Below are 130,286 nucleotides of genomic sequence, written 5' to 3'. Positions count from 1 at the left end.
TGAATGGATGTATGTATATATATAACTAGAAATTTTGATTTAGAATTATTACAAGGAATATTATATGTTTTTAGCAATTTGATTATATTATATTAATAATAATTACATAATAAAAAGTTTGAATTCAACTTATAAATGTACATGTATGTTATTTGAATTTTTTTTATTAAATTTAGTCCTTTTTTTAATGACATGAATAAAAAAATGATAATATAGTCAATTGAAACAGTGATAACGACTATACATAAAAACTACAACTAGGTTTTCTTCCTACGGCGTGTAGGGTTTTTTTGTCTGATTCATCGCCATCTCGGTGATCTAGACGTTAATCTCACTTGAAGAATCCATGGAACCAGGTGATATAGCCAGGTTGGTAAAGAAAATTCAATTATCAAACGAAGATGAACATTCAATCATATTGGAGGACGAAGATGTGAAAAGCAGTCAAACACATATTGCCAATTGCTTGGCCGCCAAGGTAATATCTTCTAAAGCGGTTAACAAGGAAACTTTTAGGGAGCAAATTGGTCGCATCTTACAAGCGGCGCAACCCATCAAAACTCAGTCTTTGGGGTATAATCTTTTCATGTTAGAGTTCTCATCCCCCATGGACAGACGTCGGGCCTTAGGGGCTGGTCCTTGGAATTTCTTCCGGGACCTGGTCATTTTTAAAGAAATCCACGGTATGCAGCAACCACAAACGATGAGGTTTAATGAAATTTCGATATGGGTTCAATGTCATAATCTGCCACCAGCGCTCATGCATCGCAATTTCATAGAGAAACTTGGAACTCAGATTGGATCTATCGAAGAACTGGACAGTGGGGAGAATGGGAATTATATAGGTAGGTTTACGAGGATTCGAGTGCGCATTGATATTACACAGCCTGTAAAACGATTTATCCGGATTGGTATGGGTGGTACAACAGATGACTTGATAATCATTCTTACGTATGAGAGGCTGCCGGATTTCTGCTATGCATGTGGTTGTATTGGACATCCTTTTCGAGAATGTGATAGGAATCCAGGGCCTACAGGGAAGCTTGAGTATGGATCGTGGTTACGAGCGGTGCAATTGCATGGAGGAAACAAGAGTAAATCTCCAGTATCTCAAAACACGAATAACTATTCAGACAAAGCCCCCCACACGAAAACATTGGATGGGGACAATAGAGAAGGACAGTTAAATAACAGCAGCAATGAGGGGATGGTTACTCTGAAGATGCCAGGGGACATGACACTAGTGGAAAATTATTCTTACACTGTTTTGGAAGGCAGTCCATTGAGACCCCAGGATCCCCTGCTGAATTCTCTTCAGACACTAGCTCCTAACACCACTCATCAGTCACCCCTGCAGACCTCTCTGACCGAGACAAATATCAATGCTCCAACAACTCTGACGAAGCTACCCAGTCCAGATTCCTTGTTAACTCTCGGTCCAGAGGACATACGTCTTCAAGGGAAGGAGGGACATGCTCTTCTACCAAAAGCCACCTCAAAAAACTGGAAGCGAAGAGCCAGAGGTAGCCCTGATAAGGGAAGAAGGATTATGCCTGGTGAGGCGACACTGGCAGGATCGAAGCGGATGGGAGATGGAGAGAACACTACTGAGTTTATATCTCCTAAGAAAATAAAGGTGGTCGACACAAGTTTAACGGCGGCGGTTGCTAAGCAACTCCGCCGCCAGATATGAGTTGTATTGCCTGGAATGCTCGGGGGCTTGGGAACCAACGGGCGTTCCGTGAACTTAAGCGGTTGGTAACCGAAAAGAAGCCCACCTTGCTCTTCCTTAATGAAACAAGGAGGAGAAACATAAATAGTGCATAATGGAAAATGTTATTTGGTTTCAAGGGATGTTTCACAGTGGATTGCGTAGGACGGAGTGGGGGGCTGTGCCTTCTATGGATGGATCCTTTATCTGTCTCAATCACATCTTTCTCTGCAGGCCACATTGATTGTACAGTGACTGAAGGAAATAAAAAGTGGAGATTTACAGGCTTCTATGGTAATCCAATTGCATCTAATCGGCTCCACTCATGGGAACTGCTGCGTCGCCTTGCGGGAATTCGTGAATTAACAAGCCTGCCTTGGCTTGTGGGAGGAGACTTTAACGACATTTGCTTTGAAAGTGAAAAATCGGGTGGAAACCATCGAAACTTATCACAGATGCAAGGATTTAGGGACACCTTGGACGACTGTAATCTACATGATCTGCATTGTAGAGGTGAGTTGTTTACTTGGGCAAACAGGAGAAAAGGACATCAACTAATCCTGGAGAGGCTCGACCGGTTTGTTGGAACTATAGAGTGGCGATTATTGTATCCAACAGCCTATGTCCAGGCTTTGGAATTCTTCCATTCGGATCATAGGCCAATCTATATGTGCTTGGGAGATCAACACTCTAAAGAAGCGGGATCTTCGCTAAAGCAAGCATTTACCCCTCGGTTTGAGGCTGGTTGGATCAGGGAGAGAGAGTGTAATGACATAGTTGCTCAGGGGTGGAGACCTTTGGATGATTCACTACCCATTCATGATCGAATATTCAACTGCTTACAAACGCTTCAAAATCGGGCTGGACAAAAGCTTCGATCTTTGCCACGTCGGATTAAGGAGAAGAGGGCCAAGATCAATGCACTTAAGAGCCAAGATACCTTGACTCAATCCGCGCTCCAGGTAAATCAATTTGAGACTGAACTTGAACAGCTAATTTCACAAGAGGAGAAATATTGGCGGCAAAGAAGCAGGACTGACTGGATTCAAGGGGGGGATAGAAATTCAAAGTTCTTCCATTCTTATGCATCCTCTAGGAGAAATGTTAACACAATCAGGGGACTGATCACTGCTCATGGGGACCTCTGCTCGGAACCCCGAGGTATGGCTGAAATTATTGTTGATTATTTCTCAAACCTTTTTAATTCTAATGGCCCCTCCCCAGAAGAAATGGCTCCTGTGCTGGATTGTGTGCAGACCAAGGTTACTCACCAGATGAATCTAATTTTATGCGCCCCGTTTACGGACCGAGAGGTGAAGAAAGCCCTATTTGACATGCACCCAGATAAATCACCGGGACCGGATGGTATGTCAGCAATGTTCTTTCAGAAATTCTGGCACATTGTGGGCCGGGATATCACTACAGCTGTTCTTGCCATCCTTAATGAAGAAGCTTCCCTGGATAGCTGGAACCAAACAGTGATCACTCTTATTCCCAAAGTTGCAAATCCCCTCCTCATGAAAGAATTTCGACCTATTAGTCTCTGTAATGTCTGCTGTAAGATTGTGTCCTGAGCTTTGACAAATCGACTAAGGCCTATCATGGATGATATAATTGATGAGCACCAGAGTGCTTTCATTTCGGGAAGACTGATTTCTGATAACATAATCTTGGGTTTTGAGGCTATCCACTGGATGCGTTATAGAAAAGTTGGGAAGCATGTGTATGCGGCATTGAAACTGGATATGAGCAAGACCTATGATAGAGTGGAATGGCGATTCTTGGAGGCGATGATGAACAAATTGGGATTTGCCCCAATTTGGACAAAAAAGATCTTGAGATGTATCACCTCAGTCTCATATTCGTTCCGCATCAATCAGGAAACTTTCGGCCAGTTAACTCCTAAAAGAGGTATTAGACAAGGCGATCCTCTCTCCCCGTTCTTATTTGTGATCTGCGCGCAGGGCCTCTCATCGTTGTTGTCAGCATTTACGGAGAGAAACCGATTTAGAGGAATCAAGATTGCAAACTCATGTCCCAACCTTTCACACTTGTTCTTTGCTGATGATAGCCTTGTTTTCTTTAGGGCAACAGAAGCAGATTGTGTACAAATTAATCTTTGTCTAGATCAGTACGCCAAGGCGTCAGGACAACTAATCAATTTTGAAAAATCAAGCCTCTCTTTCATCCCGAACACAAAGACGGATGTGATAGACCTCATTAAAACTAGGCTGACCATTCCAGTCGTACAAGGACATGAAATATACTTGGGCTTGCCAACTTTCTCAGCTCGGTCTAAAAGAGTCCAGTTTACTTATCTCCTTGAAAAAGTGGCCAAGAGGATCTCTAACTGGGGCAACAAACTGTTTTCGGAAGGAGGAAAGGAGGTTTTGATTAAGTCAGTTTTTCAGGCCGTGCCCACATATGCTATGTCATGTTTCCGAATCCCCAGATCCATATGCAATCATATTGAACTAGAATGCGCCAAATTTTGGTAGGGCTCTACTGCAGATAATAGAAAGCTTCATTGGAAAAAGTGGGATTACATGTGTAAACCGAAATGCCAGGGAGGAATGGGTTTTCGAAAAATGGAGATCTTTAATAAAGCTCTCCTTACCAAACAGATTTGGAGAATTTTACGGAAACCTGATTCGCTTGTTGGCCGAGTCCTTAAAGCTCGCTATTTTAAACATGGAGACATAATGCACGCGACACTTGGGAGTAACCCATCGTTTGTATGGAGATCACTCCTCTGGAGCCTAACACTACTGGAGGAAGGATTGTATTGGCGAGTAGGAAATGGAAGTTCAATCCGTATCTTTCGAGATAAATGGGTGCCAAAGTTTCGTAGCTATCTCACTAAACATGGCTCTCCGAATTTAAATGAACTCAAGGTAGATACTCTTATTCATAATGGCAACTGGGATGAAGAGGCTATAAGAGGTTCAGTTCTACCCTATATTGGAGAGGAAATCCAGCGGATCCCCCTTCCGCAAACACCGAGAGCTGACTCCAGATTCTGGAAATATGATAAAAAGGGAAGATATTCAGTGAAAGATGGGTATATGGTAGGAATTGGGCTCTATGATATGCCGGGAACATCAAATGATTTTACCAATGATGAAGTGGTGGAAATTCCTCTGGACACTCACGCTTCCATCAAAAATTAAAATCTTTTGGTGGAGGGTAACCCTGGATTTAATTCCAACAGGAAGCAATCTGATAAAGCATCATGTCCCAGTTTTGAATGTCTGTCCGGTTTGCGGCTTTGGAGGAGATACAACGGCTCACGCACTGTTCTACTGCCCGGAGGTCAAAGGTTACTGGAAGGGACAGATTCATAAACAGCCTTTAAACCAAGTCCGTGGTCGGGATACGATGGAGATATGCAATTGGATGATGAGCCAACTAAGCAAAGCTGATTTCGAGAGGTTTGCATGTCGAACTTGGAGCGTTTGGTGTGACAGACTTCGTGTTACACATAGCACTGAAAATATAAAACCAACGATGTCGAAACAATGGAATGACAGCTACATCGAAGAATTCTGGGCACTTGGGAAGGCATCTCAGACTAGCAATCCTGAACCAGCGGCCGAGTTGATAAAGGTTTGGACTCCTCCACCCTCTCAGCATCTGCGGCTTGATGTGGATGCGGCTGTTAATGATCATCTCAACATCTATGGGATTGCTGGGGTAATTCGTAATCAGGATGGGAATATGGTGTTGGCCTTCGGAAACAGAATCGAGCCACCAATATCGGTGGTCCATGCGGAAATGTTGGCTATTCAGGAAGGAATAAAACACGTATACCAGAGGGGTTTAGTCTGCACTCATGTTTACTCGGACTCACAGATGGCCGTGCAAGCAATTATGGATCCATCTTCAGACCTTGGATATATTGGCTCTTGTGCAGAAGAGATTAAGAACTTGATAAAGGAACCGTGGATACTGAGTCTACAACACATGCGACGATCTGCTAATGTCATAGCACATTCTCTAGCTCAATTTGTTATTTCCTCTCCCTCGCCTTTTTGTTGAGTGAATGGAGAATTTCCTTCTTGGTTGGTTAATTTGTATCTGTGAACATTGGTTTTTTCTTAATAAAATGGATACATTTTGCTGGTCAAAAAAAAAAGAAACAGTGATAACAACTATTAGACAAGAAAATGAAATATGTACTAGAGAACTCTCAAGAATTTGTAGAACACAATACTGCATATATAAGTTAGATAAATAGGAGATTTAAAGTAACTTTACATATTTTAATTCATGTTTTTTTTTTTTTTACAATCTACTGAATTGAACAAATTTATTGCTAAGAAATATGTATATTAGAAAAAAAAATATTAAAAAAATAAGGGTAGTTTAGATAAGGCAAAAAATGTTTCACCATTTACACCAAGTTCCAAGGGTCTCCCCTTTCATTAGTAGTATTCTATCATCTCAAATATGTACATTGCATTTGTTTTTTGATTATCCAAATATATATTGCACTTTTTTATATAGTAGCATTTATTTTTGTTTTTGCTAATATATCCGTGTTGACTAAATTTTGAAAAGATGTGCAAAATTTTATTGAAGGTAAAAACTTGTGTGAGATGGTCTTACGGGTCATAGTTTATGAGATGGATATCTTATTTGGGGCATCCATGAAAAGTATTACTTTTTATGCTCATAGTATTACTTTTTATTGTGAATATCGGTAGGGATTGATCCGTCTCACAGATCAAGATTCGTGAGACCGTCTCATAAAAGACCTACAATTTATTGAATATTGAACAAGGAATTAAGGATAAAATAACGAGGAATTAAGGATAAAATAAAAATCTTGTTTGGTGTGAAATAAAATCATTCTCTAAATCACTTGTAGGCTATATGACATCAAATTTCAAATTTATAACGAGATCGAGATTCAATTACAATGAACTTCTTTCTCGAATCTAAGAAAAAAAATTATGTTTGGGACAGAGAGTGAAAGATATTTGACAAAAAACTTGTGTGAGACGGTTTCACTCAATTTTAAATTGTAGAGAGTAAAAATATACGTACTTTTAGAATGAGAGAAATGGTCAAAAATAAATTAATGTCATTTGAATTATGTTTATATATAAAATTATAATGGACGTGGTGCATTATTATGAAGGGGCATGAATGATCAACGCATGCGGGTGACTAACTCCTCCACCAATCCTCCGATTTCAGTCATAGTTTGACAATTTGTTGATCTGAAATTATGACTAAAATCTTATATTAATTCCACCATGACTTTCTAATATTTTATTCATAAAATTATATCAATTAGTCGACTCAATTACTACAAAATCTCGTGCTTACTTTTTATTACATCGGTTTAGATATTACTTGGCGTGGATTATATATTCTTCAAGTAGATTTATAAATTTCAATTTTATTTAAGTTTTGCGTGGGTCGGGTTTCCATTTCAATTTTAACTTGACCTGCAGGATGAATGGGGATAGAAAAAGCTTATTTACTCAATTATATTATATATATGTATATACGAGTTTTGATATGTTGTACATTCATTTGAGCATCGATGATGTGACACTCACGTACGTATTAGATGAAAGTCTCAATATATATAGTCTTCCGGTGACATGCTTGGAAGAGATTTATATCTCGAATCTAAGCTACCTCATCATAGTCCATCAATCTATTTATCTCAGTCGAGGGTTATTCAGAGAGAATTCTTACGACATCAAGCTGAATCAAATTAACTACGGAGAAAGGAGAAGAGAAGAGAAGAGAAGAAAGGGAACTACGATTTCATATAATAATAAATATCGTGAAACAATATTCAAAGAAAATAATTAAGTTTAGTAGCTAGAATTACAGATTAAGAGAACTAATCTATTCTTACAAAGTAAATTAATCAAATTACTCTGTCACAATCAACTCTGATGTTAAGGTAAACTAATGCATACTGAGTAGAATAATTTAGAGACCAAAAATATTATATAAAAATATTTACGACAAAAAAATATTTCAATCCCGAAATGATAGTTTCCCTGAAATTTCTTTGAAACCACATTTTGAAAAAATTCTAGAATTTTAATTTTAATTGGAAATGCAAATATATTTGGTAAAATTAGAGGTCAAATTAACAGAAACATAATGTATTAATTTTTTCGAAAAAATTATATTTTTGGTTTTATATATTTGTTTATTTACAAGTTTAGTCATCTATGTTATCGAATTTACTTTAATCTTGTATTTTCAGATTTTTAGTAATTTTAATCATTTCTAACATAGAGTGCTGATATGTTACTATACACGTCAGAATCATGTCGAAGAAAATGATTAAAATTGTAAAAACAAAAATATAAACAACTAAGACTGAAAAAAATAATTAAATTGTACCCTCGATTTTTTAACATTTAATATCTATTTTAGCTTATATAATTTTACATGTTTCAAATTATTTTTTCTTCCTCGAGATTCTCATATCAATGCAAATAAATGATGCATTTTCTCGATAAAGATAATTCATTACCTGAGAAATGCATGATAATTATGTACTTGGAGAATTTGAAGATTCCAAGATGTTAGTTTTGGAGTGCTCAGTTTGACCCTAGCTTAAGGTTGTCGATTAGTCTTTGAGAAAATAAAATAAAAAAAAAATCGAATATATTCATTTATTTTGGGGAATTAAATAATATCTGGATGAATACAAAAAGGAGTACTCGATTACGGAAAGAAAATGGGGCACCCCAAACAGTCTTTAAATATCATTACCTTTTACAACTTGAGAGAAATAATGTAAACTGCAATTTTAAAAAAATAAAAAATTGAAATTCTAGTCTTATAAATTAATTGATTTTTTAGATTTTAGTCATGAAATTTGTTAAAATTTAGTTTTTATCCAATTTTTTGGTCATTTATTTAGCTCAAAGCCACTAAATTAATCGAATATTGCTTATTTGACATCAATGTTATCCTACATGACTCATGTGACGAGAACAAAATCTATATCACATATTACATATGACTATGGACTTCAGTAAAAAAATGAAAAAAAAACATACAAGCTACAAAACTAAAAATGCAATTTCATCATTAATATAACAAAAAATGGAAAAAAAATGCAAGTTACGTGGATAAAGTGCAAAATAATTATTAACATAATCAAGGTAAAAACTTGTGTGAGACGGTCTCACAGATAGTATTTTGTGAGACGAATCTCTTACTTGAGTCATCCATAAAAAGTATTACTTTTTATGCTAAGAGTATTACTTTTTATTGTGAATATCGGTAGGGTTGACCCGTCTCACAGATAAAGATTCGTGAAATCGTCTCACAAGAAACATACTCCATAACCAAAAGTAAAAATTATAGGACCAAAAAATGTAAATTTTCCTCACTTACAAACCTAAAATTGAAATTTTCCTCTATGTATATAATATATATATATAGATATACATACATTATATAATATGTATGTATATATATGGTGGCACAATTTTGATTGAGTTCGAGTCATTTCCAGAGTAAATTTCCACCTATTAATGATATCGATGACAAGCAAAATATGAGCTATATAATAATGGGATTTTGAAGAATACAAGAACCACTCAATCCTACACATACTTATGCCTTGTTTTACTACTAGCTAGCCACTTGTATTGTTATAATTATTATTCTTATTCCAATATAGAAAAAATGAGAATTGAGTTGGGTTTTTGTGGTCAACAAGAGAATTAATGAAATTTTATGTGCTCTTTAGATTTTATTCTACAAAATTTTTCTTTCCATGTCTATTTGGCAGGACTAGAAGTGTAAATCGAGTCGTACTTCGTTTAAAAAGTGAGTTAGTGGGTGAAATAATTCATCCATTTTTAAGCTATATATGTTTCTATAATGTGATTGTATTCAAAATCTCCCTATAATTCACACTAAATTCATGGAACATACATGTGTATTTTCAATGGCCTTTCGTCCAAGTACCACCAAATGTGTCAAATAGTACCACAAGATATCGTATTCTCGACCCGACCCGACCCGTCCCGTCCCTAATTGTAATTGTAATATATATGTAAAAGATGCATGTCTATCGGAATCGCCATTCACACCTCTCTTCTTGATCAAGATGTTTAGTATCTATGTTTCATCCATATATAGGTGAGTGATTCGTACGTAAATTTTTTCCCTAATTTGTTCGAAAACATTTGTTAAACATCTGCCAATATAAAACTTATAGTGATAATTAATGGTTGAGCATAAAAAAAACATCCCATTCAAATGAACGCAATTTTGTGTCGCCTCTTTGCGAAGCTGCTTAAAATATATAATAATTAGCATATAATTATAAATTCGAGTCGGACTCGATATTTGAACACGACGCGATTATTTCAAAATTCGAATTATATATGAACTATTAAGAATGGAACTATGATTTCCTAAGGTATAATATTATAGATATATTGTGATCATAAAACATCTGTCCATCATAAATCATAATAGTGCATATTGAGATTGCATGTTCATTTTTCTTGACATTTTTTCGAGTCGTTTAACTTGAATTGAATTGTCAGAAATAGTTTTTTAAATATCTAATTATTTTCTTCAAATTTAATATGTGAATATGTGATCTTTTGCCTTAGATGTAACACAAGATGATACAATTACAATACCTTTTTTGGGATTCTTTTTATTCAAGATTCAATCAATTTCTACACAAATATAGGAAAGAAACCCTGCATGAACAGTCTTTATCAAGCAATGGTATCTCTTCTGCTCAAAGAAGGTGAAGAGTTAAATACCTCCTGCCCGAGCTCGTTTATCTTGTCGATCAGAAGCATCTTCTCTGTCTCGAGTTGAACCATGTACTCTTCTTGAGTATCATGCAGAGTCTCAAGCTCGGTCAGTGATTTTGAAACACCTTCAAGATCGCTGTCATCGATCAAAGATTGAATCTTGATCATCATCTGCTTCATCTGATCAATCCAAAAAGCAGGTCAGTCTTCTTACAATAACAACTTTGCCAAGTTTTTTCATATGAAACATATTATGAAAATTGGATAGGGCCACTTCCAATCTTGTATCCTCTACCATACAGATTGTACATGTTCCTCACTATTTTACCTGCTTTGAGATTTCATGGTGCAGTTTAGTAGGGGACGACTCAGAATCTATGCTTGATTTCTTCTCTGATTCGGGAATTTTTTTGGTAATCTGGATGTGGATTTCACCTTTTTTTACTCCTTGCAGAGGTATCCATTTTTGAGCCATCTGATTCGGAGCTAACATCTGGTATTCGACGACACAATCTCCTATATTGGTTGGGGGAAATAACGCGTTGTGATCCTTGACATGCAACTCAAGGGGACTACCATCATCGGGGAATTCAAATGTTTGATGCCATTTTGGATCTAAAGTCTTGTATACAACCTGCAAAAACATGGCCAAATAATAGCAAGTATGCAGTGGCAAGCCTTGAGTGGCAGAACACATGTAAAAGACTCAGATCTCGTACCTTAGTCCTCCTTTTAAGGTTTCCATAGTGAACACTCACAAATGGATCGCTAGTTCCTCGGAGATCAGCTGCAACAAGATCTCTTGCTTCAATTAGAACAAGTTCAACCCAAGAATTGGTTGAACTCCCGTGTGACCCCTGAAAATTACAAAGAAATTGCAATAAACGTATCATACTCCAACTTCCCACTCTATAATGAATGTCCAGAAGTCTAAATCTTGAGAATTATTAATCGTTAACCGGACTTTAAGCAGCTTAAGCTTTTTGATACATGCACCTTGGAATTTTCAGTATCGGCAACTTTCACCGCTTCTATGTGAAGATGCAGCTCTCCCGAACTGACTTTTTCGAGGGGAATCCATACATCTCTTATGGAACCTTCTACAAGTCCTTCCAAGTTGACTCGAGCACTACCTATGTTATCATCGGTAAATGTCTCATCTGTACAACATCTTATCTTCAAATATTCTCCGCCTGCAACCTCATCAAATTCAAACTTTTGATTCCAAATTGGGCTGGAAGAATGTGAAACACTTCTTGTTCTCTGAATAGCCTGGATCCAAATTTATCCAAGAATTTCATGTTAACTATCCATGAAAACCAAGCTCAAAATCTCGATTATGAAGAGAGTAGACGTAGATTGAATCTATTAAATGATGATTAGTGGTGGCAAAAGGAGAATTAATTATACTTTCCCATACTGCAATTTAACATAAGGGTCAGATTTTCCCATTTTGTCCTTCACAACAAGATCCTTTCCCTCAACCACCGTCATGTGAATTTTCCTTCCAGTTTTCGGGGAATAATTTGATATCCCATTCACTGGATGATAAGAGCCTCGACCAAAATTAGTCAGGCTATGTGTACCATCGGAAAATTGCCATTCTTTAAGTACAAGCTTCACAGTCAACTGCAAGATAGTTAGGAAAGAATGTCTTAGAAAATTCCAGCTTTATTGCATGCTAGATAAGTGACAAAGAAGAAACTTTTGACGTTTGATATCCCTAGTTGTAATAATTGCTTTTAAATAACGGGAAATTAACTAAACAAAATCCATTGATTGCAACATTTTAAAAAAAACCACTGATTCCAAATATGTAGCTAAAGCTTAGAATTTACTACTTTCATTTTGTTAAGAAACATTTGTGTGATAAAACTAGAAGCAAATGATTTCAAATCTGAGGTAAAACCTTCAATCAATATGATGTGACATTACATAAGCAGCTTCATGTTCCTCAGAGGTCTTCAAGAATATTAAATTTCAGCGAAATTACAATCATTATCAACAAAAAGAAAAAAGGCAACAAAAACATACCTCTCCTGAATGAACCCCCTCAAAAGGAACAGTCATTTCAATTTCTTTTCCACAAAACTCAGCATGCTTGGCCATCACCAGGGAATCAGCACCGATGGCCCAAAATATGGTTGAATCATCTGGAGCATATCTCATCTGCATTGGATTAGGAGAAAAAGTTGTCAAATTGGAACAAATATAAATTAACCATAAATCAAACACATCTAGCATAAAACAATACCTTAATTTCGCAGCTTGACAGATAGTCATATTTTACACTTCCAGGAGTGCATTCGTAAAGATTGAATTTAACAGTTCCTGCATTGTCATGTAGGATAAGATTGAATGTGGAGCCCCATTTAGGATTTGATCCCATACTCATGTTCGTTTTCCTAGTTAATTCCTCAAGTTCAACCTCTAAAATTGTCCGAAATTCTGTATTGGAGCTGCCATCTTCACAAGTATCTGTTGAAGAGTCTTTTTGTTTCGTGAAAGGGGAGCTCCTAGAATTGATCCGACAAAGCTTACTGGCAGAGACCACTGTAACATATAATACGCCAGCCACAGCTTTCTTTTGTAAGTCTTCAGCTGGCAATGCAAGACACTGGCGTCGAGGTTCGACCATCTTCTTATTCAATGTATCCGTAGTAATTTTAACCTTAGAAAACAAAAATGAAACAGGTATTTCTATAATTGGAGATGCCTAAAATTATTGTTGGAATGTTTGTGATACGACTGTCCCTAAATTTTATTAAAATTCTATGTGACACTTTCTCAACTCGTCTAACACTTTTATGAGAAGAGTACAATGTCGTGTCTAAATATCTATCACTAATATGCATATAAAAGATAGCGAATGATGTTATAGCAACTCAAGAGTTTATCGTTTTTTCAATCTGTGTAAAAATTAAGTGTTTATCACTGTACCAAAAGATATACTAGTGATGTAGGAAAATTTAAATCGCACGACAGCTCAAGTGCTAAAAATTGATCGTTGTTCTGCATATGCAGGCAGTCATACAGCCATACAGGACAAGTGAGGCTGCTATTTCTCCTCAACCACCACATTGATTGGTATACCAATGGGATATGATGAATCCAAAGACTTCATACTTATAACAGACATTTCTCGTTCAAAAGACCTAGAACACAATTAGATGAGATGTAAAAGCCATACCAGCCATGAGGAAACGCCTGGTAGCTCGGTTGCAGGCAGAGACTGGCTTCCACCACTTCCAAAAGCAACACCAATTCGCACTTCAGGAGTTGATACAAATGAGTATACAATCGCTTTTCCATCTAATATAGGCACCAAAAGCAGCTGAAAACACAAATTACAAAACACTTCATCAGAGACAAACATCATACTAATTAGAAGCGAGACCATAAAAGATGGAAAAAGGCGGGTCATTTAAAAATTTGCATAGGATTATTCATGACTGGAAGAACAAGATTATTATATGGTACATACATCACCCCTGATGTGGATGCTATTCACAATTATTCTAGCTGTTCCCAACTGCATGGCCAGTTTAGCAGACAACAGGATATCAATGTCAGTTGTGTCCCAGTCGAAACCCAAACGCATGACTCGCTGTTTTATAAGAAAATGTCCGTCATAATTCAGTAGCATCAATGACACAGAAAATAGAGATGCAAAAATCTAAATCATCCAAAGTGTGACCCAATATTTGAAGCCTTAATCAATAACAGATAAAATAAGTAACGAGGATAAGGAAAAATCACAAGATGCTTTATTCTATCAACAAAATAAATAACATTTAACCTGAATTTTTCTGACTTACTAATTTTATAGATATAGACTCGGGTATCACCTAATCAGTCAAAGATATCAACTGAAACAGAAAAATTCATAGGAATGATATTACAAATACGTGAATGTGAAACACTTAGCTGTGCCATTTGAAACCATGGTTTTCAACCAAAAATAAAACAAAATTCGTGTTAGAAAGGAGGTTGTATGAAACATCTAAGAAACATTTCGAGTCTCACAAATTATTGCAACTGAATCAACAAAAGTTGATTTCAATCTAAATCTTTATGGCAGACAATATAAAATCTGGTGTGTTAGCAAGAATGTTAAATGCATGAATCATGATTTAAAAATAAAAAAATATGTCAAACCTGATCACCTGAAGTTGTCCAGCGGATACCATGCAGCCCGAGTAATGGAGGACGTGCACCAAGTGAAAATTCTTGCAACTCGATATTTTCCTGTTGAAGTGTAATCGCACTATCAGCTACCCTTTTACATCAGTTAGTTGCTAAAAATCCTTCATGTGATGTGACAAAAAACAGAACTTACAATTAATTTTGACTTTCGATGCTTCAAGCGCCTCTGCACATAAAAAGATGAAAAGCAATAGCATATAAGAAACAGGCAAACAGCCTAAGAATTTAGTGCCAAAACGCTTTTGATGTTTGCAAAAGAAAAGGATGCCAGGATAATTAGTTGAAATTTGTATATAAAGAAAAAGATAATTAGTTGAAATAAAAGTCCGTATTGAACAAAAATTTACCCTAAAAACTTAACCAATTAGAGAGTATTTTTTTTAAAGATTATCAGGAGTATATACTTGTGAATACGTTCGTGGATGAAAGAAATCAGTAATGCTGGTCCTAAAATGTCGTTGAGAACAGATAGTCACCTCAATAATAGATGAAAAACGCGAAGAGAGCTTTGGGTTTATATAGTTTGGCCAAATATCAATCAGCAGCTTGTTCAACCATTCACATTGTTCTAAAGGTGTAACTGGCTGCACATACATAAGAAGAACAGGTGCATTGTCAAATGCACAAAAATAAATAAGCACAAGCACACAGAAATAAAGGGTACGCACTTGTATGTGCGTGCATATGTGTGGAAATAAGCAGGAAAGATACCGAAGCACGTAAGGTCAAATGCATCCATTTCTTGTTTAAGTCTTCCTCTAATATTCGGCGTCGATAACTTCCATACTACAAAAAATAGAATGAGCCAATTTTTACAAGCTTGTCATCCACAGTGTCTGCTCAAACAGGAGCCTTGACGCAACAAGTTATTAAAATTGACAACACATGAATAGCATGTTATATTTGGCGAAACAAAAATCATAACTACTATGTATAATGTGAAATTATAGAGCTTATGCAAATCGACAAGTCATTACTATAATTCATCACATCTGCTGTCATTTGGTATTCAAATGTAACTTGAATAGCATGTACCTATATGCATCAAGAAACAAGACCAAAAGCAATTTTCGAATCCTGTTTACCGGCATGTGCAACGGACTAATTCTAAGCAACTAATTTATACAGTGATACTGAAGCGATATTAGTAATTTGCTCAAAAGCACAGTTTGAGAGCGTAATCCCAATTACCAAAGCATAAAAAGGGTGCTGCAAAACAGCAGTATTCACTGCATTTGAACTCCTTTCAAGTAGGGCAAGCAAGAAATGACCGAATCAGTGAGCAGTCATTTATACACTCCCTTCAGATTATAATCATGCACTCGATACTTCAAAAGGCAAAGTTTTTATGATATCCTCTCACATCGATAAACAACTAGTCCAGAATAGATGTATAAACAGAGAGTATAGTCACAATCCAAATGAAGGTATGAAGGTAAGAACATCTTTTCTTTGTTCGGAATCAGTTCAACGTTTCAAGTTTTGACAATGATAAATAGTCAAATCATAAAAACAGTTTGACACTATAGACTTTAAACGATTACAAGAAACTTTAGTGAAACTAGTCACAATAATTTGAGACATGTTAATTAATAGTGTGAGACATGTATTTGCAATGCAAAAACTGTTCAAAAAATATTCATGACAAGAAGGAACGCATAATCTACGATAAAAATCAGATAAAAAAAGCAAAGGTTGCTAAAATTACCTGAATTGTAACCCAAACAGCAAGAATAAGAGGAATCCAATTGGAGAGATGAAAGAACCATTTCTCAATGGTCCAAAGTACCAGCAACAGAGGAACTACAAGTGGAAGTAGAGGCTTCTCATTCAACAACTTGTTTAAGAGTTCTAAAGCACTATTCCAATCCAAAGCTCTCATTTTTACACCGCCCATCAAAATATTTTCGCTAAAAAAGGTGCGTGAAATTCGACAGATTGCTAAGACTGTCACTTTTCTTGAAGAGATCTATCATAGTGTTAAAGACATCCAAACGAAAGGTTGCCCTTAAAAGAGGGAAACACGAGCGATTCTTGTTCTCGTCTTAAAAAATCATTAATCAGATATTTAATACGACTAATAATGATTCAGCAGTTGAGGAAACCCAAAAGGGAACCACAATTTGAAGCGCGTGTTTGTGTGTGGCTGCGTCCTGATTTTGGATCCTAAAACAAAAGGTCCAAGACTCCAAGTCAACAAAAGGGTGTTCAAGAACTGACAACGAGATTGAAAAGTTAAAGACAACGGAAGTAAAAATATGTCAAATGATAACATCACAACGTTATTACAATTGTTTTGACCGACCCTTTTTGTTTTCCCTAGATTCTTGATCCTACAAATCAAGGAAACGAGAAACTTCGTACACCCCAGCAGTACGATATTTGTCATTTAGTTGATGATTATAATTTTTTAGCCAATACCCATATCTGCACTGAAAAAATTATTACTGTTACCGACTCAACTAATGTGAAATGCCAAAAATATAAAAAAGAACTTGGTTATCGTAAACTTGAATTCCCTGATTAGGAAAATGATAGAAAGATCCTAACTGCTATTTTCATCTGTTGGGAATCACCATATTCTTCTAGAAATGCAAGGCGTGTCTGTTGCGACCATTTCAAGGCGGCTTTGGGTTTTCTTTTATTTTGAATGAATACTTTCACATTATATATAAATATAAATATCGCTTGGATCCTATGTAATTTTTGGAAACGAAATTTTTTAAAAAAAAAAACGTTCCGTAATTGAGTTCAAGCCCGGCCGAAGACAAGAACAATGTTGGCAAAGAAGACCATGTTACGTGCGTCCATCTAGAACGAAAGACCAGATCTAGAACGAAAGACGATTTATATACTATATGATATTCGTGTGTGACCTTTTTTTTTCTTCGGCCATTGGTAGAGTTGGTTTATCGAATATGATTCTTATGAGACGATGAAATGTTTAGACTTGTTCATGTAACCTCATTTAACAAAAACATATGTTTCGACATTTAAAAAAATAATGTCGATCAAACGTTTTTTAAAATACATAATATTATGTCAAGAAAGATTATTTTTATGTATAAAAAAATATTTGATCAAGATCATTTGTCTAAATTTTACAATATTCTATCTATGAATGATGTCATGTCGTTTTTGACGGAGAAATAATAATAATTTTTAATATGAAAAACAAAAACGATGTCAAAATTATAAGTCCAAAATAATTGCAAAAATTTCTGTGAAGACGATCTCACGGATCGTATTTTGTTAGATGGATATCTTATTTGGGTCATATATGAAAAAGTATTACTTTTTATATGCTAAGAGTATTAATTTTTATTGTGAATATCGGTAGGGTTGACTTGTCTCACAGATAAAGATTCGTGAGACTGTCTCATAAGATACCTACTCCTAAAAGAATTGCAATAACTCACTTGTTTTTAAAGCATATAATTCACATTTTATAACCTGCAGTCCGTTAGTGGTTGATATTGTTTCGAATAAAAATTACATGATTTTATAAAATAAGTCAGGGATTATCTTCTATTTCTGAACATCTCATAAGAATTTAGTATCTCATTTTTTAAACATTATATATTTGTTAAAAATTAACAAACACTTATAAATATCAGATTAAAATAAAAAGGGTGAAATCAATTTATTCAATTCAATTCAAAAAGTGAGCAAATACAAAAGACCAGTTGAAATATGTGTATGTATCTTTTACAATATATAAAAATCCACATTAATATATTTTCAATATAAAATAAAACTAATATCACACACATCAAAATAAAGTTAAACAAAAATAAATAAAAAAAATAAAACAAAACGACACTCAATATTCCAAACTTTTTCTAAGACTCAGCGATGATACTTTCGTCCTGTTCTCAACCTTTTGAGGATGTTTGCTTTGTCGACCGATCTTGCATTGTCGACTACTCCGAAAGCGCTTAACTTCTCGTACAGCCTTCAGTGCGCTAAATTTTGAGGGAGACTTGTATAATTCGTGTGAGAAATGAGAATCTCGCATGACCCTATTCATAGGCCGAGCTCGTAATCTCCAAACCGACATCTGCCCAACGTGTGATGCTCACCTTGACAGCTCATCGGACGATGGAGATCAGAAGCTCCGATCCATGGTTCGAAAAGTCCGCACTGTTACATGTCGGTGCCCATTGGAAACGTTATTGCCTTGCTGGTCGTGTAGGTTCAATTCCGAAGGTCGGAACTATCCGACGGTTCCGAAATGACCTCGGTGATTCCGAACTAGCTATTGATTAATTGTTCTAATTTTACTTGAGTAATTATACTATAATCATATTAAAATGATAATGAATTTGAGTCATTATAACTAACCAAAAATGAAATTTTTCAATGAAAAATAATATTACACAGTATGGATCGAATACTTTCCACTCAAATTAACATATATTACACAATATAACTAAAAAATTATACTATTTTCAGTGATAATAATACCTTAGACATAAAAATAATAATTTTCATGGTCAGTTCGGAGATTCGTCTCACAAAGTAGAATCGTGATACGATCATATTATAAAAATTATAAATAATATGTATCAGTTAAGTTACTTATTAATTCATTTAAATACTACAATATGTGTGTGTATATATATACTATTAATTAATATTTAAATTTATAACAATTTCACCAACACGCCAAAATTAACCACTCCAGAGGTTTAACTTATTTAACCACTCAACTTCATATTCAACACTTAACTTTCAAGCATATTTTTCCTCGATAACTTTTAGGACATACTTGGTAGAAGAGAATGATATGAGAATTCATGAACATTCTCATCTCAGTCCTTATAATCATCATTGATACGACATTGAAATGAGAATGTCCATATCATCATTCTCATATTCATAGGAGAGTAGGTCTCTTGTGAGACGGTCTCACAAATCTTTATCTGTGAGACGGGTCAATCCTACATATATTTACAATAAAAAGTAATGATATTAGCAAAAAAAGTAATATTTTTTCATGGATGACCCAATTAAGAGATCTGTCTCACAAAATACGACCCGTGAGATCGTCTCACATAAATTTTTGCCTTCATAGGAATAGTTATTTCATCCATTTTGGACGATAATAGTCATTCTCGCTCCTCATTTACTCATATTTTCTATATTTGTAAGCTGTTTTTCTTATTAACTTAACTAGTATACATCTATATCTTATTATAATAATAATATTTTATAACAACTATAATTATAAAAATTAAAATACAAAAATAATAATCATTGAAAATACAAATCACTATTATTTATATATATATATATATAATAATAATTAAAATTATTCTGGCTATTAATCAAATTAAACCAGATGTTCATATTCAAACACAAGAAGAAGAAACTAATATTGTTTCTATTGCTACTTCTTCTATTCAATCCCCTCCAGATATAAAGGATTTTAAATTTAAATCTTCTGTTTCTGATATAGAAAAATTACTAGAAGAAAAATTTAGAAATCTTAATTTAAATACTCTTAATAAAGAGTTAGATAATAATGAGAATCATTCTGATGAAGAAATTAATAAAATTAAATGGGCAGATAGACCTAACCAAAATAAATATTATTATAATAGACCTACTCCTATGGACGTTCTTATTGAAGAACAGGAATATATATTTGCTAATAGTTATAATGGGAAAAAGTATTTATGAATGGAATATTGATGGTTTTAGTGATAAACAAATTTATAATACTGCTCACAGAATGCTTATGTATAGTACTGTGTGTAAAACTTCTGGTAATACTGATAAAAATATTGCTAAGATGATTATATCAGGTTTTACTGGCCAACTTAAAGGTTGGTGGGATAATTATTTAAATCAATTCCAAAAATAAGATATTATTAATTCTATAAAGATAGAGAATAATATTCAATCAGAAAATGTTGTATATTCATTAATAATGACTATGATTGAACATTTTACTAGTAAATTCACTGATGATAGTGAAAAGATTCGTACTTTATTAAGTAATCTAAAATGTAAAACACTTACTGATTTTAGATGGTATAAAGATACATTTTTATCTCGTATATATGAGATACCAGATTGTAATAATAGTTTCTGGAAAGCTAAATTTATAGATGGTTTACCTTTTCTATTTGCTGAAAGAATTAGAAAAGTATTAAGAAAAGATGAGATTAATATTCCATGTGATAATTATACTTATAGAAATTTAATTAATACTTGCATTAAAGAGGGTTTAGCTCTCTGTAATGAAATAAAATTAAATAATCAAATTAAACGACAGAATTTACTTGAGAAAAAACAATTAGGTAAATTTTGTGATCAATTTGGTATGGACTTACCTAATAAAGGTAAGAAGAAAATTAAAGAAAAAGATGAAAAACTTTATAGAAAGAAAAGACATTTGTCTGATAGACAAAGAGATAAAAAGAAGAAAAGAAAAGAAAGCCGTGATTTACCGAAAGAAGAAAATTACAAAAATAAATTAATAATTTGTAGAAAATGTAAAAAGCCAGGACATTATGCTAATCAATGTTGGGCTAAAAATAAAATTAATAATTTAGATGTATATGATAATCTAAAAGAAACATTATTTAAAATAATAATGGATTCAAATAATAATTCTGACAGTGAAACTGAGAATTCTTCAGAATCTTATATTTCAGAAGAAATAATAGATAGTGAATCAGATATTTCTGATGATTTAAATGAATGTAATAATTGTATACAAGGAAAATCTTGTTTAAATCATATAGAAGATAAAAATGATGAATTTTATAAACTAATGTCTCAATTCAATGATTTAAATATTAATGTGTTAACTAACAATAATATTTTAGAATTTCTTAAAATGATTAAGGATCCAGTATTAAAATCCACAATTATTGATCAAATGGAGAATACTGCTTCAACTAGCAATAATAATAATAATATTCTCTTTAAACAAGAACAAGCTTACCCTATGAAAGAAGTTAAAAATCTTCTACAACAGAAATATAGTAAACAGAATCCAGTTACTATACAGTATTTAGTTAAAGAAATAGAAAATCTTAAAGAACAAGTAAAAATTTTACAACACAATAATAATAGTTTAAATTATCGTGTTTCAATCATTGAAACTAATAATAATAATTCAGTTAATAATTCTGATAGTTTTGATAATCTTCAAGATATTTTTTTTCCTGATCCAGATAAAAAACATTTATCTGTTTTAAGCATGCTTATATCTCAAAAATGGTACACCAATATAACTTTATTAATTGAAAATTCTTATAAAAAGAATTTCATTGCTATGATTGATAGTGGTGCATATTTAAATGTTATACAGGAAGGATTAATTCATACGAAATATTTTCATAAAACTACTCATTCTCTCTCATGCAGGAGGAGAACCATTAGAAATAAATTATAAATTACCAAAAGTTTATATTTGCAAAGATAAAAACTGTATTCAAACCAGTTTTTTATTAGCAAAAGATATTTCTAGCCAACTTATACTTGGTCTTCCTTTTATTTATCATATTTATCCTTTAACTTATGTTGATGAAACAGGTATTATAGAAACTTTTCAAGGTAATCATATTTCCTTTAAGTTCATAACTAAACATGTTCATAGAATTCTTAATGAATTACAAGAAAAGATTGATAGTAAAACTTTTCAGATTAATTATTTAAAAGAAGAAGTTAATATATTAACTATAGATGATAAATTACAAAATCCTAAATTACAGGAAAAAATTAAACTTATTTATAATAAGTTTTCATTAGAAATATGTAATGATCTTCCTAATGCTTTTTGGAATAGAAAGAAGCATATTATATATCTTCCATATGAAGAGAATTTTGATGAAAAAATATTCCTACCAAGGCTTGTCCTTGTCAAATGAATTCTGAATATTTAGAATTATGTAAGAATGAAATTCATTCTTTATTAGAAAAAGGTTTGATAAAGCCTTCTCAATCTCCTTGGTCATGTACTGCTTTTTATGTTAATAAACATTCTGAACAGGAAAGAGGTGTTCCAAGATTAGTCATAAATTATAAACCTCTTAATAAGGTTTTAAAATGGATTAGACATCCTATTCCTAATAAAAAAGATTTATTAGATAGACTTGTAAATGCTATCATATTTTCAAAATTTGATTTAAAATCAGGATTTTGGCAGATTCAAGTAAAAGAATCTGATAGATATAAAACTGCTTTTAATGTTCCAATAGGACATTATGAATGGACAGTAATGTCATTTGGCCTTAAAAATGCCCCTTCTGAATTTCAACAAATTATGAATGATATTTTTTATAATTACAGCAATTTTATAATTGTTTATATTGATGATATCTTAGTATTTTCTAATGATATTGAAATACATTTTAAACATTTAAATATGTTTAAAAATATTGTTATTCAAAATGGACTTGTTATCTCAAAATCTAAAATGATTTTATTTCAAACCAATATTAGATTTCTTAACTCGAGAATATTTATCCTAATGTTTTTATTTACAGATATGTATTCCCGAGTAAGAGGAGAGTCCTCTTATAGAGGGCGAGGTGGTAGGGGAAAACCCCTTAATATCATTGCACAGCACTGGTAAACAGAGGCTTATAGCCCAGAACTTATCCAGTTCATCAGCCAGTGATACTGAACAAAATAATGAGTTATACAATGAATTTCAAGAATTCTTGAAACAAAAGCAGAGAAGTAATATAGATTCTCAATCTTCAGCATCATATGCTAATATTATCAAAGAGGATGATAATGATTCAGCTCTATATACAGAGCCAAAATATCGAGAATTGATTCTTCTTATAGAAGAAAGATATACCCAATGGGAAAAAACTCCATGCACTATAATGGAAAGATATTTAACTAATACATCATATGTATATGGTTCTTATAAGCAAAGAGGATTTTATGAAAATCTTCTGATATCTACAAAAAGTGTTGACATAACTCACTTTTTCAGTAATACTCAACAGAAAGGAAGTTATAACTTTTCAAAGTTTATCATCAAGAAGATCATATCTATTGAAGAATGAGGTATATCTCCATTAGTTGAAAAAGAATTTTATTCTGAAAATCATAAAATGAGTTTTAAATTCAATTTTTGGGATTATATTGAAAGTTTTAATAAAACCTTGTTTTATGAAAATGAAAAAAGAAAACATTCTTGGTTTTTAAAAATTTGTGAAAATGTTTTTCACTATCCAGTTCCAAATTGGTTTTTAATATGGTGGAAGATATTTGGTCCATCTGCAAAGATTTTGCCAGAGAATTTTATAAAACCCATGAATACTTGGTTAAATGTTTCTCCAAGTATTAAAAAATCATTTTCTGAACATTGGATTGATGGAAAGACTCTATGTCTATTTTTCATGGAATTTGGAATCCCATGGATCTGGAGATGGCAGCCAGAATTCGGTTACACTGATGAAGGCATCCCTTGCATATGGAGGGTTAGTTCCACAAACTTTTGGGACAAATTATTAAGAGATGATCCAGAAACTGGAAAACCATATGGTTATGAAACTATTCATCAAATGGAAGAAAAAATTTCTTTATATCAGAAAGAAATTAATAATCAACAAGAAAAGAAAAAAGCCTCTATGAGTTCTTTCAAGATTCTTACTCAGAAATATTCTGAAATATATTCAAAAGAAAAAATGATCGACATCTATATTGAAGAAATGAAAAAAGATCTTTTCCAGAATATTGGAGGTGCTGATTCAAAATCAGATAAATCTATGGCGTCCGAATCTAGTGAAATTGAGATGATTCAAAATCAGATAAATCTATGGCGTCCGAATCTAGTGAAATTGAGATGCAGGATGCTCAAGACCCTGAAGATGATATTCCTCAATTTTCTCATATAGATGACATTTTTGAGAATTTGAAAAATTCTTTAAAAGACAATATTAAAGATGATTAAAATCGTCAGAAAAAGAATCTGCAGTTGGTGCAGTTGGTGGAATATCACATCATGGCATATCGGGTGGAATATCACATCACTGTAGACTTTTTGACTACTATTTGCATTAATAATGCATTGTATTATTTACTTTAATAAAGTATTGTACTGTTTTTATTTTTTGGATGGAATCTGGGGTTTCATGTCCGGCTCTTCTATCTATTTATAGTTTCATTCTGTGTCTTTAGGAGGACACGGTTGAGTTTGCTCCCCTCTGATTTCTCTCTTGTAAAAACCCTTCTGAAGTATATCAATAAAAGTTTGAAGTTCTGGTAACAACTTTGTAAGTTCTTACTATTTTTATTTTCTGTTTTTATTTACTGTTTTAAATTTTTATATTTCATAAGTTGAGCCTGTATGACAGGCTAAAGCATTCGTGCTAAATTATTATCTTACTATGACATGATCTATATTTATTTGTTCTTGAGATCAGATTGAGACAATAAAAGATCTATTTAAATTTTTGGAATTTAATGTAATATAAGAGTCTTTGGTTAGAACATAAGGTAAAAAGATGAACCAGGAAATGGTAAACACAAGGTTCGAAATAATAATCACATAATAATAATAATATAAAAATATACAAATAATTGTAAAATAGTAATAATATTTCGTTGAAAGACAATTATTTATTAAATAAAAAACAACCTATAAAAGTAAAACTAAGGTCAATAGTTATATTAGTTTTATGATAACGATAATTTAATAATAACTAATAGAATATCAATATTTATATATTATTTTTAATAATAAAAATAATAAAAAATATTTTTGAGTGTTTTGAAATTTAATTAAGAAATTATTTGATCATTTAATTCATGTTTCATTTTTACCATTTTTTTTTTTACTGAAATAAACCTATTATTCCATTCATATTCTCATTTCATTCCAAATTTAATTTCATTTATATCTTATTTCATTCCAGTATACCAATCATGACTTTATATTAAAATTTCTAGAAAACTATTTTGACCACCTCCATTTTTTATATGGATCACAATATAATATAATGATGAAATAATTTGAGAATATATATAAATTTGGACCCCATATTAAAGACCATATAAGGAGGCAACTGGAAAAAACACGCTTTTAGTCTTCTTTTTTAGTCTTTCTCTCATTTCTCAGCATTTCATATAAATACTGTAATCTCCTTTGAGTTTATGAGAAGAAATAATACAGGTTCATTTTTCTTCCTTCTCCCAACTTGGTTTTCGTTTCTAATATGGTATTAGAGCAGTAAGGGTGCACACGCCTCTTCCTTATGGCGAAGGGAAATCAAGCAAATCAGGCTCCAAATCACGCACCGATTGGATCGGGGAATCGCACTGCTATTGATGATTCTGGTAGTCCTTTTTTTTTTTTGCAAAATGGTGATCATCCTGGCTTGATCCTTGTCTCGCATCCACTCTCTGGAATAAATTACAACACATGGAATCGAGCAATGTCCATGGCACTTACAGCCAAAAATAAGCTCAGTTTTGTCGATAATTCGATCCAACGTCCACCTCTAGATGATCTCTTGTATGGAGCTTGGCTACGCTGCAATTCGATGGTGATTTCGTGGATTCTTAATTTTGTTACTAAGGAAATAGCTGATAGCTTGATGTACATACCGACTGCTCATGGGATATGGAGTGACCTGCGCGACAGATTTCATCAGAGCAATGCACCAAGAATTTTTCAGATTAAGAAGTTGCTGAGTGGATTACAGCAAGGTTCGATGGATGTAACTACCTACTACACTCGGTTAAGGACGCTATGGGATGAGTTGAAGGACTTCCAACCAGTTTTTGTGTGCAATTGTGGCTCAATGAAGGATTGGATACATTTTCAGAATCAGGAATGTGTTATGCAATTTCTAATGGGTTTGAATGAGTCATATGCTCAAATTTGCGCACAAATCCTGATGATGAATCTTATTCCTATTATTTCGAAAACATTCTCATTAATTGTGCAAGAGGAAAGACAACGTTCTATACAACAAGACAACATTTCTTTCCAAGGTGATTCTACTCCAGTGACACGCCCACCAAATATTTCTGCTGTTAAATCCTTCTCGAATGTCAAAGGGAACAGGTATGACAGGCTGGTGTGTTCACATTGTGAGGGTGTTGTGGACACACCGTGGATAAATGCTACAAGTTACATGGTTATCCACCTGGCCATCCTAAGTACAAGAGTAAGCAATTTTCAAACAAAGCTTATGCAAATCAGGCTCGAGGACCTACTAATGAATTAGCTGCTAGCACGGGTTAGGCTTCATTGAACCAAGAGCAATGCAAGCAACTTATTACACTCTTGAGCTCTCAACTTCTGCCTAAACCTGGATCCACTCCGACTCCACAACATAATGAGCCTTCAGTTTCGTGCTTCAATGGTATATATTCTTTGTCCCTCAATTCTGATTTACTGTCACAACAGAGCTGGATATTGGATACTGGAGCCACACACCATATCTGCTGCTCGTTATCCTTTTTCCACTCTTATACAGCCTTTCGCTTCAATGTCACACTACCTAATGGCCTCACTATACCTGTTTCACATATTGGAACCGTGTGCCTGTCAATGCATTTGGTGTTGCACAATGTTCTCTTCGTTCCCCAATTCCGTTTTAATTTACTCTCAGTTAGTTCCCTCACTACCAATTTGAAGTGCTCTGTCTTATTTTCTTCCTCTCTGTGTCACATTCAGGATTTAAGCATGAAGAAGACGATTGGGATGGGTAGAAGTTCGGAGATCTCTATGTTCTAGAACCATACAACTCTTCAACTATCTGTAACGTTTCTTTCAATATGACTGAATTGTGGCATTGTAGACTAGGCCATCCATCACTTTCCCGATTATCTGTCATAGGACGTGAATTACATCTTACACCTGTAAAGGACAACTTACATCCATGTTCTGTGTGTCATTTTTCCAAGCAAAAGAGGTTACATTTTCCATCAAACAACTCTATGTGTGCATCTATATTTGATCTTGTTCACATTGATATTTGGGGTCCATTTCATCCAATTAGTATTGAAGGATATTAGTTTTTTCTTACGATAATGGATGATCATTCTCGATTTACTTGGGTATATATGCTTAAAGCAAAATCTGATGTCTTGCATATCTTTCCCACTTTTTACACATTAATTCTCACTCAATTTGGGAAACAAATCAAGTCTGTCAGTATAGACAATGTTCCTGAGTTGAATTTTACTGATTTTTTTCAGTCCAAAGGCATTGTTGCCTACCATTCGTGTGTTAACCGACCACAACAAAATTCTGTTGTTGAGCGGAAACACCAACATATCCTCAATGTGGCCCGGTCATTAGTGTTTCAATCCAACCTTCCTTTAGTGTATTGGAGCGACTGCATCTTCACTGCTGTCTATCTTATCTACAGGACACCTACTCCCCTTTTATCCTACAAGACCCCTTTTGAGCTACTTCATAACAAAGTCCATGTTTTTTCCCACCTAAAGGTCTTCGGCTGCCTTTGTTTTGGATCCACTCTACCTCATACCCGAACTAAATTTGCTGCCCGTGCTATTAGATTGGGTTTTCTAGGATATCCTTCTGGATATAAAGGCTATAAGTTGCTCAATATCCACACCAATGAAATTTACATTTCTCGGGATGTCATATTTCATGAACACTCATTTCCTTTCAAAGACATTTCCTCCCCTCCAGTCGATATTGAGTTCTTTTCTGACAACATTTTACCCACTCAAAGAACCCTTCCAATTGATGCTTCTCAAAGTGAGCCCCTTCGTTCACGCCGTCACATCACACCACCAACTCACCTTCGTGATTACCATTGTTATGCCACCACCTCCACTAGCCTCTCCTCATCCACTGCTCATCCCTTATCCTCTGTTCTCTCTTCACACAGACTGTCACACCATCATCGGGCATTTCTTCATAACATATCTTCTATCATTGAACCACGAACGTTCACTCAAGCTGTTGTTCAGCCGGAATGGAGACAGGCTATGGATGAAGAATTACGAGCACTCGAGCGTAATGGCACGTGGTCCATTGTCTCTCTTCCCCCACACAAAAGTGTAGTTGGCTGTAAATGGGTATACAAGACAAAGTTCCTAGCTGATGGCTCTCTTGAACGATATAAAGCTCGCCTTGTTGCCAAAGGGTTTACACAACAGGAGGGGGCATTGATTATTTCGATACGTTTTCCCTTGTTGCTAAACTCGTGATAGTCAAAACTCTAATAGCCGTGGCAGCTGCCCGTGGATGGTCTTTGATGCAACTAGATGTCAACAATGTTTTTTTGCATGGTGACCACCATGAAGAAGTATATATGTCGTTGCCTCCCGGATATCAACGCCAGGGGGAGCCTTTACCGCCACAGCCAGTGTGTAGATTGCACAAGTCGTTATATGGCCTTAAACAAGCCTCGCGTCAGTGGTTTGAAAAATTCTCATCCACCATTATTCAGCTTGGTTTCACTCAGTCACTTGCTGATAACTCATTGTTTGTTCGAGCTCGGGGCAATATTTTTCTGGCCTTACTTGTGTACGTTGATGACATTGTTATTGCCACCAACAGTGAAGAAGAAGCTATCCACTTAAAAGTTCTCCTAAACAACCAGTTCAAATTGCGCGGTCTACTCGGGGCATTTCCATCTGTCAGCGTCACTATGCCCTTCAACTCCTCACTGATTCAGGTATGCTTGGGTGCAAGCCTCGCTCCACACCTATGGATTTTGATTCTAAATTGAATCAAGAGGACAGCGCCTTGCTTGAAGATTCTTCTCAATATCGGAGAATGATTGGTAAGCTCATATATCTCACCATCACTCACCCAGATTTGTCCTATGCTGTTAACAAATTAAGCCAATATGTTGCCAAACCAAGAGTAGCACATTTGGATGCAGTATACATGGTACTTCGATATATCAAAGTGACCATTGGTCAAGGGTTATTCTATGCCTCCTCTAATGATCTTCGAATCAATTCATTCTCTGATTCTGATTGGCCAGCATGCCCTGACACTCGTCGATCTGTTACCGGCTTTTGTGTGTTCCTTGAAAATTCTTTGGTATCCTGGAAATCCAAGAAGCAACAAATAGTCTCTCGATCATCTTCAGAGGCAGAATATCGAGCCATGGCTAGTGTTACATGTGAAATAGTATGGATCATTTCACTCCTTAAGGATCTGCGAGTCGCACAAAGTGAACCAGCCATTCTCTTCTGTGACAGCCAATCTGCAATGCACATTGCTTCCAATCCGGTATTTCATGAACGGACCAAGCATATTGAAATTGACTGTCATTTGATTCGAGAAAAGCTCCATGCCAAAGTCATTAAGCTCCTACATGTGTCATCCGCGTTACAAATTGCTGACTTGCTCACTAAACCATTGCTGCCAACTCAGTTCAATCTGCTACTGTCCAAGATGGGAACTATCAACATACATGCTCCATCTTGAGGGGGCCTATTAAAGACCATATAAGGAGGCAACTGGGAAAAACACGCTTTTAGTCTTCTGTTTTAGTCTTTCTCTCATTTCTCAAAATTTCATATAAATACTGTAATCCCCTTTGAGTTTACGAGAAGAAATAATACATATTCATTTTTCTTCTTTCTCCCAACTTCGTTTTCGTTTCTAATACCCCACGCATCAAACGATATAATAGTAAATTCTACCTCAATTAAATGGCGATGCAAAATCCCTATCATCGACCCAACTCATCTTTCCTTCGAGGCTTTTCCACTGCTCAACTATATTCATTCATGAGTTGTAGTTGATCAAATTCACTGTAATTCAACGTTCAAAGTCATGTATTATCCCATGGGTGGAGCTTCATTGGCCCAATGTGGACACCTTGACGGAGCTATAAATTTGATACCATCTGGACTAAAAAATTTCTTAACAGAGAAAAATATAGTACATGTCAATTAACTTTATACCAATTAGAATTTTTGGGCTAAAATCTTAATTTTCTGGCTTTTTTTTTTCTGCTTGGGCTAAATACAAGTTTTTCTTAAAAAAAATATTAAGTTTTATCTTTCATTTTCTACTTGTGCTGTATGGACTAAGGCAAAAACTTGTGAGAGACAATCTCACGATTCGTATTTTGTGAGACAGATCTTTTATTTGGGTCATCTATGAAAAAATATTATTTTTTATGCTAAGAGTATTACTTTTTATTGTGAATATCGGTAGAGTTGACCCATCTCACAGATAAAGATTCGTGAGACCGTCTCACAAGAGACCTACTCATGGACTGCATATGAGTTGGATTAAAATCTCAATGTAAAAAATTAAAAATAGAAGAGTCAACCCGGGCTTAGCCCAGGTGGACATATATTTGGCTTCACCCTTGCACTGGTCCTAAAAAAATGGAATTTTTTTAAAACCAAATTGCATATCCTTTTATTATCTCTATTAAATTTAATCAAATTTATAAAAATAATAAATTACGTTATTAATGGTTAAATTATTGTGGACTTCTTAAAATTATAAACTCAAACATCTTACGTCGTACGTTATATAATTTCATTTCTTTGAAGAAAATATCTCATATATTACAATACAATTATAATAAATTACTTGATAAATAATCAAATTTTTAATAATAACATATTTTATATTAATTATACCGATTGCGAAGGTAGAACTGATGTTTTCAGTCAAATGAGTGATGATTGGATGATGATCGTCTTGTTGTCTATGTAGAGAAATAAATATTCCTAATTGTTGATTATGAAGTTATTGTACAAATGTTTCGAAATATGAAGACTTGAAAAAATCAATTGTTAGATAATTATTTTGTGTATGAATGCTTGATTAAAATATTTTTATTTGTCAATTATTATTTATAATATATTATTGCATACATTGAACCAAATTTCTATATAATTCGGCCTGTAACATAGTTTTAAAAAGTTAGTGTCATTTAGAGTCTTTAAGTTTTATTTGTAACATAATTTTAAAATTGATTATTCATAGCTCAATTTAACATAAAAAAATCTCTAGTTTAAAACGATATATTTTGTTCGAAACTTAATTGTACCAATATCATCTTCGACTTTAAAAAAACGTAACATAATTTTAAAAAATCTGCGTCATTTGTAGACATAACTTTTTTAAAAATTACATAAAGTGGCACGATTGCTTGCATATTCAGCATGTTTTCTTTTCATGAAAATTCATAAAGCAAACATCGGGCTGTGCTTCTTTATAAAGAAGTTAGGTAATATTTCACTATTATCTTTGGTACATCGCCACTTTATTTTCTTATTAGAAATGCACCTACCTTATAATAAAAATTTTCGGATTTGCAGTTCACTTTATAAACAAAATTCTCAATGGTCTCGATTGTTCAATATTGCCATGAAATAAAATGCAGCAGGATTCCGACCATAAATTCCAACACTGGAATCATCTTCGAAATTCCAAAAACCACTCAAGATATCACGAGATACGAATAATACAAGTGAATTTATTATACGTAACTTCTTAATAGATAATATTATTTTTGTTAGGACAAAATCGATAGCAGAGAAAAGATAAATTTGATGTCTAAAAGATATGGAATAACATCAGTACATAGACACATATCTTCATAGATTCATGGGCTTAACAGCATGACCCATTAGCATTAAGTAGATACATTCTACGTTGTAATGAGTATAAGAAAATAAAGTTACGTCTTGAATTAACAGCTATAAATTTTGACGTAATGGTAAGCGCTTAATCTTAACAATTACTATCAGAGCGATGTCATGAGTTCAAGTCTCCCAAGAAAAGCATATATGTCTTGGGAAAATGTTGAGTTAAACATTCACGAGCGAGACTGTGAGAGCAATAATGAGATGAGTGACCTCATCAGAAGTTTCCGTGCGTCAAACTGCTGCCATTGCGCTGTTTAATTTAGTTGGTTTGATGGGCCGTAAAAAAATAACGTGAGATCTTAACGGGTTATAATGTGTCTGCTGATGACATGTCCGACTGTAAGGAAATAGTAAGACTAATATCTAAGATATAGGAAACAATATCAGCAGATAGACACGCACCTCTTCGAACTTCACATGCCTAACAGCTCGATCTATTAACACCTACGTAGATACACACTGTGCTATCACCTAACGTCCAACTTTACTTTACAAAAATAACAACGTTAGTTTTTGCCTCCAATTAAAAAACACAGAGCAATATAATCTAAAGCTATTTATTTTTTATTTGATGAAAAATTACAATGATTTTTTTTAAAAAAAAAATAACAAAGGAGATATTTGCAGCTGAATTGTTTAGATTTATGTGAATGAATTCCATGACCCACCCCTGCTATGAAATTCTTACCTTAAAAACCGCAATCCATTAAATTTATGAAGAACATGAACGCAACAAATGCAGTCGGTGGACCATATTTAATTGCATTTTGCATCTTCGAATTTAAAATAAAGTTGGATGCATGGCCTTTTGGAGTTAATCGACCTCCATTATTATTTTCCCTTTAAACAAACATATTTTATTTATTAATATACGGGAATAGTGTATTAAAATTCACTAAAAAAAACGAAATGTAATCAACCACGTCGCAAAATGGCAATCATGTCAAGGAAATGGGGAAGTGGCCCTCAAATTAAGAATACCAGTTTCTGTAATATAACTCGTTAATTATTAATTTAAAACATAGCACAGGTCTTATAAAATTAACTAACGTCCCTGGCACACGTTACATATATACATATTAAAATGTTTTTATGTTAAATAATATTTGGTTGAACTTCTAGAAATATATTGTAATAATTTTTTTTTTTTGTTAGAGACGATATAATCATTTAAAGATTCAAAAATATTGATAAAAATAAGAAGTTGTTGATAAGATGAAGAGTGTTTTAGGCAAACCTAAAATTATTTATTTGTTTTTGTGAGACAGTCACATAAATCTTTATTCGTAAGATAGGTCAATCATATCTATAATATTTTTGGCATAAATTTTTTTTGTAACTGATCCAAATAGAAAAATTGTCTCGTAAAATTATTTTAATTTTTTTGTGTTATATAATAATATAAATGAAAACTGTCACATCTGAAATAAACAGCCCTTTTGGCGCCTTCGAAGTTCCAATGCTCCCCCACTTTATAAATTGTGCCCACATGTTTTCAAATTAAAGACGATCCAATAAAATCGTTGATTTAAAAAACCGACTGAAACGTGATGAATCAACACTACCGCGCGTTTATAGAAAAACCAACGATAAATTCGATGGAAATATATTTTAGGATTTTTAATATCAACTTCCTATTTAATATAATCGTGACTCAATTTATATAATACTATAAAATATCAAAAAATTATTACACGTTGTCTTACTATGTTTAGAAATAAATAAAACCAAGTTAAATGAGTAATAAAGTTGGTTATAAATATGAGAATAATAAATGAAAATATATTTAGTACTAGCTACTCTGCACACGCGATGCGTGTGTGTACAATTTTTTTTATCATTATCGATGGACCAAAGTGAAATTTGACAAATTATGGAGGGGCTAAATTGATATTTGAATTGTTAAAATAAAAAAATAAAAATAAAAGTGTGTGTTGAAATTGAAAAAAAAAAACAAAAAACAAAGTGTAATATTAGTATCATATAAGATTAAAATTGGAAGATTGTGTGTTGAAATTGGAAAAAAAACAAAAACAAAAGTGTAATATCAGTATCATATAAAGATAAAATTGAAAGAAAAATTTGATGTCCTATCTAGATAGTTATTATAATGTGCTCACACTTAATAATATAATAATATAGATAATATAGATTAGTAAACACATTTAGTAAGGCAATAAAGGACTATTTTTGTCTTTTTTCCACGAAAATTTGCAAATAATTTCATAATATAATTCAACTGTTATTTTAATTTAACCAAACAAAAAAATATATAATATATATACTTATGTACTATCTATACTTTTATACTATATTATTAAGTGTGAATGGTTAGAAAAACTGCTTGAGGAGAGCACCAAATTTTCTTTCTTTTTTACCCTCTTCTTCAGCACCACCTATAATAATTCCAACCATGTCAATCTCACGTGTGAAATCTTCTCAAAAAATGGAAGACCTAACCGTACCAACACATTTGAAAACTTCTCAATTTAAAAAAACCTTACTGTTAGTATTGTTAACGCAAAAAATCTTTCTTTTTTCTACCATAATATTATTATTATTTTTTTATTGAAATTAAATTTAATAAAAAATAGATTTTTTATCGTACACAAAAATTTGTACAAATATTATTAAATGTTGTGTGTACGCGTCTGCCTCAGCCCATAGGTTATTAAAGAAAAGAATAGAGAAGATGCAAAATAACAACAACACGAGTCCCGCTGTATTCCCTTTTTCCGATGACTAAAAAATAAATAAATTACAAGTTTCAGTTCATTTCTTCAGCTGTGTGCAACCAAGCAAAGCAAAGCAAAAGTCTCTTTCATTCAAAACTCTCTGATCACTTTACTGGAAAGTTATTAGGAGAAATTATGTGAACTGTAGAAAAGTTGGAAGAAAGAAACCCAGAGGAAATGTCGAGCTCTAGTTTCAGAAATGGCAGCGGCGGGATATCCAGAGGAGGAGTAATGAAGATTGACAATTACAATCCCAAATATTCCCCTTCTTCTTCCTCGTCATCTTCTTTTAAGTCAAAGGTGCAGCCTTCGACTGCTTCTTCCGGTTTTCGGCGCAGCAGCTCCGGTTCACTTGGTTCAAGCCGAGATGATTCTGCTGGTAAAGTTTAATTGATGTACTTGAGTGAGATATGAGGTGGGTGTTGGTTGTTTTTGTGTAAAATATGTGTTTAAGGCTGAGCGAATTCCGTTTTTGGAATATTTTTGTGCGTGTCAGTTCTGGTGCGATGTAAAGATTTGGTTTTTATTGGTTTCTTTAGAGTGTGTGTGTTTGTATGTTTATGGTAGGTCATAGTTGGAGAAAATCGAGCGAGAATTTAGTGTTTACTCCATTGTTATTTGCAAAATTACTTTGAGAGGACTGTGTTTTTCTCGAATGCATCTCAGCTTTCTGCAAGAAAGTTTTTGATGTTCCCTTGATAATTTCCTTTAGTAGACTTTGGTGCCTGTTGCATCGATTGTTAGCGTATTAATTTCTTTGAGAGGTTTCTATAGTTCAGCTGTGGCAGAGTTATCTGCTAAGAAGGGGAAGATATTTTTGGAACCGGTAAAGGATATATTTCTCTCATTCGGAAACTAAGAGTTTTAACTGTAGTATGTAAATCCCTCGTTCTTTTCATATTTGGGCTTTCTCTTCTTGTTCTGGTGTATTTTGTTTGCACAAATTGTATTTATCAGTTATCAATTACTAATTTATCGTCTGCTTTGCTGCATTTCATTCTGCTGTTCTTTCATTGATGTAAGCTGATTTGGCACTAGTAATCACACCCATATTTATGTGTTTTTCATGGTATTAAGACTACTGAAAATTGTTTTAAGGCATTTTTCCATTCAAAATAGTGAAATTATATCATTGTGAAAGGTGTATAGAAATGGGAATAACTATTACCCCTATGATTTTTTTTTATAGGAAACAATACTTTTATATAATAATAATCATCGTGTTACATAAATAGCGGATGAGCAATCCGCGAATTCAAAGAAACTAATACACTATCGTCAAGACAATACAAACTTCCAATCCCTAACAACATCTGAAATAGAAAGATGATTGAACTCTGTGATCTTCGTTGTCGACGTTGCAACCCTGAATTTGATCATCTCCCATACTTCATCAACGGAGGCCGACGAGTCGTTGAAAATTCTGTTATTTCTCACGAGCCAGATTGTCCAAAAAGTGAAGTGAATGATCAGATACCAGAATCTCTTTACTCTTGTCCCTGCTCGAATTCTGGGCTCAATAATGAACATGTCTCCTGCTCTTCTTGGAAAGATCCAATAAAATCTCAGCTCTTGCATCACCTTTGTCCATATTCCTCTTGGAAAAGAACAATGTACCAGTAAATGATTCTGATTCTCCTTGTGGTTTTGACATAACATGCACCATTGCGGACTAAAAGCACAGGTTGGCCATCTTCTTTGCACCGAGTCTGAGGTAGGGAGTTTCCCCAAAGCCACAATCCACGAGAATATTTGAACCTTTTGCGGGATAGGTACTTTCCAGATATGATCGTAACATGAGAAAAATGGGAAATTATTAAAGGGAAAGAAAGAATCGTAGAAAGATCGGACCGAGAACAAACCCGTAGAATCCCCCAACCAAACCTTGAAATCCTCTGAACCCAACTCTAACCTGACTGTATCTAAGACTCCCAGTAAAGTAGCAAACTCTCCCAGCTCATTATCATTGAGAGGTCTTCTAAAACGCATATCCCATCGATAAGTTTGACTGACTCCTACATCGACAATCTCTAAAAAGCTACGAATAGGTTTATTAATCTCGGTACAAATCCTAAACAAAGAAGGAAAGCGTTCTTTGAACGAAGGACCCCCTCCCCCCAAAACATCCTCCCAAAACCGAATGAAATTACCCCTATGATACACCACTTCAAATAAAAATATGAGTGATTTCACCGTGAATAGTAGGAATATTGTGATTTCTATTGTCTAGCCCTTCTTCTATTTACCAATCCTTATGACATGATATTACCTGTAATTTGTAAATTGTTGTTTACTTATAGCATCTCAAATATTGAAATCTTTGAAGTAGTTTCCGGGAGGGTTCGAGTTGCTGTTAGATTAAGGCCTCGAAATGCTGAAGAGATGGTGGAAGATGCTGATTTTGCCGATTGTGTTGAATTGCAACCAGAGGTAGAGCCTGCCTGCCATTGTATCCAGATATTTCATTTTGCTATAAACAGAAGATCATTTCTGAGATTCAAATTGGAATTTTTCACGTGAGCCTCGGATTTGATTTTTCTTTCTCCTTTTCAGCTTAAGAGGTTGAAGCTTCGGAAAAACAATTGGGATTCTGATACTTTTGAATTTGATGATGTATTAACTGAGTTTGCATCTCAAAAACGTGTATACGAAGTTGTAGCGAAGCCTGTTGTGGAGGTAATTACAAACTTGACTTTTATGCTGATTCTCATTATTTTTCACGTTAAATTTTCACATGAAGAAGTTCATGCTGTCACCTTTGGCCTCACTGATGATCCTGAGTCCTAAACTGTAAATATCTAATACTTCATTTCACTCAGTGTTCCTGCTCTGAGTTGTGCTTAGTTAATATTGTGTTGTTATCATATGAACTTTTGAATTTTCTTTGATTACAGTGTTGGTCAGTTTCCTATGTTGTCTACCCCCCACGGGCCTCTGAACTTTCCAGTTCATTATATTAGTTATATTATCACCGATGTTTATTGTTTTCTGCAGAGTGTTTTGGATGGTTACAATGGAACAGTTATGGCATATGGACAGACTGGTACAGGGAAAACTTACACTCTTGGAAGACTAGGACAAGAAGACACCGCTGATCGTGGAATAATGTTGCGAGCAATGGAAGACATATTGGTAGAGGCATCACCAGAGAATGATTTGGTTTCTGTCTCTTATTTGCAGGTTGTTACTGATGAAGAATGCTATTTCCCTTTCAAACTGAATACCCCGCATTTCTTTCTTTTTTTAACACCGGCTGTCTGACTTGAGCAGTTTAAGGTTTTCTTGTTGGCGTTTCTACTTGCGCAACATTAATTTTCTTCCTAAATTTATGCAGCTTTATATGGAAACGATACAGGACCTCCTTAATCCAAGTAATGGTAATATATCTATTGTGGAAGATCCAAAAAATGGAGATGTTTCTGTACCTGGTGCAACACTAGTAGAAATTAGGGATCCCAAGAGTTTCATGGAATTACTGCAATTAGGGGAAGCTAATCGTTATGCTGCGAACACAAAATTAAATACAGAATCATCGCGTAGCCATGCCATTTTAATGGTGACATTATGCATTTCTACATTATCCTTTGTTCTGTATTAGTACCTTCTTTTTTTTCTAATTTAAACTTTTGTCTTGATTTTTTCTCTTTTGCAGGTACATGTAAAGAGGTCAGTTAAGGGAAGAAATTCTTCTCTTTCAAGTGAAAATGGCAGCATTACTCTGACGGGTAAAACGCTGAAGCCTCCCATTGTACGGAAGAGCAAACTAGTTATTGTGGACCTTGCTGGTTCAGAGCGCATTGACAAATCAGGTTATGTATGACATTGTGGGGAATATGCATATTTTCTAGTGCAGAATATCAGCAGCCAATATTTGATGCTTATTTGATTTCACCGATTTTGGATCCATCATGAACATTCAATCATAAGTTCTTGGATGAATCTTTGTGTTTGCTTTTCTTCTACCATTTCTTTCCAAGAATCCTTGTCTAGTTGTCTTTATGTTCTTTTGCCGATTCTTTTCCAGTTTATTTTCTAAATCCATCATCTAGCAAAAGAGTTAATTAATTATATGGCAATGTTGGGTGTTGTTAGTAGACACCCATGAAGTTTGAAATATTACAGCATGCCCTGGTCAATCTTAGGACTCACTGTTCAAAGAGGGCTGATGTAATTTTTCAAACCTCAAGGGGTTTGAATTTATTTAAACCAAATCTCTGGGTGTCAAAATTTAGTTAACCTTGGCAAAAACCGCTACTATCAACATAGAAGTTTTGAAGTGCTCTTTTTTTTCCTGTATTAGAGGAAGGGATCACACAGGACATTCTCACTGGTCATTTGTTGTGCTTAGCAGGAAATCAAGTGTTAAAGCAATGGATTTGGCATGTCCAGGATTTAATTTCAACTTTAAGTTTTCTTCCTTCTGTTGAAAATTAGCTGTTTCCATGTTGCAGGCAGTGAGGGTCATACATTGGAAGAAGCAAAATCTATCAATCTCTCTTTGAGCGCATTAGGAAAGTGCATTAATGCATTGGCAGAGAACAGTGCACATGTTCCTGTTCGTGACTCCAAGCTCACAAGGTTGCTTCGAGATTCTTTTGGAGGTGATTATTTACTGAAATTAAGGTTTTTATGAATAATGTGGCTCAAAACAAAATATAGCAACATAAAACTTTGGGGACAGAAAACAGTGGCCGAAAGACTTGATAGACAATTTCCTCTCTCATCTCTCATTCACTTCTTTGTTATTTTATATTTATAATGTCCTGGAAAACCTGGATATCTAAGTCTTGTTCATTGGAGAGTTATGATGAATTTAATGAAGCGCCGTGTTCAAATTTCGAAGAATATTTTTTCCTGGCCTGCTATACTCATTTTTTTGTTTCCTTTTTCCCACACAATTTTTTTTTTGTCTATTGAGGTTCTTACAATAGAATATGCGTGTTTCAGCTTCGAGTAATCTTTTATTGCAAAAAAATTGTCCAATTATATTTCTTAGTTTCTATTACTCATAGCCGTTGTTGGATCACTCCTCCCTTCTTGAACTTGATTGTACTTTTGTTGATCTGGATCGTTGGATGTGTGATTACAGCATCTCACCAGCACAATCCAGTTTCTGCCAAAAAATGTGATCCAGGACCTTATATTTCCAACAATTTAATGCTAGAATACTAGGACACTGAGTAGGATGAATTCCAATTATGTGATGTTGCATGAGAAATGGTGATCAAATGATTTGTGGCATTTTATGTCGGTGGTTGTTGACTGGAAACTTCCCACATTTTGTGATCTCTTCTTCTGCATGGGTGTCTACCTTTACAACCCTCATTTAGACACAATGAAGACAGAATTAAACAAAGGAGATGGTTTAAAATTCCTCGTCATTAATTTTTTTTTAACTTAATGTTCAATCTTCAGGCACTGCTAGAACCTCATTGATTATTACTGTTGGGCCATCGCCACGACATCGAGGAGAGACATCCAGCACCATAATGTTTGGACAAAGGGTAATTCATTATAACAAATGTGCATCTAGCCTTATCGTGTTATTTAACTGTGGTTTCCAAAGTTCATTGTACAAATTTGTGGTCGTTTGAATGATTTCCTATTGCAAATATTTTTAAGAATGAAGTATGTAATTTTGGTTGTATGATATTTAAGTATGGCATCTTGGATAACATGTTAAAATGGGACAGATTATTAATGACATTAAGTTTCTATGACTTATTTCAGGCTATGAAGGTAGAGAACATGTTGAAAATTAAGGAAGAATTTGATTACAAAAGTTTGTCAAGGAAGCTCGATATACAGTTGGACAAGCTAATTACCGAGCATGAAAGACAACAAAAAGTGTTTCAAGATGAGATTGGAAGGATAGCTTCTGAAGCACAAAAACGTGTTGCTGAGGTGGAACAGAACTATGCTGATGCACTAGAGGTATGTGAATTGTGAATGCTCATCTTGATTTCATCTGGTATCGGATCATGTAACACATTTGATGTCTTCACTCTAGGATACCATAGAGGGAACTTAGGAACAGAGAACTCGAGAATAATATCGTCATTTTTCTATTTGAGAAACGTCTACATAATTTCAGCAATAAATAATTTACTATTGAACCATTCGTATCTATATCATTTCTACAAACCAAAAATAAGAAGCTATAAAATTTAATTCGACATAGTCTCTATTTGTTTTTAAAGTAGTTGCGAGGCCAGTGTTATCTATTCTATCAACTACATTTTCTTAGTTCTAAGGCCTGGGGAGTAAAATTCATTCACAATTTCTTTCAATCCTGTTGTTTCAGCCATGATAAAACTCATGTAATTGAATATATTGAACTGTTATTTCCTAAAATTCCCGAAAAATACGCTGTTCAAAGTTTTAGACCACAGTCACATTCTAAGATGCATATATATACACGTGGAATGGAGAATGTGGGCGAAGTCGTCACCTGATGTGGCTGACTAAAATATGTGGGTTTCTAAGACTATGGAAATTAGCATCTGTGTGCTTTTATGCACACTCTTCTCGTTGTTCGGTAGTTTGTAAACTTGTTGGTGGATTGGCTAGGACCTCAAGTCATTCTTTCTCCATTAACTGGAGATTTAAAAGGGATTTGCAGTTATTTTGAACCTTAGTTTAAGCTGAACTATGATGTGCTGTAACTAGGAAATTTCATGAGCTTTGATTTGACGAGCAAGATGAAGGTTTGATCATCTATGCTCATCTAATGGGTTTACCCGCTTCATCTGTTTACATCTTATCTTTTTAGCTGGAGAAACTCAAGTATGAAAAGGACTATATGGAGTCAGTAAAGAAGCTTGAGGAACAATGGGCGATAAAACAAGAAAAGCATGGACATCAAAAAGTCAAAGTTGGCCCATCTGATAATGGCATCGATCAGAGGTCAAATGCGGAGGTATCTCATTTATGTTTTGTTTGTGCGTGGTCTTAGGAGCCTTTAGTGGTAAAGTTAGCATTATCTTGTTATTATGAGATTTGGGTAAATAACTCCTCGTTACTTTTGCAAGTAATTTGGAAGGATAAAGCTGTAAATGAAGTATAATTTCATTGCGTGCACCAGCAGAAACGCCTAAAGATCTTGATCATTTGCTTACTGTCAACTTTCTTTAAGGTCCCTTGCAATTTTAACTTGTTCGTGGGAAGACTGGAGGAATCAATTATCAAGTGAAATGCAAGAGTTAATCTTTGTTTTAGACATCAAAAGTTAAACGTTATTGTGGTAATGATAAGGCATTGCTCATTAAACTTAAAGTTTTGAAATTAGAAATCTGTTGGCAATTTTTTTAATCACAATTAAAGTTTTTTAAAAATTTTGACTATAATTTGTCATATGTTTTCTGTATCCTTTTTATTTGTTATTTGGGTTTCTGAGATACTTATGGTTGTTTTTTCAATGCTTCTATGATAATTCTATGTTACTTATTTCAACAGTTTTATCTATTTTAAAAAAATCTATGAACTTCCTTGTTTTGTTGATGTAAAGCATTGCTATGTTTGATTTACTTCTATAACAAAAACATATATAATCTATTCTATATTATAATAGTTGAGAAGGTTAGAAAAACTGATTGAGAATGAAACCAAAATTTCTTCCTTTTTTACCTTCCTCTTCAACACCAAAAAACCTTTCTTTTTTCTACTATAATATTATTACATCTTTTTATATTGAAATTAAGTTTAATAGAAAAATAGATTTTTTGTCATACACAACAATAACACACTACTTATAATATTCATATCAAATTACAACTGTCCAATGCCCGTTCTATAAATTGATTAAACAATATTCCAAATATCTAATATTATGTTACACGCAACACGTGTGCCTCAGTCGCTAGTATTTGTTATAAGTGAGATTATGCAAATGATAGTCATGTGGTCTCAACATATCATCCACCTTGACATAGAAGTCAATATATTTCTTTACTGAACAGCCAATCAAACCAAAGTCACGTGTTCGAATATTGTCAATCTAATTATTTCATTATTGATTTGAAAGTTTAGAGTTTTTTCTTCTTTTCTCGTTTCTTTGAGCTCTAAATATTTTTTTATTGTTCGGGAAGTTGGTTATAAATTTTCCAAGTTCTTGGTACTGGCATTAAAAGTAATTCTAGTCAATTTTATATTCTTGCAGTCTCCTATGCTCTCTGCTTCTGGAGAAGTGGCAGAGATTAAAAAGAAGTTTCAAAATGAAACTCTTTCACGGAAAGCTGCTGAAGCGGAAAATGATAGATTGAAAAGTGAATTGACTCGTTGGAAAAAAGCCGAGGTGTGAATTAAGTGTGCGATTGACTATTCTTCACTGTATTATTTCAACCTAATCCCTATAGCTGTGGATTACCACCTGATAAATATCAACCGGCTCTCTAGGCTGCTGGGAATGCTGAACTTGTGAAGCTTCGTAAGATGCTGGAAGATCAAGCATGCCAAAAAGCAAAGCTTGAAGACGAACTCTCACTTCTGCAAAGGCAATTACTGCAAATAAGTTCTGATGCTGATGAGGTATGTCTTTACAAGGACCACTTACTTGATCAGTGAACTGTGTTTCCAAATTAACTGCACATGAGCCTAGGAGTGCCCTTCTGTCCGACATATCTTTAGGGTGCCTTTCTTCGCAGTTTTCCTCCAGTTACAAGTTCCTCATTTCTTTTGTCGTTCTTTCAATTACTTCATTGTTTCATTTTCCAGATTTCAACTTTGATGGGAGCAGGTGGTCATTTTTCGTATTTTTGAAACAGTGTGAGAATGATTTGGTTGCCAACTCCTAAACTTCAGGGTCTTGCCATCTTTCTGAAATCTGAATCAGTACTAATAGACTTAGTGTTGCTTATTGACTGCACTTGCGAGCTTAGTACTCTTCATTGAAAACATTACAGTCATGACAGTCTTCTAGATGATAATACCGAAATGGCAATGTCTCTGCCCCTCCACTTAATCTTTTTTTATTTACTGAATATCATTCTGCAAATATTGTCCACAACTTTACTTCGACATTGTTGCATCTCCATCTGCTGTCCTCATTCTTTCTGTTGAAAGATTCAAAACAACCGTTTTTGCAATTGTTCTAAATAGATGGAACTGATAGTAGAGAAAAATGTAAACTAATTGTGGTTATCTTTAATTAGATGTAAGCTAGGGAGATTGGGTTGGTACTTGGTCAGCCATAGCTGAAAATAAGAATGCTTATGTTGGCTGGAAGTGACTTACCTTATATCTTTGGCGAATTTTCTTGGTCCCTGGAACTTATTTATCTGAGCTTCAACATTCTATAAATTTCAAGTTCAAGTCAATGTTACTTTCAGTTATTAATATTTGGGTGACATTGACTTGTCTTTGGCACTGAGTACAATCTATTTGCGTGGTTTAAGCTAGATCGGGCAGGAAATTGTTGCAATTGAATAAGAAATAACACCTTCTGCATATCAGGAATTTAACGTGCTGAACTAACATGTTTATGGTTGTCATTTGCATGAAGATTATCAACTTTTTTAATTTCTTTGGCTGCACAGACAAGAAAAAACTTAGATAGAGGTTTGAATGGACGAGTACCTAGTTCCCTGGATTCTCTCGTCCCTCAGATAAAAAATGAACAGCTAAGAGACACTGGAGATGGAGAGAGAGCTTCAATGGCGAAACTTTTTGAACAAGGTGGACCATTTTTTCATGTTTGACTTTTTCTCAAAAATGTGTGCTTTATCCTCATCAATGTTTTCTCCTGCTGAAATCTTCTGCATTGCAACAGTCGGCCTTCACAAGATATTGTCATTACTTGAAGCGGATGATGCTGATGTTCGCATTCATGCTGTGAAAGTAGTGGCTAATCTTGCTGCAGAAGGTAATGATAGTGACGAATGCCCTTACTTCTATCGTTTTTTGTTTTCTACTTTGTTCGTCTTTTAACATTCAAGTCTTGATCCAAACTTCTTGAATGACCTTATGTTTTATAAGTTTTTGGATGAATGGATTGAGATGGTATTGCCGGGTGAATTGTAAAATACTTGGGACTCTTTTGATTGTTATTTTTATCACTTGGTCAGGTTTTTTGTGACTAACATACTGAAATAGTTAGTTATATTATGTTTACAATGACAAGTATCTTCCTCTGCCTTTTCCACTTAATTAACTCTCTTGGAATGTATTTCACTGATTCATGAGGCTTTAGATACTTGTTCTCTGGTGTCAAACCAGTGTTGTTAGACTCCATTTCATTGTCCTTCCAAAAAAGGAAGTGATGCAAAGATACCCTGAGTTGTGAAGGGAGGTGGTCCCGTAACAAATCGATCTGTGAATGCATGTTTTCCTGTCTAAACAAACAATCACTGACAGATTATCGACCAAGTTATAAACAACAAATGAAGGAACTTACTCTTGCCGCACTGTTCACTAAATTCATTTCATTTTTGATCACCTGTGTTGTCCACCTTGATCTTCTTGTAATGTGTCACGCTTATTATCACATTACTGTCGATCATTTATTATCATTTTCCCTTGATCCTCGCTTCTGCAGAATCAAATCAAGAAAGGATTGTTGAGGCTGGTGGACTTACGTCCTTGCTAACAATCCTGAAAAGCTCCAATGACGAGACCGTTCACCGGGTTGCAGCTGGGGCAATCGCAAATCTCGCAATGAATGGTAATTCTCATTACCTACACTGGACTAACTCACATATAAGATTATCCTAGTTTATCACCGGCTTATAAGTTTGATTCATGGTAAATGGCAGAACTTAACCAGGAGCTCATCATGTCCCGAGGGGGCATCAGCTTGTTGTCTTTGACAGCGACTCGTGCAGAGGATCCTCAGACTCTCCGTATGATTGCTGGAGCCATTGCTAATCTCTGTGGGAATGGTAATCAATCTTACCCATATTTGCACTGACATTAAAAGCCAATGGTTCTAATTAGAAATTTCTTTATCGGGTTATATTGTTTGCTTTTAACAATACTAATTGTACATTTTCAGACAAGTTACAAGCGGAGCTAAGAGCTGAAGGTGGTATTAAGGCTCTTCTGGGGATGGTCAGATGCAGGCATCCAGATGTTCTTGCTCAAGTTGCTCGAGGAATCGCAAATTTTGCGAAATGCGAGTCTAGAGCATCCAGTCAAGGTGAAGTTTTTAGGCTCCTGGAGAACACTCCCTCCCGATGAAATATAAATTCTTTTCTGCAATTATAAACCATACGAATACGGATATATTTAGTGCTCTCTTAATCTCTTTTATACCCTGTTCTGATTCATCGCTGGTGGTTTTCCAATTCTCATTCAAGTTTGGATGACATATTCTCTTCTGAGAGTTTGATTTGGAATTCGAAATCTATGCTAAGTTTTGTCAACTTTGCCACCTGAAGTCTGTAAATAACTCAGCATCGACAATTGGTTGTTGCAGGTGCTAAGAATGGGAAGTCTATTCTAATCGAAGATGGAGCCCTTCCCTGGATTGTACTGAATGCTAACAATGAAGCTTCTCCAATCAGACGCCACGTTGAGCTAGCACTTTGCCATCTAGCACAGCACGGTACACATCATTTTCAGTTTACATCCTAAAGAAAGATTCGTAGTATTTAGATTCAGTTCCTCAATTGTTTCATTCCAGAGGTCAACGCGAAGGAAATGATAGGTGGAGGAGCCCTGTGGGAGCTTGTTCGTATTTCCCGAGATTGTTCACGAGAGGATATTAGGACTCTCGCCCTCAAGACCCTAAAGTCCATCCCCAGTTTCGTGGCCGAGTTGAACAGACTGAGGATTGATCATGGATGAAGAAGTGCAGAATGGAATTGGGTATGTTTCGATATGAAGACCGTCATGAGAAAAAGATCATTAAGTAGGTGAGCAGGGTTCAAGATTTATGTTATATGTAGTTTATACCTTTCATTTATTTCTCATCCTGTGGCCTTATAGACTTATTGTAAGCTGTAAATAGTCGGTTCTTAATCTGAAATTTGTATCTTTCTAAAATTTATGTATTGGCAATCTGGCATTGCGTGGGATGAGCTTGGAAGTATTTGTATATTTATTTGTATTTATTAAACAACTGTTTTTTTTTATAGATGTTATATAAATGTTATTGATTGGATCTAAATTAGTGGGATTCTGTGTCTTTTCGAAAACATGAAAATGTTCGTGGATTCTGAAAAAACTCATGCATGATACATTATGAATTGGTCTCCAATATATGGTAAAACACATAAAAGGAAATAACCATAACGAAAAATAACAAATACAATTGCAGAGGCATAGGTACACACACACAGATGGTATGTTTTCAATGCTCAATTTGACAAAAGTCGTCACACAGCAGATGTATACAGCCAAACATTTCTTATTATAATTAGATAATAGTGGGACATCGATCATTTTGACTTTTTGAAGTAACCAACCTTCATAAGTGGATAATAAAATAAAATCCCTTATCCGAAATAGTTTTAAAATGCAGGAAGTAAGATGACTATTTAACTCATCAAAACTCAATTATCTTAAGAGAAGACGGTCTTACGAATCTTTATCTGTGAGACGGGTCAATTATACCGATATTCATAATAAAAAATAATATTCTTAGCATAAAAAGTAATACTTTTTCATAGATGGCCCAAATAAGATATCCGTATCACAAAATACGACCCATGAGAGTTGAGACCGTCTCACACAAGTTTTTACCTTATCACTTAATCACATTATTTTTCCTCATTGGGAAAAATTGTTTTTTTTTTTGTCTCATTATGATCCTGTAATTTAAGTAGTCAAATTTCTTTTTGGTATATATCTTCACTTGTTTTGCAATTTTATTTATTTTTATGACAAAATTTACTGATGTGACGTCAGATATTTTTTGAGTGACGTAAACAAATGTTAACGTGGTTGTCGATTATCACTGAATTGTCTAGCACTATGTTTACATTCCTACGAAAAAACGACTAAATTATAAAACCAACAAAAATAGCTTACAAAAATTGAAATTTGATTATCGAAATGACCGAAATTGTAATGCGACCTTTGTCCTCTTCAAGAAGCTGTAACTCCTAAGTTTCTTGTCATATTAACAATAAAAATGAACACTAGCTTCTTAAATATTATATATATACGCGCGCACACACTATAACTACATGGGAAATGATTGTTTTTTTCATTAATTTTTTCAATTTTGAGTTTTGGTCAATTAAGTTTCCAAGTTTAAATTTTGATACACTTACTTTTAATTTTTGGTTATTTTGATCAAATTGTTGATATAACATCGGTCAAGTCAGATATTTTCGATGTCAGTCAGCAATTGAGTCGAAATATTTGAAAATTAAAATTTAGTGTATCAAAATCAAACTTTGAAAATTTAATTTCCCAAAAACCAAAATTGAACAAGTTAGTAACTTCATATGCGACAATATTTATAGCTTCCAACAATCCATCTATTATAAATGATATATATTGAATTCATGTTAATCGAACATATGAAATTTTTTTCATTAACATCAATAATTAGATCGACTGTTTATTGCTTAATAAATTATAGTTGTTAATGAAAGACAAAATTCAAATATTTATAACTATATTGTCATCTAAATGTACTTCGTTCCGGCCAATATAACACATGGACAACTATTATATATTTTTTAATTCAATATGCTTAATAATCCAGCTAAGTTACATGGTCACACCTGGAAGCTTAAGAAAATGGGTTGTTTCTTATTTAATTTGTGTACCCAAAAAGAATAAACAAGCAGATGCCACATTCGAGAGCCTCTATTTATAAAGTAAGAAACAATAGTCAATATGCCAAAACAAGCCAAAATAAATAAATACTTCTCCCAAACGGACATTTATTATTTGATTTCAATAAAAAAACATATTATAAACTCCTAAACAAATATATATTATTATTTTATAAAAAAAACGAATATAATTAAGTAAAAACTCCATTCACATCAAACACACCCTTCGTTATTGTCATCAATCATGGATAATATACTCCTATTGGCTATAAATGAAAAATCTCATGAAACCAAAGAAGTCAGATAACAGTCATTATGTTTTAGTAAAATCTAAAAGAGAAGGAAAGCTGACATATAGTGTTCATTCCAAAAGAGGAAAACAGTTGAGCTTCAAGTACTTTTCTTACATATGGAGTACTAGTGTTTGAGAAAAAGGAAACATTAATCAATGTTAATAAGTATATACTAAAAGGGTTTACTTCAGTTCAAAGAATCTGATCGGCTTTTGCCTTTCAGTATTCAATTTTTTGTTCTTAGAATATCCAAACACACACACACAGATTGTCGACTGACGGAGTATAAGCTGTATTGTCCATGTTTAAATCTTATATTATCATATTTAGAATATGAGTTTGATATTCTCAAATATCTTCCAGAAACATAATCCAGATATCTTATTTCAAAATAATGTTGATTCATTCGTCATTTAACATGAATTAGAATAGAAGTTAACTAAATTTCAAGAAACCTTAAATAGTCCTCCTCCAGGAACTTTGTCCCTGCTGTATTTTGCCTTTACAGTCTAAGTCTTTGTGCTTTGCCTCGAAAAAGAGCTTCTTCTCACAGCTGTGCACGTGTGTGCCAATTCCTAGACACCTCCATATTTATAAAATAAACCCTAAAAAATCTATGAAATATGAAATCTTGGAAATTAGATTATGAAGCCCATACCTCTTTGCATCTCGTGAAATGCTATTGAAACCGTCAATGGCTTTAATGAAGCTGGCTTTTCTCTATTTATGAGTGTTGTTCAGATTACATGTAATCGCACTGATTACTAGAAAATCTTACAGATTCATAACAAACCAACGTACTAATTAATCAGATTCATAACAAACCAACATACAATTTAGATCCTTTAAATTAACACGGACTCTTGATTTGTTTGTATACGCATATAAATAGTTAATTGCCTCAAAATCAAGCGCATACGCACACGCGCACACACACATATAGCGCTCTGATGACTATAAATCAATTCGTCAAGTTCAAACTCAAATGAAAAAATATCAGTACTAATGTAACAGTAAATGAATATGTTTTCATAGTAAGCAATATAGGATGATTTTTTTTTTTTATGTCAAAGTGGTGATCTCTAGCTAAGAGATCTATCTTATTTTATATAGTGGAGTTCTTGCAAATGTATTGGTGACTGGAGTCTGGAGAACTTGTGATATGATCTATCATGCATTATAGTAACCAATCTTTACATGAAATATGAGATTTAAAACCAATTATTTGTATACGACACTCACATATATATTAAATGAAGAACTAAGCTAGCCAAGTAACAAATTTTACAAAGTACAATAATGACATTACAATATTCAGCATCGTCAAACTCAGAAAAAAGCTAAAAGGAAATAAACTCATAGTGATGAGGGAAACCCAACAAGGCAACAACTGTAATGTTAACAAGAAAACAACCACAGTTCATCTAACCTAGATAAGTTTCTTGCTAGGAGTAATTAGTTCTTGATTATAATCTGAAATCAATTTTGAAGACATAGCAAAATAAGCAGAAAACGTTACCCTTCTATGACTTCAATCCCGAATGGAACTAGAAAGATGGCCGACCGGTAGCCCAGAACGCCTCGTTTGGCATCTGAATGGAGTTGAGGAGATTCGGTGGCATTCCTTGAAACAAAGACGGATCAGCCAATATTTGTGCCTGATTTTGCGATGGCTGGCCGCCGATTCCTCCAGGCGGCGATCCTAGTGAAGTTCCTTGAACTTGAATTGCATTTTCTTCTTCTTCAAGCGGCAATCTTTCATATGCAGCATTGCTGAATGAAGCTGCCATTATAATAACTGGCCCTGATGCCACAAGCTGCCCCACCACACTGCCCCCCACAACCTGCCCCTGCCCTCCGGCCAGGTATATGGTCAGTCCGGTGGCCGCAGGTGGAGCTGGTGGCGGCAGGAACGACCCCGACAATGACAAGATCTCGAATCTGCCATGTAATGTTACTATTGCTCCTGGGGAAGCCGGTTGCTTTAGGGTTACGTTCGTCACGTTGCCACTTCCACTCATAATGCATATTCCCCTCTGGCGGCGGCGAGCGAAGTTGGAGACACCCTCCATGATGTCGCAGCCGTCTGAGATCTCCATGACATGGGTTCGGAGTGCGTTGGCGCTGTCTCGAGTGATGATGATCGGTGGCTTCGGCTTGTTTTTCGAACCGGCGGGGCGGCCTCTAGGCCTTCTTGAGCCAGACATTTCTCCTTCTCCACCGGCGGAGCCACCATCCTGGCCTGCGGAATCACCCTTGCCTTCGTCCCGGTTACGCTTTTGTCCCATGTTTAGGCCTCCGCCACTGGTTTCGCTTTGCTCGTCCTCGGAGTTTTGGCTATGGTGGTGGAACTGGTGTTGCAGATTGAAGTCCCTGGTGTTGAATGGAGGTGGAAGAGAATGGTTATCCATGGTTATTTTTCTTGCTCTTTGGTTCTTTACTAAAGAAAATTACGAAAGGAGGATATAGTTTAAAAAAAAAGATTGATTAGTGGAATTAATTGAGGAAAAAAAAGGAGTGCACAGACTTTAAGGGCCTCTTTTCTTCACTCTTTCTTTTTTTCTAGCTTTTGTAGCTAACTTTTGTTGGGTTTATTGCCTTAATTAATGAATCAAGATTCAAGAAAAGGGGTGAAAGAGTGGAGTTTTCATGTATAACCCACCAAACTCTATGCTGAATCCGCCATTATTTCCACTTCTCCGACACCCCCTACACGGCGGCGCTGCACTTGTCTGAGGAGGAATTTTTCACTGGACAAGATAACAAGATTGGTGTTTGTGTTTAGATTTCACAAGGGTTGAGTTTTGGATTAGCTAGGGTTTCTCATGGGCGGTGGGGTTGTACCTCTTTCACGCACAAAACACACTTATACACACAGTGATCATGTGTGTGGAATGTATCTATTGTATGTGTGTATACACCTCAGCAAAAGAAATGATGGAGAGTTTTTATATTCATGTAAATCCAAAACTCTCTCTCAAAAATTCAACTATGTCTTTGTCCATATGTTTCACTAGGTCTCCATCAAATTACAACTCAAAGGAAGAGTGGCATTTTTCTTTTGTCAATTGGGAGCAGCTTTGATTTCTTATAATATATATTCTTGTGCTTGTGATGTTTCATTGCTTATTTGCCACGAGTACCCAAATGACTAAAATTCCAATTTTTATTTATTTATTTATGAGATTTTGAAAATATTTTTTACTTGATTGGAACGGACACTACTCGTCACTCTATTTTCTAGAGACGTTTCTACACAAAATGACGCTTTTGTGTGTACACGATTTCATTTCGAGATGATTACAGATAGAATTGACCAAAAAATTCATTAATTAAGTAGGAAAAGGAAACCATGCAATAATTGATACTGCAAAATGAAAATCCAATATGGGTTGGCGTTGGATTGGGATTCTCGAATTTGAGTAGCTAGGGTAATTCGGATCAGATGTCCTACCAAGGACTAGATATCTTGTGAGACGGTCTCACGAATCTTTATCTGTGAGACGAGTCAACCCTACCGATATTCACAATAAAAAGTAATACTTTTAGCATAAAAAGTAAGATTTTTTTATGGATGACCCAAATAAGAGATCTGTCTCACAAAATACGATCCGTGAGACCGTCTCACACAAGTTTTGGGCCCTACCAAGTATGGGTTTTTTTTACCCAATTTGAGATAAAGAGATGTTCATCGCATATAATCGAGAGCCAACGAGCTAATCTTGTCTAATTATGCTTTTCATAAAGACTAGCAGATCGTGACACAAATTATATGTGTGTTTCATAGAAAAATTAGATAATGGAGTAGTTTTTGTTGTTATTATTATTATTTTAAAGTGAAAATTTTAATTTTTAGATAAAATAAAATGTAAAAAAAAGTGGTATATATAATTGGATAATTAGCAAAATATTTTGTAAATTATAAAGAAACTTTAATTACCACCGTATCAAAATTAATTATGTGGTTAAGAAAATATATATTTACATAGATAAATAGCATATTGTATATACAATTAGTTAGGTATATGTTTGTAGAGCTAGCAGACGAACGCATGCGAGTATAATATTACATGGCAAAGCATCGAATTGAGAGCCAACTCATTTTTTTTTTATAACAAAACTTGAGACCGACATATTTTTTATACGATTCGACTCATGAAAAAATATTATTTTTCACCGCGGGGTCTATTGGTCTTGGAAGATATCTAACTACTTTTTTTGTTCAATCCAGTTAATTGATTAGGTCCGGTGGGATCAAAACTGTAGAATCAAGCAGGGGCTACGGTCTAAATCTATAGGCATAACAGAAATATTTTTGCAACATTAAAGAAGAGGAAGCGGCACCATTTAATTGGGGTTTGAGATATAAGCATGCATTAATTAATTTAACGCCAATGCTTGACATATTTAGAGTCAAAGTTGTAGATAAAATTATTTAATTTGGCCTTTTATTATTTTTCTAATTTTTTACCATATTGATAGCATATCATAGCTAATTTATAAAATATAAGACATTGAAATTATTCATGGACGACATATATAATCGATATATGCAAAGGGTTATTTTAAGAATATGTCTAGTTTAAGTTATAAGATCGATTGATAGATGTAAGAACCACATAGATAAATAGAATACGAACAGCTCTCTTGTCAGACAATATTATGGATTTATATTTGTAAAATGGGTCGAACTGTCTAGAACGAAAAATAATATTTTTATGAATCAGATGCAATAAAATATTTATATAACAAAATTGATTCGTTGATATAATATATATTTGGATATATCCAACGGAAGGTTGCGGTCCATGAGATGAGTTGTCGTTTTTATATATATATTTATTCTCAGCGCCACATATCATGCATATACTTCAATTCTTTTTAAGAATATAAATAGACGAGGGAGCACAATCTGTCCGTACAATTTTGCACGTGTCGCCTCCCGCGCGATCTGCGGGTCTATTCGTTGAATATGAATGGGTCGTGGTTAACTGGTCCTCTCCCATGTAAAAATGGCCGATTCCTCCAAAATATGAATCATATTGAGTGCTTTTTATAAATGTTCCAAGGATCTCTCTTTCTTCTTTTTATTATAGGCTCACGATTCGTATTTTATGAGACAGATCTTTTATTTGGACATCCATGAAAAAGTAATATTTTTTATGCTAAGAGTATTACTTTTTATTGTTAATATCGGTAGAGTTACTCGTCTCACATATAAAGATTCATGAGATGATCTAACAAGAGAGAGACCTACTCTTTATTATATGGGTCGGGTACTGTCAGTTGGATCCAAATTTCGACAAGACCCGATTATGTTGTATACTTGTAACATGATGCACATTATATAATATATATTATATTAGTATTTTGACTTAAACAAAGTGGTCCTAAAACACCCTCTCTCGTCCTAGACTCGTAGGTATAGTTCAAGATACGCGAGTTTGCAACGACAAAAAACATTAGTTTCCCGAAACAGCCAGGACTACGGAGATTAAGATTGATTTAATGAGTTTCGGATTCCTAAAGTTTCCTGGATAAACAAAATTTAAGTTGATTTAAAATCATTCCATATCAAGCTATACAATTTCAATTATAATGGTAATCGACTAATTATGACAGATTTCAAATACACTAAAGGTGATGTAATTTAAAATTCATCAATCAAATTCTTCAACAAATCAAATGCATCCCTCCAAATCAAATTCATCAATATTAATATTTTTAAGGAACAAGGAATGTCAATTCTTTTTTTTAATATATTTTACTATAAAGTATATATTAATTTTTTTAGGTTTTAATATAACACTAATGGCTTTATATTTTTTTATTTGAGTTTTCTTATGTTTTGGTAAGTTTGGATAAAGCTTAAAGAAAATTTAAATAGACTGCAGAATTTCTAAAATTAAGTAATTGTTTAATATTGTAGGTAAGAAATCAAATCATGACTATAAAATAGTATTTTATAATAAATAAAAATACGAATATTTAATTGTTCAAGTACTACTACATGTCACTGCCTACGAGGCATTGACCCAATGACTAAAATTGAGGTTATGATATTTGTTGATGTTAAGTTCGAGTTTTGTTGGTAGTCATATTTAGTTATTTCTTTGTATTTTCTTTGTTCGAATAAGCAAGTTTCGGGTTCATGCTCAAGTTTTGTCTATAGTACGAACAGTTACATTGTAGCGTTATAGTTTGCAACAATATCATATATATATATATATATATATATATATATATATATATATATATATATACTCTAAAAAAACTACATGTCACCAGCAAGATTTGTTTGGTGAGAATGCCACGAGATCCTCAATATATAAGGAGCTTGTGCGTTTTTAAAAGAATTTTCTTATGAATAAATCTAACGCAAATATTTGTCACTTCATGTTTATTATTTGAATATTGGATTTATCGTTATCTTTATTTATATGCAATGGTGTTAGCATAAAATTTTTATTTTTTTAAAAAAATATAGGTTCTTATAATCAAAAAATCTTAACTCTTAAATTTTTTATTAACAAAATTATTTTTTCATAAAATTTAGGCCACGATGGCAAGATCCTTGGTCCGGCTGATCTAGAAATTACTAGCGCGTGGATGACGCTGACACCATCACAGAGCAGCAGCCTCCGGCAGTGACCGGAAATCTATGCAATTAAGATGCTTATTGTTGGAACAAAAGTATTACTATATCAATCACATCAGATTCCGACCTTGTTATCCAAGCCGAATGCGGTGACTTCGAGTCAATTTCCAATATTTTGTTTGAGTCATTTTGATTTAACTGAAACTAAAGTTGACTCTCACACGTTCTTTAACCTTTCACTTTGTAACAGATTATTCTAAAAATTGATATTTAATGTGTGCAAAAAACTTCACATCCCACGTACAATTTCGATTTTAAGAAGTCCAGATTTCTGTTATCAAATTGGATGTGATAAAAAAGAGAATATTTATTTGGATGTGATAAAAAAGAGAGTATTTATTTGAGAAACATGCAGAGCAATGAAAAGGTAAAAGTTACTTTATTTACATATTTGGTTATGATTTACCATTGGATTGCATGTTGACGAATAATATTTTAATTGATGCGGCATTCTGTTAAAGAAAAAAACAGTAAAAGGATGATTTCACAGGACACTGTTTCTGTTACCTCAACATTTACGTGTAATTTTGTGAGTTTCACGTGTTTAGATTGCAATGAATATCAACAGAGAATGAAAATGATGATAGTATAAATATCAGTGTTGAATATAATGTGAAGTAACTTATAATAGCCAAAACAAGATGATACGAAACTTATCATGTGGACGCAGAAAATGATAAGCGATTTTTCAGGAGAAAAAATTGCGCAGACGCGACATATCAAAGGTTGGTTCGATAACCTCTTAATCGTCTTTGAATCCAGGTTCAGATATCAGAGAATGGAGCTCCTTGGCTTTCTCATCACTAAATCCTAGGGACACCAATACTCGATGGCCAAGTGATTCTTGTTGCTGCCATAACCCAACAAGCATATGAGCAGTTGTTATTTCCCCGTTTTCACCTGAGTTTTGTTCACAGATATTACACACCCAGAACATCTTCAAAAAAAAATGCAGCATGGGAGAATCCAGACCAGAGATTGCATCCAAAACATTTTTTTAGAAAAAAACTAATCTTTCGATCTAAAACCAGACATAATCATGAACGTGTCTTGCCACAGGAGGAACTGGAACTTGATCAGAATAAAAGAGACTACTTCTTGATAAGACTGAAACATCCATTCTTATCATTCAAGATAACTTTCAGTTTCTAACTCAGATCAGATATGACCAAGATTACATTCATCGATATGAATGGTACACATTAAAAAATATTTTTCCTTCACATCCAAACACATGTAGATTTTATATTTATTTTTGCTATATTTGTCATAATCAATTTGTCTGCGACTCTGCACTAGGCTTTAAAAACTCATGCTAAATGCAATAACTATTTAAAGCAATCAAATTACCTGATTTTAACTTTTCGTTGACAGCCCAATCGAGGGCCCTTTGAGTTGCTTCAGTTAAAGGAGGATGCTCAGGACTGAAGAAGAACATATCAAGTTTTCCCCGTTTTTTCCCAATTTCATCACGCACTTTAAGAAGTGTAACACCATTTGCTCGCAAAAACTTTGAAGCAAAGCTAGTTCCTGCTTAAGAAAGTACTGCGGTTAGAAGTATGATTCTTTTAGGTAAACAATTTGGATTACTAATTATCATCTTAAGATGCATAGATAAATAAGAGAATGTTGCATAGGTAATACATAGACACAGAAACAAAATTCTATAAATTTCAATAGGTTAGGATTCAAAGAGAGACGATTCGAACAATTTATACATAAATATATACTAGTGAGTCGTGACCCTTTGCACGTGTTGCGTATTTATACCTTTGAACATTTACCTAAACTTGATAATTTTTCTTATTTTCAAATTAATGATTTTTTAATATTTTATTAGGAATGTTAGATCATCTAAAAATTTAAAAATATAGTTAAAGATAGGACTGAATTCAAAAATATAGATAAAAACCCAAGTTACCTTTTTCAATAGCTAAATCCTTGGCTTTTAAAATTTGTAAAATGTCCCCTGGCATCTCTTTAAAAACAGCAAACTATCCAGGTTGTATCTGATGATTGTTTTCTAAGATTCCATATTGGCGTTTTTCTTTTTTTTTTTTTAGTTTAGTCCCTGAATACTCTTGTGGCATATGATAACATCGAATCCACTTTATATCCTTCACAATTCGTAACCAGTGCGGTATCCTACAATGTTTATGGGGACCCATGCATAACAGTACACAGGTCCATTTGTAACTTTTGCTGTGGTAATTCTAGCTGCAAAGTTTCTCTTCAGAAATTCAAGCAGTAGCTTACATATAAGCATATAATCCAGTTCAATCAGAATGAAACTTAAAAATGTTTTGCTATTCCGTGCCAAAAAAAAATTTGCTACTCATGCGAGCCAAAACAGGATCCTCCTATGGCTTATTTTTTGAACCCTAACGATTAAAGAATAATCAGCCCTACACTTCCACAACATCTCATAAGAATTCTTTTTCTATTACACTCATTGCCTCTCTCTTTCCTGGTCCAACATAATACTTAATGATAACAATGGCTCCAACGTTCACATTGATTGGTGCACTCTTTGCTTTGGCAGAAAAGCTTAGCTAAATCCGTGAATCATTGTTAGACAAATATTTGCCCCAATCAGATACTGATTTCAACCTTTAGACATCTAAAAATCTGCGGCAAGTTCCTGATAACAGCCAAGTAAGCTTGGCATCATTGACTGAGTTCCAATAGTATAATTCGTAACTAAATTGTTTCACAGCATTTAATTTTCTTAGGAACGTAAGTATCGTAGTTTTTTTCTGACATATAGAAGGTTTTGAGCTAAGACATGCCAGAACTTATTTACTTGATCTCCAGAGGTTGAACGTATCCATGATTTTAATTTTTATACTTATGTTATAGCAAACTTCGAAAGTTGAAGTTTCCTTGCACGTTACAAATAATCATTCAGATAAATCTCTCCTTGATCAAGTTTTTATATCGAGGACGAACAATGTTTATCGACATTTTATCATCTTAAGCATCTGAATTATTGCTGATCTCATTATTGAAATTCAAGACATTCACAAACTTACCTAGTTGATTACTGGTAATTTACAGATTCATGTTATAATGATTTTAATAAGAAAGCGTAACAAGATTTTTCCCACAATAAAGGGTAATACTTAATTTGCAACAGCTTATGAGACGCGTCGTGGTATTATAGCTATTTTTCATTCAACAAGGAATACCAAAAGGTGAAAAGAATACCAGAGAGAATGCCATTTTGGTGGTCTCTGGGTTGTCAGATAAAAATATCTTTTGGATATCAGTGAAATTTGTAAATGGCTTGTTGCAATAATTTAAAGAACAACAAATCAAAAGAAATTCTATAAACTTTTTCTGATCTTCGAATAACCTTGCTAGTTAACCACGTAGCAGATTTTACAGTTTTAAATAACGAAAGAAGTTACAACTTACAAGGATTTCATGCCAAACAAAGCATGATGGTCAACGGAAAGATGTAAAAATTAACATCACACAGACTGAGACAAAAGGTTATTTGCAAATGTCTGCATGATAACTTATGTATATGCTCACCGCTCAACATCAGTAACAGTTTTTCCAAAAGTTCAGGCCAATATGGACCAAAGACAATTCAAGGTTGTATCAGCACAGAGAAGACAGAAATGTAGATCAAAATTGAAGCATGCAAAACTTGAGAAAGAAAAAAATGGCTGACCCTCAATCAAGATTCCCATAAGAAGAGCTTCAGTGCCTGTGTTTGGGGACTTAATTTTCCTCGCTTCCAACTCGCCCATTGCGAATGACTTTATTGCCTTTGATGACCATCTAAAATAACACTCGACTCATTAAATAACACCTCAATTCGAACATAACCAAACCAATCAAACAAAACACCCTGCAAACACAAACACGGTACATCCATTTTCAACAGGAAAATATGAAAAAAAATGATCATTGAATTCATACTCACTTGGGAAGCTTCTCCGCGGAACCAACGGCCTCCGGATTACTGCAAAAGTTTGTGAATAATATCAGCATCAGCCTTTCATATATAAAAGCACTCATTTGAAGCATCAAAAACCAATAAAATTATAAACTATCTAATCCACCAACCATTAAACTTTTGGTATAGGTAATGAAAACTTGAATGCTAGTTGAATATATCTCTTACATGAAGATGTAAACGAAGATTACTACGATAAAATGCATACCACATTTCCAAATGTGTGGCATGAACGACTCAAATTTTGATTAGCTTCAAAATATAAGCCATTCTTTCACATATGCATCCACCTGTGATGTGTCTAAAACTCTTAATTCTTAAGGCTTGAAGTATTCTCTCCACAATAAATTGCACACCACACAGGCAAAAGTCTCCAAATTTACGGCCAGGAAACTGATATCTGAAGTATTTATCAACATATACGAGTAAAAAGCAAAAAACGACCCTAAAAAATATACAGCAAAGCAAAATAACCGCACTAGCTAAAAAGTTGAGTTATGCAAAAATTACACGGTGGGGAGGCTCAATGAAACCGTGGCGTTGATAGGAGGGTATTTTGGTGAAAAGGGTCCACCAAGATTTGAGGGATGGCGCGTGAATTTGATGGCTGTATTGCCAAGCCATTGACTTCGAAGGCTATTACTCGGATTGAGAGAATTTGGGATCAGTAAATCCTGGTTGTGTTGTTTGGTTACGGTTCCGGTCATTCGGGTTGAGACTGTGAACAGTGATCGAGCTGCCATTTTCCAAGAAATGGACGAGCTCTGTTGCGTGGGAACGGGAGCTGAAAGTACTCTTCGGTGGAATCTGGATAGAAAGGATAAGCCAGACGACGTTGTAACATATTGGTCCAGTCCACTTAGGCATAAATTGGATCGAGGCCCAAAATAGCGGCTATATAAAATCCCAAGGCCCAGTGAATTGTGTGGGCATCTCTCTCTCTAACTGTACAAATCCTTCACCTTTTAAATTCATCACTTTGGAATTTTTAACATTATTAAGGAAAATATATATTAATCTTTTAATAAAAAAATATGGAAAAAAAATATAATAGTAACCCATTAGAATTTAATAATTTGTCTAACAAACCCAGTCGGATACATTCTTAAGCAAAAACTTGTGTGAGACGGTTTCACGAGTCGTATTTTGTGAGACAACTCATGTCAACAAGATGCATCATATTTTCGAGAATTCGTCACTTAAAAACTTCAAAGTTAAACGACTTCCTGAAAACTTTCTCCAGATACGTGTGAGCAATTATATAAGGAAAGACTAGTGTTGATACGGTAGAGATAGTCGTCGAATGTGGAACGTTAAAGAGACTATGATTGATAGAGTTTTATTTTTGTATTTATTATTATTACTTCACCTCTCAAGTTATACTCTTGTATGTATTAAAAAACATTGATTTTTTGTGGTCAGATGTTAATTAACAATAAATCTGATAATTCATTTAGGAGATCCAATGAGAAGCCACGTAGGAAATTATTTAGTTATGTAAAGTTAAGTTAATCAGTTACTCATTCAATTAATTTATTAGTACGCTCATTAATTGAATAATTAGAAATATATTGTGAAGTGCCCAGCCGCCACGGCAGAATGGAGTGGTGACGACTGAGGAGCCAAAACAAAGACACGAGGCTTTCTAAATCCCCATACTCCCTCGATTATGTGGGTTACGAATGGTTAAAATTTCAATTACAACTATAAATTATGAGTAGATCTCTTGTAAGACGAATTTTTATCTATGAGACAGGTCAAGCCTACCGATATTCACAATAAAAAGTAATACTTTGAACATAAAAAGTAATATTTTTTAATGGATGACCAAAATAAGATATCTGTCTCACAAAATACGACTTGTGAGTCTGTCTCACACAAGTTTTTGTTATAAGTTATATTTTTTTTAATACAAACATAAACTTGATCTAAAATTTCTCAATCTAGTTTTCTCTTGGAATCAATTTAGTTTTATACTTATAGGAAATAATTATAGATTCAACCTTCAAAGACATAAATATCAACTTCATTTGATCATATCGAGTTATTTCTCTGGGATCTTGCCTTGAATATGAACATTTATCAACATATGTGCGTTTCACTTACGAGCCAATCCTACTCATATTTACAATAAAAAAATAATATTTTTCATTAATAACCTAAGTATGATACATGTCTCACATAATTGGTTCATAAGACTGTATCACGTTAGTTTTTGTGCTACCTGTGTATATTAATTTTCACCCTTAGACGAAAGGGCAGCATGAAAAGTTCCTCAACTTAAATACCCATGAAATCTTTAGATAACAAAACTATAAAAATTACTTTCACGTAAATATATCCTCACAAATACGTGAAATGACATCCTTCTAAAAATAAAACGTTAAGTGCACGCAAACAGTTACGGGCCTAAACCTAATACTAGAATCTCACTTTTAACATAATCAAGCCCACTTTTGGATTATTGACCCAAATATTTAATGGGCCCCCGATTCTTTTTAAAAAATATGGAGACCATTCACTTAATTATTGCTTCGTGTTTACATGAAATCCATTTTACACGTGTGCATGCAATAATGATTTTCTTAACATACACGAAATTAAAGATATATATTTAATCAACAAAGTTATATAATAATGGTATAATTTTATTTTTAAATAAGGCCTAACCAAATTAATTAAAATTTAGTTAATATTGTAGCATCAACTTTAATTAATAGTATAGATTATTATTATAATAATTGGTGTTTCATTTTATTTCAATTAAAATTCCATTTATATATCTATCACCAGTTAATTTCTTTTATATTTTGAAAATAAGAATTTGTGGAAGTACAATTTAAATTATTGATATTGCAATTGTTTTAAAAGCTTTAATAGATATAACATCTTACATAAAATCATATATAACATTGATATGAGTGGTAAACTGATAATTTAGAGAGAGATTACATGAATTTTGTTGAGTTCGAAATAATATTTCCATTATTTTATTGTTGAAAATGGTCATTTTCAACAATAAAATTCATAATAATAATAATAATGATGATAATATTGTTGAAAATGGTCATTGTACTCGGATTGAATTTCAAATCCATAATAAAAAAACTTGTGTGGATGGTCTCACGCAGTGGCGGAGCCAGAAATATGGCTCCACCCGGGCTAAAATTTTAAACTATATAATTTTTTAATATATTAAATTGATCTACCCGTACTAATATTATATTATTCCAAAATTATATAAAATTTACATATAATTTTTAAAAAAGAAATTGGGTCACCCGGGCTTCTTTTGGCTCCGCCCCTGGTCTCACGGGTCGTATTTTGTGAGACGGATCTCTAAGTTGGGTCATCAATAAAAAATATTAATTTTCATGCTAAGAGTATTATTTTTTATTGTGAATATCGGTAGGGTTGACCCGTCTCACAAATAAAGATTCGTGAGATCATCTCACAAGAGACCTACTCATAATATATTAGTTTGTTTGTACAAATCTAGTTTATAATAAATTTCCATTACTAAATAATTATTTTTGAGTCATTACCATGAATTTTAAATTTACTCTAATATGAAATCATTTCAAGTACTCCTTTCCGAATCTATCTTAAATCCAGCTTCCAATCCAACATGAAATGAAATATATTACATAATATTTCCTAATTTCTCCCCATGGGGTTAATAAATGTTATGAGCCCCACCCAATTGAGCTCCTACATAGAGGATATTTATTTCAGTTGTAGCTACCTATGCATTGCTAGATTCAAGAACTATACACTCATTTATATTCCATTTTCAAACGAGCGAAAATTATACCAGATGATTTGGATTTGGACTTTAGAATTTTTATTCCTTCTGGTGATCAGATGGTTATCACGAATATCATGACGAATTTGGAGCTTTGTTTACACAAGAATGTGGTTCAGGCAGATCTCATCGTACTCTCGATGACTGAATTCGACACCATTCTTTGATATAGATCGGCTATCTTTGAATATCTCATCCGCCCCACCCAATTGATCTCCAAAATTCAAGAGTTTTAGTGCATGGTCGTTTACTTTTCTTGTTCAACTCTAATAATTACAAATAACAAGAATTACAAGTGCATGGTCGAGTTCAAATGAATTTATGCATTGTCTTCACGGTGGATACAATGGTCATCATTGCCCTGAAAATAATTTTATTTTGTTTTAGGCGTAGAATACATATGTTTGGATCACAATGATCATCATCAGAATATACAACCATGCGGTTTCTTGCAAAAAAAATTAAAAAAACCACTAATATGTTCTTTATAAAAAAAATTCCGAATTTCATTTTCTTTGCTTTTATTATTTATGTTTATATTATCAAATTTAAGTTTTTAAATTCATGTGAAAACACAATAATATGTGGAGTTGGTTTTTTCATTTAGATAAAATTAAAGATTTATATTGTTGAGTCTATGTTTCTCGACACCAACATATTATGTCGATGCTAATCCAGTTGTCACGCGGGGACTCCATTTTTTTTTATAGAATTTATATTATGTTATTTTTTATTATTTGCATATACGATAGTATTCGTCATAATATTGTCACTAATTTAATTATTAAACAAAAGTTGTATAAAACTTTTTACAGATAACAAGATTTTTAACAATTACACAAAAACTAATGTTAGATCGTCTCATGAATCAATCTTGTTAGATCGACGAAGACATTACGATCCATTAGTTTGCCCTGCAGGATATGGTATATATATTATTTCGGATTAAAGGGAGATATTTGATTTATGTAATAACAAAGTATATATGAAATTGTAATCTTATCTGTTTTAAATTTGGATAGAGGAGAGATGCATATACTATTTATAATCAGATTTGTATGTTTATATATAGACAGCAAACTTGATGACAAGGAGAGCAATCTAGGTTGCAGGCTATGGCCAAACCCGTGATTTATTTACCAAAAGATCAGCTGAAACTATGCATGTTTACCAGCAGGACATATAAATTAAAGATAAAGATGATATGTAAACAAAATTGTTGCGAATGATCAGCAATGAGAAAACGTACGTTAAAGGCAAGCGACCGGCTCTTTGCCTAACGTTTACGTTTTTCTTGGCCACTCGTGCGTGCGTATCTTAGGGCTTTTAAAAAAAATAATATTAACGAAAAAACTATTTAGTAAAATATTGTAAAAATGAGATGTTTGTAAACATAATGCGATCCGTAAAAATTTATAGCGGATTCTAAATTTTTTAACAAAAATTAAAGAGAAAGAGGTTGTTTTCTCCTTTAAATTACGCGTATTTCCTCTGTTTCATCTGTCCAAAATGATTCCTTCCTCATATTCATTCTAGCGAAATGTTTCATTCCTCCAATTCATTTCTGTAAAATCATTCTTTTCTCTTTCGGCTTTGTATTAATATTATTTGTTGATTTTGTCATTCATTTCATTCGAAGAGGTGTTAAAAGTAATGTTTAATTTTGTTGGTAATATTATAATTACATATTGAGAAGTAATATTTTGTTTTGTGTAATATTTCTGTTAATGTTTGTCATTTATTTCAGATGTTAACATCGTCCGTGGATTTTATTACAAATTTCGTATAACCACGTTTGATAAGGTAATTTAATTAATTTAGTAATATTTTATTTGTATTATTTATATTGTATTGATGTAATTTTAATTTTATTCACTAGCATTATACGAATAAGTGTAATTTTGTTAAATAATATATATTTAATATTAATCACGATATAAAAATAATAGTGGAAATATTAAAAAATAATAAATATACTTTTGTGCTTTTTGAAAATATTTCACGGTTAGTATTTTTAATATAATTAATTTATTTAAATATAAGAATGAGTAAATACTATTGTACTTAATACTAATGAAATTATAAAGTATTTTGTTAAAAAAAATTATAAGAGTTTATAGTACGAAATATTGTATAGTTACTCTATAACTTCAGTCACTTTAATATAATATATAATATTCTAATTATGTTTATGTTAATGCAAATTAATATAAGAAATTAATAATTCTAATTAACATATTGTTGAAGAAAATATTATTCCCAAGAATTTTGACGTATGACAAACACAAGACAACACTGCGGTTCATATATGTGACATATATCAGTTCAACCGTCCAGCTCAAATAATGATGTATTTTTCTAACCGGCCTAAGCTAAAAGGACTCTCAACCCCTTAACAGAAACGGATCACTTAAATGACCATTTATTACTCAAAGACATTCTCTGACCGGTTTAATATATTCGAGGTATTACTCCTCTTTGAAGTCAACATATATACATCTGCTCTAAGATTGATCCGCATTTATGTTCTTTTTCCAGGGAAAAGAGACCAAGTATAGATTACATGTTCTGATGCTAAAAACAGTTACTATAAAAGGAGCTCCTCAGGAAAAGCACTTCAGAACGATGCTGAGCAAAAAGAAGATTAAATGCGTTCATTAAAGAACATTTAATGCTCATAAAGACGACAGCGACTCATCTGTTCAGAGATTCAGGTTAACGTTGCTATGTCCTTCCCGACCGTTAATAAAATCGTATATATTAACGGAAGAGTGTGCTAAGCAGAAGCAGTTTTTTTCAGCTCATAATTGAATCATAACAGCTTGCTTGCATACTTGAAAAGATCTCCGAGCGCTCCTAAAAGATTACATACTTCTTCGCTCAAATCAGCACGCTTTCAACAGAAAATCATTTGATCATTTTAGGATCATTTTCGTGCTATTCACACCAAACCGTTTATTATCATCAGTAACATGTTGGTTATTAGATCAAGTCTTATTATCTGGTGAACTGAGTGTTCTTAATATCCAGAAGTGTAAAGTGATCACTAAGAGTTTCCATACAGGCAGTGTGATAAGTCCTGATTAAAGTGATCCATAAAAATCTTGTGTTATTTACTTATCGGAAGCTCTTACATTTTTAACCGTAATTTGTTAAGTCTGCTTAAAGTATTTGAACCGTCATTGAAAATTGTGAACCGTTTTCCGCACTCATCAGTGGTTCAACTTTTCAACCGTTTGAGAAAGAATTTTCAACCGCCTAAAAACATTTGAAAAACTAATTTTAAATAAGAAAACTTGAAAGAGTTCATTCACCCTCCTCTAAACTCTTTCTCGATCCCAACACATATTTTTATCCAACAATATATTCTGAATTAACTTACTTAAAAGTATAATTTATTTAATTATATTAATTTTTAATTTTAAATTATATTATGTGGTAATATACAAAACAATTTTGAAAAATGTTATTTTTTATCGTAAATTAAGTTTTCATTACATATTTTTTTTAATTATAAATACAAACATAGGTTTGAATAAAAATATTTTGTAATTAAATTGATTTGATAATATTTATTTTAATAAAATAATAATAAAAATAATTATTTAAGTGATTTTTGAAATTTAATCAAATATAAAATATATATTTTAATGTATGTGAAATAAACTCATAATTAAATTTTTTTATGATTGTATGACATTATATATTAGGTTTCGCTCCAGACATTGATACTGTGAAGGCCTTACTTTACGTAGGTGGCTATGTCATTATTGAAGATGGTAGAGTTGGATATAGTATCCCTGCGACCAGGTCCATGAAAATCCCACGGTCTATTACATTTTCTCAAATGGTAAATTATGTGGATCGCGTGATGGATATCAACCCATCAAAATCCTGCATCTAATTGTTAACGAAATATTCTTATAACTCATTGTCTCGTTACATTGAAGAATATGTTTATATCACAGATGATGATAGTCTACAATTTATGTTTGATTTGCCCGCACTGGATTGCGTGTACTTGTATGTTGATTCATCGTCAGTGTTGCAGAACATAAGTGATTACGATTTTGATGCGGTCATCCCGGTAATAATGCAATGTTTGGGAACCGTAGGTTTAAATCAAGCGGGACCTTCTATGTATCGTGTTGATGAATAGTCCACTCAGGCATATTTTGGGATCGACACTAGTCCTTGAGATCACTATATCACGGCTCACACAGAAGAAGACTATGCGTGGGATAGTTAGTCATATTATTTAGGCAGTGGTCTCGCAAAGCGTCAGATAAAAGTGTACACCTTTAATCTGAGAAGATGTAAGCGTAAACCCGACCAAGTTGCACAGCGTTGTTGTAACGTATGTTTGTCGTACGTTATATCTACACTAGTGATGGCATGCCATCAATATTCAAACCTCAAATAAGTGCAACGTCCGGTAGGATGATTGTTGCATCATCAACTGTAAGGTGAAACGTGTGTGTCTCGCGACGTCATCTCTCGACTATGACTGTAATCATGTGATTATCATAATTTTTATTAGTATCACACTGAATTACACCATAGAAACTCATGCGTGCAAGACATAGACAGACACAGAGGTGAATCACAGCATTATGCAATCTCCAAAGACATTTGTCAGACCGGCTTGGAGGTATGAGTGCATCAATGTTTTCAGCATTGATATTATTTGAAATGTTTCTACCCCGCAAATACAACACATTATCCGTATTTTCAGCCATCTTGCAAATAAAAAATCAAGATAAAACAAATTTTATATTTTTTTATCAACAAAACGTAACTACATGTTTTATATTAAATAAAATTATTTTGTTTATTTGTTGTAAATAATAAAATGTGGATGCTGATGATGAATTGATAAATGTGATAAAAGTGATTAATTTATTTTAAATTAATAAATAATTATTAATATGTAAATAAGCTAATTATTTTGTAGGATTTTTTAAAATATGAAAAAAAATATAAATTGTTTCAAACAAAAAAAAATCTTAAAAAAATTAGAAAATTGAGATATATTAAATTACATAAGAATTAGTCAATTCAATAAAAATATTATAACAAAAATTTAAACAAGTACATTTTATAATTTGGTATACCACAGCATAACAAATAATTCATTTACTAATCGTGTATGAATGAAAATCATGGGTGATTGAACCATACATTGATACTGATTAATCCAAAATATTTTAATCAAACTCAAATATTATGTCGGCAGAAGAATGGTCAAAGAAGAAGAATAGTCAAATGTGGTAGGCTATTTAATAATATTGGTGGCCAAATAAAACGTGGGTTATGTTTGAAATTCAGAAGACGGGAGACGCATCATACGGACAAGGATCTCTATAAATAGAGCTCACCCCTTCATTCTGAAATCATCTCTTTTTCGAGTTTTCTCTCATCTTATAAGCATTTGAATGCTTAGTTCTATAATATTTGTGAGGTGTTTTGTTCTCCTGTATTAAGAGAGTGCGTGTTCTCTTTGAAAACACAGTGAGTGAGTTGTACACCACAAAATATTATAGAGGAATTCTTTTCATCTTGCCCGTGGTTTTTACCCTAATAATTTTTAGGGGTTTTCCGGTAAATCTCGGTGTCCAATTTATTCTTTATTTCGGGTTTTATTATCTCAAATTCCGCACGTGAGACCAACAAGTGGTATCAGATCCTTGGTTTAAAATTTCTCAAAATTCTGAGTATGCTCTATGGTTGCAGCCTAGACTGATCTTCCACATCAAAAAGATTTTTTGAGATTTATTTTATTAAGGCGAGATTATTTTGTTCAGTCTACTAAATTGTTGTAGACATAATGACGAGAAGGTACGAGAAAGCAAAGTTCAACGGAAGCAATTTTATGCTGTGGAAAATAAAGATACAAGCAGTTTTAAGAAAGGAGAATTGCTTGACGGCTATTGGAGATAGACCGATGGAAATTACGGATGATGGAAAGTGGAATATGATGAATGATAATGATGTTTTCAATTTACACTTGGCTATTGCAGACGAAATATTGTCAAGTATCTCTGAGATAAAAACAGCCAAAGTTATCTGGGATACTCTCACAAAGATGTACGACGTCAAGTCGCTACACAACATGATTTTCCTAAAGAGAAGGCTTTATACTCTTCGGATGCCGGAATCTTCATCGATGACCGAACATATCAACACACTAAATATTCTATTTGTCCCACTCACTTCCATGGACATAAAATAGGGGAAAATGAACGTGCAGAGCTTTTACTTCAAAGTCTACCAGATTCATATGATCAACTTATCATCAACATAACCAAAAATATTCTTATGGGCTTTCTAAGATTCGATGATGTCTTAACAGCGGTTCTCAGAGAAGAAAGCCGACGCAAGAATAAGGATTAAGGAGGACAGGTTGATAACTTCGAAGTAGGCAGAGGCTTTACCGATGATAAGAGGAAGATTTATAGACCGTGACTCCAGTGGGAGCCAAAGAAGAGGTAGATCAAAGTCGAGAAGTAAAAAGAAAAATATTTACTGCTTTAAATGTGGCGGTAAATGGCACTTCAAGAAAGAGTGTACGAGTATCGAGAAGATTTCTCAAGGAAATGTGGCCAGTACTTCAAGAGTGGTGAAATATTATTCAGCGAAACAACAACAGTTGCAGAAGGCATACACAAATTTTGTAACACATGGATTATGGATTCAGGAGCGACGTGGCACATGAAGTCTCGGAGAGAATGTTTTGATTATTATGAACCAGTCTCAGGAGGATCTGTATTCATGGGAAATGATCATGCCTTGGAAATCGCTGGGGCCGATACTATCAAAATTAAAATGTTTGATGGCACCATTCGCATCATACAGGAAGTACGACATGTGAAAGGACTGACGAAGAATCTTTTGTCCTTGGGGCAATTGGATGACATCGGGTGCAAAACCCGTATCGAAAATGGGATCATGAAAATTGTTAAAGGCGCGCTTGTGGTTATGAAGGCGGAAAAGGTTGCTGCAAATATGTATGTACTTTTGGGAGAAACACACAAAGAGGCAGAATTAGCTATTGCAACAATTGGTTCAGGAGAAGAATTAACAGTGTCATGGCATAGAAAGCTCGGGCATATGTCAGAACGGGGATTGAAAATTCTCTCAGAATGGAAGCTGCTGCCGGGACTGACAAAAGTGTCACTACCCTTTTGTGAGCACTGTGTTACCAGTAAACAACACAGATTAAAGTTTGGCACTTCTACTGCCAGGAGAAAAAGCATATTGGAGTTGATTCATTCGGATGTTTGGCAAGCACCGGTTGTATCTCTAGGAGGAGCGAGATAATTTGTCTCATTCATTGATGATTTCTCTAGGAGATGTTGGGTGTATCCAATCAAGAAGAAATCAGATGCTTTCCAGATCTTCAAAGATTTCAAAGCGCGGGTTGAACTTGATTCTGAAAAGAAAATCAAGTGTCTGAGGACTGACAATGGAGGAGAATATACCAGTGACGAATTTGATGTATATTGTCAACATGAAGGCATCAAAAGACAATTCACGACGGCTTACACACCTCAACAGAATGGAGTGGCGGAGCGGATAAATAGAATCTTGTTGGACAGAACAAGAGATATGTTGAGGACTGCGGGTCTAGAGAAGTCATTTTGGTCCGAAGCAGTCAAAACGGCTTGTTATATTATCAATCGTTCTCCTTCAGTGGCGATTGATTTGAAGACTCCGATGGAGATGTGGACTGGAAAGCCGACAGATTATTCTCATTTGTATACATTTGAAAGTCTAGTGTATGTTCTGTATAATGAGCAAGAAAGATTGAAGTTGGATTCGAAATTCAGAAAATGTATCTTCTTAGGTTATGCTGATGGAGTAAATGGGTTTCGCTTATGGGATCCTACTGTTCACAAGCTTGTCATCAGCAGGGATGTTATCTTCGAGGAAGATAAAGTAAAGGGAGACAAAGGCACACCGAATTCAGAAACTACTATTTTTCAGGTGGAAAATAAGACGGAGGAAGGTCAAATTTCTTGTAAAGCAGTACCAGAGCACGAAGAACAAAAACATGTTGAGTCTGAGGTTTCCAATGTGAGGTAGTCAACTCGAGACAGAAGACCACCAGGTTGGCTTTCAGATTATGTCACTGAAAGCAATATTGCATATTGTCTATTATCAGAGGATGATGAGCCATCGAGTTTTCACGAGGCTACTCGAAGCTGAGATGTATCCTTGTGGATGATAGCAATGCAGGAAGAATTGGAGGACATTAGACAAGAATAAAACTTGGGATCTTGTTACATTACCACGAGGAAGGAAAGCCATTGGAAACAGATGTGTCTATAAGATTAAGTGTGATGGCAATAACCAAGTTGAGCGGTATCGTGCTAGATTGGTGTTAAAAGGGTATGCTAAAAAAAACATTGACTTCAATGAGATATTTTCTATTGTGGTTCGGCTTACAACAGTCAGAGTGGTACTGGCATTATGTGCGGTGTTTGACCTACATCTAGAACAGTTAGATGTGAAAACAACATTTTTTCATGGAGATCTTGAAGAAGAAATCTATATGCTCCAACCAGAAGGTTTTGCGGAAATAGGCAAAGAGAACTTGGTTTGCAGGTTGAAGAAATCTCTGTACGGTCTCAAACAGGCACCGAGGTGTTGGTACAAGAGATTTGATTCCTATATCATGAGCCTTGGATACAAAAGACTGAGTGAACACCCTTGTACGTATTTCAAGAGGTCTGGTGATGATTATATCATTTTGTTGTTATATGTGGACGACATGTTGGTAGCAGGCCCCAACAAAGATCATGTCCAAGGATTGAAGGCACAGTTGGCTAGAAAATTGGATATGAAGGACTTGGGATCAGCAAACAAGATTCTAGGGATGCAAGTTCACCGAGACAGAAGTAACAGAAAGATTTGGCTTTCGCAGAAAAATTATTTGAAGAAAATCTTGCAACGCTTCAACATGCAAGATAGTAAGCCAATATCGACCCATCTTCCTATTAACTTCAAGTTATCCTCCGAGGTGTGTCCTAGCGGTGAAGCAGAGAGGATGGAGATATCTCGAGTACCATATGCATCAGCAGTGGGAAGTTTGATGTTCGCCATTATCTGTACAAGACCGGACATTGCTCAAGCAGTGGGAGCAGTTAGTCGGTATATGGCGAATCCTGGACGAGAGCATTGGAGCACTGTCAAGAGGATCCTTAGATACATTAAGGGTACCTCGAATGCTGCATTATGTTATGAAGGATTAGATTTTACACTCAGGAGCTATGTCGATTCAGATTATGCAGGTGATCATGATAAAAACAAATCTACTATTGGTTATGTGTTTACACTTGCGAGGGGAGCAGTAATTTAAGTTTCAAAACTTTAGACAGTTGTGGTATTATCTACAACAGAGGCAGAATATATGGCAGCCACTCAAGCTTGCATGGAGGCAATATGGATTAAAAGGTTATTGGTGGAGATCGGACACAAACAAGAGAATGTTCCTTTGTTTTGTAACAGTCAGAGTGCCTTGCACATCGCAAGGAATCCAACTTTTCATTCCAGGAAGAAACACATTGGAGTACAATTTCACTTTGTGCGAGAAGTAGTAAAAGAAGAAAGCGTGGATATGCAGAAGATCCATACGAAGGACAACATAGCTGATGTTCTGACCAAGCCAGTGAACACTAATAAGTTTGAGTTGTGTAGATCCTCAAGTGGTCTAGCGGAAACGTAAGCAGCAGGGAATTGCAAGATTGAAAAAATGTGTGGAGATGTGTTTGATTCTCAATCAAATCTCCAAGTGGGAGAAATGTCTGCAAAGAAATAGTCAAAGAAGAGGAATAGTCAAATGTGGTAGGCTATTTAATAATATTGGTGGCCAAATAAAACGTGGGTTATGTTTGAAATTCAGAAGACGGAAGACGCGTCATACGGACAAGGAGCTCTATAAATAGAGCTCCCCATTCATTCTGAAATCATCAATTCTTCGAGTTTTCTCATCTTATAAGCATTTGAATGCTTAGTTCTATAATTTTTGTGAGGTGTTTTGTTCTCCTGTATTAAGAGAGTGCATGTTCTCATTGGAAACACAGTGAGTGAGTTGTACACCACAAAATATTACAGTGGAATTTTTTCATCTTGCCTGTGATTTTTACCCTAATAATTTTTAGGGGTTTTTCACGTAAATCTCGGTGTCCAGTTTATTCTTTATTTTCGGGTTTTATTATCTCAAATTTCGCACGTGGGACCAACATATTATTATAGTCATTCAAACAAAAAAAAAGAAATGTGAAAACTATATGATGCGTATCTCATATTGCAAACAAAATACTAATTTATAATTCTTTATTTGTCAAAAAATGTTAATTTATCTCGTACAACTTACATAACTCAGCGTAGTCGAAACACAATCGAAAAAAAGAATTTTTACGGATTCCTAGAACTCATTATTGCGTGTCACGGATTCTAGGGAATCAATGATGCCTTTGTTTCCTTTATTTTTTTAAAAAAATTTATGAATCCGGTAAAATTTTATACGGATAGCATTATTTTTTCAAGACTCACACTTTTACAATATTTTGCTAAATAGTTTTTAATTAAGATTATTTTTAAAAAAAGCCCGCGTATGATCGTACCTTAGGCCTATCCAAAATGTGTCAAATCGATAATAAGCCACTGGATTGTGACATGTATTATCTTTCTGTGCCCACAAAAAATGTGATAGGCTCCCCAAAAATTTAATTGTGCTGCAAGCGCTTTTATTTGGTGTTATCAATCTTTTGGATTTACATCCTCTTTTTGTGCATCTTTTCAAAACGTATGACCCGGCAGAGGAGTTAGAGGGTGATGGTGTTGATTTCTATTTTCCTGCTAAGGCCCGGCTTAGCAGAGGAGTTAGAGGGTGGAGATGGTGAATTTCTATTTTCCTGCTAAGGTGTCACCTGGCAGAAGAGTTAGAGGGTGATGGTGTTGATTTCTATTTTCCTGCTAAGGTGTCACCTAGCAGAGGAGTTAGAGGGTGGAGATGGTGAATTTCTATTTTCCTGCTAAGGTATGACCCGGCAGAGGAGTTAGAGGGTGATGGTGTTGATTTCTATTTTCCTGCTAAGGCCCGGCTTAGCAGAGGAGTTAGAGGGTGGAGATGGTGAATTTGTATTTTCCTGCTAAGGTGTCACCTGGTAGAAGAGTTAGAGGGTGATGGTGTTGATTTCTATTTTCCTGCTAAGGTGTCACCTAGCAGAGGAGTTAGAGGGTGGAGATGGTGAATTTCTATTTTCCTGCTAAGGTATGACCCGGCAGAGGAGTTAGAGGGTGATGGTGTTGATTTCTATTTTCCTGCTAAGGTGTCACCTAGCAGAGGAGTTAGAGGGTGGAGATGGTGAATTTCTATTTTCCTGCTAAGGTGTCACCTGGCAGAGGAGTTAGAGGGTGATGGTGTTGATTTCTATTTTCCTCCTAAGGTGTCACCTAGCAGAGGAGTTAGAGGGTGATGATTTTATTTGCCCTAACAGGTTAATAGTATCAGAGACAAACTCGTGAGAAGCAGTAAATTCAAATGCAAAATACTCAAGGTTGCATAAATAAAACGAGTTCGTACATGTCAAAAGTGCGCAAAAGGAAAGAACCAAATGTAAACGTCCCAAAAGTCGCATAATCCTATGGAAAATAAAACAATGCAGAAAATAACATAAATAAAGGGGCTCAATCTAGGAATCAGGGGGGAGACTCGATATGAAGCCCTCGAAGTTGATAAAGTCAAAAGGGGCGCGTGGCGGAGGATAGCCCTGAGCGTGGAAAAGGCCGACTGCACCCTCGAAACCCACCCCCAGGTAGTGAAAAGCTTTCGGGCCACAGATCTCGACAAATTCTTCGGATTTGAGAAATTCCTCTTTGAAAGAGGAGGCTTCTGCAACATGTCGTGCCTTGGCGTCTTTAAGCTCAGCCTGTGAGTTCTTTAATTCTTTCTTCAGCTTCTTGATCTCTTTAGCTTGATCCTCTATCAGCCGCTGAGACTCCTGCTTCTGTTTTGAGAGCTCGCCGCACTGGATCTGGGACTCCGACAATTGAGCTTGGGACTCCGAAAGCTCCATGGCATGCGACACTTTCATCTCATCAATAGTAGCCTGGAGCTGTTCGCGGAGAGCCTGAACCTCGCGTAATTCTTGACAAGAGTCAGATCGAGCGGCGTGAGCACGCTCGGCCAACTCCCCAACGTACATCATGCCCTGCATAAGTAGATAAGGGTGAAAAGACGATAAGAAGATCAAATGTATATTAAAAATCAATCTAAAGGTTATAAGGAGAAGTATACCTCGGTGACACTGCTGCATGTCCGGCGGAGGAGGTCTGACCACCCCAGTGAACCCATGAACGCTGCATCGGCGTCGGAAGGAAGCTGATACATTATCTTCTGAGCTAGAGGAGTAGGACCCCGCCCCACGATGGCCGAATCCGAAGTGTATAGAGGATGCACCGCCGATGCGAGGGGAGGCTCCTCATCGGGCTCGGACCCCTCTGGAGAAGAGACCGATACGACAGAAATCTCAGAAATCTTGCGTTTGCCATGCTGAGGGGCTGATGGGCTAAGATCAGTGGATGCATTTTGCTTACCAGACGGAGGAGGGGACTTGGCGCGAGGAGGTGGCGAGGAGGCTCGCTCTGAGGCGGAGGAGGAGGAGCCTGCCTTCTTCTTCTTCGCAGCAGTAGGGGAGCTAGGGGAGCTAGCAGGCTTCTTCGCGGTGGTAGAACAGGAACCTATTTTCTTTTTCTCAGCAGCAGAACAATCTCCCTTTGGGCCCATCGTGACTACCGGGGTAATGGATTTCTGGGAAACTGATGAAGAACCCCCGGCCTTTGTCTTGGAAAGTTCACGGAGAAATAGGGCGTTCATGACTCTAGTACCTGCAAGCAGAGACAAGGAACCAAATGAGAATGTTATCAAGTAACATAATAAATAAAAGAAAAACAAGAAGTATGGACAGATGAGAATATCTACCAGCATTCTCCTTCAGCTTAATTTTAACGTGACTTAACCCGGCATGACATAGGAGATCTTCAGATAGAAGTTTGGGAATGTTAAAGCATCGATCTCCTAGTACACTCATTATCTGTAGGTACTCCTCATCTTTCTTATAACTCTTGGAAAGTTTGGGTTTAGTGAAGACAGGGTACCAATCGGTAAAGCAAGTCAATTCTTTGGGTGCCTGTACAAAGAAGAAGTATTTTTTCCAGTCCTTCACATGACTGGGGGCCCCATCGAACAGTTTGTGGCCAGACCGGGAGGTTACGTAGAAAGGTCCATCTTTTGACCTGGACAAAACTAAGAAGTAGGAAAAAGTGGTGCAATTCAAAGGGAGGCCTAAAGCTCTGAATAACACAGCGAAACAGCTTATCAAACGGAAAGCATTGGGCGTGAGTAAACCTAAATGCACCTGGTAGTACTTGCTTAATTCTTGGAAGAAATCGCACAAAGGGAAACGGAGACCTGCATCAAAGTGATGCTGAAAGAAGGTATAATAGCCCTTAGGGGCTAGATAGGGCCGGTCCTCTGGGCTAGGAATGATAATCTGGTGGGAGGAAGGAATGTGCCATAAAGTTCTAAGTTTTGGCTCGCTACCGGAAGGGATGTGGGATGACAAATGACCATACCACAAGTTGTCTGCGTTAGATATGTTCATTTGTTGGGTCACGTGACGAACTTCCTTACCCGGACGACTATGAGTGGTGACTTCCTCCTCAGGAGGATCAACGGTAAAATCAGGATCGGCTAGGGAAATCTTACTCTGGCTAGACTCGCTGGACCTGCTAGACCTGCTGGACTCGCTAGACTCGCTAAACCCCTCAGTACCACCCAAAGAACTAGACTCGGAATCGGAATCGGAAGAAGACATAAGTGCTAAGGATAATCAAACAGGAAGAGTAGAGAACTGACCCGGATGAGGCAGGGGAAAATACTCAAAGCAATAAAATCGCAAGAATGGCCGAGTAAGGTGCGTTACGGCGCGTGAGGGCTGGCGTGCAAGGGCGAGGGGCGAGCTGGTGCTCGGATACTGGGCGAGCGTGGGACGCTCGGCGCTCGAGCGAGTGTGGCACGGCGGGACGAGCTCGTGGCAGGGGCGAGCGTGCGGCCGGGCGAGCTCGTAGCAGGGTATGTGCGCGGAAGGGGCGAGGCGCTCTGGCGAGCGTGCACTCGTGCGGGGCGGCGAGCGCACCGGGCGAGCGTGCTGCTGGACGAGTAGGCGCGCGGGGGCGAGCGGCTCGACGGGCGAGTGTGCGCGCTGGGCTAGCACGCAGCGGCAAGGGGCGAGCGTGCACTCGTGCGGGGCGAGGAGCGCACCGGGCGAGCGTGTTGCTGGGCGAGTATGTGCGCAGAGGCGAGCGGCTCGGCGAGCGAGTGTGCGCCCTGGGAGAGCGTCTCGGCGGCGAGCTTACGATGTGGGCGAGCGTGCACTTGTGCGTTCGGGCGAGGGCGAGCTGGATGCTCGGGCTAGGGCGAGCTTGGAGCTGGCAGGGGCGAGCGGCGAGCGTGGAGCGTGTAGGGGTGAGGGCGTGCGTTCGTGCAGGGGCGCTCGGCAGGCTCGACGAGGGGAGGCTTGGGCTCGGGCGAGGCGCGCTGCAGGGCTCGGGCGAGGCGCGCGCTGGCTAAGACGAGGCGTGCGATGGCTCGAGCGAGAGTGGGACGGCGCACAGTGGTGGCCGGGGCGGCGGACTAAAGTGACGGTGGAGTGGTGGTGGGGCGGCGCTAGGGTTAACGCGCAGGTAAAGCGTGGGCAGGGAGGAGCTGGTGAATGAATTTCAGCGGAAATTTTTGTAAGAGAAGTAAGAATGAAATGAGAAGGTGGCCTCTATTTATAGGGGAGCTCAGCCCATACCTTACCATTTAGGAGGAGATTGTGTTTTGATTTGATATATTTCCCTCAAGATTAAGATTGCGATTTGATTTGTTTCCTAATCTTGGGAGACTGGAGAACGGCAGGAAAAACGCAAGGCCTCACCCTTGCGAGTGCTTATTTCTGAAAAAATTATGGAGAACGGCAGGAAAAACGCAAGGCCTCACCCCGTAATTTTTGCAGCGGTGAACATCGTTCGTTAACGGCAAACGAAATTAATTTTTTCTGGTACGATACATCCTCATCGCAGATGAACCAAGGACAACACCATTAATCGAACATTGAACCTACGATTCAGTTCGACTCGGGAGGAGGAGACTGGTGATACCCCATGGATGAGCCCATCAAGATCTGGCCCAAACCCCCGGCCCATATCTAAGGCCCACAGGTAGCCCACAGGTGAAGGGCCCATGACAAGCCCAGGTATTCTCCTATAAATACCAGGTTTGAGCGTACGATATGGCATTCACTATATTATTTTCAGCAGCGCCCTTAGCTGCTCCCCCATATATCCTCAGTCTCTGACTTGAGCGTCGGAGGGGCTACGCCAGGATACCCTCCTGGCCCCCTCCTAACGGTCTTATTTGTGATTTCAGGCCCAGGGTAATTTTGGAGCCCGTGTCTGGATTAGTGATGCTTGCGTGGATCGGACCCTAAATTTCCCGTGAGTATCAAACACCATCACCCTCTAACTCCTCTGCCAGGTGACACCTTAGCAGGAAAATAGAAATTTACCATCTCCACCCTCTAACTCCTCTGCTAGGTGACACCTTAGCAGGAAAATAGAAATCAACACCATCACCCTCTAACTCCTCTGCCAGGTGACACCTTAGCAGGAAAATAGAAATTCACCATCTCCACCCTCTAACTCCTCTGCTAAGCCGATGCCATAGTAGAAAAATTTAATTTTTCTCCACCCCAACTCTGCTCCTCTGCTAGGCGATGCCTTAGCAGAAAAATTTAATTTTTCTCCACCCCAACTCTGCTCCTCTGCTAGGCGATGCCTTAGCAGGAAAATTTAATTTTTCTCACTTTCATAATACACCACCATTCATGAATTCCTAAGGTGATAAGCATTCCAAGGCCTCTTCAAAGCTTTGCCTTGCGCATTCTCTAAGTAATAGGCTCCAGAGCTCAACCTCTCGACCACCTTGAAGGGACCCTCCCACTTTGGGTCAAATTTTCCCCTCTGCTCTTCTGGCACCTTCCTCAGGACCAAATCACCCACCTGAAAGTTTTTTTTGCACGACTCTCCGATTATAAGACTGTGCAATGCGATTCTTATAAGCTTCCAATTGAATGCTGGCAGCCTCCCTCTTTCCTTCCAAAAGATCAAGGTCAGTAGCGCGTCTTGCCCCATTGTCCTCGTCATAAAACATCACCCTTGCCGATTCCAACCCGATCTCAGCCGGGAGCACTGCTTCATTACCGTAGACCAAACTGAAAGGAGTTTCTTTGGTTCCCTCTCTCGGAGTGGTTCGGTATGCCCATAAGACACTTGGTAGCTCATCCACCCAATTGCCTTTGGCCTTGCACAGTCGAACTTTCAGACCCTGTACCAGCGTCCGATTAGTCACCTCCACCTGGCCATTACTCTGCGGGTAAGCTACAAAGGTAAAGACTTGTTGGATCTTCATCTCTTTACACCAAGCTTCGATTTTGGCCCCTTGGAACTGTCTCCCATTATCGGATATCAGCCTCTTAGGTACCCCGTACCTGCATACTATACTCTTCCACAAGAATTTCAGGACGTCGTTCTCAGTGATTCTGGCCAAAGGCTCTGCTTCCACCCACTTTGAAAAATAATCAACTGCTACCAGTAGGAATTTTTTCTGAGCAGGAGCCATAGGAAAAGGTCCCACGATATCCATTCCCCATTGGTCAAAGGGACAGGCAGCCGTGACAGCCTTCATCATCGCGGCCGGCCGGTGATTCAACCGCGCATGACGTTGACAACTATCACAAGACATTACCAACTCTTGAGCATCATGCAGCACTGAGGGCCAAGAATAACCGGCGAGCAGTACTTTTCTTGCTAATGCATAAGCCCCTAAATGATTTCCACAACACCCCTCGTGAACTTCTCGGAGCACATAATCAGCCTCTTTGTAACTTAAGCACCGAAGAAGTGGCCCTGCAAAGGACGTTCTAAACAACACGTCCCCAACCATTACATAGCGTGAACATTTTATCTTCAATTTATGAGCTTCGCGAGGGTTATCAGGAAGCTTTCCCTCTTTCAGGTAATCAATTATGTCAGCCCTCCAATCCTCTTCTTCTTGCTCAGCTGCAGGTGAACTCGTGTGAGGTGTGAGTTCGATTTGAAATACCACATCTCTATTCTTCCAACTTCCCATCGTTCCAGCCATTTTGGCTAGAGTGTCTGCCTTTTCATTTTCTTTCCTGGGAATCTGTTCAAATGTAATCTCTGTGAATTTCTCTCTGATTCTGTTCACTTCTCGAGCATACTCAACAAGCTTCTCATCTTTCACATTATACATCCCCTTCATCTGTTGCGCTACCAACTGTGAGTCAGAAAAAATAAGTACCCGGGTAGCTCCCACATTTATGGCTGCTCAAAGTCCTGCCAACACAGCCTCATACTCTGCCTCATTATTGGATGCTCGAAAGTCCAACCTTACAGCCAACTTCACTTCTTCCCCAGCTGGTGAAATCAGTACTACTCCCACCCCACTTCCGTCCTTCGACGAGGAACCATCCACATACACCTTCCATGGGTCCTCATTCTCCTGATGTACAGTCTCAGCCAGAAAATCGGCTAACGCTTGTGCTTTAATAGCTGTTCTCGGCTCATACTGGATGTCGTATTCTCCCAACTCCGTAGTCCACTTAACCAGGCGGCCGGACATATCAGAATGAGTGAGAATCCTGCCTAATGGACTGTTAGTGAGCACCACAATCGGATGAGATAAGAAGTAAGGCCTCAAGCGTCTGGCTGTCATTACCAACGCCAAAGCCAATTTTTCCAAACCCGAGTATCGGATCTCTGCCCCCTTGAGTGCATGCGAAACATAGTACACCGGCTGTTGAACTGATCCATCAAGCTTGACAAGGACCGAACTCACGGCCCCTTCAGTGGCAGATAAATATACCCACAAAGGCTCCCCCGCTGTCGGTTTGGCTAGAACAGGAAGCTCGGCAAGGTACTCCTTCAGTTCTGTGAAAGCCTTCTCGCAATCCGGCCCCCACTCAAATTTTTTCGCCTTTCGCAGGGTCCGGAAAAAGGGTAAACTTCTATGGGCGGATCTCGAGATAAAACGTGCCAGCGCAGCAATCCTCCCTGCCAACTGCTGAACATCTTTGGGCCCCTGAGGAGAGACCATATTTTGGATAGCTTGAACTTTCTCAGGGTTAGCCTCAATTCCCCTCTCCGTCACCATATAACCCAGAAATTTCCCACTCTTCACCCCAAATATACACTTCTGAGGGTTCAACTTCAGCCCATAGGACCTGAGGGTGGAAAAGGTCTCCACTAAGTCAGGTATGAGCAGGGCTGAATCCTTAGACTTTACCATGATGTCATCCACATATACTTCCACATTCCTCCCCACCTGCTTAGAAAAGACTTTATCCATCAACCGCTGATACGTGGCTCCGGCATTTTTTAGTCCGAAGGGCATGACCACGTAACAGAAAGTTCCTTCAGAGGTGATGAAACTTACTTTATCTTGATCCTCCACGGCCAAGGGGATTTGATGGTACCCCTGATAAGCGTCCAGCATGCACAAATACTGGTGTCCGGCTGTGGAGTCCACCAACTGATCTATCCGCGGCAAGGGATAACAATCTTTAGGACATGCCTTGTTGAGATCTCTGAAGTCCACACACATCCTCCATTTTCCCGAACTTTTCGGAACAAGAACGACATTCGAGAGCCAAGTAGGAAATTGTACCTCTCGAATGTGCCCGGCACTGAGCAACTCTCCCACCTCCTTTTTTATAACTATATCTTTCTCGGGCCCGAAGTGTCTTTTCTTCTGCTTCACGGGACGAGAGTTCGGCAAGATGTTTAACCGATGTTCTGCTACATCTGGACTCGTCCCTGTGAGCTCTTGGGCTGACCAAGCGAACCTGTTGAGATTAGCTTGTAAACAAGTAATAAGTTTTTCCCTTACCTCTGGGTCAAGGTCAGGGGCTATTCTTAGAGTTTTCTTGTCAGGCCCCAATGTCACGATCTCCGGCCTCTCATCCATCACCTCATGAACCTCTCTCCTTACCATGGGCAACCCGCTTCGCCCCCTTCTAATCATATTGACCTCCACACGTGCCCTCTTCCCCTCTTCTTTCACTATCCCCTCATAACACCGACGAGCGACTTTCTGGTCCCCACATAAGACTCCAACCTCCCTCCCCACAGGAAACTTCAACTTCTGATGATACGTGGACGCTACAGCTCTGAAATCTTTTAGGGCTGGTCGCCCCAGAATTCCATTGTAAGCGGATGGGGTGTCCACCACAGTAAATGTCGTCATCTTGGTCACCCGCCGAGGCTCATGTCCCAAAGATAAAGGAAGGACAATTTGACCCAGCGGCGGGATGGCATGTCCTGCGAACCCATATAGAGAAGTGGAGATTGGTTCAAACTCAAATCCTTCCACCTTCATCTGATCCAGAGTACTCTTGAACAGGATATTAACAGAGCTTCCATTATCAATAAAGATTCGTGCCACATCGTAATTGGCAACGGTGGTCGTCACCACCAGGGCATCGTTATGAGGAGCCACAATGCCTCGGAGATCCTCTGGCCCAAAACTGATGACAGGATCATGGGGTAAGTTCGCACTCCTCGATATTTCAAAATTCTCCAACCTCCTCCCATGCGCCTTCCGCGCTCGCCCGGAATCCCCATCAGTAGCACCCCCCGAGATCATATGAATCATTCCTCTCGTCGGGTGATTATCCTCATTCGTTCTCCTCCTCGGTTCAGCGGGCTCCCGAGGGACATCCTGACCTCGACCCTCTCTCCTCGGCTCTTCGATCCTCGGATGTATCCATGGAGGGCCTCGACCCCGCCTAGAAGACGGGCGAGATCTCAGCTCACTCCCAGACGAGGACCCTTCTTGTCTACCCCGTGGCGGAGGTCGAGCACTGCTCTCGACCCTCTGCGACTTCTCCCCCCTCTCCCCCGACTCCCTCACCTCCATCACCTTATCCCGACTCCTATTCAGAGGAACATGTGATGAGAATTGTCTTCTATCTTTGGTTCTGTCCTCATCTCTTTCCCCTGCACCCCTCTTCTTTCCACCTCTCTCGGCTCCTTCCACCCTACTTCCTCCGGGCCGGTTTTCCATCCTCCTGTATCGTTGAGCATCCTCCAGGTTGACATATTTCTCAGCTCGAGCCAACAAATCATCATAGCTCGACGGAGGCTTCTTGACCAACGACTTAAAAAACTCTCCTCCCCTTAGTCCTTGTGTAAAGGCATTTATCATGATGTCAGGGGTAGACGATGGTATTTCTAGTGCTGCAGTGTTGAAGCGCTGGACAAACTCCCGCAACGTTTCAGCCTCTTGCTGTTTCATCACAAACAAACTCAAATAGTTCTTTTGATGCCTCTTGCTGCTGGCAAATCGGTGCAAGAAGGCTGCAGAGAAATCCTCGAACGATTGTATGGAGTTGGGCTGCAGGGTATTAAACCATTGCTGGGCTGACCTCACCAACGTGCCCAGAAACACCCTGCACCTGACTCCGTCCGAATATTGGTGCAACAGAGCCGCATTCTCAAATCTCCCCAAGTGTTCCTCAGGGTCTGTATGTCCGTCATACTCTCCAACGTTTGATTGTCGGAAATTCGGAGGAAGCCCTTCCTCCAAGATGGCTAGTGAAAAAGGGCTTCCTCTCTTGGGTACCGGCGCCCTGCTTCCCACCTGCTCCCTCAACCTCCTTATCTCTTTCCACATCTCTCCCATCTCACTAATCTCCCCACTCTGGAGGGGTTGCGTCTCTTCAACCCTGCTATGATGGACCTCAACATTTTCCTCCCGCTCCTGATGGGCGGCTTGTTCCTCTACAAACATAGACTCTTGATTCCTCTTCATGGCCTCATCCACTGTTCGGGTGATAAATTGGCCCAGCTGTTCCAGGGTCAAGTTTCCCACATTCTCATTGGGACGGGTTTGCTCGGCCCTCGTCTCGTGGATGGGCTGCTCAGTTCTGGCCTCTTGACGAGGTTGTTCTTGTCTCGTCTCAAGATGCGGTTGTTCCTGTCCCGCCTCAGCGCGAGATGGTTCGGGTCCCCTCCGAGGACGCGATGATGCTGAGGTGGCTCTTCCACTCCCTCTCCTCCCTACCATCTCTACGTCTTAACTCAAAAGTTCCCACAGACGGCGCCAAGTGATACTCACGGGAAATTTAGGGTCCGATCCACGCAAGCGTCACTAATCCAGACACGGGCTCCAAAATTACCCTGGGCCTGAAATCACAAATAAGACCGTTAGGAGGGGGCCAGGAGGGTATCCTGGCGTAGCCCCTCCGACGCTCAACTCAGAGACTGAGGATATATGGGGGAGCAGCTAAGGGCGCTGCTGAAAATAATATAGTGAATGCCATATCGTACGCTCAAACCTGGTATTTATAGGAGAATACCTGGGCTTGTCATGGGCCCTTCACCTGTGGGCTACCTGTGGGCCTTAGATATGGGCCGGGGGTTTGGGCCAGATCTTGATGGGCTCATCCATGGGGTATCACTTACCATGTTTAATTACGCGAAAATTGTTGCAATAAGAAGTTTTAGTAAAAAGGATGGGAAATTAATCGGTTGAGATGACATAATAAGAAAAGGTTTTTTTTAGGGAAAATATAAAAATGGGACTGTTTTCGAATTTCATCACTTAGGAATATTGTGATTTTTCAAATAGAAATAAGAAAATCAAATGTAATGGGCAAACTTGGAAGAGTAGGTTTCAGAAGTTTATTTGTGAGACAAGTTGAGTAATTATCATGAAGTATGATATTTTTGGCATAGAAAATTATATTTTTAACTTAGTTGGATCGGGTCGAGTATGGTCAGATCAGAAATTGCATCACAAATTGATATGTGAGACGGTCTCACAATAATTTCTATGAATTCATTAAGAAATATCAATATATGCCTTTATACATCCAACAAATCTATAAGGGTATCTCCAACTATGCACCAAAATAGTGTAATTTTGTTTTAGGAATTCTTTCTCCAATGGGAAAAATAGCGCACCACCATTTTCTTTGCGCCAAATTTGGCGCTCTCCAAATTTTTTAGTTTATTTTTTGTTTTTATTTATTATAAATATTTGTATTAAAGTTTATAAATATTATTTAAATAAAAGTATAATATTTATTTTATTATTTTAATAATTAAACATTTAATCATAAAAATTAAAGAATAATAATTATTGATTTTTAAATATTTAGTTATTTATTTTAATTATTAATAATTAAGGAATAAAGGATAATAATTAATATATATAAAATAAAAAGAATATTTCCGAAATATTATTTTTGGTGTAAGATTTGAAGTAAATGAGTTGGAGATAGATGTTGTATTTGGTGCAGAAATCGCACTATTTTAGGTAAAATTTACATCAAAATAGTGTGATTTTTAGTGTAAAATTTACATCAAAATAGATTTTGTAGTTGAAGATGGCCTAATTTATATTTCATGTTTTTTCTTGTGAACAAGATTGCTTTAGCAAAATTTAGATTTACGTGCCTGATGGCATATCTACGGATTTTAACGAGATGCAAGAACATAAGTGCACATACAGTTGCATAGAGACGTCTAGCGCATCTAATTTTATTAAATAACGAAATTTAATTCTCATTTTTAAAAATAGTTCTTATCCTACTTTGGTCTTAGATTCATCCAAAGATTAATCAGTATAAGAGTAGGTCTTTTGTGAGACGGTCTCACGAATTTTTATCTGTAAGACGTGTCAACCTTACCGATATTCACAATAAAAAGTAATATTCTTAACATAAAAGTTAATATTTTTTCATGGATGACCCAAATAAGATATCTGTTTCAAAAAATACGATCCATGATACCGTCTCACATAAGTTTTTGCCTTATTCTAAAGTACCATTCTCATTCCCGATACATATAATTTATATATCGTTTCTAATTGGAACTAACTAATCTAAGTAACATCGATGTGTATCTCGATATTTATATATCACATGACACATACAACGAACGTGCTTAATTGTTAGTGTGTGTGTGTAATATATATATACACACACACACATATGTGAGTGTGTGTGTAAAAAAACCCAACAGATTAACCCCTAACCTAATTTCAGCATATGTATATGTTGGACGGTGTTTAGGGTTAGGAGTGTGAAATGATACTGCCGGCGCAATTCCTTTGACAACAAACATTGGCTTAACAAATAATATTTTCTTAATGTAAGCATGCTATAAATCGTGCTAGACTGTGGCTTGAACGTGCTTCTAAACATTGACCAGAAATCCCCAAACCACGATTTCTCACATCAATTAAAAAAAATTTAAATTAATATAAATTGCATAAACCAACACGAATAGGAAAAAGATTTGTTAGGACCAACATTAAACATGCTTAATCATTCGAAATCCATGGATTAAGCAACACAATTAAGTCTACATCCGCTTAGATTTGCAAGAAAACCTTTCCGCTAAACATGACCAAACATGTTTCGAGTTTTTATTTATTTTTCTTTAGAAATACTTTCCTGCGAGAATTACTTTTCAAAATAAAATGTTTTGTTATATTTCATGAAATGTGTTTGGTTATTTTTTAATTTTTAATAAAAAAATAGATATATTCACTTTGGAAATTTGAATCTTGGCGGTGGTTTGAGCGGTCAAAAAAGCATTGTGTAGATGGAGTGTGGATCGTGTGAAACTAAGAATTTGGCGGGTTTCTCGATGAGACAACCTATGACCGGTGACTGAGCTGTCATCTACGTGTCGCTATCAATATAATACGTGAAAATATTTCGTGGGGCCCATTTGCTTACTATACATTCATACATGTAATTAAAGTTACTGGATATAAGATCTAATATTTTAAAAATAAAATTAATATAACTAATTTTAAAATAATCTAATGCGTCAGTTGATTCATGGAATGCGTGAATCGTTTTTTGTATGATGATCAAATTCATAATCATTGTTTTTTTTTTTGTGTATTAGGTAAATTTTGGACTAACGTAGTAGTCTGAAAATCACATTAATTAGGTAAAATGTAGAAATAAAATTCTTACAAGTCGTCAATAACTTACCTACTACATCAATTTCGAACGTCAATAACTTACCTACTACATCAATTTCGAACATCCTTGAAAAAATGCAAACTTTTTTTTTTTTTGTCTAATGTTTGGTAATTTTAGTCTCATAAAATAAAACATAATTATTTTTTAAAAGATAGTATATTTGCGTCGGTGGCTCACTCTTGAAATAATTGGTATCGATGGTGGCACGGGAAAGGAAAGGGTCACCAACCCACCACCGTCTTCCTGCCAGACCATTACAATGTCAACCGTCGCGACGACGGCTATTAGCGGACCGGCTATCGATACGGTCCATGCATCGGCTTATTTAATTGGAGCCCCGACATGGAACATGACGAAATCGTGAGACGTATATTGCGAAGATCGTGAGGTGGGACATTAAATGCAACAACTTCATGCAATAAATTCTTGGTTTTTTAAGGCTCTCGTGACCAAGCAAGCGTAGTGACTTGCTGTAGAAAAAAATATAGGGAATTAAATAAATAAATATCTGGAGACTTATTTAAAATACAAAGTGTGAGATATATATGATTTTTTTTTTAATTTTTGTACTGATTGGGGTGGCACGTCCTTTTTGGTCGTGGGTGGTGGCAATGATCTGATATTAGGGCATGTCTTTCAATACACGTGATTGCGGAGAATTAAGGTAACTCCAATATACACGTAGTATTAGTGATTTTTCACATCGAAATAAATTTTTTATCTGAAATTGGAATACTTTAGATAATTTATCTGATAAAAAGAAAGAATTTCATCGTAGAGACAGTGGCCTCTCCGATAAAGAAGAGGCAAGCTTTTATATTTTGATATATTCTTCTCACCTTTGAAAATTAGTGCTGGTTGAATTTCAGGCGAAATTAGGAGGTGGATTAACATTATATTAAGAATGATAAAATAGAACGTGGTTTCGAAGGGGCATACACGTGCTTGTCAGAGGAAGGGAAACCCCATGTTTTAAGCTGATTTTAGGGCGAAAGCATAGTCGTGCTCCTTCGTGTCGATCGACGTATGGCCGAATATTTTAAATCCAAAAAAATTGTTAAAATATTTAGATTTAAACAGTGTAAACAAATAAAAAAATTCCGACAAACGTACACAGTAGTGTGGTTCCACGACTCCGTATGACTTCAAGTCATGCCCTTATACTTGTTCGCCATACCTCATCAAATAATTGCCACTATCAGGCATGCAACTCAAATATACTAAAATCGCGTTACCGTTTTTTAATCGACATGTGACGCGACTTCCACGATAAATGTATTCTTTGACCTAACCGTGAATTATAAACAATCCAGCTTAGTTTTACAAAATAACTAAAATAGTATTTGTTTAATTCATCAACCGAACTCAAAATTAGCTGTCTATGCACAAATTGAAGTCAAATCTTATTTGTTAGGGTTAATGAGAAATTACGCTAATCGTACATACTATCTCAATGATGTATCTAAAGATGAAAATTTACGTGACATTTTCTGATGTTATGTTTCCCAATGCTTTTTTTTTTTGGATAACTTTATAATGTTTATATATGGTACATTTATGTACTTATATCCGTCTAGGAAGTTTTTTTGAGTGTACGCTTAAAATATTAAACTTGTTAATTAACTCTATATATTATTTATTGCAATTTATTATTATTATTTTGAGTGTAGGAGGGGTTTTGTCTGATACTCTATGGATGAGCACATTATCCCTGGTCGATCCCTAGCTCAAACTGACTGAGTCCGGATATTCTCTTATAAATATCATGTTCAGATGTATAATTAATATTCACTATATTATTTTTCAGCATCACCTTTAGCTGCTCTCCACTTATATCTCCAGTCTCTGACTTGAGCGTCGGAGGGGTTACGCCGGGACACCCTCCTGACCCCATTCTAACGATCTTATTCGTGATTTCAGACTCAGGACAAATTCGAAACCTGCGTCCGGATCAAAGACATTTACGGGAATCGGACCCTAATTTTTCAGTGATTATCAGTTGCTAAAACTTCAAATTCTATTGTGTGATATGATTTGTTACCCAATAATAATAGTAATAACAATGAAATGATGCAAATCAGTTATTTTTTATCTTTTTCTTTTTTTTTTTTTACATTTATTTGGTATTATATGAATTTGTGAATTTATACGAGGACAAGAGGAGTAACATGCTAGGGTCCGTTATAAGCGGCAGTAGAGATCAGCGCCGCCGAGAAAAACAAGAAACCCGGCCGGGAAAAAGGACAATTAATCAGATGAAAAAGTCGATTCCAATGGTGTCATCACGTGCCTACGTCATAAGTGGTCGGCAAATCTCGCCTTAATCTCTAATCAACACCTCCCAAAGTTACTAATCCCACCCTGCTTGCCACGTGGATCTACTCCTTTTTATTTCGTGCCCCATTTACTGAGATTCGGTTCCCATAATTGTTTTTGTTTAATTCATAAATTACCTCAAAATTCGAGTATATTATTGAAATTCAAATATTCTGATATGGTTAAATTTTAGTGGTAATCTTTATTTAAAAAAGACACCTATTCTTTTCCTATTTAAGCTAAATACACATATTCTTTTCCTATTTAAGCTATATATGCATAATAACTTAAGTTGCAATAAACACTAATTGTTTTGCATGAATTGGAAAGATTGAACATGGCTATTTAAGTTTCGAAAAACTAGTCGTGAGACAGTTTAACGAGTCAATTTTTTAAAACAAATCTTTTATTTTGGTTACATTTGAAAAACTATTATTTTTAAGTTAAATATTTTTGTAAATATGAACAGAGTTGATCTATTTGACGAATAAAGATTCGTGATACCGTCTAACATTTTTTTACCTGTTATTTAAGATATCGGGAACAACATATCCGAAAAGATATAATACATCTTTTTTTTTTGGATGAAAAGGTTCCTTCGGATCACATTTTAGCGAAATCTGTAACATATAGGCTTTGTTTTGCATGTAAATAAATTTTCACGTTTAAAAAATACATCAAATCCCATCAAATATTCTTTTCTTTTTTGTTCGTTCACAATTCCAAGTCATTTGAGTCGAGTACACGCAAAGCACAAAACTTTAACAGAAGTGTCGTCCACGCTGGCAATCCGAAACACCTCCCCATGTCCCAGGATCTAGACACGTATCAATTCATTGGTAGTTAACATATCAGTAATCAAGTAAACTTTAATTAATCTTCTCAATTTATTGTTTTATGCTTTATTTTTAATAAGCTAAATTACAACAAATATATAATCATATATCTACATTTACAACATTTATATCCTAAAATTTTATATTGAATTTATCGTGAGATTTTATTAAATAAAATTTTTGTTGTTATACAAATCTCGTTGTACATGGAGTTATGACTCTTTATTTTTTTAATCCGTTGTCTAAATGATAACATATCACTGTATTCAGATTTTGAAAGTAGACATGGCTATTATTTTTTAGATTTCTAATATTTTTTCCATTGAACTTTTAACAAAAACATTACCTGTATTTTCCGTTAGAAATGAAAGAGAAATTTTAAAGTATCTCAATTCTTACCCAGTTGAATTTTTTTGAAAAAGGAATTGCCAAATTTGGTCAGCACGGGCAGCCAGCATTAGTCACGCATGTGATTGGCCAATACTTCTCTCCGTGGACCCGGCTTTTAAGAAAACTTAAAAAAATCCCATTATTATGGTAATTTTTTCCATAACTGATTTAATATAATCATATTTAAATTTTAAAAAATAATTATTACCTTATATAAATACTCTCCTTCCTCTCGAGCGAACCAACGCAATCCAGCCCTATTGTGGATGTTTTAGAGAGAGAAATTACTGAACGTGAATGCTTCGTCTGCCAGGGTTTTCACCAGAGAGAGAGTAAGGTCCGCAATATCCACGGAGGTCGAATTCACGGTCTTATTAGTTTCGAGAACCATTGATTTTTTTTTTTTATTTTTCAAGGAGTGGAAGAATTATGGAGTGGCCAACGTATTTGGATGAATATGAGAAGCTTATTACTAGAATGTCTACCCCAAGGTTTGATTTCTTCGTCATCTTTCAACTGTGTGTATCAGAGAGTCTCCGCTGTTGAAAGAGTCGTTTCTATAGTTCTTTTTTTTTTTTTTTTGGGAGGGGGAGGGGGTTTTCTGTGTATCGTTCGGGATTTTAAATTTTATTATCCGATTTTTGGGTGTCAATTTGTGCTTATTATGAGTTTTCTGGTTTGTGGAAAATGTTATGGGTTCAAACTTTCCCCCAGATATTATTGTAAAATTTATTTTCTGGGTTTTTCTAGATAAAGTTGCTCTGATATTTTTGGTGGCAAAGCGATTTCTCAAAATACACTCCCCGGTTAGGATTCAGTTTTTCGTTTTTAAATTACAGTGATTTTCCGGGCTTTGTAAGATCTGTTTAAACTAGAAAATTTTTTAGTTCCCTGTTTATCTCCTTCGACAGACATTTAACTGAACCTGGTATGTTAGGATTTGATGATTATTCCCTATTTTCATAATCTCTGGAGAGTTAACTCCTCACTGTTTAATTGAAGAAAACTCTACAGAATTATTCAAAATTTTATGTAATAATTGAATTTTTCGCTGATTTCTTTCCTTTCAAGTTACTCTGACTCCTTCACTTTTCGGTCTTCAATCTTCCCATCCCTTGAATAATATTCCAACAATGCCCTCATCTGACTGTTTCCCCGTCGCCATCTTGCAGGGTCATGATCGACAATGCTGGTTGCGCAACCGCTACGCGAGTCATGGTAAGCCGCTGATTAGTAAAAATTAATACAATTCGTATGTTAATTTAGGAATATTGTGGTTAATTAGTTTCTATTTTCCTGCAGATTGATAGTGGGAGAAAGCATAGGATCCTGTTGGATGCCGTTCAAATTCTTATAGATTTAAATCTGTCTATTGAAAAGGCTTATATTTCTTCCGATGGTCTGTGGTTTATGGACGGTGCGTACCCGACACTCGCCGCTGTTTTTTCCCCTTTAGCTTTAATTGCCATTTAATCCACATAATAAATGGGCTTTATTGGTTTTCAATGAGGTTGTTCTCACTGTACGGTTTCATATTTCTTGTGAAAGCTGCAGTTTTTCACGTGACTGATTTGAACGGAAACAAATTAACCGACGAAAGCGTGTTGAGTTACATTGAACAGGTAATTATTTTTTCTTTTGTAATGATTTATCAAAGTTTAATCGAGAAGATATGGATAAATTTAATTTAATCTGTTGTTAATTGATGATTTTGGCCTTGCTATTGCAGTCTCTTGAGACAGCTCACTGCAAAAGATCTAGAAGTTTCAACGGCTTAACAGCATTAGAATTAACTGGTACAGATCGAGTTGGTCTTTTATCTGAGGTTTTTGCTGTTCTATCGGATTTGAACTGCAATGTGGTCGAAGCTAAGGTCTGGACTCACAATGGTCGAATTGCTTCCTTGATTTACATAAAGGATGACCATTCGGGCTCACCGATTGAGGACTTGCAGAAAATAGAAACAATCGAGGCCATGTTGAGGAATGTGCTTAAAGGTGATAATGATATCAGAAGTGCCAGTACCGTCGTCTCGATGGCTGTCACACATACTGAGAGAAGGCTTCATCAAATGATGTTTGCCGATCGTGATTATGAGAGGAAACCAATCATCAAGACTAGTGGTGATTCCCCTATTGTCTCGGTTCAGAATTATTTGGAGAGAGATTATTCGGTCGTAAATATTCAGTCCAAGGATCGAACCAAGCTTTTGTTTGATGTCATCTGCACGCTAACAGACATGGAGTATGTCGTATTTCATGCCACTGTTGACACAACCGGAGATAGAGCATCCTTGGTATACATATGTTCTTTAACTTTTGTTGAATTTTGTCTTGTGGTGTGTACGATTATTGTATGATTAGAGGTGAAATGGAATAAAATGGTTTTTTATTGTAGGAATTCTTCATGAGACACATGGATGGAACCCCGATTAGCTCAGAAGCTGAGAAACAACGTGTTGTTCTTTGCTTACGAGCTGCAATTGAAAGGAGGGCGTCTCAGGTCTGAAAGTGGTTCTTTAGTCGTTCATTTGATATGGTCTCTTCTCTTGTACGGTTAAATAATTTAACGTTCTTGTTTCTTTTACCACAGGGTGTGAGGCTTGAGTTGTGTACATCTGATAGAAAAGGACTACTAGCTGATGTGACTCGAACATTTCGTGAAAATGGCCTAAATGTCACAAGGGCTGAGATATCCACGGCGGTTGAAACGGCCCATAATGTTTTTTACGTGACGGATGCCCTAGGGAACGTTCCAGATTCCAAGATCATTGAATCGGTTCGGCAGAGGATTGGCTTGAGTAATCTGAAAGTAAAGGAACTGCCCTTTATATACCACCAAAAAGGCGAAAAGGAAGAGGCCACGGTGGGTACGGGAGGTGCCATGTTGTTCTCAATTGGAAGCCTTGTGAGGAGGAATCTATACAATTTGGGATTGATCAGATCTTTTTCTTGATTGGTAAAAAGCAACTTGTGAGGCGAGATATTCTTTGCTTAGAGGGGTAGTATAATGAGCTGGGCATTTTGTACATAGTAAATGGAATTTACTTACAAAGTGGATTTATTTGGTGATGGTAGTTAAAAGTTGTTGGCTGGACAGGTTTCGGAAATATATGCACAGAGAATGGTAGATGCAATGGGGGCCCATTCTTTTCTTTTTAAATGTCGGTTTGTTAGAAGGGAGAGATTTGAAATTGGTTGGGGGAGTCGGGAATTCCTAGAGTGAAAAGTCTTGGGTGGGTGGTCATTACTTGTCTCCCTTAGCTGGCAGAAAGAGAGCATGTTGAAATCTTGTAAATATTTCTACTTTTATTTTCAAGGAAAGGATTTCTCTCTTACTTTACAACTTTTTTTGTGTTTGATTTATTCCACAACTCTTTCTTTGGGAGGTCACCAGGTGTGGATGAGTTGAATTAAGTCGAAACATTTCTACCCGAAGCAATTTGAATAAAATAGTGTGTGTTCAAACTGGACATCCATTTAAATAATATAATGCAAGACTTTTCTATGAATCCGTGGTCCGTAGCCCCCTAAGGAATTGAATTTCGGACAGCCCTCGAATAATTTCTGCTTTAATTTGCGTGTCCTCGAACAACTGGCAACCAGCTTATTGTAACGACTAACGTGTACTTTTTGGTTGACATTTCCCTTTTTCTGGAATTTATTTGACTTCTGACTTTAAGATGTTCATTTCATCCAATCGCGTTAAGATTACTTTCCCACGACTAATTTTTTATTAATTAGTCATTTAACTCGTCAAAGTTTAGTTTTTAATCTAGTAACTTGGTTTTTTGTTTTGTTTTAATATTTTTTTGTTCAAAACAAATAAATTCACGAGATATCGTTTATTTGACACTGATACACTCTTATGTAGCTTGCGTGACAAGAATAAAGCTTATATGTGTGTACATAAACAAAAATACTGGAAAAAACAAACTTTTTTACTCTCATTTTGAAGTTTTGAGGTCGTTTTGCTTTATTTATTTATTTATTTCTTGATGAGTTGACTTTTAACTTGAGTAATATGAGCTTAATTCTCGTAATATGTGCTACATAGTAGAAATTCAGTGCCAAATATTCGATGAGTTTAATGGTTCGGGTAAAAAAAAATGACAAAAAAACCAAATTATCATATGAAAACTAACCACTGACAAGTTACACGACTAAAACAAAAAAAAAACAAGTCAATTTACAAGACTAAAATCATAATTTTCCCAATAGAGAAATTAACTCTGTTGGAATCAGTCCATCGCACGCAAGCCGGTCTGTTTCGTTAATCTTGAAGATGTGTCTCATTGATTGTTCCACCCCTTTGTGTAGATTCTGGAAACTAGTTCTGTTCGTCTTTTGTATATATATGTGTGGACAACTCCAGTCGTCTTGCCCAAAAAACATTTAATATTCAATTTGGTGATTTTTTTTTTAAAAAATTTGTTTGGCTTTTATTAAATTGCTTTGGTTTTATCAAGCATTCTGATATTCTAATTTCGTCTATTACATAATACATTGTAAGTCGGATTTGGATCCTCTATTATTTTGAAAACACAGCACCAAGTGTTGTGCATTTTTTACACGAGATGATCATGTGATCATCTCGTTTAATCTGACAATTTTTTAAATTTATCTAATATAGTGTGATGTTCACAAGATGATCACGTGTAAAAAATGCACAGCACCAAATGCTGTCTTTTCAACACAGTAGAAGATCCAAATCTATTCTAAGCCAATTCTGCCTATAAAGAATGGGATCTTTTCGATCGTCGGGTCAAGTGGGCTTGAACATTCTGATTTTTTTTAAAAAAATTATTTATTTGATTATTTAAAAACATAATCAATGTTTTTTTTTTCCAGACTTTATTGTTAAGTTTATTTTGTCGAGTGACATGCAAAGCATTGTGCATGCATGACCGTAAGGCGCGGGGTCGAGGTGCGCAACAATGTGGCGGCAATTACGTCGGTCTGTATGCTTTTGAGCGGACTCCGCTCTATATAAAAAAAATATAGGTTTAAAAATACTTCTAATCAAAGTTAAATTAAGTAAGTTTCATCTTGGTATAACATTTTCAAGTTTTTTGGGATAGTAAATGAGGATGCATGCAACTACCTAAATAAACCATATGTACTCAAAATTCTTCGAAAGAAAATAATACTTCTTTCTAAAGGTTTTATTTCGAGGGTAGCATCGAATTAAAGTTAAATTAGGAAATATTTCTAAAAATTATCTTTACAAATTTGAACTTTAAGATATGTAGATACTACTACTACGCTGCAAGGCTAATGATCAACATAAATCTTAACATAGGAATTTTTGTTTTTAAAAAAGACGAGTAAGCTCATCTCCAACTCATTACACTACAATTTGTACTACGATAGAATACTCTCGTAACATTATTTTATGTTTGTAGTTTTTTTTATTATTAAAAATAAATAAATAAATTATAAATTTTATTATTTAGTTGAAATATAAAATAGTTCAATTAAATTAAATTATTTAGGATTTTTTTTTTTAAATTTAAAATAAAATTGTGAGCAATATCAAGAGTTGTTCCAATCCAGCGTTGAATAATAATAATAAAAATCGCTTCAGAAACTAGAGAATCTCCATTTGTTAACGGGAATATGAACTTTTCCCATCCAATAACCCATATAATTGACGGTAGATTTCATGAAGCTAGTGAGCACAAGTAATTATTCCCATCGATATATATAAAAATGTTCATATTCATATATTATTTCTCGAAAATAATAATTTTTTCTGCACAATCAACGTATTTAGGTACAAAGATTTTTTAAGAAAAAATGAAATTTCACAAAAACTAATGGTACTTGGATGAACTTCATCAACCTCTTTTTTTTTAAGGATATATGGACTTGCAAATATCTAAATTTCTCAATTCCCTTCGCAGATTCTTATATTCTTTTTATTGTTTTCAGAATTTGATTAAGCTCACGAGATAATAATTTATTAATTTGGATCGCGACTATTCTCGTATCAGAATAAATATTTTCCGAACGTGGTAGAATTTATGCTTGGAAATGATTCAAAGCGATTTTTTTATTTTTATTTTTTAAAATTATTAAGCTTGTAACATTAATGACAAAAAATTGTGTGAGACGGTCTTACGGGTCGTATTTTGTGAGACGAATATATTATTTGGGTCATTCATGGAAAAATATTACTTTTTATGCTAAGAGTATTATTTTTTATTGTGAATATCGATATGGTTGACCCGTATCACAAAAGACCTATTTTGTAACAATAATATACGGACGGACGGGCAATCTGGCATTAACAATCAATTAATCTAATTTTTTCACAAAAAATATTACTTTTTATGCTAAGAGTATTATTTTTTATTGTGAATATCGATATGGTTGACCCGTCTCACAAAAGACCTACTCTGCAACAATAATATACGGACGGACGAGCAATTTAGCATTAACAATAATATACGGACGGACGGGCAATTTGGCATTAACAATCAATCAATTAATATATATATATTCTATTTTATTAAAGTTGAGGACATGATAATAGCCACCTAGGAAGGACACAAATTTTTTCTTCTAACTTCACCCTTATATGATTCTAATATTACACTTTTGTTTTTTGTTTTTGTATTTCAACACACAATTTTATTTTTATTTTTTTATTTCAACAATTCAAATATCAATTTATTCCCTCCATAATTTGTCAAATTTCATTTTAGTCTATCGATAATGATAAAAAAACTGTATACACACGCATCGTGTGTGCATAATAACTAGCAGAATATGAATTTTGTGATGCTTCAAATTTGTGTCTTTTTCTTTTGTCATACTTCCAGTTAATGGATTCCATATGTAATCTTACATGTTATTCGCTACCTCATCCGAATCTTTACGTATAAGGCTTACAAAAAGCCCACCAAGTCTACATTTGCTAAGTGCACGTAAGAATTTGAAATTCATGACTTTAAATATTTAATTGTTTATATAATTCACATAAAAGAAATTCAAATGCATCTTTCTTTCTTTCTTTCTTTTTATTTTACATTAAAATTGCATTAATCATCTTGATGAATTTTAAATTCTTAAAATATTGCATCTTTTGAAATTTATTTTGATATGTATAATTATAGTATTTAATAATGAAATTTCGAAATCCAATTACAAAATATCTCACATCCTACATTAAAAATAACAAAAAATAACTTATAAACTCCCGAGGTTTAATATTATTCAAAGCCAGTAGTTTTTGGGAATAAAATTAAATTATATTGGCTAAGATCGAATATGTATAATTGCTTGCAACCTAATGTAGAAATAATCACCAATTCTTAATGAAAAATTTGTTCAAATAATTTTGGACAAACATCTACTTAACCCAAACCTAAGAAATCTGTATTTCGTAGTTATTCCAATTGAAAACGTAACAATTGTTTAATTTGTAAAATAACCATAATATTTAAATTTTTTACCATAAAGATTATTAATGCACCATATAATTTTGGAATATTGATTAGCAATGTAATCATTAAATTTAAATAATTGAATGTTTTTCTACACTCTAACATACGTTCTTTGACTTTAGGCAATCACATCTTTAACTTTCTACCATTTTTTTGGACGAGTTTGTCACATTAGATAAGACTTTCCTAATGCGGTTTACTTGATCGACGTAGTTTGTAGAGTAACACATTAAACCCGAAGGTTTATTCAATATGCACTTATGATTAGTGACCGCACGTTATCAAATTTTTTTTTAATTAAAAAAATCAATCATGCATACATATAACATATATAGACATAGATGGAAGACTAATGGATCACATTACTGGCTACTGCATACATCGAATACCACGTGGCCCAACGAAAACAATCTTTAGCTATAATGGAAGCCCAATCTCAAGAAACCTGGGTCGAGTAAAATGCGATCGAAGCCCAAAACCATAGATTTTCTATTTAATTTGAAGTATATAATTTCGAATTTATTTTTATTATTAAATAAACTAAATAGAAGAAATTCAAATCTATCATATATTTACATACATTATAATTATATTAAACACAATGAATTTTAAACGAGCCTAATGTTATAAAGATTTGGAATATATTGTGATCGGTATAATAATTGTATTGTAAATAAGTTGGGAGAAGAATTTGAATTTTTTGTGTACGTTATCTAATCATTAAAAATATATTTAAATTCACATATTTTAAATAACTCCATCCCAAACTAACCAGGACAAAAACTTGTGTGAGACAGTTTCACGGGTCGTATTTTGTGAGACGAGTCTCTTATTTGGGTCATCCATGAAAAAATATTACTTTTTATGTTAAGAGTATTATTTTTTATTGTGAATATCGGTAGGGTTGACCTGTCTCACAGATAAAGATTCGTGAGACCGTCTCACAAGAGACCTACTCAATAACCAGGGAGTTGTGTTAGAATTTCCCATGTTTTATTCATTTTCTTCGATCTTCCTTCTAAAAGAAACACAGCCTAGGAAAATCACCTCTTAAAATAAACCATAACTCAACTAAAATTAAAATTTTTGAAGTCTTGATGTCGAGAAATCAAAATCAAATTATTATATTTATCCATTATATAACAAAACCAGTTTCCCGCAGAGTATTTCAATTTCAAACAATTATCCAATTATTATTTATATGTATTTCAAAATAATCGCAATTTGTTGTAAAAAATTCCGATTTGAGTTGAAGAGAAAGTTGATCAAGCGACGCCATATTCTTGAAATGGGGAAATTTCAGGACAGTGACATATCACCCAATTGTGGTAAAATTATTATGGTAAGAGATAGGACCATACATAATAATTTGATAAGAAATTTTGTACGTCTAGCCCTTCATCTTGTCTCCTAATTAATTTTATTACCAAATTTGTTTTTTATAATTCAAATATTTAAATTGATACAATTTATAAGATTATATTTGAATGGCGATCTTTTAGGTAATATTTGCAAATATTTTTAAAAAAAGTAATTACACTTTTATTTTATAAATATGTACTGTTGAAAAATATATTTAAAATGTGTGTATTGAATATTTGAATGTTGAAAATAAGAGTTGTAAATATTGAAAATTAGTGTGTGATGATGTAGGTAATGATGTATTTTATTTTTGGATTATTTGTAAAGATTTTCTATAAATATATCTCTCATTTGTGAAGAAAATCACAATTGAGTAGAGAGAAAAATATTATAAAGTGTGTAGTTTGGTTGAGAGTTTGAGATTTTTACTTTTTACCATAAATTTTTACTTTTTCACAACACGTTATCAGCACGAAGCTCTAAAAGTACTCAATCCTTTTCCAAGCTCCAAACAGAAGAAAAAAGTAACAAAAATAATAATATTTATTTTACTGTTATTTATTTATTGTGTATATATTTAATATATAATATAATGTTATTATTAATAATAAAAATAAATTTTTCAAAAACTTGTTATAAATCCTGGGAGGATGTTAAGACGACATCTCACACTCCCGGTAAGGGATACGACAAGTATAAAAGCCTATAAGATTTTTAAATAAAACATCATTATAATAATATGATATGATATACATAATTATTTAAATATGTCTAATATTATATACACCATATTATTACCATAAAATTATACAAATACATACTTTTATTTTTTTATACACCAACGGTCATAAACGGTAACAAAACGGCTAGTTTTTGCCCTATAAATATGATCTCATAAACACATTCAATCACTCCAACTTTCTCTTCTTCTCTAAAAATTATTCTTCACTAAATTTTCGAAGAAAAAAGAAGATGGCTTTCTCAAGGTTATTTTTAATTATTTTGGTTATCATACTCACGAGTCTTTTATTTATCGGAGAATATCCTCCTCGTGTGTTTTCTTTATTTTACAAATGCTTGTACTTGTTGTTTATCCATTACTTTGTATTGCAATATCCATTAACTAATAAAATGCATCGTAATTTTTTTTAGTACCACCGTGTCAAATTTGACAAAGCTCGAATTTGTTGCGCTCGACATCACGGGAAAAAATTATATGCCATGGACTCTCGATGTAGAAATGCATCTTGAGTCATTGGGTCTAAGTGAGACAATAAAAGAAAATGGCATATCGACATCACAAGAAAAGGCAAAAGCCATTATATTTTTGCGTCGACATCTCGACGAGGGATTGAAATGTGAATATTTAATTGAAAAAGATCCCATGGCTTTGTGGAAAGGATTGAAAGAAAGATTTGAACATATAAGGGAAGTTATACTTCCAACCGCCCGTGATGAATGGAATATATTAAGATTCCAAGATTTTAAGAAAGTCAGCGATTATAATTCAGCGATGTATCGAATAATCTCGCAGCTAAAATTTTGTGGACATGAGGTCACAGAATCGGAAATGCTTGAAAAAACATTTTCCACGTTTCATGCATCAAATATTACTCTACAGCAACAATATAGAGTACGTGGATTTGCGAGATATTATGAACTCATCGCCTGTCTTCTTGTGGCGGAAAAAAACAACGAGCTATTAATGATAAATCATCAGTCCCGACCCACTGGATCAACATCATTTCCAGAAGTAAATGCTGTAAGTAAAAATGAATTTAAACCTGAAAACCAAAATCAAATTCAAAGACAAGGTTTTGGTCGAGGTCGAGGTCGAGGTCGTGGGCGTGGACGTGGAATTGGCCGTGGTCGTGGTCGAGGTCGTGGACGTGGACGTGGACGTGGAATTGGCCGTGGTCGTGGTCGAGGCCGTGGTTTTGAAAACAATAGAGATAGTTATTTTTATAATTCATCTCAAAAGAGCGTCCCAAACCATCCACAGAAAAGGCATCATGAGAATACAAGTGTTAATGAGAATCACTCAAAAAGATATGAAAGTTCTTGTTTCAGACGTGGTACTCCAGGACATTGGTCCAAAATTTGTCGAGCCCCTGAACACCTTTGTAAACTTTATAAAGAATCATTAAAGGGGAAAGAAAAGGAGACCAACTTCACTGAACGCAGTGACCATTTGAGTGATTCAACTCATTTTGATGCTGGTGATTTTATGAATGATTTCTCAGGAAATGATCAATATGTTGGTGGGATAGAAATGAACAATATTGATGCTGCAGATTTTCTCAATGATTTCTCTGAAAATGAACAATATAGTGGTAGAATATAAATGTACAATAATTTATTTTTCATGTATCCATATAATGTTTTATTGTATAATTATGATATGTGTTATATTTAAATATATATTGCCAGTAATTTTATTTCATTGCATATTTTTTTGAAGTTCAAAAAATGGAAAATGCTATGAGCAAAGCTGAAGTTTGCATACTCGATAGTGGTACAACGCACACTATCCTCCGAGATAAAAGATATTTCTTGGAACTAAAACCAACAAAAACAACGGTGAATACAATATCAGGTCCTGTAGACTTGATTAAAGGATGTGGTAAAGCACAATTTTTGTTACCTAATGGTACAAAATTTTTGATCAATGATGCTTTATATTCACCACAATCGAAAAGAAATTTGTTGAGTTTTAATGATATATATTCCCATGGGTATAATACTCAAACAATGAATGAAGGGAATAAGAAATATATGTGTCTTATCACATATAAATCAGGAAAGAAATATGTGACTGAAAAACTACCAATGCTCCCTACTGGATTGCATTATACACATATAAGTCCGATTGAATAAAACATGGTAGTTGATAATTCTTCAATATTAACCAATTGGCATGATCGATTGGGACATCCTGGTTCAACAATGATGCGAAGAATTATAGAAAATACACATGGTCATCCGCTGAAAGACCAGAAGATCTTTCAGAATAATAAGTTTCAATGTGAAGCATGTTCTCTTGGAAAACTTATTATAAGACCATCACCAGCCAAAATCCAAACTGAATCACCAATGTTTCTTGAACGTATTCAGGGTGATATTTGTGGACCAATCCATCCACCATGTGGACCATTCAGATACTTTATGGTATTGATTGATGCCTCCAGCAGATGGTCACATGTATGTTTATTGTCAACTCGAAATGTTGCATTCGCAAGATTACTTGCTCAAATAATAAAATTGAGGAATCAATTTCCCGATTATACAATCAAGAAAATTAGACTTGATAATGCTGGTGAATTTACTTCCCAAACTTTCAATGATTATTGTATGTCTATGGGAATCATTGTTGAGCATCCTGTTGCTCATGTACATACACAGAATGGATTGGCTGAATCATTGATTAAACGTCTGCAAATGATTGCTAGACCAATGATTATGAAAACAAAGCTCTCTATTTCTATATGGGGACATGCAATTTTACACGCTGCTTCATTAATTCGCATCAGACCAAGTGCATATCATAAATACTCCCCATTGCAGCTTGCATTTGGTAAAGAACCAGACATTTCTCATCTGAGAATTTTTGGATGTATGGTGTATGTGCCTATTGCACCACCGCAACGAAAGAAAATGGGACCTCAAAGAAAGGTTGGAATTTATATCGGTTATGATAGTCCATCAATCATTCGATATCTTGAACTTCAGACAGGCGACGTGTTCACAGCACGTTTTGCTGATTCTCATTTTAATGAGGAAATCTTCCCAATGTTAGGGGGAGAACAGAAACATACCGAAAAGGAAATTACATGGCATGTATCATCATTGTTACATCTGGATCCAAGAACAAAACAATGTGAAAAAGATGTACAATAAATTGTACACTTGCAAAAAATAGCCAATCAAATACCAGATGCATTTGCTGACACAAAAGGGGTAACTAAATCATATATACATGCTGCAAATGCCCCTGATCGAATTGAAATTCCAAAGAAACAAATTGAAGATACTCATGATGTCATTAAACGCCTGAAGCATGGAAGGCCAGTTGGTTCCAATGATAAAAATCCTCGAAAAAGAAAATTTATAGAGAAACACGATGATCACAAAATAAAGAATGATGTTCCTGAAGAAACACATGATGATCACAAAATAGAGAATGATGTTCCTGAAGAAACACATGATGATGAAAATATTCTGTCAGAACCACAAACTGACGAGAATCATGAAATCTCTATCAATTACATTAATACTGGAAAAATATGGAACCGAAAAGATATAGAAGAAATTGATGATATATTTTCTTATAATGTGGCAATCGACATCATAAATGATAATGAAGATCATGAACAAAAATCTTTTGGTGAATGTAAAAATCGGCAGGATTGGATAAAATGGAAAGAAGCCATCCAGGTTGAATTGGATTCGCTAAATAAACGTAATGTTTTTGGACCTATAGTCCTTACACCTGAAGATGTAAAACCTGTTGGATACAAATGAGTTTTTATTCGAAAGCGAAATGAGAAAAATGAAATAGTGAGATATAAAGCTCGACTTGTTGCACAAGGTTTTTCTCAAAGGCCTGGAATTGATTATGAAGAAACGTATTCTCCCGTGATGGATGCAATTACGTTTCGGTATTTGATTAGCTTGGCGGTATCTGAAAATTTAGAAATGCGTCTTATGGATGTTGTTACAGCTTACTTATATGGATCACTTGATAGTAATATATATATGAAAATCCCTGAAGGATTTAAGATGCCTGAAGCACAAAGTTCAAAACCCAGAGAATGTTATTCTGTGAAATTACAAAGATCATTATATGGGTTAAAGCAATCTGGTCGAATGTGGTATAATCGACTAAGTGATCACTTGATGAAAAAGGGATATGTAAATAATTCAATATGCCCTTGTGTTTTCATTAAGAAAACAACATCCGGATGCGTAATTATTGCTGTATATGTTGATGATTTAAACATCATTGGAACGAATAAGGAAATTCAAGAAGTTGTGTCATACTTGAAGGAAGAATTTGAAATGAAGGATCTTGGAAAAACCAAGTATTGTCTGGGTTTACAAATTGAACAAAAAGAATGTGGAATGTTTGTTCACCAGACAAATTATACAGAAAAGATCCTTAAACGTTTTAATATGGATAAATCAAATCCTTTAAGTACTCCAATGGTTGTTAGATCATTAAACATAGAAAAGGATCCATTCCGACCATGTGAAGAAGATGAAGATATTCTTGGTCCAGAAGTACCATATCTAAGTGCTATCGGTGCCCTTATGTATCTTACAAATTGTACAAGGCCTGATATATCTTTTGCCGTAAATTTGTTGGCAAGATTTAGCACATATCCAACAAAGAGACACTGGAACAGAATTAAACATATATTCCGTTATCTACGAGGAACGACAGACTTGAGACTTTTGTATTCAAAAGATGCTAATCCAAGTATAATTGGTTATGCCGATGCTGGATACTTATCTGATCCACACAAGGCACGTTCCCAAACTGGATATGTTTTTACTCGTGGAGGCACTGCAATTTCTTGGCGTTCACAGAAACAAACGCTCGTAACAACTTCATCAAATCATGCCGAGATTATTGCACTACATGAAGCAAGTCGTGAATGTGTGGTTAAAATCAATGACCCAACATATCCAAATCTCATGCGGAGTATCATTCGACGAGAAGCATGTGATACTATATGAAGATAATGCTGCATGTGTTGCTCAAATGAAAGAAGGATACATAAAAAGTGACAGAACTAAACATATTCCTCCTAAGTTCTTCGCATTCACCAAGGAGCTTGAGAAGAATAAATGTATTGATGTTCGTCACATTCAATCAAGTGAAAATTCATCAGATCTCTTCACAAAGGCGCTTCCTACGTCAATATTCAGAAAGCATATATATAATATTGGGATGCGCAATCTACGAAATTTGTGAAGAATTGTTCGTGTCAACATGAGGGGGAGTTTACGTGACTGCACTCTTTTTCCCTTGCTATGGTTTTTATCCCACTGGGTTTTTCCTAGTAAGATTTTTAACGACGCAGTATAAAAACACGTAATGAAGACAATCATTATGATCATCATCACAAGGGGGAGTGTTGAAAAATATATTTAAAATGTGTGTATTGAATATTTGAATGTTGAATATTTGAATGTTGAAAATAAGAGTTGTAAATATTGAAAATTAGTGTGTGATAATGTAGGTAATGATGTATTTTATTTTTGGATTATTTGTAAAGATTTCCTATAAATAGATCTCTCATTTGTGAAGAAAATCACAATTGAGTAGAGAGAAAAATATTATAAAGTGTGTAGTTTGGTAAATTTTGAGAGTTTGAGATTTTTACTTTTTACCATAAATTTTTATTTTTTCACAACATGTACAACTTTATAAAAAAAGTTTATAATCATTTTTTTAATTGCAACTAGGGAAACAATCCAAACCAAACAGTATCATGTTTGAGCTTAGCTTGTAGGACTTATAGAGGATCGAGCTCGAATTATCTTGAAATTACTAAGCTCGCGAAAAGCTCGAGCCCGGCTCGTTAATCATGTTAATCAAGCTGGGCTTGAGCTTGATTCATTAATACTCGTTTATCATGTTTAACAAGCTTGGCTTGAACTCGGCTCGTTTTCGAGTTCTTAAAACATACAATTGAGCTAAAGTTTGAGCTTGATTCGAGCTTGGTAAAGAATATATGAACTAATTTTAAATAACATGTAAAAGTATAAATTTTATCAATGCTAATATTTTTATCAAATCAACAAATGAGCCAAACTCGAGCTCGAGCTTACGAGCCACCTAAACAAGCCGAGCTCGAGCTCGAGAGCCTATTAACGAGCATGTTTGCAAGCTCACGAGCTGAATCTGAATATCCTTAGATTTGAGCTTGATTTAATTAATTATCGAGTTTGAGCTTGGCTTGATACGATTAACAAACAAACTCAAACAAGCTTTTTTATTGAGCCGAGCTCCGAATAACTCGCGAACTGTTTGGTTCGTTTAGATCACTACTTGCAACACTACCTTAGTAAATAGCTGCAGATTTGCAATTTATATACACACACAATGTTCACTTCAAAATATTCGAACAGATTGACGCATGTATCTTTGCTGCATTTTAGACGACATCACAATTTATTTTGGAAAATTACAATTTAGTTATATAAGTTGGTATGTTTTAGATTTGGTCTTTTGTTTCCTCGAAGCTAATAGGTTAATAAAATATTAATTCTTTGTCATCAATGCTCTCTTACGTGGCTCACATAATGAAAATAAAACTTATATCACAAATATTTGTTAGGATTGGTAGAGGTGTTTAGAGAAGGTTGAATAAAAACCTAAAAAAAAAAATTCTTCTAAACATAAGGGATTTCAATAGGTGTTAGCAGTCAAATCAAATTTCGATCTTCTATCTGTAGCACAACTTGGATAAATAGTATGGAAAAAATTCCAAGTGAATTCAACTAACCAAAGCTTCTCAAAATTAATAGACTAGAAATCAGCAGACAATAAAAATGAATAAAATTTAGAAAAATAATTTCACGGAGATTTATTTATAGAAGCTTGGAGGACAAATTTTTTCTACGTCTCTCTTTTTTCTATTTTCAGAAGGATTCTACTAAAAAGTATTGATAATTACAAAGATTGCAACTACACATTTCATCAGGAGTTACCAACTGTTTTAATAAAACTCTTAGTACTCAACTTAAATATTTTTGAATAAAATATGAACAGGAAGATTCTTTCTGTCATTTACAAAACTCGCACATGAAATGATGAATATTTGATATATTTGTAAGTGAAAAACTTCAGCACATATTACCCTAAAAATAGATCAAATATGACTTGGAGCGTGTGCTTGATAATATATCAATAGAGCTTGAATCTCAGATAAGATATGTACGCAATTCGTAGAGAGTGTCAAAAAGGTTTTGATTCTTGAATTCGGCCTTATATAAAAGGATTGCAACTTTCAGATTGGAACGACTATAATTTAATCGTACTGTTGCCATAAACAAATAGTACTCATGTCAGGTATCATTTTTCATTTGTATATCATTTGAGCTCTCAAGTATTTCCTTATTTTTGGCATCATCCTACTTAATATATTTAAATAGTTCAGAAATTTGTGCAGTAAAAGAGGCTTACACATTATCTATATATTCATAAAGTTCTTGATGACTCTTCTGCTAAATGTCTACTAATTTGTTATGGTTGATAACAACAGTAGGCCGAGAATCCATCAAGTTAGCCTTGGATAGAAAAAAGATCAAGTGTGAGAAAATCATATTGAAAGGTCTCTACAAGCTCGAGAATATTGGTTATGAACTTTTCGAACTAATTAAGCCATCAGAGATTCTGTACATGGTTTTTTCTTATATCAGAATTTCAAGGGTCTGGCCATGATGTTCAAGATCAACTAATTTTGATTCAGTTGGAGGAATGGACACGTATTCAGGAGAAGACTTCCATGGTCATCTTAAAACGTCTCTCAAACAGCTTTGACGGATATCTTCAGGGGTCTATTCTGGATGAATAATCAAGGCGTCCGGATTTTTAGGGACCAGAGGAACAGTAACCAGAGTTAGATCAGTAGAAAATAGAGAGATGTATGCTGAAATGATCAATTCTTGAACATGAGATTTCTCTGAGCAACGGCATTAGATACTCGGATTCCTTTGTGGTTCATTTGGAGGGGTCCTTCATTTCTTGTTGATGATCATCAGAAAATAAACTCAGCTCAGGAATGGATAGAGTGTTCAACTTAATTTCTGGAAGAGGAGCAAGTGCTGATTCTTTCAAAACTAGGATTGGATGCAGATCAACATATGCTTCATCATATGTAAGACACTTGGGAAATTGAATTCACAACATCATCCACAATGTATAATGCTAAATCTTGTGTAGAAAGAACAAAATAGGATTGGAAGTTTTTAGAGGAGGAATGAATAAATACCTCACATAATTTTTTTCTTCTGAGCTTAAGGATCTCAACCGGTGTTAATAGTTAAGATCACATCTTGATCTTCTGAGTAGAGCATAAAACTTGTATAATTAGTGTGGAGAAAGTTCTTCACTCATTGAACCAAAGTTTCTCAAAATCAGTGAAACAGAAATCATCCGACAAAATACTTTTATAATCACAAAATTTACAACTATCCACTTCGGTAGGACTTATCCACTTTCTTAATAAAATTCTTAATACATACTTAGAAATAATTTTGAATAAAATCTGTATGGAAAGAATTTTTTTGTCAGTTACAAGACCCAAACTTGAAATATTAATATTTGACATACTCGTAGGTGAAAAAATTCAGCACAGATGATCATGAAAATAAATCAGATAATACTTAAAGCGTGTACTTGATAACATATTAGCAGAGCTTTAATCTCATATAAAATATGTATGCATCATAGAATGTGTAGATAAGGTTTTGATTATTGAATTCAGTCTTATATACAGAGATTGCAATGTTCAGATCTGAACGTTTATAATTCAATCGTATAGAGATCATAACAAAAATAATACTCAATACCAGGTGTTGTTTGTCTTTTTCTCGAGATGAATTATGACAACAAATTTGAAACACTTAAAACGATTATAAATTTTGTTTATATATAGAATATTATCTGAATCATATGATTGCTAATTATGAATTTGTTCAGATAAGAAAAGGTTCAGAGTTCAACTGCTACCAAGATTCAGTGGGGTCAATTTGTATTAAGTCAAATTTTAGTGACAACTTCCCTAACTGAAATCGATAAACCTGTAAAGATGTTGTTAGGATAAAGTGCTTACCACTAGATCAAAATCTATAAATGTGTTGGTTAATGCACAACTTTATTTCCTTACACTCGTGACAACGCAGAGTGCACTTACTTCTGTGCTAATGGGTCAGGTTGTTAGATCCACGAGTCCAGGGAGGTGCATGTCTATATACTGATGTTGAATCATATCTTTCAGATATCAGTCTCACTCTTTTCCTACCACCGGCCCTGTCCTCAATAGAGATAATATTACCTGTTAAGATCCGACGTCACTTTTTTATGGCCTAGCTAGCCAACCAGATCAAGCTGAGCAAAGTCAGCAGTTTGACGTATGATAACTTTCAAGGATATCACTCATCTCAGTACCACTCTTACTATGCGCGTTTAACCCAATATTTTCCCCTCCAAGATGTATAGAAATATGTTTCTTAGTAGACTCGAACATATGACATCTCTCTAATACAAATTATTAGGATCAATCACTTACCACTAGGCCAAAAGTTATAGATGTTAGCCAAGACGCAACTTTATTTACTTATACACGTGATAACGTGGAGTGCAACAACTTGTGTGCTAATGAATCGGGCTGTTAGACCCATGAGTCTGGAGATGTTCCTTTCTTTCAGCTGGTGTTATCTCATATATCTCAGAGACCAGTCTTAGCATTTTCCTACCGTCGATCTTGTCCGCATCAGAGACATTATTACCCATTAAGAACTGACATCATTCTTTTACGACCCACCTAGTCAACCAGACCAAGTGACACAATGTTAGTTACTTGACACACAAGAACATACCAGGAGGTCAACATCTCAACATTACTCTCATTCATGCACATTTAACCGAACAAATGACTTTGAGATAATTGCAAGAACTCTTTCGAAATATGCTTATGTTGAATTTTAGATATTTTTAATCAGCAGCGCATCATAAAAATTTATAATTCCCAATAATATTAAAATTTAACAAGCAAAAACAAAGAAAGAGAAGATGTTTTTTTTTTCCATTTTGAAACATGTATTATACATATAACACAAGCTTTATTTTTTTTATATATATTAGTCGTTTAGAAAATATTAATGTTAAATAAGCAATATTTGTTAAGTTTAACGATTTTGGGGAAAAAAGTTCAAAACAAAAATATCTAAGTTAATTGATGAAAACAAATTTTTGACAAATTAAAAACTAGAAAGAATCCAAAACATGTTAATTTACATGACTATAATTATAATTTTATGTAGTTTAACACTATACTGGTGTCACAACACACATATATTGTTGTTAATTTTTTCACACTTGCTGTGAGGTGTGTAAGATTTGATTTTTCTAAAATATGAGTAAAAAAGTTATGGAAATATTTTTTATCGACACATTTTTGCAGATTTTTCTAGATTTTGAGTAAAAGTTGTTATGCAACATTCATGCTCGCCAAGGATGTAAGAGTACAATAATATATACAGCCCACAGCACTAAAAAAAACATAAATATAGGAGGAAAAAAGACCAATAAAAAAGTGACTGTTGAGTGATACTCATTGAAAATTTAGGAATCTGATTCCAGCAAGTGTCACTAGTCCAGACGTAAGTTTTAAAATTGTTCCGAGCCTGAAATCACGAATAAGACCGTTAAAAGGGGGCCAGGAGGGCCTGACGTAGTCTCTGCGATGCTCAAGTCAGAGACTGAGGATATAAGTGGCGAGTAACTAAGGGTGCCACTGAAAACAATATAGTGAATGACTGGATTAAACACTCAAACCTGGTATTTATAGGAGAATATCTGGATCCTTGATGAGCCTGTCCTCCATTTGGGGTATGGATGGGCTAGGGATAGTTAGAGGAATAATGAGTCCATGAATGAGGTATCACTGAGAAAAAAAATATAGGATAATTTGCAGAATTGATTCAAAATTTCCGATTCTACCTAAATAAATTATATGTATAAAACATGTAAGCAGTAGGAAACCGTGTCATTTGTTTAATAATTTTTTTTTTTTTGGCTTTCCTCAAATTCATAGTGGTTAATATTGAATCAATATAAATTCTGATAAAGAATATATTATTCTTATCTAAAACCATCTTTACTATATTATATTCTTATTATTATATTACTGACGCTTTTTTGTTCTTAATGGTTACTTATTTACACAATATTAATTTAAAAGTTTAATAATTGTTGCCATTATTATTTAATAGGTGTAATAATTTATTTTTCTCCACATGGTTACATTCATTTCCCTTGGTCTATACGTGTGAAAGATGTGCTTTAATTAATTAATAATTGGGAGGGTTATAATTACTTTTTTTCCATTTTATATTGCTTAGCAATTAATTATCCCTCCAACAAATCTAATTTATATTGTCTACATTTAAATTTGAAAAGCATAGTACGCGCTAATTGCTTTATAATATATATGGATCCTATTTTTCTTGCTTTCTTTCGCTAATATCATAATTATTGTGGGAACATCATATGAATTTAATAGATTTTAAATATTATTTTATTAAGAAATTAACTTGAAATTCTCCACAATAATGTCGAGATTATGTAATACAGTTCATTATATTATAATTATTTTTTAGAAATCTAATTTAGTATTTGAGTTTTTATTTATTATGATTTGTTATATTTTGTAATAAAAAATCGTTATTATAGCTCTATATTTTTTAGTATGTATCTTGTGAGACGGTCTCACGAATCTTTATCTGTGAGACCGGTCACCCAGATAAGAGATCTGTATCATAAAATATGACTCATAAGATCGTCTTACACAAGTTTTTGCCATATTTTTTTAATGATGATAATAATAAACACTATATTTATATGTGTAGGGGATTTTGTTTAACATAAACTATAAATACTTGTATGTATCATATCTAGATATTGTCTCAGATGTTGTAACACCCCGTAACAACACTCGTTGGAATAATATAATACACAAATAAATAATTTAAACTAAAATAACTCAGAAATAAACACGTATTCAATAAAGCAAAAACACTGTGCCGAAAACTGGAGTAATAAAAACACGATCTTCAGTCAACACTTCCACGCGTGTTGTTTATAGATGTGTCCAACAATTTCAGCAACTCGTAGAACAACATTATTCATAACAACTTCTTTGGGAATTGTTTTTCTTTGAAGTTCACAGCATGCAAAAATGCGAAGCCACCAAAAGTCAAGGGTGAAAACCAAAAGCCCTTTTCCATCATCTTATCTCTCTTATTTATAATATTTTTCTGTCTTAAGGTTTATCTCCAAAAGAATCCTATAAAATATAAAAATAAAAATTTTATTAAAAATAAACTTTTTTTAAACAATGATATCATATCATAAATTTTTTTTATCATAATCATCGTAATATTAAGAAAGAAAAAACAAATAATTAATTATTTTATACAATTTTATCAATAAAAAAATATAATTAAAAAAAATTATTTTAAAAATAAATTATATCTTGAAAACCAAAAATTATTTTTCTTTTCAATATATATACTATATTTTATAGCAGAGAGCTTATTGATGAACCTAAATGGAAATTACAAATATAGCATCATTTGTATATACGATATATTAATAAAGTTAAGGGCTTCAGTGTAATTAATTTATTTGTAACTTATTTATAATTATAATATTTTATCTACTTTTTAAAAATTTGAAATTATTAAATAATTTTTTTTATCTTTGTAAAAACTTTTGAATATTTGATTCATCATATATTTATAATTATAACATTTTATCTACTTTTAAAATTTTAAAAATTACTAAATATTGTATCTTATTTATAAAATATATTTATAATTTATCTATAATTATCATATATTATTTTTTATTTTTTATAAATTACTAAATATTTATTTTATATAAATGTACGTCTCGCGTGCAAAAGACACTAGAAATATTGTGAATATATGTGAGTCAAATGACCACTTGGGACCAAAAAACTTTCAAAATCGGCTGCCTGTTTCCAAGGAGAGTGACGCAAACAAATCTTGTATCCTACATCAAAAATTTTAACTGAAGCTCAAACTTTGGTATTTTTTTTAAAAAAAATTATCCTTTTTTTCCCTTCAAAATTTGCTGTAATAAAAGGAAAAATCCGTTTATTTTGGACTTTTCACAGTGAGAATGAAGAAATAATTTTTTTTGAAAAAAATAATATATTAACAAAAAAGTAGATATACTATTTTTTTATATTTTCTAATGAAGAGTAATAAATATAATAAAATTGTTTTATAAATAATTTTTTTCGAATTTTGTATAGTTTAAAAGAATGATGGTTGTCTTCCCAACAACAATTACTTAATTCTTTTTTTTTTTCCGAACTTCAACCATTTTATAAAGCAAAATATATAATTTGTGGCTTTCAAATAAGTTAACAAAAAAGTCCAAATATTAATATATATTATAAATTGTTATAGATAAGATATTGTAGATGATTATTGAGATAACATTTGTATTTTATCATGTTATCAACTATTGAAACTCTGTAAATCTACTCTATAAATAGAGGTATCAAATGATGAATAAAGTATTTCAAATCATTCACTCTTTTCTAAATTTTTTAATATTCACAACACGTTGTCGAGTGCTCTTCAAGATAAAATTTATAAATAATTTATTCTTAGTCTTGTATGGATGCTCTCGAAGAAGATAATATTTAGATTTAATATTGATGCTCCCGAAGTAGCACAAATTATAAATTTATATTGATGCTCTTGAAGAAGCACAACTTTTAATTTTATATTGATGCTCTTGAAATAGCATAACCTAACTTTATGTTGATATGATGGATAGATCTATGAATAAAATATAAATGTATTTTTGTTTTGATTTAAGTTTTCTTATCATATCTTGACTTGTTTGTTTAATATTTATATTATTTGAATTTTGATGATTTAATCAGTAGCTAAAATATTGTATGAATACAAGTATTTGATAGATTTACGACAAGTTTTGAGTCAATCACAAAATTGATATTAATTAGATAAAAAAATTACTATTTTATTTCTTCACTGTGAAATTGATTGGCTCCTATGTTAGTAGCTTACTTGGCGAACAAGGTAATTTATTTGTCAAAATTCAAAATTTGACATAGATACATAAATTATTAATTGAACATGATAGACATGAATTAATTGTGACGATGAAAATAAAAACCAGCAGACCAGCAGCACTCCTTAAGAAAACAGTAGACAAAAAGAAAATCAGAAGCTACTGGTCTAGTAAAACAAAAGCAGTAGAAAGGATAGAAAAATAGAATCAGTAGAAGATGTTGCCTAACGTGACTACTTTAAATGTTACCGTTAAAGTTACCAAGTACTAGTATTAATTGCAGCATTAAATACTATACGGAGTCATTTAATTCACTTTACCGAGTTTAGTATAAAACAGGACTGATTGTTTTATAGCTTTTCTGCAGGAATCTTTTTTTGGTAATAAAGCTGACTCTATCAGAAATCTGAAGACATCTTCTGATCATAAACGTTGAACTCAGTCGCTTATATATACATGGAACAAACCCTTACAAAAGAGAGAACTCTACGCATAATATCTTTTCAAGGATCAACGCTATTTCACTCAACAAGACAACCTCGAAATTCCTTGATAAATTTGAGTTCAACACAAAGAAAAGTAGCACACGCTTCATAGCAAATATCTGATCTTTTGAAGATCATCTTGTGCTACTGATTCTTACACTCTTCACAATCTTTTACAACACTTATACTTTATCAGGAAGAGCTTGTAATCTGAAAAGAGTCTTTTCAGAACCTTTTGTATCACGTACTTTTGAGTCGAGTAACTAAGAGTTTCAGTAGGCAAAGGTGTAAGTCCTTCTGAAGTGGGTGTGTACAAGAGTTGTACTGTAATATCCAAAGTCTTTTAGTTATACCTTCTGGAAACAGGAGAAGGGGAGACATAGAAGATTTTATCTTCGAACTTCCATAAACAACTACTGCCCACTGTTATTATTGTCTTTCACTTACTTCATCAGATTGTTTCCGCACCTATAATTGTAATCTAGGTGAAGGTATACGCAACAAGATAAACTACTATCTCTAACAGGATTTTAGTACCTCATCAAAAGAAAGGAAAAACGAGTAGAGTTTATTCATCCCCTCTAAACTCAACTTCGATCCTCAACAATTGGTATCAGAGCAGATTATTATTGTTCGTGAAAAACTACAACAGATGGCACACTTTAGCAAGATCCCTATGTTCTCTAAGGAAGATTTTGATGATTGGAAGATTAGAATGCAAGCTCATCTTGCAGCACAAGATGATGACATGTGGTATGTCATCACAGATGGTCCATTGAAAATATTAAAGCCTAACACAGCTGTTGCTGTTTACTGAGGGTGCACCGCAGATGGATGAAAAATCAAGAAGTGAATGGACCAGCGAAGATAAGAAGAAGGCCAACCTTGATAATGTTGCAAAGGATATATTATATAAAACTCTCGACAAAAATACCTTTAGCAAGATTAAAATGTGCTCTACTGCAAAAGATATTTGGGAAAAGCTCATCCAGATATGTGAGGGAAATGAGCAAACGAAAGAAAACAAACTGTCTGTAGCAATGCAGAAGTTCGAAAATCTAAAAATGAAAGCTGGTGAAACTCTAAATGAGTTCGATGAAAGATTCAGTAGCTTGGTAAATGAGCTAACAGCTCTGGGTAAAGAGCATAGCAACAGAGAAATAGCTCTCAAGGTGATGAGAGCCTTACCCAGAGAATGGGATGTAAAAACAATGGCTATGAGAGTGTCCAAAGATCTAAACAAGTTGGAACTGCACGACTTGTTTGCAGACCTGAAAGCATACGAGTTCGAACTGGAGGTAAGAAGTGGAGAAGAGCCCTCAAGTCTACCTACCAAGGCTCTTGCTGCTACTGCTACTGCTACTGCTACTGCCTCTTCTACTGCTGCTACAGCTGTACCTCAAGCATTACCTACTGTGATCATTGACAGTACATTGGAGAAGACTGCTGAACAAATCAGTAGTGATGCTATGTCCTTGTTTGTAAAGAAATTCTCCAGGTTCATGAAAAAGAACCATCGAACTTATCAGGATCCCAATCGCAACTTCAAGAAAGATTCACCATCTGGTGATACAGGATGCTTTAACTGCGGAAAAATAGGTCACTTCATTGCTGATTGTCCTAAACCAAAGAAGGATGACCAGAAGAGAAAGGATCACAAGAGGAATGACAAAAAGTCCAGAAGAGATCGAAAAGCAATGATTGCTGAAGAAAGCAAATCCAAATGGGCGGACTCCAGTTCTGAGTCATCTGATTCAGAAAGTCATTCCAGTGACCGTGATGCAGAAGAAGTTAAATGTCTCATGGCAAACACTGATTCAACCTCGACATCTGGGGAGGTATTTGATTTTGATTCTAACGAATTCACACGAACTGATCTGGTTAATGCATTACATGACATGGTAGAAGAGTATTCTAGACTTTCTCAATCATTCAAAGAAGTTAAGATCGAAAATCAGAACTTAAAGGATCAGAACAGTAAGTTAACTTGCTTGCAAGTAGACAGCTGTAATGATTTGCAAGTTGAGATGAGTAAATTAAAAACGGAGAATGAAAGAGCAAAAGCAGATTACCAGAAGATGCTTTCTGAAAACCAGAAGTTATCACTACTGGTAAATGCTTGGAACAAGTCTTCTATTTCACTAGAAAAGATGCAAGAATTACAAAAACAATCTGGAGACAGGAGTGGTCTCGGATTTTGTAATAATGAAGGCACCTCTGAAACAAATACTAAGCCAAAACTGGATATGTGCAAAGGGAAGTATATTCACTTTGTGAAATCCAGCATGGTACAGAAACCAGAAGTACCTACTGCTTCAGTAGAAAGGAATGTAAATCAGATGAACAGAAGAATGCACTATGGATCTGGGTTATGTTAAACCTAAGGATAAAGTTGACCAGAGTTCTAGAATCATGAGTGGATTCAACTTAGAAAGACAACCTCCTATAAAGGTTAAAAACTACCAGTACTATAATTCTAAACCTGTTCAGAAGAGATACAGGCTGGACAACAGAAACAGAAGGGAAGAACAACATACTAGGATGCACAATGTTAAAAACAACAGACCCTTTGTTGCACACACTTCCATGGATACCCGAAGTACAAAAATTGTACAAATGTGGGTCCCCAAAGGACTGATAAGGCTTGGACCCAAATAGATTTGGGTACCAGATACTAAAATCTGTGTTTGCAGGAACAGCAGAAGAAAACAGAAATCAGTAACTCTACATGGTATCTGGACAGTGGATGTTCCAGACACATGACTGGACAGAAAAACCTACTCTCCGAGATAATGAGTTGCACTGGACCAAAGATAACTTTTGGAGACAACTCAAAAGGTAAAACCGTGGGTAAAGGTAAGATTATCCATGGTAACATAACCATTAATGATGTGTTACTAGTTGACAACCTTTGTTACAATCTAATTAGCATTAGTCAACTATGTGATAATGGTTATTCTGTAGCTTTTCAGAAGCACTCATGTGTAGTTAGAGATTCTGCTGAAACTACTATATTAACTGGAAAGAGAGAAGGCAACACCTACAGAGTCTCTTGGAACTCAAATCATATCAACACTCCTACATGCTTAGTTGCCTCGCTTAGTAATAAACACTGGCTATGGCACAAGAAATTGAATCATCTGAATTTCAAGTCAATCAATCATCTCAAAAAGCAGAATATAGTTGATGGCCTACCTGATATTAATTTTGTTAAAAACCATGTTTGTTCTGCTTGTCAGCTTGGGAAACAGATAAGATCTAGTTTCAAGAACAAAGATAGCAAGTCAACTTCAAGATGTCTGGAATTACTTCATATGGATCTATTTGGTCCAATCCGTATCATGAGCTTAGGGGGAATGAAATATACTCTTATTGTTATTGATGATTTTTCTAGATTCACTTGGGTAATATTTCTCGCAGGAAAAGATCAAACCAGTAGCCTCCTGATCAAGCTTCTGAAAAGGATTCAAAATGAAAAATCTTCTTCCATCATTAAAATCAGAAGTGATCGGGGTACTGAGTTCACTAACAAAAATATTGAGTTATATTTGGATGAACAGGGGATTCATCATGAATATTCAGCTGCCAGAACACCTCAACAAAACGGAGTAGCTGAGAGGAGAAATAGAACTCTAAAAGAAGCAGCTAGAACAATGCTAGCAGATGCAGACATCTCTCAGCGCTTCTGGGATGAAGCAATTAACACTGCTTGTTACACGCAAAACAGAACTATGGTCAACAAAAGGCACAATCAAACTCCGTATGAAATATGAAAAGGGAATAAACCCAACGTATTTTATTTTCATGTGTTTGGTTGCAAATGTTTTGTATTAAATAATGGAAAAAATCACTTAACTGCATTTGACTCAAAATCAGATGCTGGATTATTTCTTGGTTACTCTGCTGTAAGCAAAGCCTTTAGAATTTTCAACAATAGAACTCTTAATGTTGAAGAGTCGATTCATGTTGTCTTCGATGAAGACAGCAGTGCTCCTGAAATATCTAACACGTCAGATTTAAGTAACAGGTTAGACAGGATCCACTTGGAACTGGACAGTGAAGATGATGTAGAAGCAAAAATCAAGGATCTTCAAAATCCAGAACCAGACATTCCGATAGTGGAACCAGAAGTACACACATTAGATCTGCCAATACCAGCAGAAGACACTCAAGAACCTACTACTGGTTTCGTCGAGAACAATCTCAACATATCAAATCAGGAAGATATCCTTTTAAATCCTTTTATTTGGAGAAAATCTCATCCTGCATCATTGGTTATTGGTAATCCAGCAGCGCCTTTGAGAACCAGAAGGCAAATGATAAATGAATACATACATGCTGCGTTTATTTCTCAAGATGAACCAAAGAAGATTGAAGAAGCTCTTTTGGATCCCAGTTGGATAGAAGCTATGCAAGAAGAGCTGAATCAATTTGAGAGGAATAAAGTTTGGTTTCTAGTACCTAGACCTTCTCACCAAGCTGTCATTGGAACTCGGTGGGTATTCAGAAACAAACTAAATGAGGAAGGAACGGTTGTAAGAAACAAAGCAAGACTGGTTGCACAAGGATTCAGACAAGAAGAAGGAATAGACTATGATGAAACCTTTGCACCAGTAGCTAGGCTCGAAGCTATCAGAATATTCTTAGCCTTTGCTGCTTTCAAAAACTTCAAAGTATATCAAATGGATGTAAAGAGTGTGTTTCTTAATGGTCTACTACAAGAGGAAGTCTATGTTGAACAGCCTCCAGGTTTTTCTAATCATGTGTTACCAAATCATGTTTTTAAATTATATAAAGCATTGTATGGTCTGATACAAGCACCTAGGGCTTGGTACGATACACTTTTACAATTTCTCATTAATCATGGTTTCATCGTTGGTACTGTAGATAAAACCTTGTTTACCTTAGCCAAAAACAAACACATATTATTAGTTCAGATTTATGTTGATGATATCATATTAGGGTCAACTAACCCCAAATTATGTGCAAAGTTTGCTAAGTTAATGTAGGACCAGTTCGAGATGAGCATGATGGGAGAATTAACATTCTTCTTAGGATTACAGATTAAACAACTTGATACTGGAATTTTTATAAATCAAGCCAAGTACACCAAGGAGCTTCTGAAAAAGTTCGGTATGGAAGCATGCTCTGCTGCTTCTACTCCAATGAGCTCATCTATTAAACTTGATAAAGATGAAAGTGGAATTCCAGTAGAGGTAACTCAGTATCGTGGTCTTATTGGTTCATTGTTATATCTGACTGCCAGTAGATCAGATATCATGTTTGATGTTTGCATTTGTGCTAGATTTCAATCAAACCCTAAACAATCACATTACATTGCTGGTAAAAGGATTTTAAAATATCTTAAGGGTACTCAAAATGTAGGCCTCTGGTATCCCAAGGACTCGTCGTTTAATCTTAGTGGATATTCAGATGCTGATTATGCAGGACGTAAACTGGATAGGAAAAGCACAAGTGGTTTTTGTCAATTTCTTGATGACATGCTGATATCCTGGTTTAGTAAAAAGCAGACCTCCATAGCCACATCTACTGCAGAAGCAGAATATCTGGCAGCTGGAAGCTGCTGCTCTCAAATATTATGGATTCAGCAACAGTTAAAAGACTATGGAATTCAAGCCTCCGAATCACCTATTTTCTGTGACAATACCAGTGCCATGGCAATCACACAAAATCCAGTACTTCATTCCAGAACGAAGCACATAGACATCAGACATCATTTCATCAGAGATCATGTGCAGAAGAAGAACATTCGTCTGTAATACATTCCTACTGATCAGCAAGCAGCAGACATCTTTACAAAACCTCTCCCTGAGAATAAGTTTTCTTACTTTCGAAATACACTTGGATTGATAGATTTAACTTAATTATTTATCATTATCTGATATTTTGGCTTAACTTTTCCTCTGTGATTATTCAGTTTCTAATTTTGCAGAAGGTAAAAGTTGAACGATGGAGACAATCAGTAGACATAATATTTCATTAAAGATAATAGAAACGGGGGCGTACATTTTTCACTTCTGTTTTAACGTAAACTCTCCAGGATGCCAACCAAGCGGTCAGCTCTCCAGTAGAGGTACGTAAAAACTCATCTGAAAAAGCAATCTTTTTCAGAGTCTTAAGCTCCTTTAAGAGCATAAGAAGGTAGACGCCATCATCAGAGACAACGTCAGCACTATCAGCACTATGGAGACGTCGATAATACTTCGACATCATCATCAACTCCTTAGTAGAAGATGTTCGCCCACTCTCGAAGGAAGACCTAAGCTCCTGGATTTTAGTCCAAGTAACAAGTGTCTTCTTCAGCACCTTGACCTCTATTACCTCCTTTCTTGCAGCAGTCACCTCTCTCATGAACTCATCAGCCAAATCAGGACTATTATCTCTTGCCATTTTTTTCTTAAGAATGACTATCTGGTTTAACCCATGTTCATATTTATAGATGAAAACCAGGGACAAAAGCTCGAGAAAGTCTTGACTACAGTAGATATATGAAACATCCCATATCTAGCTCTCATCGGATTTGTTACCATATATTGCACTAATGTAGGAAAAACTTTATTCTGATATTCTGTGATTTTGTGTCAGAAGCAAAATGTATTTTGTCTCATTAACAAAACAAGGCTTATTATATCTTCCAGTAGAAGCTATCAAGACGACTTCTCTTCTTCTGAATTTTATTCATCATTCATCATTTATTTATCTTATTTAGCCAACAGTAAGTTATTTGCAGGAAAGCAGAAGGGAATATCAAGTACTTAAACTGAAATTTTATTAGAAACAATTCCAGTACATTAAACGATGCAGAAGTAAAAGCAGTAGATCAACAAATGCTCTTTAACAAGAAGCTTTACATTAAACTTTTTGCATTCAGTAATATCAGCAGATCATAGTATCTTCAGCAGGAAAAGGATGGTCTGCTTCGAAAAGATTCCAGCAAGCTTGGGTCTTGTTAGCACTAATGTATAATCAGATACTTTACAGGGCATCAGCTTCATCGATCAACCAGCACTCTCTTATTGCATTAGAAAGCCTCTGGAAAAGATCGATGCTACATCTCCGACTAAATGGAAGCAACAAATCTTTTTGATTGTTGACATTACAACTCCAGGAGTTTGATCCGAGGATCATTACGTAAAGAATGACATCTTCAAACTTCCTTCTGAACATTTTTGCTTCGGCTCCTGGATCAGACTCTAACTCTTCTTTAACTTGAGCTTTCATTTTAGATTATGAATGTTTAACTTCGTTTAAGTTGTGCAGGCATTTATAGTAATCTTCGGAAGACACAAAGACTCTTGCGACTGTTCATTTTCAACGATTTAGATTGAAAGATTGCCAAAAGTCGTTTGGTGTTTAATATCCAATTATTAGTTGCATTTACCGAGGGGGAACAGTATCTTAGTCAGACTAAGATTTTTATACCTTTTTCAGAAAACAGATAGAGTATTTGTCTTTTCGATAAGACAACAAGTCTGCTGGTTTTGTCACAGTACTCAAATATTTCAGCACTCTGAAACTTCCAGCAGACGTTATCATAAAACTGACAAATCTTCTTCTGATTATTTTTAGTAACCGTCTGGACAGCCCGCCTATTTCAAATTTTTAAATCATTCGCATATCTGACAAACTTTGCAAGTCTTTTCAAACATTCAACCATAAACATACTGACACGTGTCCTTATGTTTACTTGACGGTTGTACATTCATTTTAAAATATCACCTTCTCATTTTTCACTTTTACCGTTTCAAAATGTTGCTACTCAGCTACTGCTTTCTCTTAATCATCTTCTATCCACTGCAAATTTTATCTGATCCTTTCATCGTAGAGAAATGGCCGGAGCATACACTCTTAATGCATATCAAGTCAACTTTGCTTCAGTTCTCAATATCAAAGATAAGAATCTTGTTAAAATGTTTAAAGACCTTGAGAAATCAGGACTTCGAAACTTCTTGGAAGCACCAGCTGTGATATACAAAAATGCTCTTCTGGATTTCTACGCTAAGGCAGCTGTGCATGAAGAAAAGATCGTCCACTCTCAAGGAGATGCATCCATCTCCATTGATGCTGCACTATTGGGCGCAACTTTTCTCCTCCCACTTTCAGGTACTTCTGAACTATCTGATATTTCCAAGCTAGAAATGTCTATTGCTCTTAGCATTTTCTCAGCCACTGGAGAAGAGTTGTCTCCTTCTTGCCACAAAAAGTTACTCAAAATAGAATATCAAATTCTGGCTGATATTGTGGCGAAGACTATATTAGTCAAAGCTGGCACGTTCGACAAGTTAACAAAGGAGAAAGTTCAAGTGATGGCTGCCATCACTAAGGGAACTAAAGTGGATTGGAGTCCTTTCATATTCAGAATCATGAAAGACATGGTCATCAAGAAAAGTTCTGGATTTGCTGTTCAGATCAGCAAAATGCTCAAGGATGCTGGTTTCGCTTTTACAATTGAACAGGATGCTGTTTCGGTAACAATGATTGATGCTGAGAATGTACTCGCTTTAAGGCCCAAGCCAACCGTGGCTGAATTTGTTGCCTTGAAAAAGGAGATTGGAGAGACTCTTTCTGAGACTCAGAAACCTCAACGAAAGATTAAAAGGAAAAGAGTGATCGTCTCTGCTGATTCTGATAAAACAGTATCAGAAGAGTCTGCTGCTGATGTTCAACCATCCCTACCAACTCCAATAAAAAAAAAAGCACGGACTGTTCTTAAAATCAAGAAGACAGCGGCAATTTCTAAAATTGAGAAAGTGCCAATCAGACAGGTGTTTCCAGAAGTGGTTCCATCTGCACGATCCAATGCTCCTACTTCAGTGCAAGCTGCTGCATCTGTTCCAGCAACATCTACTGCTTCTACTTTCAGACCAATGTTTGGAATAGTGATTAGAGAACCAACAAGGGGGTCTTCTGCATTTCGACCCATTTTGCCTATCTCATCAACCGACAAAGGCAAAGGAAAGATGATTGAAGAACCACAATTTTTTGGACTCAGAACAACTGTGACCACAGGTGTTGATCTTCATTTGGCAGAAATAGAAAGCTCTGCCAATGATGACATGAATTTCTTTGACGAGTGGCACAAGGTCCGAATTTTTCATTCTTTTGCTTACTTCAAGACGAAAGGATCCTATGGGAAAATAATGAACGCTGAGAAGAGGGTCTTTCAGCTTGCCAAAATAGAAAATGTAATCGAGGCATTGCGTAGAAGAAGCTACATCCTCGAACAGCTGAAATGTCAGAAGTTGGAATCGGTTCTGAAAATTCTTAAATCAAATTTTGATCCTACAACTCCTACTGCTGTTCAGGATCAAAACGTCATTCTGATTCTAACTGACAAATTGAAACAGATGAGTGAGCAACTTCTTGATCAAGAAAAGGGCTTTGGCGAGCCAATTGAATATCGAGTCGGCCTTGTTCCAGACTTTCCACAGATCCAGACAGTTGAGGAACGGACTACAGCTTCACCAAAAGCTTCTGTTCTCAGTACTCCTGCATCACCAACAAGGCCTCTTCAGTCATCATCTCTTTTGTCTGTGCATGAACTGGCTTCCGTTGAAGAATTCATTGAGTCAATTGTTCCCACGTCCCCTACTACTCAGGAAGCAGTTCCAGCTACTTCATTGCCACAATCACCCTCTCCAACCGCAGAACAACATATGGCAGAATCAGATGTTGTATCTCTTTTGCCAACTCTAGAGAAATTTTCTGCTGCTCATCAAGCTGAAATGAAAGTTCTTCTGAACCAGCAATCTGAACCCATAACTGCAGAACAATCAGCTTCACCTACTTCCGTTGCTCCAACAGAAGAGAACTTGATCTCCAACTTGGTTGCTCCTGATGAAGAGATTGTTCCTACCATAATTGCTGCCGAACCAAATGTCTCTGCTATTCCAGATGAAACCTCTGCTGACCCTGGTCCTTCTACTGCTGTGATGGACACCACTTCCCTCACCACCAATCAAGTCTCTACTGCACTGATTGTCACTGATCATGTTCAAACTCTCACGGACACTCGCGCTGCTGAAATGAGGCAACGCATGCTTGCGCGAACCCCCTCACCTGAATCAGAATCATTCAATTTGGAGTTTCAGATTGACGTGCTGCAAAGGGAACTCAATAACCTGTCTGATTTAGTCAAGCGGATGTCCTGTGAAAGCATATCAGAATTTAGTGGTGCTCAGATCTTCAGAGAACGAATGAGCAAACAAATATATAAAACGGCGAAATCCGTGGAGAAAATGCATGCTGAAACCATTGTTTCAGACAAGCTGTATCGAGAAATCATAGTCACATCGTGCTTGCTCAAACTGATATACTAAATCGACTCAACGAGCATGATGATCTCATTCGATCATTTTCCACCTCCATGGAAGTAATGGATGCCAAGATTGATTCTCAAACTCAATCTCTCACTACTCTCAATGATCGTATCTCTACTCAAGCTCCGTATCTGGAGATGTTAACCAATGGCATTCAAAACTTGTCTGGAAGAATGAATGATCTTATGGCCCATGTGATTGCCGCTGATGCCAAAAAGGGAGAAGAAAAACGAAGAGATCCATCTGAAGCAGAACTAAGGCAATCAGAAGCTGAACCTTCAGATAGAAGATTTCAGGATCCTCAAGATGAAGAAGTCATTTACAGGGACATTGGAACTGATTGACAATTTACTGTGTTAATTTCATTGATATTATCTTTTTGCTAACTGATTATCTGTTATTTAATGCTTTCCTACTGTTTAGGCTTTGGCATCACCACGAAGGGGGAAATTGATAGACATGAATTAATTGTGGCGATGAAAATAAAAACCAGCAGACCAGCAGCACTCCTTAAGAAAACAGTAGACAAAAAGAAAATCAGAAGATACTGGTCTAGTAAAACAAAAGCAGTAGAAAGGATAGAAAAACAGAATCAGTAGAAGATGTTGCCTAACGTGACTACTTTAAATGTTACCGTTAAAGTTACCAAGTACTAGTATTAATTGCAGCATTAAATACTATACGGAGTCATTTAATTCACTTTACCGAGTTTAGTATAAAACAGGACTGATTGTTTTATAGCTTTTCTGCAGGAATCTTTTTTTGGTAATAAAGCCGACTCTATCAGAAATCTGAAGACATCTTCTGATCATAAACGTTGAACTCAGTCGCTTATATATACATGGAACAAACCCTTACAAAAGAGAGAACTCTACGCATAATATCTTTTCAAGGATCAACGCTATTTCACTCAACAAGACAACCTCGAAATTCCTTGATAAATTTGAGTTCAACACAAAGAAAAGTAGCACACGCTTCATAGCAAATATCTGATCTTTTGAAGATCATCTTGTGCTACTGATTCTTACACTCTTCACAATCTTTTACAACACTTATACTTTATCAGGAAGAGCTTGTAATCTGAAAAGAGTCTTTTCAGAACCTTTTGTATCACGTACTTTTTGAGTCGAGTAACTAAGAGTTTCAGTAGGCAAAGGTGTAAGTCCTTCTGAAGTGGGTGTGTACAAGAGTTGTACTGTAATATCCAAAGTCTTTTAGTTATACCATTCTGGAAACAGGAGAAGGGGAGACCTAGAAGATTTTATCTTCGAACTTCCATAAACAACTACTGCCCACTGTTATTATTGTCTTTCACTTACTTCATCAGATTGTTTCCGCACCTATAATTGTAATCTAGGTGAAGGTATACGCAACAAGATAAACTACTATCTCTAACAGGATTTTAGTACCTCATCAAAAGAAAGGAAAAAACGAGTAGAGTTTATTCACCCCCCCTCTAAACTCAACTTCGATCCTCAACAGAACACATTTTCATATACATCAAATTCGATAGACTACATGATATCATGTGTATTTTTATTTTTTTTATGTACAAATGAAGACTAGATAATGGTTAGATAAAATAATTTATTATTTATGTTCATTGATGTTAGTTTAACAAATAGAATAACAAAATTTCAAAATTGCATAGTAAAAGTGATAACATGTGTTATCTTTGCATAATTTGTTATAATATTTATTTTCAATAATAGTGATACAATTTTACTCTATATATGTCATAATTCTAATTATATAATTTTTTTAAGTTGCAACGGCGAACATCATCAAACTTGAATTTTAAGCACTTGACTTGATTGGAAAAAAATTATTTATCATGGATTTTTGATGTCGAGGTCCACCTTGTCTCTATGAATTTAGGAGATACAATCAAAGAAGGAAATAAAATATCACATGCGAAGGCATTTATTTTTCTTCGTCATCACCTCAATGATGAGTTGAAAGTTGAATATCTCATTATGAAAGAGCCACGAGAGCTTTGGAAAAATCTAAAAGAAAGATTTGACTATAAGAGAACAGTAGTTCTCCCAAGAGCCCGATATGAATGGATGCCCAAAATAATAATTAACTCATATGGACACCCTTTAAAGAACCAGAAGATTCTTTTACACAATGATTATCCACGTGTAGTTTGTTCACAAGGCAAACTAATTATAAGACCTTCCCCTACAAAAGTTGATGTTGAAATCCCTACCTTCCTGGAGATAATTCACGGGGATATTTGTGAGCCTATACACCCACCATGTGAACCATTTCGATATTTCATGATATTGATTGATGCGTCTACTAAATGGTCACATGTTAGTCTGCTTTCAACTTGAAATATAGCTTTTGCTAGATTACTTGCGCAAATTATTAAATTACGAACTCAATTTCCAGATCATTCAATCAAGACAATTTGTCTTGATAATGACATTGAATTTAAAACTCAGACATTTAATGACTATTGTATGTCAATAGATATTTCAGTTGAGGTTTCGGTTCTCCATGTTCATACACAAAATGTCTTAGCAGAGTCTTTTATTAAGCGTTTGCAATTAATTGCTAGACCATTACTGATGAGAACAAAACTTCCATCATCTGCGTGGGGCCATGCCATAATATATGCTGCGTCATTGATTCATATAAAGCCAACTAATTATCACCAATACTCACCTTTAAAACTTGCTTATGGTCAAGAGCATGATGTTTCTCACCTTCGAGTATTTGGTTGTGCGGTACAAGTCCCTCTCCCACCTACACAATGAATCAAAATGGGCCCACAACGTAGACTTGGGATTTATGTGAGATATGATTTACCATCTATTATTAGATATTTGGAACTTCTAACAGAAAACTTGTTTACTGTGAGATTTGCAAATTGTCACTTCGATGAGTTAGAATTTTCAAATCTATGAGAAATAAAGTTGTATCCCGAAGAACAACAAAAGGTTGTTGGGATGAGAAAACACTATCTCATTATGATCCTTGAAATAATCAATGCGAGCAAGAAGTTGAAAAAATCATTCAGTTGCAAAGAATTGCAAATCAATTGTCTGATACTTTTGTTAATACAAAAAATGTGACAAAGTCACATATACATGTAGAGAATGCCCCTGTAAAAATTGATGTCCTTGTATGATCAGCTACTATTCAACCTGCAAATGAATCTAAAAGTCGCCAGAAGCGTGTTTGACCAATTGGTTCCAAAGATACTGTACCTAGAAAAAGAAAGGTACAAGAGAAAGAAAATTCAAAAGCTCCTGAAGAAGCAATCTTGGATGATAAAGTAAGAGAAATCAATAAACCAAACTTAGATAATATTATTCCTAAGGAATCAAATTCTCATGAAAATAATGAGATTTCAACAAATTATATATTATATCGAAAATTGTGGGATCGAAATAACACAACTGTTGACAATATCTTTGTCTTAAATGAAGCCCTTGACATCATACATAATGAAGACCCAGAACCACAATCCGTTAAGGATTGTCAACAAAGAGATGATTGGAAAAAATGGAAGAAGACCATACATACTGAATTAGACTCATTAGAAAAACATAAAGTGTTTGAACCTGTAGTACGGACACTTGAAAATGTAATCCCGGTAGGATACAGATGGATTTTTGTACGAAAGATGAATGAAAATGGTGAAATTATACAAGGCCCGACTCGTAGCCTAGGGTTTCTCGCAGAGACCTGAATTGACTATGAGAAAACATATTCACATGTGATAAATGCCACTAATTTTTTATTTCTAATCAGTTTAGCAGTATCAGAAAGTCTTGATATGAGACTTATAGATGCGGTAACTGCTTATCTTTATGGTTCACTTGATAGTGATATATATATATATATATATATATATATATATATATATATATATGAAAGTTCCTGAAGGATTCAAACTATCGAAAAAAAATGATGAAGTACCCAAAGCTATGTTATTAATAACTGCATAAATGCTTATATGGATTAAAGCAATCTGGTCGCATGTTGTACAATTGTCTTAGTGAATATTTGTTAAAAGAAGGATACACGAATAATGCTATTTGTCCGTGCGCTTTTATAAAAAAAAGCAGATGGGGGTTTTGCAATTGTGGCAGTATATGTCGATGATCTAAATCTTATTGACACTTCAGAAGAGCTTACTAAAACTGTTAGTTACTTGAAAAATGAGTTTGAGATGAAATATTTAGGGATATTTGTTCGTCAATCATCATATACAGAAAAATATTAAAGCACTTTTACATGGACAAGGCACACCTATTAGCACCACCGATGTTTGTTCGATCACTTGATGCTAAAAAAGATCTTTTTTGACCACTTGAAAATGGAGAAAAAAGCATTGGTCCAGAAGTACCATATCTAAGTGCGATTGGTGCATTTTCATATCTCGCAAACTGTACTCACCCAAATATATCACTTTCTGTTAATCTTTTAGCGAGATATAACTCATGTCCAACCCGAAGACATTGGAATAGTGTAAAACACATATTTCGTTATCTTTGTGGTACAACTGATATGAGACTATTTTATTCGACAAAATCAAAGTCTTCTTTAGTTAGATATGCAGATGTATGATATCTTTCTAATCCACATAAAGCTAAATCCCAGATAGGTTATGTGTTTCCACGAGGAGACA

The 130,286-nt window shown here is 35.0% G+C and overlaps 7 protein-coding genes across 9 annotated transcripts; 4 read left to right on the top strand and 3 right to left on the bottom strand.

Annotated features, from left to right (window-relative positions):
• The first annotated feature begins 5,218 nt into the window (after nt 1-5,218).
• On the top strand, nt 5,219-5,749 carry LOC142541772 (uncharacterized). The gene has a single exon (XM_075648237.1). It carries the CDS (start codon nt 5,219-5,221, stop codon nt 5,747-5,749), a length of 531 nt encoding a protein of 176 aa, XP_075504352.1.
• Nucleotides 5,750-10,345: 4,596 nt separating this feature from the next.
• On the bottom strand, nt 10,346-16,941 carry LOC142542843 (uncharacterized). 2 transcript variants are annotated; one of them, XM_075649688.1, is made up of 14 exons: nt 16,397-16,941; nt 15,400-15,474; nt 15,165-15,272; nt 14,822-14,854; nt 14,641-14,730; nt 13,967-14,089; nt 13,673-13,816; nt 12,737-13,153; nt 12,517-12,651; nt 11,893-12,111; nt 11,479-11,754; nt 11,202-11,339; nt 10,811-11,116; nt 10,346-10,662 (listed from the first exon to the last, which is right to left on the bottom strand). In XM_075649688.1, the coding sequence occupies exons 1-14, from the start codon at nt 16,583-16,585 to the stop codon at nt 10,441-10,443; spliced, it is 2,475 nt and encodes an 824-aa protein (XP_075505803.1). In that variant the 5' UTR covers nt 16,586-16,941; the 3' UTR covers nt 10,346-10,440. The 2 variants fall into 2 exon arrangements, with proteins under 2 accessions (XP_075505803.1, XP_075505804.1); XM_075649689.1 differs by having other exon boundaries at nt 14,649-14,730; nt 16,397-16,939.
• An 8,978-nt stretch (nt 16,942-25,919) lies between these two features.
• On the top strand, nt 25,920-27,690 carry LOC142541771 (uncharacterized). Its single transcript, XM_075648235.1, has 4 exons — nt 25,920-26,799; nt 27,150-27,266; nt 27,350-27,380; nt 27,474-27,690. The coding sequence occupies exons 1-4, from the start codon at nt 25,920-25,922 to the stop codon at nt 27,688-27,690; spliced, it is 1,245 nt and encodes a 414-aa protein (XP_075504350.1).
• Nucleotides 27,691-35,000: 7,310 nt separating this feature from the next.
• LOC142542841 (kinesin-like protein KIN-UA) lies at nt 35,001-47,081 on the top strand. 2 transcript variants are annotated; one of them, XM_075649686.1, is made up of 19 exons: nt 35,001-35,394; nt 37,342-37,445; nt 37,569-37,691; nt 38,010-38,195; nt 38,350-38,571; nt 38,668-38,824; nt 39,467-39,616; nt 40,431-40,519; nt 40,746-40,949; nt 41,788-41,934; nt 43,174-43,308; nt 43,410-43,541; nt 44,549-44,687; nt 44,782-44,874; nt 45,547-45,672; nt 45,764-45,889; nt 46,003-46,146; nt 46,426-46,554; nt 46,633-47,081. In XM_075649686.1, the coding sequence occupies exons 1-19, from the start codon at nt 35,193-35,195 to the stop codon at nt 46,794-46,796; spliced, it is 2,772 nt and encodes a 923-aa protein (XP_075505801.1). In that variant the 5' UTR covers nt 35,001-35,192; the 3' UTR covers nt 46,797-47,081. The 2 variants fall into 2 exon arrangements, with proteins under 2 accessions (XP_075505801.1, XP_075505802.1); XM_075649687.1 differs by having other exon boundaries at nt 35,002-35,394; nt 37,345-37,445.
• Nucleotides 47,082-50,299: 3,218 nt separating this feature from the next.
• LOC142542839 (AT-hook motif nuclear-localized protein 18-like) lies at nt 50,300-52,016 on the bottom strand. Its single transcript, XM_075649684.1, has one exon. The coding sequence runs from the start codon at nt 51,441-51,443 to the stop codon at nt 50,580-50,582; it is 864 nt and encodes a 287-aa protein (XP_075505799.1). The 5' UTR covers nt 51,444-52,016; the 3' UTR covers nt 50,300-50,579.
• A 4,243-nt stretch (nt 52,017-56,259) lies between these two features.
• On the bottom strand, nt 56,260-60,480 carry LOC142542840 (ATP-dependent Clp protease ATP-binding subunit CLPT2, chloroplastic-like). The gene is made up of 5 exons (XM_075649685.1): nt 60,168-60,480; nt 59,625-59,663; nt 59,370-59,479; nt 57,041-57,220; nt 56,260-56,590 (listed from the first exon to the last, which is right to left on the bottom strand). The coding sequence occupies exons 1-5, from the start codon at nt 60,398-60,400 to the stop codon at nt 56,433-56,435; spliced, it is 720 nt and encodes a 239-aa protein (XP_075505800.1). The 5' UTR covers nt 60,401-60,480; the 3' UTR covers nt 56,260-56,432.
• Nucleotides 60,481-91,409: 30,929 nt separating this feature from the next.
• Nucleotides 91,410-94,103, top strand: LOC142542838 (ACT domain-containing protein ACR8). Its single transcript, XM_075649683.1, has 8 exons — nt 91,410-91,475; nt 91,555-91,629; nt 92,311-92,356; nt 92,441-92,555; nt 92,693-92,760; nt 92,868-93,434; nt 93,536-93,640; nt 93,731-94,103. The coding sequence occupies exons 2-8, from the start codon at nt 91,568-91,570 to the stop codon at nt 94,091-94,093; spliced, it is 1,326 nt and encodes a 441-aa protein (XP_075505798.1). The 5' UTR covers nt 91,410-91,475; nt 91,555-91,567; the 3' UTR covers nt 94,094-94,103.
• Nucleotides 94,104-130,286: the final 36,183 nt, after the last annotated feature.

This window comes from Primulina tabacum, chromosome 4 (genome assembly GCF_025594145.1).
Source record: "Primulina tabacum isolate GXHZ01 chromosome 4, ASM2559414v2, whole genome shotgun sequence".
Lineage (NCBI taxonomy): Eukaryota > Viridiplantae > Streptophyta > Magnoliopsida > Lamiales > Gesneriaceae > Primulina > Primulina tabacum.
Note: the sequence above shows the minus strand (reverse complement) of the source record. Positions and strands in the feature narration are given on the sequence as shown.

Bases quoted from the DNA above. Each gene is read 5' to 3' on its own strand.
- LOC142541772 (XM_075648237.1), top strand. From the start codon at position 5,219: ATGTCGAAACAATGGAATGACAGCTACATCGAAGAATTCTGGGCACTT.
- LOC142542843 (XM_075649688.1), bottom strand. From the start codon at position 16,585: ATGGGCGGTGTAAAAATGAGAGCTTTGGATTGGAATAGTGCTTTAGAA. The intron at 11,340-11,478 runs GTGCATGTATCA...TGTAATTTTCAG, and splicing joins CCGATACTGAAAATTCCAAG to GGGTCACACGGGAGTTCAAC. The intron at 11,117-11,201 runs GTACGAGATCTG...ATGTTTTTGCAG, and splicing joins ACCTTAAAAGGAGGACTAAG to GTTGTATACAAGACTTTAGA.
- LOC142541771 (XM_075648235.1), top strand. From the start codon at position 25,920: ATGGCGAAGGGAAATCAAGCAAATCAGGCTCCAAATCACGCACCGATT. The intron at 27,267-27,349 runs GTTTTAATTTAC...TGTCACATTCAG, and splicing joins TCTCTTCGTTCCCCAATTCC to GATTTAAGCATGAAGAAGAC. The intron at 27,381-27,473 runs GTAGAAGTTCGG...GTGGCATTGTAG, and splicing joins GAAGAAGACGATTGGGATGG to ACTAGGCCATCCATCACTTT.
- LOC142542841 (XM_075649686.1), top strand. From the start codon at position 35,193: ATGTCGAGCTCTAGTTTCAGAAATGGCAGCGGCGGGATATCCAGAGGA. The intron at 37,692-38,009 runs GTAATTACAAAC...TGTTTTCTGCAG, and splicing joins TAGCGAAGCCTGTTGTGGAG to AGTGTTTTGGATGGTTACAA. The intron at 45,890-46,002 runs GTAATCAATCTT...GTACATTTTCAG, and splicing joins TGCTAATCTCTGTGGGAATG to ACAAGTTACAAGCGGAGCTA.
- LOC142542839 (XM_075649684.1), bottom strand. From the start codon at position 51,443: ATGGATAACCATTCTCTTCCACCTCCATTCAACACCAGGGACTTCAAT.
- LOC142542840 (XM_075649685.1), bottom strand. From the start codon at position 60,400: ATGGCAGCTCGATCACTGTTCACAGTCTCAACCCGAATGACCGGAACC. The intron at 59,480-59,624 runs GTGAGTATGAAT...GTGTTATTTTAG, and splicing joins TCCGCGGAGAAGCTTCCCAA to ATGGTCATCAAAGGCAATAA. The intron at 56,591-57,040 runs GTAATTTGATTG...AACAAAACTCAG, and splicing joins CAACGAAAAGTTAAAATCAG to GTGAAAACGGGGAAATAACA.
- LOC142542838 (XM_075649683.1), top strand. From the start codon at position 91,568: ATGGAGTGGCCAACGTATTTGGATGAATATGAGAAGCTTATTACTAGA. The intron at 92,357-92,440 runs GTAAGCCGCTGA...ATTTTCCTGCAG, and splicing joins CAACCGCTACGCGAGTCATG to ATTGATAGTGGGAGAAAGCA. The intron at 93,641-93,730 runs GTCTGAAAGTGG...CTTTTACCACAG, and splicing joins TTGAAAGGAGGGCGTCTCAG to GGTGTGAGGCTTGAGTTGTG.